The sequence below is a fragment of the Oncorhynchus masou genome, chromosome 29 (genome assembly GCF_036934945.1).
Source record: "Oncorhynchus masou masou isolate Uvic2021 chromosome 29, UVic_Omas_1.1, whole genome shotgun sequence".
Classification (NCBI taxonomy): Eukaryota; Metazoa; Chordata; class Actinopteri; order Salmoniformes; family Salmonidae; genus Oncorhynchus; species Oncorhynchus masou.
Genome location: NC_088240.1, coordinates 38,319,959 through 38,441,854, shown reverse-complemented (window position 1 = coordinate 38,441,854; position 121,896 = coordinate 38,319,959). Strand labels below are relative to the sequence as shown.

The 121,896-nt window shown below is 41.5% G+C and overlaps 2 protein-coding genes across 4 annotated transcripts; both read left to right on the top strand.

Annotated features, from left to right (window-relative positions):
• The first annotated feature begins 434 nt into the window (after window positions 1-434).
• Window positions 435-106,525, top strand: myo3b (myosin IIIB). 3 transcript variants are annotated; one of them, XM_064944795.1, is made up of 37 exons: window positions 435-492; window positions 762-804; window positions 7,864-8,047; window positions 10,008-10,142; window positions 10,761-10,865; window positions 11,128-11,227; window positions 11,978-12,054; window positions 12,753-12,898; window positions 21,450-21,515; window positions 28,511-28,666; window positions 32,248-32,332; window positions 32,439-32,555; window positions 32,658-32,762; window positions 32,936-33,019; window positions 33,227-33,429; window positions 33,532-33,630; window positions 33,757-33,871; window positions 35,550-35,676; window positions 35,839-36,049; window positions 36,890-37,037; window positions 39,005-39,158; window positions 41,143-41,231; window positions 41,374-41,503; window positions 57,043-57,122; window positions 64,151-64,171; window positions 65,097-65,174; window positions 65,463-65,668; window positions 67,537-67,648; window positions 67,778-67,940; window positions 68,172-68,252; window positions 69,788-69,884; window positions 73,045-73,084; window positions 73,945-74,065; window positions 92,056-92,156; window positions 92,527-92,573; window positions 92,954-93,108; window positions 105,939-106,525. In XM_064944795.1, exons 1-36 carry the CDS (start codon window positions 486-488, stop codon window positions 93,084-93,086), a joined length of 3,966 nt encoding a protein of 1,321 aa, XP_064800867.1. In that variant the 5' UTR covers window positions 435-485; the 3' UTR covers window positions 93,087-93,108; window positions 105,939-106,525. The 3 variants fall into 3 exon arrangements, with proteins under 3 accessions (XP_064800867.1, XP_064800868.1, XP_064800869.1); XM_064944796.1 differs by lacking the exon at window positions 64,151-64,171; XM_064944797.1 differs by lacking the exons at window positions 435-492; window positions 762-804 and adding an exon at window positions 5,362-5,434.
• A 4,649-nt stretch (window positions 106,526-111,174) lies between these two features.
• On the top strand, window positions 111,175-113,541 carry LOC135521178 (transcription factor Sp5-like). Its single transcript, XM_064947110.1, has 2 exons — window positions 111,175-111,578; window positions 111,996-113,541. Exons 1-2 carry the CDS (start codon window positions 111,528-111,530, stop codon window positions 113,067-113,069), a joined length of 1,125 nt encoding a protein of 374 aa, XP_064803182.1. The 5' UTR covers window positions 111,175-111,527; the 3' UTR covers window positions 113,070-113,541.
• The last annotated feature ends 8,355 nt before the right edge of the window (window positions 113,542-121,896 follow it).

The following is a 121,896-nucleotide window of genomic DNA, read 5'->3' as shown; positions in this document are numbered from 1 at the left end:
AACTAGGTTGAAGTTTCAAAGACAAAAGGCCTCTCAACGTACTGTACAAAGCCTCTATGTCATGGCATCTCTCATTAGTGGAATTTGTCAGACATGCAGATGATGCCAGCAGGGAATCCTAAGAGTTGTTAAATAGTTAGCTAAACCAAGGCCTTTTTCTAAAATGGAGCTTTTCTCGCACGCTCTGACCACACGAGCACTAAAACACCCGCCACAGGCATCCCTACATTTGAGGAACTTGTTGGTTCCGTGCTTTGGTAAGATCTTATTTATACTTTTTTTTAATTTGTAAAGCATTTTGTATGTGCTATATTACATTAGCCTAAGTAAGACATATACAGAATGAAGCAATAGCCTGCAGAGCAAGTAGGTTAGGGTATATTATTTCCTCTCAATTGCTTATCAAGTTCCTGTTAATAATTAAACCCTTGACGGGTGATTGTGGTTAGTGAGAAAACCGAGAAAATCAGTTCGGATATGTCGCTATGGACGGTAAGGTACAGAGAAAGTGTATTAATTGGATGATGCTTGTCTACATTATGTTAAAAACGTTTGTCATAGTGTAGTTACAAACGTCGGAATGTCGTTCATTATCTCCGCATTCCTTAGATGGGGATGTCTGTGTTTGAACTGGCCATGTCATGTGTCGCAAATTATCAAATTGAAAGGAAAATGTGTTGTTAGTTTTTTTATGCCTGTCAAGATGTGTAATAAGTTCTCATTTGTTTAAGAGTCTTTTCTACCATGTAAAACATTTTCAGGGTTCGGGTTCACAAATGGAAATACAGACGCAGCAAAGACAGGGTAAGGCTTTAATAAAGAATATATTCAAAATAAATGACTGCAATATTTTGAAAATAAATGTAAATAGTTTGAAAGGAAATCAAGTTATTTTTTTCTTTAAGCAGCAGTACCAAAAACAAACATATGACTACAGTACCTAGCAAAGAATAAATTGGATGACATGACGATTACAGAGGCTTTAAAGGCCCATTGCAGTCAAAAACGCGATTTTCTCACGTGTTAAATACACTGTGTACAAAACATTAGGAACACCTGCTCTTTACATGACAGACTCACCAGGTGAATCCAGTTGAAAACTATGATCCTTTATAGATGTAACCTTTTAAATCCACTTTAACCAGTGTAGATGAAGGGGAGGAGACAAGTTAAAGAAGGATTTTTAAGCCTTGAGACAATTGAGACATGGATTGTGTATGTGTGCCATTCAGAGGGTGAATGGGCAAGACAAAAGATTGAAGTGCCTTTGAACGGGGTATGTTAGTAGGTGCTAGGCGCACCTGTTTGTGTCAAGAACTGCGACGCTGCTGTGTTTTTCATGCTCAACAGTTACCCACGTGTATCAACAATGGTCCACCACCCAAAGGGCATCCAACCAACTTCACACACAACTGTGGGAAGCATTGGTGTCGACACGGGCCAGCATTCCTGTGGAAAGCGTTTGACACCTTGTAGAGTCCATGCTCAGATGAATTGAGGCTGTTTGGAGGGCAAAAGGTGGTGTAACTCAATAGTAGGAAGGTGTTCCTAATGTTTTGTACACTCAGTGTTTATTTCCACACTATGAAGTTGGAATAATACTGTGAAAATGATAATGCCCTCTTAGTGTAAGAGCTGTTCGAAAGTGCGCCTGAAATTTCAGCCTATTTAGGTGGGATGGAGTTTTGGCCTGCCTGGTGACATCACCAGGTGGTAAATTAGTCAATAGACCGATAATAAAGAGAGTTACAAACATCTCTGCCAATAACAGCAACTTTTTGGTTTTCCCTTCCCCACTCAGACCACTTGCAGGAGGTCCTAGCACAATTTTGAGAAATTGCTGTTTGCTAAGAAGCTGTTTTTGTTAGGCTTGGGTACTGCCTTTTACAAACTCATGTCGCATTTTAACCTAAATTATAAAATACAGCACACATGGCATACATGTACAGTATTGACGATAGGGTGTGTCGTTTTTACTCAATGCTCAGGATACATGGAAACACTGAGGAAAATCACCTCAAGGCAAAAGAGTTTTTCCACCTACACGGCAGGATATGGTGAGAGACCAGATCAGATACTCAGTTCTTCCCACTTTGGCTTTCACCACTACATATCATACAGTTAGCCTTAGCCTCCTACTGTACAACCATCCTGAAGTCTCGCCAGTTTACATTCTGTTTCGCTACACAAAACGAGAGTGCAGCGTTCAGGATGGTCATGGATCAGGCTATCATACAGTGTCCTGTAGTATGATATTAGTGTTACAGCAGTACCTAGTGTACCTATGGCAGCACAGAAGTACTTGCCTGTAAATGATGAGGTTTGAAAAGTGGGATGCAACACATTTCATCTCCACCACTGTAATCTCTCCATGACTGTGGTCACTGGTCAGACAGGGTTATTGCAAGGACATGACGATTCAAGTTTGACATGTTGATGGAGGTTTACAGTGCTGTGAAGCCCCTTCATATCCCCATAACAGGGATTAAAGTTGGGAAGAACTGAGTATTTTTGCAACAGACCATGTAAAACTTACCAGTCAGTTTGGGATATAGAGTGTGTGTGAGTTAGATTCTCCTCTTACACCTTGCACTCTGGTTCCAGTCCAGCTTGGAAGGTAATCTGTGTAGTAACTGGTCACATGACCTGTAACTGCCACCATGTCCATACATCACCTGTTTGGTTGTGCCTATGAAGAATCATAGTGATTTGGTGAACCATGCTTAATATACCTACACGGTATATGTACAGTAGCGGATGAAACACATTGTCGAGCTAGGGGGAAATACATTGCATGTTGTGTTGTCACATCTACTGGCTCCAATATTGAGTGTAGAGGTCGACCGATTAATCGGAATTGCCGATTTAATTAGGGCCGATTTCAAGTTTTCATAGCAATCAGAAATCGGTATTTTTGGGCGCCTATTTCCAATTATTTTTTTTTATTTTTTTGCAACCGCACAGTTAACTAGTCCAACGCTCTAACCTTTGCACTCCACCAGTAGCCTGCCTGTTACGCGAATGTAGTAGAAGCCAAGGTAAATTGCTAGCTAGCATTAAACTTATCGTATATAAAACAATCAATCATAATCACTAGTTATGACTACTGATCCAGTTTAGCAGGCAATATTAACCAGTTGAAATTGTGTCATTTCTCTTGCGTTCATTGCACGCAGAGTCAGGGTATATGCAACAGTTTGGGCTGCCTGGCTCATTGCGAATTAATTTGCCAGAATATTACGTAATTATGACATACATTGAAGGTTGTGCAATGTAACAAGAATATTTAGACTTAGGGATACCACCTGTTAGATAAAATTCCGAACGGTTCCGTATTTCACTGAAATAATAAATGTTTTGTTTTTGAAATGATAGTTTCCGGATTCGATCATATTAATGACCAAAGGCTCGTATTTATGTGTGTTATTATGTTATAATTAAGTCTGATTTGATAGAGCAGTCTGACTGAGCAGCAGCAGGCCCGTAATCATTCATTCAAACAGCACTTTCATGCGTTTTGCTAGCAGCTCTTCGCAAGCACAGTGCTGTTTATGACTTCAAGCCTATCAGCCTAATGGCTGGTGTAACCAATGTGAAATGGCTAGCTAGTTAACTGGGTGTGCGCTAATACTGTTTCAAACGTCACTCGCTTTTAGTTTTGGAGTAGTTATTCCCCTTGCACTGCAAGGGCCGCGGCTTTTGTGGAGCGATGGGTAACAATGCTTCGAGTGTGGCTGTTGTCTATGTGTTCCTGGTTCGAGCCCAGGTAGGGGCAAGGAGGGAGACGGAAGCTATACTGTTACACTGGCAATACTATAGTGCCTATAAGAACATCCAATAGTCAAAGCTATATGAAATACAAATGGTATAGAGAGAAATAGTCATATAAATACTATATTAACTACAACCTAAAACCTCTTACATTTTGAATATTGAAGTCTCATGTTAAAAGGAACCACCAACTTTCATATGTTCTCATGTTCTGAGCAAGGAACTTAAACGTTAGCTTTTTTACAAGGCACATATTTTACATGGCACACATTTTTACATAGCACATATTACTTTCTTCTCTAGCACTTTGTTTTTGCATTATTTAAACCAAATTGAACATGTTTCATTATTTATTTGAGGCTAAATTGATTTTATTGATGTTTTATATAAAGTTAAAATAAGTGTTAATTCAGTATTGTTGTCATTGTCATTATTACAAATAACAAATCAAATAAAAATCGTCCGATTAATCGGTATCGGCGTAGAAAAATCATAATCGGTCGACCTCTAATTGAGTGCATTGTAAACTCCTGGCAAATGCTTTTGGCTTTATCCTTCAATGATGCTGAGTGCACATAAATATGTAATACATTGATAATGTTTTATACACATGAATATGTTGGCTGGGGTATCCAACTGCATTAAGAGCATTGCATTCTTTACGATGTCTTTTTTTTCTCCCACATGTTGTTGACACAGTGTCGTAGACAATGAGTAACCAGAGCCTTGCCATCAGGCAGTTCTGGTGTCCTGTTCTGCGAGAGCGCTCTTTTGTTGTCTCCCAGACATTGGTTTATCTCACATCCGTTTGGGAGAACGGTTGTAGGAACATTTTCTCTCTCATTGCTGTGGTGATAAGATATACAGTATTTTGCTGTTAATACACAATAGTCTCAGGGGTCGAGAATATATCAATCTCTCGATTTTTGGTTTATATCAAAACAGATCACGTTTGGTGTTAATGTATGAATTGTTTGCATGGGTTAGATTCAACAACGTCAGTTCAATTTCAAATCTGATCTATTCACGGTATACTGACAGTTATCTGTATGAAATGGAAGCTGTTGAGACAGCGGTTATCTTTTGTGTTCAGTCTGTGTGATCGTCTTTTATCTCTGTGTTCCCCCTGGGCTTTGTACTCATAGCAACATGACTGCTGGTGTTTGTTGCTCATGTGAAATAAGTCTTGTTTTTGCTGCTAACCATTCAACAAATGAGTACAATGCATTGCAACACACTGCAATGTAGCCTATGCAATTTAAGTACCACTAAGACATTACACAACTGCACATTAAATCTAGTATTTTAGCCATTTTAATGAAGATCAAGAATTGTCTGAATCCAAAGTCAAGTATTTTATCAAGAGTATGTCAGCGAGGTACAGTTAATTTACTGATTGGAGACATGTGTGGGTCACATGACCGCGTAACTATCCAGAACTTCCTGGTTACCTGTGTGCAACCTGAGAGGCTTCATATCTACCTCGTTTATGACTGGATACATCTGGCACCTGAATATTTAAAACTAGATCACATTGCTGATTACAACTGGATGAATTATTGATCGCTGCTGATTAGCATGATTTGGTCAGGGACATGTTGCTAGGGTAGACACAGAGACACTTTTAGCAGAACGTGATAGGGAATCAACTGTCACAAACGAGGTATGCATGGGCTATTGAAGCTTTTTTTTTTACCTGAAAATATTTTTGAGAGTTCAGTTTGAGATTCAGAGTGGTATACCGTACTGTATGTATGTTATGTAATGTTTGAGGTGAAAGGAGATGTGGGATTTCTGATTAAGGATGGATGATGTTATATTGTTATACATGTTATACATGTTCTCATGTTCTCTTTTGTGTTTATCTCAGCGTTCTTGTTATGCTACCAGTGCTTATTGTCAGTGTGATGTTTGACATTCAAAAGGAGACGTTAGAGAGGTGTAAAGGGTTATGTGTAGCGTTGTATTTCATTTCATTCATAGTGTTATGTGTGTCTTTAGTGATCTGAAGTTTATATGTAAAATCTTATCTAAGTTCATACTGTTTTCCTTTCAACAAATGATTTTCAAAAATATATATTTCAGCCACCAATTGAGTATTTTCATGAGAACAACACCAGCCGGACTGGCAATAGGTTACTAATGCAGATCTGAGACTTGAGCTTAGTTTTGAAGCACCAGGAGAAAGTTGATATACTAGACTGGGTGTCTGATGCTTCCAGCCACTTTGGTCACACAGCTGCTCTCTAGCAATATGAGCCTACTGTTGTTACAAAAGCCTGGCATAGATGGCTAGGCAACAAGGGAACCACAATGCATTCAATGCACTGAGACTCAAAGATGCTTGGAAACAAAAATGTTTCCATTCGTTTCGAATAATCAATGGCTCAAAAATAGCTTTTTGACCTTGTTGATGCACAAGGCATGTGTGATTTACAGTATTTGAACGGGAGTGAGCAGGTAGATTAATTTCTGGATGATCGGTGATGATAGCGTTGTTTTTTACTGAAGTCAGACAGTGGGGAAAATGATTAGGAGGTCTCGCCTAATGTTACACTTTCAAAGAAGCCTATTGTCTCCCGCTTGTCCATGCCATGTTTGGTTTCTTTGAGGATGGACAAATTGAAGGACTTCAGCCACCACTTGGCTCTGCATGTTTATACATCTCCTCAAATGACTGTTATATCCATCTAGTGTCAAGCCATCACTCACCCTGCTCCTACGCCAATTCATAAATCTATCCACGCTGGTGCAGTGACAGAGAGGCCTGGTGGTCCAAATATTGTATTTTCTTTTTTTTTTGCACGTGAACCGCTACTCAAAATAAATGCTCCCCCGTCTCCCTCAGGGTCAGTCAACCTCTGTGATACATTGCACTTTATGTGACAAACTGAAGGGATGGGAGAACTGAACTCCCCTCACTGAGAGTATCAATCATTCGGGGAATACGGAATACATACATATGTAAATACGGTTTCCTGATCGGTCACATTGTACAACTGCTCACTCAGGTGTGTGTTTTGACACCTCTTGCTTTGCACCATTAACCCATTATATCTGTCATGCTGGTTATGCCCCCACTGTATACACCCCAGAGTGATTTATTACAGGCCTAGCCCCTCGAATTTGATAATAGGGATTTATCCTTCATTTATGACGCTATGGAGTGGTTTCCTAGACACAGATTAAGATTAATAATCTCCATTGAAAATGCTTTTTAGTCCAGGATTAGGCTTAGTCTGTGTCCGGGGAAACTGCCGCTCATTATGCAGTTACTTAGTATGATTTGAGCTTGACCTGTCATCGGATAAAGACACCAAAGTCAGCTTGAAAATGATACAACGAAAGAAAAAAAATAGAAATTGTTTTAGAAAACTCTTTCAGTTTGATTATGTGTGGAGCCTTTGGGGGCGGGGTTGGTTCTGTGGTAGACACAAGCACCAGTCAAGTTAATCTCAGGCCAATCCAATTGATTCTGAAGAGATTGTAGTGTTCTTAGTGGCGTGTTCTTCGGCATAGACTGGGTCCCTGTTGTGCGTGCTAATTCGGCGTCCCAGTGCAATGCTGCTTGTTACATGTCCTCCCGGGGACAAGCGAGCGTCATCTGTGTGGGTCATGTTTTACTATGAAACACCTTAGTCGTTTGTGTGCACTGCCCAAGGCTTAATGAGTCAGCAGAAAATAACAGTCCCGATGTAAGTACCGTCGTATGGTTTGTATTTTGCTTTCTCTTCATCAGTTTTAAATCTGTTAAGCGCCTCCCATGGCCAAATAGATGTGTCATTGAGCACAGTCAGTGGTGAAGTAATCTACTGTATGACATAGCAAGCTGTTAGGATCTATGCTGTTGATATATCGCTAGTGAGAAAGTGTGTTTTGGTGGAGCGTTACATGCACATCAGTGTGGTTAAAGCCACATGCGTGATGTTTTGAAGCAAATCTTAAAGCTATGGTGACACATTGCCTGCCATCTTTCCTTGATTAGCAAAGCTTCCCCTAGAGAGGAGGAAAGTGTTGTCAGGGATGCATATTTGGTTCCAATGTGTGCACATGAATGAAGCATTTCTCTTGGATCTCTATTATTCAATGTAGGAGATCACTGTATGGACTATACCCTTACAAGGCCAGTATGATCGGTCTGGAGAGCCTGGCGGATCCATCGGGTGACTGGGACATTGCGGAGACCATCGGTAAAGGAACCTATGGTAAAGTCTACAGAGTGAACAACAGGAAGGATGGGAGTCAGGCAGCAGTCAAAGTCCTGGACCCAATCAATGTAAGTAATTGCAAAAGACTTCCAATCAATGCATGTGCCACCTTGTGCATGGAGCATAATTGCTATGGATCTAACAAGTTTAGGTGCTCTCCCGCCTAGAATTGTCAACCCTGACCTGTGACAACACTAAACCAAACAAATGAATAAAGGAAATCATCTCTGTTTTTCTTTACTATTGTTTGGCTTGTCTCAGTACACCAGGCATACAAACGGAGTAAGTTTCTTTGCTTATTTCTCTGTACCTGCCTACCCCTCCTCCTGTACCTGTCCCTGTGTTTACTGTTCCCTAGTAGATTCCCCAACTATAGTGGCGTGTCAAGGGGGTGGCCCAGACTGGCCACACCCCTCCACTGAAATCTGATTGGCCACCCCGGTGGCCCCCCAGAAACTCTGAGATCTCATAGGTCGTCTGTGAATACATTGACTGACAGCAAAGACTCCTCAATCTCACCAGAGAAAGCATCCGAGCAGGCGAAACAGCCCTATGTCTTAGTATGTGTAGCCCATGTATCTGATGCTGTCTGGACATGTCATACTCTTTTTGGCCAGACAGAATCAGATACATGGCCTACATATACTAAGACAGAGGGGCGATGTTTGCCTCATTCCGATGCTTTCTCTGGTGAAATAGATTCAGCCCCTTGTGAATTATGCCCCTTGTGAATTATGCCGCTTGCAAAAATTATGAAACACGGATAGACACGAAGGAGAAATTTCTATGTTTCTTTCTCTTTTTATTGTAAAACATTTTGGAGATGCCACTACTTTTTTGGCTGAATGTCATTAAACTTATGGTGTTTGTAATAGAGTTTACCTTTCCATTCAAATGGCGGGTGCACAGTGCCCTGTTCAGATGCTGAACCTATTTTGGAGTAGACAAAAGTACGCAAGTAACCTACTTTGAAGTGATTTTGTTTGACAGTCAGATGAAAACTTCATGACTCATTGTATTCATGACAAATGAAAAGGTAATACATTTGTACAGTGAAATTCCATGTCTTTACTATAAAGCACATTAAACATTTTCATAGGAGGTCCTGTAGAAAGAATTGAGACCCCCCCGAATGACCCTGTATAATTTGCGCACACCTTCCATGCAGACACTGTATCAATACTTTTGGAATTGATTTATGATTTATTTTAACAGGGAAATGCACCAAACCTAAGCTGAAGCATTACAGCCGTTGAACCATCATAATTATATTGTAAAAACCAATTTGATCGATTAAGGTTCAAAATGTTATGTCCCCCTGTAACCTGAGCCTGTGGCCCACCTTGGCCACCCCCATTCAGAATGTTCTTGACACGCCACTTCCCACCTGTTTCCTTTTTCACCTATTTTCACTCCATTTCTACACCCGCTTCCCACGGTCGTCCTAACCAGTCACTGTGTCCACCTTCCCCATTATGCATGTGCCGCTACCTTAGTGATGTGCAGTTAGTTGCCAGACCTGTCCGTGGTGCAGATGCCTGGGGCCATGGGCCCTGCAGTTGCGCCATGTTGTGCGTTTGTGAGATTCAGGGCTGAATGCTTGTTTATGATTGTGTCGGTGCTCCAATCCCTCTTGCGACTCCTTGCTAGCCCCCTGCTGCAGCTCCCTGCCTGGCCGGTTATGAAGATGCAGCTGCTTCCATGCTCATTCCTCTCCTTGATTAGACCGCAGACAGTATATTTCACACATCCAGGAAGAGGAATTCTGCCTCTGTGACGCTTTCTCTTCCACTGAGATTTAAACTGATTTAGAAGAAGCTCAGTTGGTACTTCTGACCAAGAACTAGTTTCCCCTGTGTTTAATGGTTCCGGGCTCTGATTGAAGGTGTTTTAGCTTCCTTATAATCTCATTTCAACATCCTTTTTTTTAATGTCAGAAGTGTCAATACAGTTTGTTGTGTGACTTATGACAAATATCCTCCGTCAAAATGGTGTGTCGCTGATGTAAATGTGTCCTCTTTGACAAAGGATGTTGATGAGGAGATTGAGGCCGAGTACAACATCCTGAGGACCTTGTCCAACCACCCAAACGTGGTCAAGTTCTACGGCATGTTCTACAAGTCAGATGACCTCTCAGGTGGACAGCTCTGGTTGGTTCTAGAGGTGAGATCCCCTGGGTTATTCTGTCTCGCTTATGAAGTAAGACTTTGCCCAGCTTTATACAGTCCTGTCAAATACTGTATATCTATAACATCTCTACATCTTCAGCACTACACATATAGTGTTAATCATTAAAGTGCTGTATGACTTTTCACAGGAGGAAATATGACCCAGTGGTGTTTGCATGTCAAACATTACAGTCTGCTTGTGCTCAATATAAGTAGCTGCACTTTATCTCTCTCCTGTGTTACATCTCCTCCACTATGATCACGTAGTCTTACAGCTGTTGTCTGTTTGAGAAGTAGAAGGATCACAAACAGTAGGTTTGCTTTATATCACAGCAGTGAAATCTATCGCAGAGCTGAGAGGAGGTCACCCTCCTACACTGGGAAAAATGTTTAAAAAGCTTTGGAAGAAAGAGCCGTGACACCAGTCTAGTTGTGTATGTGTGGGAGGGAGGGATGGCTCTTGTGTAATGAATCATAATCTAGAGTAGTGAGTAATGGAGGAGCCACTGTTCTCTCTCTCTCTCTCTCTCACTCACTCACTCTCTCTCTCTCTCTCTCTCTCTCTCTTCTCCCCCCCCCTCTCTCTCTCTCTCTCTCTCTCTCTCTCACACAGCTGTGCAACGGGGGCTCAGTCACCGATCTCATCAAAGGCCTGCTCATGCGGGGCCAGCGACTGCTGGAGCCCGTTATCGCATACATCTTATACGGCGCCCTCTTGGTGAGATGGCCAACTGCAAAACGCCTAATGACGGAAGGGGGTGGCATCCACACACAGTGGGCAGGGGATTGACTCAGGTGGTGGCGGGGTGTGGGAGTAATAGATTTCCATCCCTTTAAACACCAGGGGGAGCTCTTTGATATGCATGGCAGTAGACAGCTTTATTTGAAACACATTCAAATTGTACTAATCACAAACCGTTGATAATGGGGTTACTGATGCTTATTAAGCCCCCCTTTGCGTTCCTCCTCACGCCTGCCAGGGTCTCCAGCATTTACACAACAACCGGATTATCCATCGTGACGTCAAAGGAAACAACATCCTTCTGACCACCGAGGGAGGGGTCAAACTTGTTGACTTTGGTAATGGCTTTTGTTATCCTGTTGTGGGTGCACTTTGGCTAATTGATGGCTTGTAGAAAGAGATACATGCATATTACAGGGAGGCTCTGGGAAGTTGTTTGTTGGCTCTGTTTCTTCTGTCTGGGTCTTTGTTTATTAACAGATGACTTATCATTAATAGTTGGAAGTTAATCCATTATTTTTTTTGTCCACAAAAAAGCCTGTGATATTATTGGTAAAGAGTATAAGATGAATACAAGCATGTGGAGATCAATGCTTCGATGCGGTCCACATCTTGCTTCCCCCCTACCCTATGTAACATCTTGGTATTTCATGGACCATAGCTTAACCTAAGGCTATTATTGCTAATTTAAATTGCATTATTTGATCCTTTGCATATTAAAAGAAAGCTGTTCTAGCAAATGACTCTGAGTTGCCCCGAGCATGTTTATGTCCTTGTGTGTTGAGAATGAAGTGGACTCCTGCTGATAAAAATCTGTCCCACTTAATTTGAAATTATTATTGCCAATTTATGTCGGTATGGCAGGTTGCCCCACCAAATGATATGCCATATTGCTATTGATTGATCCACACGCACTTTCCCTCTGTAATTCACAATCATGTAATATGCACATTACAGCATCTTGAACAACTGTGAATATGTAATTATTACAGGCTGTGATGTGGTATAACACAAACAATCTTATTTTGCACCAATCACCGATGCTCTGAGAATGAGGTGATTTATTAATTAGCTTGAATTCTATCCAGGTGTCTCTGCTCAGCTGACGAGTGCACGTTTGAGGAGAAACACATCCGTTGGCACTCCCTTTTGGATGGCACCTGAGGTTAGACTTTTTTTTTTGACATGCCCAACTAAACCACTTTGCTTGCAACTACATGAGAACACTAAGCACCAAAATATCCTACATGATGACACCATTGAGTTGCATTAGATGTGCTATGTGGACTGGAGAGCGAGATAGACGAGTGACTATGTACTCTGCTGAGGCTGTTTAATATGTAACACCCCCTTGTCATTGTGCATTCCCCTCCACGCGCCCTGCTCTTGAGGTCGCCCCAAGGTTAATAGCTGGGAGTCTGCTGCCCCAGCTTACTGTTTGGCAGAAATGAGGCATGATGATTGGGCTGGTAGGAGGGGTCCTCAGGGGCAATTAGAATAAAGGAGGCTGTTCATTTTGGGTCTCAGTAATGATTTTTGACGGTGAGAGAAGGGAGGCGCAATACTAGTTGCAACGCACATTATCTGATGAATTCATTTAACTGTACCCTTTTTAAATCAACATTACAATGTGTTTTTCAAACACAGGCAATTATAAAATGACTTTATCGTCTTCTGCATTGTTGCCCAAAACTCATCGGATTTCAGCTCCACAAAAATGAAAGTGGCCATAATGAAGTCAGTACCTCGCTGTTGTAAAGACATTATCGTCATATCATCATGGACAGTAAGAAACATGGCAGCAACTTGCATGAGAAGTGTCCACCTGCTTGTGTCATGCTTGTCCTGCCTGTGTCGTCCCAGGTCATCGCCTGTGAGCAGCAGTATGACTCCACGTATGACGCCCGCTGTGACGTGTGGTCGCTGGGCATCACAGCCATAGAGCTGGCTGATGGAGACCCCCCGTTGTCCGAGATGCACCCCGTCAAAGCCCTCTTCAAGATCCCACGGTAAGGCACTAGAGGGCTCCCTCTGCACATGGCTGGCTGGGGCAGACCAGACACGCAGCAGCAGTTGCGCTCTCGTAAGAAGCTTTTGATTTTGACTGGAGGACAATGGTAAACTGAATTTAAGAGTGGATCGTCACAGAGCCCTTTCTCTGAAAAATTATGAAATGCCAAATATGTCAAGAAATTGAAAAGATTCTTAATGTAATTTTGTGTGGTCATGAAATGCAGGATAGACCTGGTATAAATTAATTAAATCAGGAAAATAATTAGCCTTCTACAATCCGTGTTTCCAAGCTTCAAGGCTAGATTGTAAACTCAATTGAAAATTGCAGAATGATAAACTGATCAGAACTGATCAAGAGTTAATGGAACAACATTTGGCCTTACCCTTAAATATGTTATTTAATCTAAAAACTCTCCTCTGATGTGTTCACAATTTCTGATGAATGATTATTTAAAAGCTCTGATGGTACAAGTGGCTGACCTTTTACTATTGGCACAATCATGCAATTATCTCTCAGTTTGGTGAGGATGTGCCCTTCTGATTGCAATTTGCATTGGTGATTAGCTCCATTCACATTGAGATGAGGCTGTCACCAGCCACCCATCACGGTGTTATCTCCACCCCACCAAACCTGATGAGAAACAAGCATGCATCGTGTCGCTGTAGTAGTTATGGGAACCACAGCAGTGGTTTATCACACCAAACTCGAAGTGAAAGGTAAAACAGGTCACAGCAATTACAGGCTCAGAGGAAGCTGTCCTGGTCAAAGGAACGCTCCCGAATCACAGAGCCTGGAATAACACTCTACTGGGTCTGTGGGGAAGCATGCGGGGAAGTGGGTCTGTGGGGAAGCATGCATTCAGTCATCTGATTTGATAGGACGGAACCTTTTCAGTGGGATGTACATCTAAATTCTGTATTGTGCTGAGTTGGTGATTGGCCTGTTTTGGTAGAAGGATGAAAACAGCAGACAGCATCTAAAGTAGAGCAGGTACCAGAGCAGGTTTTGCATTCTGTGTGAATGACTTGAATTGCCCTTAGATAACATTCACTAGAGGTTGTGATAAACAATGGAAGGGCATGTACAGTTCTCTTCTGTTATCATTCATCCATTTTTCTTTATCACCTTTTAATGAAATAATTTGACTTTATGAGAGATTTGGAATATGAATAGAGTTAGACACGTGCAGCAATCTACCATTGTTAAGACTGGGGATTATTTTTCAAAATCAAAATAGATATTTGGCCCTGGCCCATAAATCTTTTGAATTGGGACCTTTGGCTGGGCGGCGCCAGGATAAATCACAGTGCGGGCACACTGAACCGTGAAATGATTCTGTTAACATGTCATCTGTCTCAAATATATTTTCCCATCAATGCAACAAGGCAGTCAAACTAATAAGGGAAGGTTGTCTGACAGTGTCTGTCTGTTGTATGTGCGTTCTATTTGAAACAGAGGACATGTGTTACAAAAAGGTGTACCTGTGTGTTACACTTTTATTCTGCACTTTGAGCACAGAAATTATAGTGATACGCAATATATTGCTTTAATGATTGTATTGAGGTAGATTTAATGATTGTATTGAGGTAGATTTAATGATTGTGATGCGGTAGATTTAATTATTGTAAAATTAGGTTGATTTAATGATTGAAAAATGAGGTCGATTTAATGATTGTAATGAGGTATATATAATTGTAAAATTAGGTGGATTTAATTATTGTAATGAGGTCGATTTTAATGATTGTAATGAGGTCGATTTAAAGATTGTAATGAGATCGATTAAATTGTTGTTTCCTGTGAGTATTACAATCATGCTTTAGTTGCTCTTTAAATTGCCATAATCAGTGGCTTCTCCTGATAGAGTATTGTCCTTGGGAATAATAGGTCTTATAAAGAATCCCACGGACACTAAAACATGCTATATTTAAGCAATAAGGCTTGAGGGGGTGTGGTGTATATGGCCAATATACCAGGGCTAAGGGCTGTTCTCATGCATGACGCAACGCAGAGTGCCTGGATACAGCCCTTAGCTGTGGTATGTTGGCCATATACCACAAACCCCCAAGGTGCCTTATTGCTTTTATAAACTGGTTACCAATGTAATTAGAGCAGTAAAAATAAATGTTTTGTCATACCCGTGGTATAAAATAAAGCCAATCAGCATTCAGGGCTCAAACCACTCAGTTTATAATTCCTTATGACATAAGATTGTATGTCTTTGCACACATTCTTGTATTTCCATCTCACAATCCACTCAATGGCACACTGTATTTATTAATCTGCTGTGTAAATCCTAAAATTATTCCTATGAGTAGGACATTACCATGACAAACATGGTCTATATTGGGTATAAGCATTATGAAAACACAACAGATGTTTTTTAAAATATTGCAATAACTGCATATTCAGTGTCACCATCTAAATCTAGTTGATGCTTCTGTCTGGCTTCACCTACAGTTGAAGTCGGAAGTTTACTTACACTTAGGTTGGAGTCATTAAAACTCGTTTTTCAACCACTCAACAAATTTTTTGTTAACAAACTATAGTTTTGGCAATTCGGTTAGGACATCTACTTTGTGCATGACACAAGTAATTTTTCCAACAATTGTTTACAGACAGATTATTTCACTGTATCAAAATTCCAGTGGGTCAGAAGTTTACATACACTAAGTTGACTGTGCCTTTAAACAGCTTGGAAAATTCCAGAAAATGATGTCATGGCTTTAGAAGCTTCTGAATTTACATCATTTGAGTCAATTGGAGGTGTACCTGTGGATGTATTTAAAGGCCTACTTTCAAAATCAGTGCCTCTTTGCTTGACATCATGGGAAAATCAAAAGAAATCAGGCAAGACATCAGAAAAAAAATTGTAGACCTCAACAAGTCTGGTTCATCCTTGGGAGCAATTTCCAAACGCGTGAAGGTACCACACTCATTTGTACAAACAATAGTACGCAAGTATAAACACCATGGGACCACTCAGCCGTCATACCGCTCAGGAAGGAGACGCATTCTGTCTCCTAGAGATGAACGTGCTTTGGTGCGAAAAGTGAAAATCAATCCCAGAACAACAGCAAAGGAACCTGTGAAGATGCTGGAGGAAACAGGGACAAAAGTATCTATATCCACAGTAAAACAAGTCCTATATCGAAATAACCTGAAAGGGCGCTCAGCAAGGAAGAAGCCATTGCTCCAAAACCGCCATAAAAAAGGCAGACTATGGTTTGCAACTGCACATGGGGAAAAATATATTTTTGGAGAAGTGTCCACTGGTCTGATGAAGCAAAAATAGAACTGTTTGGCCATAATGACCATCGTTATGTTTGGAGGAAAAAGGGGGAGGCTTGCAACCCGAAGAACACCATCCCAACCGCGAAGCACGGGGGTGGCAGCATCATGTTGTGGGGGTGCTTTGCTGCAGGAGGAACTGGTGCACTTCACAAAATAGATGGCATCATGAGGTAGGAAAATTGTGAATATATTGAAGCAACATCTCAAGATATCAGTCAGGAAGTTAAAGCTTGGTCGCAAATGTGTCTTTCAAATGGACAATGAACCCAAGCATACTTCTAAAGTTGTCAAATTGGCTTAAGGACAACAAAGGCAAGGTATTGGAGTGGCCATCACAAAGCCCTGACCTCATTCCTATAGAAAATGTGTGGGCAGAACTGAAAAAGCATGTGCGAGCAAGGAGGCCTAGAAACCTGACTCAGTTACACCAGCTCTGTCAGGAGGAATGGGCAAAAATTCACCCAATTTATTGTGGGAAGCTTGTGGGAGCCTACCCAAAACGTTTGACCCAAGTTAAGCAATTTAAAGGCAATGCTACCGAATACTAATTGAGTGTATGTAAACTTCTGACCCAATGTGATGAAAGAAAAAAAAGATGAAATAAATCATTCTCTCCACTATTATTCTGACATTTCACATTCTTAAAATAAAGTGGTGATCCTAACTTACCTTAAACAGGGAATTATTACTAGGATTAAATGTCAGGAATTGTGAAAAACTGAGTTTAAATGTAATTGGCTATGGTGTATGTAAACTTCCGACTTCAACTGTATATCCTTTTGTGATGTAGCTGGCAGTATGTGAACCCTGGGTTGAGATCTGAGAGGGTTCCGGTGTTTTTGGCTGGCTCAGGACTATGCCCTTCGCTGTACTACATTATCTCCATGTCATACAGCAGACGGAGTGGCCTTAGGGTGTGGACTCACTGTGTAGATAAAACAACAGCACCATTAATGTAGCCAGGCCTCTGGGGCCATTGACACTGGGGCTGAGCACAGGCAGGACTACTGCAAGCCACGTGATAGAGCTTTAGATTTGTGGTGGGAACTTGCACAGATGGTATCCCTTTCACAGCGAACCAGTGTGAAGTGATGAGAGGAGTTCAGATCGCTGTCAGGGAAGCTGCTCTGCTCCTCCACGCCATTCATACCTGCTGCTTGCTCTTTTCCACAGATAGCATCACATAGAAAGAATTGTATTGATTCCAACACCATTGTAAATCACTATTAACAGTAAAGTAAGGCCGGCCCGGGAGCCAATCTGTTGTAGATAGATGTCCAAGAGCCAATCACAGATCCTCCTCTACGGGAAACAGATTATATGGCCTACAGCATATCATGATGAGAAGATTGGATGTGATTTTGCCTGCTTTATAGTATGTCATATATGTGGGGCCCATGGTTATCATGAATGTGGGTAATGGAGCATGTAAAAGGGTAAAGCTGTAAAACGGTTAACTGCAGAATTAATTACGGAAACTTGAGACGATGCTCTCAGATATTCAATATGTGGAAAGGTTAATTGCTTGAGCCAATATTCTCCATGCTGTAGTTGCCAAACCCAGAGTAAAGTCCCGTGTAAAGTCATAGGGAGATGTGTACGTAAAAAGCCTGTGAAGGTTAAAGGTAATTGGCAAAGAAGTCCAATGCTGTGTTTATTCGCCCAGATCCCAGTGGATATTAGCAAAATACAGTGAACTCCGACAGTAAAATTATTTGTTGTTGTTGTTTTGGCTTTGTAATCCAGTACTTTGGATTTGAGATGATACAATGACTATGAGGTTAAAGTGCGGACTGTCAGCTTTAATTTGAAGGTATTTTCATCCATATCTCACGAACCGTTTAGAGATTACAGCACTTACAACATACAACAAAAAATCTGTCACTATCCCAATTCTTTTGGAGCTCACTGTATGTAACTGGGCTTGTATCTGTCTGAAAGGAGATGTGAAGTGAGGAAGATAATGTGTGTAAATGATGGGTTGTCAAAGCCAACAAAGGCTAATGAAATCATAGGGCAACCAGTGTTCTGGCAAGAAGCAATACCCCAGCCAAAAGCCACAGGTAATGTAAAGGTTACAGAGCAGAACAGTCAAGACTGAAAGACATCGCTACCATTTTTACTGTTTTCTTTTACCAATACTGTTCATCCATTTTGGAATGTATTTGATAAGGGTCCGATTTTGAATTTGACACCTGACCATCAGCAGCACAGTATGCAGGCCTTGGTTCAATGTTAAATGTAAACTTAAGTCTTAGGAGAATGTAAACTGTGATTCTTGTATTGTAATCTTGACATTCAGCCCTGGTAACATTTTGGTGATTTTTATGCACATGAAAGGCTGGGGTTAGGATTGGGGTTAAGATTTATGCTTACTTTTCTATAAACTGTGAGTCTTTGAGATTGAGACACGATCATTTCAAAGTAAACTCACACAGCTTTTGGTATGTACTTTTCACAACAATTGTTTGGCATTTTGTATGTGGAAGATTACTATTGGCTATATGTCAACTGGTCAATCCATCATAGTCTCTAAAGCCTTGTTCACATTGGCAGTTTGAAGTGACTTGTATCCAATTTTTTTTGCATATTCGATTTGAATCTGTTCTTTTTCCTGCAGGAAGAAGTTGGAACATCTTATCCTTTGAGGCTTTAAAAGTGTTCTTACACTATGATTCTGAACATTCAAAGAAACTGGGAAACGTCCATGGCAGGCATTGTTGTTAAGTTGGCTTGCTACATAACCTCTTGAGTGATAGGAAGCACGAGCACCACCACTAATCAGCCTGCACCACTGCTCACACCCGTCATTACAACTAGCATAGCTATGTCAACAAATGACTGCTGTCTGAACACGTCACTTGTAACTTGCTGTTTGGACAGTCAATAATCCAAAGCGGATTTGAAAAACAAACTTGATTTGAGCATTAAGGCCTGCAGTGTGAACAAAGTTTTAGAATATTGCTGGATACTGTTTGTATCTCTCTCTGTGGGACCTTTTTATGACAAACGATCAGTGGTCATTTTTCAAATGTCTTGTAATGATTTAGAGTCACGCTATGGTTTATAAACGAATGTAGTTACTTTGCCACAATAATTTTTCAACATTGTGTTGTCATTTGTTCTGGAAACTCCTCACGGGTTGTTCTGAGAAATGTAGCAGTAATAGAACACAGGCTGGAAAGGTTTCTGACCGAGTTATGTTATATATATTTTTCAAATAATATTGGATTGTTTGTGATTATCCAATAGCTATCTTAGAGAAAATGTATTGCACTGACTACTTGTTTTCCCTCATTCAATATCCTATTGTTTTTAACATAATCTAATACACATCTGCCGTTTCGACCTCTGAGGTGATAGGAAATTGGGGGTGTGACATTGGTTGTGTTTAGAATGCCTCTGTCTGTCTGTTATGCAGTTATTCCATGCAGGCACACTGATGTACCCTCACAGTCTATCCTGTAGAGAAAAATGTTGCAGCACTTTTCCGTGTTCATTCATGTGTGCTCAACAGAACTGCCAGTGCACTCTGATGATAGATGAGCTGGAGTTTGAGCGGTTGGCCCACAGAAGAAGTCTTTCTCGTGTTTCCCGAAGTGCTGCTCTTTAGGCCTTCAAAGTTCAAACACTGCCAGATAGTGTCTTTATTTGATGATGCACTGTGCGCACTCTGGGTTCCCCAACTGGCGGCCATCCTATAAACAAATAAAACCAGGGTGGGGGGGGGACGCCAGGAAATCAGCTCCAAGTGATTTCAATTTTGTAAATCTGTTCCCCAGTATGCCCACACGTAATAGTGAGACACGTGATTGTATACAAATATAAGCAATGTTTGAAATTATTATGTTTTAGTCAAATATTATATCTGTTTGGGCTTCTTGCGATCAATTTGTAGTCTACAAATTATTTGTATTCATGTTCCGGCACCCCGAACATCCGCTCAAGACAAAATCAGCCTGTGGCTGAATCAAGTTGATTATCCCTGCTATGCTCTAAAACTATATCTACTGTATGACATTGGCTGTCAGGATTCATGGAAATTATCTGACTGTTTTTTATATCTATTAGGTAAATGGGAAGAATTATGAGCTCTGCATACAAAGTATCATATTCACGAGCATGCTTTTTTGTCTTTTTTCTGAGCTTAGTAGCAGACTTAGGGCTTCAAAAGTGGAGCTGAGAACCACTGATTTTGACTCAATCCACTTTGACACACGTTTGACAGCACAAGGAGTGCCCCGACCTAAATTTAAATAAGCCAATTGTGTTTACAAAATGAGTCAGTGCTCCCATATATACTGGAAAGAAAAATGCCTGATTTTTCTAAGCACAATGAGGGTACTTGACAGTGTTATCACCAATGTGCTGGTGTATTGACTTTGTAATATATAAGCAGTGCAGTGGTACAACATCAAGGCAAGAGCATTGCTGCAGGCTCATATTATATTTTGCATTGAAGCAGTCCATTACTAGGCTTTGATCTGCACTTCAGAAAGGACTGTCTGTCTGACTCTGAGTCTCTATCACAGACGTGCGTGACTTAGTGCTGGGAATAATGACACATTTCCTCATTTAATAGGCTCCCATATGTGTGTAACATAAAGCTTTGTTATTGATAATGTTTTCTTATCATATAAATTAGAACCATTTGTTCTTGGTTGTTTTTTGCATGCCTTAGATGTACAAAGCTGGCTGCATTTTAGAAATGAGTTGATGGTACTTTGAAAATTCAGTTTGAAAGCTTAAGTGTACAAAAGCACCCTATCCAAATGGACAGTATGAGCAAAATCACAACTTTAATCACTATCTTCCCCATTACATTATTTCTTTATTTTCTTTGATGAGCATGTATTGAACATGAAGAATGGCAACGCCCTGTTGTTGAGCCTTGATACTGCCATGGCTCCGTCCCGATATCATCCACTGAACTAGTCTTGAGGTGCTTGCCTCGTTATAGATGGTCTCTTTAAATGCTGCTGACAGAGGTATTACTGGCTCCCATAATTTTGGCTCCTGCTGGCAGATGCTTCCTGTCAGACAGTTGAGGAGCTGCTATCATTTTTCACTGACTATACTCAGCACTCAGATTATACCCAACCATTCTGACGCTCCAGTCTCATAAGAACTATCGTGTTTAGGCCGACAACAACACCATCAGTAACTTAAACATTTCAGTTCAATGTAAAAAATAAAAATAAATAAAAAACTGCATATCCAGGAATGATGATTTTTGTGTTGTGTGTTCGTTTCAGAAACCCTTCCCCTACATTACGCAACCCAGGGGAGTGGTGCAGAAGCTTCAGTCACTTCATTGCCCAGTGAGTAACCTGCTCTTTCTATGACAATGAAGTTGCTTCCCACTGAAATTAATGTCTTCCTCTACATTTACTTACACAGTAATGAAGTTGTTGGGTCTAATCCAGTGGGAGAATTTATCTCTACATGTTTATTTGTGTTTATTTAGTATTTGAAGGGATTGCAACCAACTGGCTCTAATGCAGTTGGTTAATGGTGATGACAACCAAATATATTCATTGTTACTTTTTAAACAACACAAGCCTATTTGAATGGGTTTCAATGGCGAGACCTCAATCTTTTCCCATTTGGCCAAGGGGGCAGAATGCACTGGTTACGCATTTGGTTCTGGGCATCCTTTGATCACTGGAAATGGAAAGGACTAGAAATTGATCTTTTTTTTAAGATAGATTGTATCAACCCTTTTCTCTTCCTCGCATTTCCTCGGTTTTCATTTGCGTAAATCTGTCACAGGAAAAAACTCATTCTACTGACTTATCAGTTATATCTTTAGGACAAGATAAGCAATCAGTCCCTCCAGTGTGGAAAACAAATCATGTCAACATTGGCCCATAATAGTCTCGTTGAATATACAACCTTAATATCTAGCACGCAGTGCAAGTAAATGAGAGAGAAAAAATCTATTTCTTCTGGGGTTATTTGTGTGTGTGTGTGTGTGGGGGGGGGGGGGTTGGGTTATTATTAGTGGTGGAATAGATTGAAAGGCAGTGGTTATTAATTCATTATTAATAATGGAAACATCAAACAGTACAGCTGTGAACCCATAGCCATTAGGGGTAATAGACTCATTTATTTGTGTTAGTCGTGCATTTATCATAGCACCAGGTCTGTCAGAGATGGATTAGAAGGTGTAGCTGAGTCCAATGTAGAGTTGTATGACCTGTACACTCCTGTGTTGTAATATTGTTAAAGCTTTGCTTGGAATGGATCCCTTGTCATAAGGCCTATCGTGCAGGCCTTTTTGTTTCATAATGCATGTAGGAAAGCCCTGCTTTAAGATGTTGTACCTTTTTGTGTGGCTTGTTATTTAATAATTTGGTGAAGCTTGGAGAGCTGAGGAGATGGTTCAAGGCCCACATGAACAGTAACAAATTGCTGGTGTTGTTGTGTTACAGGTACTCTAGAGAAGCTGATTTCTCATTTTACAGTGCATTCAGAAAGTATTCATACCCCTTGACCTATTACACATTTTATGGTGTTATAGCCTGAATCCAAAATGGATCAAATATATGTTTTCTCTCACCCATAATGACAAAGTGAAAGCGTGTTTTATAAACATTTGCAAATGTATTGAAAATTAAGTAGAGATATCTAATTTGCATAAGTGTTCACACCCCTGAGTCAATACTTTGGAGAAACACATTTGGCAGCGATTACAGCTGTGAGTCATTCTGGGTAAGTCTCTAAGAGCTTTCCACCCCGGGATTGTGCAACATTTTCCCATTATTCTTTTCAAAATTCTTCAAGCTCTGTCAAATTGGTTGTTGATCATTGCTAGACAACCATTTTCAAGTCTTTCCATAGATTTTCACATACATTTAAGTCAAAACTGTAACTTGGCCACTCAGGAACATTCACTGTCTTCTTGGTAAGCAACTCCAGTGTAGATTTGGCCTGTTGTTTTAAGTTATTGTCCTGCTGAAAGGTGAATTCATCTCCCAGTGTCTAGTAAAAAGCTTTTCCTCTAGGATTTTGCCTGTACTTAGCACTATTCCATTAGCGATTACAAGCATACCGAGAACATGATGCAGCAACCACTATGCTTGCAAATATGGAGAGTGGTACTTAGTAATGTGTTGTATTGGATTTGCCCCAAACATAACACTTTGTATTCAGGACAAACAGTGTATTACTTAGGCAATTTTTTTACAGTATTTCTTTAGTGCCTTGTTGCAAGCAGTATGCATATATTTTAATATTTTTCTGCTATACAGGCTAACTTCTTTTCACTCTGTCATTTAGATTAGTATTGTGGATTAACTGCAATGTTGTTGATCCATCCTCTGTTTTCTCCTATCACAGCCATTAAACTCTATAACTATTTTAAAGTCACCATTGGCCTAATGGAGAAATCCCTGAGTTGTTTCCTTCCTCTCCAACAACTGAGTGTAATTAATAACTTCACCATGCTTAAAGGGATTTTAAAAATATTTTTACCCCTCCATAGGTGCCCTTCTTTGCGAGGCATTAGAAAACCTCCCTGGTCTTTGTGGTTGCATCAGTGTTAGAAATTCACTGCTCAACTGAGGGACCTTACAGATAATTGTATGTGTGGGGTATAGAGATGAGATAGTCATTCAAAAATCCATGCAAATATTGTGACTTGTCAAGCATATTTTTACTCCTGAACTTATTTAGGCTTGCCATAACAAAGTGGTTGAATACTTATTAACTTAAGACATTTCAGCTTTTCATTTTTAATTAATTTGTAGTTTTGACTTAAATTTGACAAGAGCTGGATCCCTTCTAGCCATGACCTAAGAGAGGGTTGAGGAAGAGGCTTGAAGTGCTGGGCATCTTGTTATGACATGCATTATCTGAATTAGCTATGTCCACATAATTATACCTACGATGAGCAGCTTCTATGGAGGAACTTTGAATGTCCTTTGAGCTAGCTTGCTAACACTCTTGTGTGTGCAGAGCAGCACCAGAATTGAAAACACCTCTTACCTTGTTGTAGTTAATAAATCGGGAAACTTAATAACTAGACCTATAGTATTCTTAAGGGATAGCCCCCTTTTTTTAAATGTTCACCTACCAAATCTAACTGCCTGTAGCTCAGGCCCTGATGCAAAGATATACATATGCTTGGTACCGTTTGAAAGGAAACACTTAGAATGTTGTGGAAATGGGAATCTAATGTAGGATAATATAATACAATAGATCTGGTAGAAGAAAATACAAAGAAAAAAACAACCATTTCTTTTCCACCACCATCTTTGAAATGCAAGAGAAAGGTCCCAGTTCTAGCCATCACTCTGCTTGTAATTCCGATGGTGTCCACAAGATGGCAGCAGAATATGTGCAAAGTTTCAGATGGATAACTTGAAGTATAAACAAACTACATGACATTTAGTGTGAAGTCACCCAGGTACATTTGGGCAAATCGTGAAGGAGACAATTGAATTCATATTACATTTTTCTGAAAGAATATCGTCAAATCTGTATACTTGGAATTTGACTTAGCTTTCCAGTATTAGTAGCCATATTATAAGTTCAAGATTTGCAAAACAACCAGTTTTCATAAATTCATAACTGAATATTCTTATAATTTTTGTCCAAAGGGAAAAGGCATGCTGTCGCACAAGGTTAGTACCTACATTTTGCGACTGATACATGGTTTCCGGATACTTCCGTAAAGCCCAACTCATTGGCTATCTAGCTAGCTTCGTTTGACTCCGATTGGTGCTTATTTGACAACGTTAGAGTTGTTCAAGTGAAGACTGCCCACGTCATCGGTATGCCATGAAGGCGTCGCTCTCTGACCAAATATGGCGTCCTATAGGATATACTACACCCTTAATGATATAGTGAAGTCTGGTTACATTCTAGGATCTATGAGGAATACATACGGACGTGATTTGTCTGGTTGAAACAACGTTTAGGGTTAGATTTTCAGAGATTCCTTTCTTTGTAAATTGAACGACTGGAAATACAAAATTGATTGTGGATGCTACATAGACCTTTTTAGGATATGAAAAATGATTTTATCTAACCAAACGGCACTTCATGTCATCTCTGGGCCCTTTGGATGATAAATCAGAGGAACATTTCAGAATGTAAGTACACATTTCACCTTCAGAGGTGAATTTATCAAACCTATCGCGGTAAAAAAAAGTGTTTTGTTAGGAGCTCTACACAAACAATAGCATGGTATTTTTTGCAGAAAAAAATCTGTAAATTGGACAGTGCAGTTATGTTAACAAGAATTTAAGCTTTCAGCCGATATAAGACACTTATCTGTACCGACATTTGTTGTTTCTCTAAAATCTGCGATAGTGACACAAGGTGCTGCATGATTTACAACTGTCCCGTTGAGGGGACGCCAATCCCTAATATTCTTAACTAGCATTGAAAAAGTTAACCCATTCTTCTCTAGCTAATTTGAAATATATTTTCCTATCTTCTGAATTGTGCTTGTAATGTCAGTACAGAGGCCTATGCTTCTGAGGGGGAGGGGCAGGTAGCCTAAACACACACACACACACACACTGGCAAAGATTTTCAGCTTGCAGGCAGACACTGGAATACGTTTCTGAGTGACAGAGTGAGTGAGGGCTTTGTTGCATGGAATGTAAAATAATATTATTAACCGGTTCCCATGCTTTTAAAATAATGTTTCTGTTCCGGAACAGTATGGATCACTTTCTTTATAGATATTTTTTGGTACTTTTTACCCGTTAATCATATCCAATTGGTAGTTACAGTCTTGTCCCATCACTGCAACTCCCGTACCGACTCGAGAGAGGTGAAAGTCGAGAGCCATGTGTCATCTGAAACACAACCCCGCCAAGCCGCACTACTTCTTGACACACTGCTCGCTTAACCCGGAAGCCAGCCACACCAATGTGTCAGAGGAAACCCCGTACAGCTGGCGACCGAAGTCAGCGTGCATGAGCTCGTGCATGACATCCCAGCCGGCCAAACCCTCCCCTAACCCGAATGACGTTGGGCCAATTGTGCGCCGCCTCATGGGTCTCCCAGTCGCGGCAGGCTGCGACACAGCCCGGGATCGAACCCGGATCTGTAGTGAGGCCTTTAGAACACTGTGCCACTCGGGAGGCTAAGTACGGATTACCTTCATTCCCGTTTCTGTTTCTTGAAAAATTACATAGGTTTTTGGTTCTGTTCCCTGAACAGGTTCCAACCCCTGAACACAACAAAATGTTGAAAAAGTCAAGAGGTGTGAATACTTTTTGTTTATTGGAAAGATCCTCATTGTTTTCCTTTATTGAGCATGTTGACGTCTTTATTGCTCCTCTTAAAAAACTCAGAGAACATTCTTGGAGAACACAGCTCATACAACCTTTACTTGATTCGTCCCAAAAAAATGTAATGAAACATCTTATAGCCGGGTTCCCCAACTGATGGCGATTTTATTTGTCCTCGCCATGTTTTCTGAGCAAAAAAAATTTAAGAAAGGGGGATGGGGGTCATAAAACAGTAAAACGGTAAAAACACCAGCAAATCAGCTCCAAGTTATTTACATTTTGGAAACCTGTTACAGATTGTAAGCCAGGTTTGATGTTATTATGTTTTAGTGAAATATTATATCTGTTTGGGCTTTCCGTCAATTTACAAATCTACAAGTCTACAAATGATTTGTAATGATTTTCCGGCCCACTGACCATCCGCTCAAGAAAACATCGGCCCGCAGCTGTAAATAGTCGATGACCCCTGTCTTATAGTAATCCATCCCCTTTTTTTTTTTTTTTTTTTTACCATTTTCCATATTCAGATACAATGCATTTTATTGGGTGCTTTTTAAAATCTTTTGCTCTCTCTCATGAGTATAAGGTAATGGATTGTATGATATCAGAAATAATCTCCTCAAACAAAGCCCACCAGGCTACAATGTGTGGAACATGGACAATGTTATCAGGCCTGGCAGGCTGTTTGTGAGAACTCTCCAGCTCTCAGCCAGACCAGTGTGTGTGCGGGTGGGTAGGTAACTACTGTCATTGCTCTCGATAATAAATGCATCACCAGTGTCTGTCCCTGTGCAGCCAAAAGAGCTGCCTTTTATAACAAAGTGCCCTGATGTTTAGCATCCTGGCTGCACAGCTCAGCTAATGGCTGCAGCCTCTGCTTAATGTCCTGACACTAATTAATTCTATGAATGAATTTCCAGAGCATAAAAACTGATAGAAAGAGCAAGCAGAATTTCAGCCTAGATTAGGTAGCAGGAGTCAGATTGGTATTATTCTCTTATCTCTCGCCTGCCTGCATTGTTGTGTTGCAGTACACCAAAACATATTCAGGCATTTAAGTGTTTAGATTAGGTACGGAATGATGGATATTCTGAATGGAAGGGATAGATACAGTGCGATGACTAATGGTAACGTCTTTTCAGAATAACTTTGTTTAAAAAAAACATACATTTCAAATTGAGTGCTAGGCAGCTGGTTTAAATACCCTCACCTTTTGAAACGGTATGACACCATGTCCGTGGACTACGCATTTTACAAAATATCTTACTTCTGATATAAAGTTATTTGAACAACAATGTATTGCCTCTGGTTTGAAAATATTTCATATTGATTATATCATTATGTAAAGGCAGTCGAATAGTGACATCCCAGCTAACCAAAATTGGTTCTGTGAAAGTTCCCAGAATATTCGTTATGTTGCTGCAAATGTTATTTTCACAACACAAAAACTGTCCAGTTGTGTTATTGTGTTATTACATTACCTGAAACCCTAATGAGAACGTTTGGGAAATGTTCTGTGGCAGTTGTTACAGACGTTGTGCACAACATTTTAGGATATTTTATTTAAAACATTTTGAGAATGATTTTTTTTATTTGTATCAAAAACAATGTTTTGGGGATGTTCTCATCCTAATGTTAGATAAAACCCTAACTAGAACTTAATGGGAATATTAGCTAATGTTCTGGGAATGTTCCCGATTTGCTGAGATATGACAACTATGACAAAAAGTGGGCTCTAAGTAAACACTGCAAGGAGCAGATAGGGGCGATCCAGAAACAGACCTGTTTGCACTGGGGGCCATGGTGATGACCAGACCATGTGGTGCTCACAGAGGGGACACATTGGTCAGTCACTCAGACACAGAAGCACTGATGAGAAGCTCCATAGAAGCACCCTACTGAACACACTTGTGTCAGAGATAATCCAGAAAAATCCGCTTTGTAAAATGTTCAGGTATTAGTGATCAGTGAATTAGTGAACAGAGGGTTTAAACCCCAAAAAAGGTTGTACTTTGACTTTTTAAAAATGTATTATGATGTTGTAATTGTGTTCTTTCGCTACACAGGTGTCTGATAAAGGATTTCGAGACTCGTCCGTCTGTGACCCACCTCTTGGAACATCCCTTCATTAAGCAGGCCCATGGCAAAGAAATGGCTCTCGGTCAACAGCTGTCCACACTAATCTGCGAGCAACAAGACCTGGGCTGCAAACTCAAGACCAAGTAAGTCTGTCGTCTACACAGAGAAATGCTATCATTCTCAGTTAAAGAATTCTGAAACAATCCCCTCTGCAGATCTCATTGATGTATCTCTCTGAGATGACATCTGTTAAATCTATCAATCAAATTATGTTATATATATTGCTGATTAATTAATATACAGTGGAGTGACAATGCTATGGAGCAAGACAGAGTGACCTGGATGAAATGCTGAGATGAGATGTGTTTTCTCACCAGTGGGTGGCAGGGTTTCATTTCCTTCAACTGTTGTGTCCGTCCAAACTCGTGTAACAGATATACTACGTGACCAAAAGTATGTGGACACCTGCGTCGAACATCTCATTCCAAAATCATGGGCATTAATATGGAGTTGGTCCCCCCTTTGCTGCTATAACAGCCTCCACTCTTCTGAGAAGGCTTTCCACTAGATGTTGGAACATTGCTGCGGGGACTTGCTTCCATTCAGCCACAAGAGTAGTAGTGAGGTCGGGCACTGATGTTGGGCGGTTAAGCATGGCTCGCAGTCGGCGTTCCAATTTATCCCATAGGTGTTCGATGGGTTTGAGTTAAGGGCTCTGTGCAGGCCAGTCAAGTTCTTCCATACCGATCTTGACATACCAGTTCTGTATGAACCTTGCTGGGTGCATGGGGGCATTGTCATGCTGAAACAGGAAAGGGCATTCCCCAAACTGTTTCCTCATAGTTGGAAGCACAGAATCGTCTAGAATATCATTGTATGCTGTAGCGTTAAGATTTCCCTTCACTGGAACTAAGGGGCCTAGCCTGAACCATGAAAAACAACCCCAGACCATTATTCCTCCTCCACCAAACTTTACAGTTGGCACTATGCATTCAGGCAGGTAGTATTCTCCTGGCATTCGCCAAATCCAGATTAGTCCGTCAGATTGCTAGATGGTGAAGCGTGATTCATCACTCCAGAGAACGCATTTCCACTGCTCCAGAGTCCAATGGCGGCGAGCTTTACACCACTGCAGCCAACTCTTGGCATTGTACATGGTGATCTTAGGCTTGTGTGCGGCTGCTTGACCATGGAAGCCGATTTTCTGAAGCACCCGACGAACAGTTATTGCGCTGACATTGCTTCCAGAGGCAGTTTGTAACTTGGTAGTGAGTGTGCTTCAGCACCCTGCAGTTCTGGGAGCTTGTGTGACCTCCCACTTCGCGTCTGATCCGTTGTTGCTCATAGACGTTTCACTTCACAATAGCAGCACTTACAGTCGACCAGGGCAGCTCTATCAGGGCAGAAATTTTATGAACTGACGTTGAAAGTCACTGAATTCTTCAGTAAGGCCATTATACTGCCAATATTTGTCTATGGAGATTGCATGGCTGTGTGCTCAATTTTATACACCTGTCATCAATGGGTGTGGCTGAAATATCTGAGTCCACTAGTTTGAAAGGGTGTCCACATACTTTTGTATATATAGTGTATGATGTGTAGTCGAAGTTATGAAAATGATGTGATTAAAGCGAAGTTAGGGGAGTGGAACTAATTTGATATGAGTGATTGTGCTGACTCAACGCTAGATAAAGAAAAGCTTTTTATCCCAATGGATCTTTTAACAGTGTGACAACGAGGAGCATTTAGAACAGAGCAGCCCTCCACCCATATGATTAAACCAATGAGGGAATAAAACACTTTAGTCTCCGATTGATTTACTTGTGGAAAATGCTAACTGTTCAACCTTGCAGGTCGCATTATCACTGAATTAAGAATTTTGAATGATTTATAGCTGGTATGCCATGAGCTTTTATTCAAAATCTGTTGTTTGTGATTGCAAAACTAATCTGTTTACCTTGTTATTTCCCCAATGATCTGGTTGTGGAATACTTTTCCATGTCCCTAAAGAAAAGAGCTAAGTGCACATGCCATTGAATGAGAGAGAGTCTTGATTCCATGTCAGGTGTGTGTGTTTACTCCAGTGTGTGTGTGTGTGGTGAGATTGTGATCTTATGCCCCTGTCCACAGTGAAAGTGCATAATGAGATTAGAGGCTTGAAGGAAAATGAACTGTGCTTTCCTAGTTTTAGTCACTGGTGCCAAAGATCAGCCAAAGATCAGCACAGTGCACAGACAGGAGACAGGCAGATTTAAGTAGATGGAATGGTTTACAACATGTATCATGCTCCAAAGTAAGAGAAGGTACAAGCTGAGGGCCTTTAATATTTTTCAGAAGGGATGTCTCTGGAGAAGAACGTGTTGAGGATTCCATACTACACAGTGCTCCATTGGCAGTTGTGACATTATGTTTCCCTGTTGAACTTCTGTAGGATTTCTACTCAGAATAGTTGTGTTTATTATGGATCCAAGGCAGCAGCTACTCTTCCTGGGGTCCAGCAACATTAAGGCAGTCCTACAATTTAAAAAAAAACATTACAATACATTCATAACAGATCTCACAACACACTAAATGTGTGCCCTCAGACCCCTACTCCACTACCACATATCTACAACACAAAATCCATGTGTATGTGTGTGTATAGTACGTATGTTATCGTGTGTGTGTATGCATGTGTCTGTGCCTATGCTGTGATATGTAATCTTCCAAAATGGGAAATCATTGTTCACTCGTAGGATGGATTTACTATTATGTTATTCACTTCATATACACTGAGTGTACAAAACATTATGAACACCTTCCTAATATTGAGTTGCATCCCCCTTTACCCTCAGAACAGCCTGATTTTTGATACACACGGGAAACTGTTGAGAGTGAAAAACCCAGCAGCGTTGCAGTTCTTGAAACACTCAAACTGATGTGCCTGGCAACTACTACCATACCCCGTTCAAAGGCACTTAAATCTTTTGACTTGTCATCCTCTGAATGGCACACATACATAATCCATGTCTCAACTGTCTCAAAGCTTAAAAATACTTCTTTAACCTGTCTTCTCCCCTTCATCTACACTGATTGAAGTGGATTTAACAAGTGCCATTTATAAGGGATCATAGCTTTCACCTGGGTTCACCTGGTCAGTCTATGTCATGGAAATGTTTTGTACACTCCGTGTATCTATTATTTATTATCATAGAATAGATACACTCTGTGACTGAGATGTTGGTCCATTTCATTGTTCATGTTAGGTTTGGTATCTGAACTTGACTGGAATTTCTGGGTGCAATATTTAAGTGGTGATAACTGTTATTTTAGAGCTTGATGTTCTTGACAAAAGTGCTGATTCATCTATTCGCTTACATGCGCACACACACACACACACACACACACACACACACACACACACACACACACACACACACACACACAACAAACAAACATCACCGCAATAGGCCCTTGGGGGTTTGCATAATCCCAATGAGGCAGTTGCCTCCATGCTGACCTCTGACTGGTAGGCCCCATTGTAGAGTGATGGGTCAAACGGAGATGAAGAGCAATCACAGCCTGTGATAATGGTGGAGATCTCCCTGGGGAACACCCTTATGGGCCAACTGGCAACCCATCTAGATGAATTGATTTTATATCCAGATTAGTATTAGTAATGTATCTGTATTCTTTCATCACTGTAATGCTTTCTGACCCAGTATTATCTCCTTTACTCCAACAGGCATGAAAGAATCAATACTCGTAAAACACTCATAATAGAGACAAGTCCCGATGATGATCTGGTGAACCTGGAGTTTTTAGATGAGGTAAGATTTCATACTTTGACTTCGTCGTTGTTGGACTAGAGGATGGTATGTGAATAATGTAGGTATTGTACGCAGTACCCACTGTATGTGTTCCTCTTCTCCGCAGGAGACCATCATCAAACACCTCTCGAAGAGATATGACGAGCTGCAGATATACACATACGTTGGAGACATCCTCATCGCTCTCAATCCTTTTCAAACTCTAAGCATCTACTCGCCACAGGTTTGTTTGCTACGGCAGTGCCATTGCGTGCCATAATTCCTCTTCACACCTCTGTAAAGACAGAACGGTATTGATATTCAAATGTGGGGTGTCTGTTCACAGTTCTCTAAGCTGTACCATGGGGTGAAGCGAGCAGACAATCCTCCCCACATCTTTGCTACTGCTGATGCAGCATACCAGGGCATGGTGACCTTCTGCAAAGACCAGGTACTTGAGGGGGGGATACACTTTGTGTGAGGAAGTCTTATTTAGTGATATGCCGGTTCATATGGATAATGTTATCATTGGCATTAACCAAAACCATTTTCTTGTTTAGAGATCTAGTGATGTGCTTGTTAAAAACATCCCGATGACAAAGTTGTTGTGTCCCTATATTTCAGTGCATCATCATCAGTGGGGAGAGTGGAGCTGGGAAGACAGAGAGTGCCCATCTGATTGTCCAGCATCTCACCTTTCTGGGAAAGGTACTGCTTGTTTACTAAAAAAATCTGGTGCTGTCAGTCCATCATCATGTTCATAAATATTGAACCTCAGTGCAATTCATTATTGAATGGACAGACTAGACACTGATTGATTCAGTCCTACACATCTAGTTTGTGTTGTCTCTGGAGGGAGTTATGCCCCCACCCCCCCCCCCCCCAAAATGTATTTTTTTTTACTGTGATTCCAAGGCAAACAATCGGACGCTGCGGGAGAAGATCCTCCAGGTGAATCCCCTGGTGGAGGCGTTTGGCAACGCGTGCACGGCCATTAACGACAACTCCAGTCGCTTTGGGAAGTACCTGGAGATGAAGTTTACCCCCACCGGGGCCGTCATGGGGGCCAAGATCTCAGAGTACCTGCTGGAGAAGTCCAGGGTCATCAAACAGGCCACGTAAGAATGGAAAGATGTGCTAGGGATATTATTCATCACAACTGTTATCCTCAATTGAAGTTAACTGGCTAGATGGCTAACCATTTCTCTTTATGCTCTTAGGGGAGAGAAAAACTTCCACATATTCTACTACATCTATGCCGGTCTGTATCACCAAGAGAAGCTGAAGAAGTACAGATTACCTGACAAGAAACCCCCCAGGTTAGCATTTCATCACTTTACTTGGCTTTGATTACTTGGCACCTCAATACAGACTGAATATAGTGAGTTATTTCCTATCACTTGACTAATGCAGAAACTGGCACTGAAAACTGTGTTTCTGTCTAGATATATTGAAAATCAACATGGCAAAGTGATGCAGGACATTGTCTCCAGTAAACTGTACAAGGAGCAGTTTGATGCCATTCAGGACTGTTTCCGCATCATTGGCTTCACTGACGAGGTAGGTACAGTTTCTCTGTTCATTTAAAAGCAAATGTGTGAACATTATTTTTATTTGCCTTATCTGAGAACATACAGTACCAGTCAAACGTTTGGACACTCCTACTCATTCAAGGGTTTTTCTTTATTTTAAATATTTTCTACATTGTAGATTAATAGTGAAGACATCAAAACTATGAAATAACACAAATGGAATCATGTAGTAACCCAAAAAGTGTTAAACGCATCAAAATATATTTTAGATTTTTCAAAGGAGCCACCCTTTGCCTTGATGACAGCTTTGCATTTTCTCAACCAGCTTCACCTAGAATGATTTGCCAACATTCTTGAAGTAGTTCCTACATATGCTGAGCACTGCTTTTCCTTCTCTGCAGTCCAACTCATCCCAAACCATCTCAATTGGGTTGAGGTCAGGTGATTGTGGAGGCCAGGTCATCTGATGCAGCACTCCATCACTCGCCTTTCTGGTCAAATAGGCCTTACACAGCCTGGAGGTGTGTTGGGACATTGTCCTGTTGAAAAACAAATGATTGTCCCACTAAGCGCAAACCAGATGGGATGGTGTATTGCTGCAGAATGCTGTGGTAGCCATGCTTTTTAAGTGTGCCTTGAATTCTAAATAAATCACAGACAGTGTCACCAGCAAAGCACACCCACACCATCACACCTCCTCCTCCATGCATCACGGTGGGAACCACACATGTGGAGATCATCTGTTCACCTACTCTGCGTCTCACAAAGACACAGCAGTTGGAACCAAATATCTCTAATTTGGACTCATCAGACCAAAGGACAGATTTCCACTGGTCTAATGTCCATTGCTTATGTTTCTTGGCCCAAGCTAGTCTCTTCTTATGGGTGTCATTTAGTAGTGGTTTCTTTGAAGCAATTTGACAATGAAGGCCTGATTCATGCAGTCTCCTCTGAACAGTTGATGTGTCTGTTACTTGAACTCTGTGAATAATTTATTTGGGCTGCAATTTCTGAGGCTGGTAACTTTAATGAACTTATCGTCTGTAGCAGAGGTAACTCTGGGTCTTTCCTGTGGCGGTCCTCGTGAGAGCCAGTTTCATCATAGCGCTTGATGGTTTTTGCGACTGCAGAAACTTTAAGTTCTTGAAATGTTTCTGATTGACTGACCTTCATGTCTTAAAGTAATGATGGACTGTCGTTTCTCTTTGCTTATTTGAGCTGTTCTTGCCATAATATGGACTTGGTCTTTTACCAAATAGGGCTATATTCTGTATACCAACCCTATCTTGTCACAATACAACTGATTGGTTCAAATGCATTAAGAAGGAAAGAAATTCCTCAAATGAACTTTTAACAAGGCACACCTGTTAATTGAAATGCATTCCAGGTGACTACCTCATGAAACTGGTTGAGAGAATGCCAAGAGTGTGCAAAGCTGTCATCAAGCAAAGGATGGCTACTTTGAAGAATCTAAAATATGAAATGTGTTTTGTTTAACACTTTTTTTGGTTACTACATGATTCCATTTGTGTTATTTCATAGTTTTGATGTCTCCACTATTATTCTACAATGTAGAAAATATTAAAAATAAATAAAAACCCTTGAATGAGTAGATGTGTCCAAACTTTTGACTGGTACTGTGTCTAAATATCCATAGCATTTCTTCACTCACTGTACACTGATTACTGTGCTTCTTTTTTTAACAGGAGGTCAATTCTGTATACAGAATTCTCTGCGCCATTTTGAATACAGGAAATATTGAATTCACTGCCATTACTTCCCAACACCAGACTGATAAAAGTGAAGTGCCTAATGTTGAGGCCTTGGAAAATGGTAAGACAACTGTACTTCAGTATTATTAGCAAACACTATTTGTTTCTTGTTCAGGTTAAGAATTGATAGTAACATTCCCACCTCTTTGTGTATTTACACAATATGGCTAAATGGTTGTTTCCTTGCTGTGTGACTGTGACATGAACCTGCCCTCTCCCTCAGCTGCGGCCTTGCTCTGCATCGGCCCTGAGGAACTCACGGAGGCCCTGACGTCCCACTGTGTGGTGACCCGTGGAGAGACAATCATCCGCACCAATACTGTAGACAAAGCCACCGATGTCCGGGACGCCATGTCCAAGGCTCTGTACGGACGCCTCTTCAGCTGGATAGTCAACCGCATCAATGCCCTCCTGCAGCCTGATATGAATATCTGGTATGTGTAAGGTCTCTTTGTCTTTTGGTTGTTGCACTGTGCTTCACACTACCGTGTGTGTGGATGCTGCTGCATATTATCAAGCTCTAGTGACCTTTACGTCTGAGTAGAGAACCAAACACGTGGAGTAGAATAGCAATGGACATCACAAGACAAGAAAGGGAGAAAAATAAGTAGAGTAAATGTTTTATGCAGAGTTACGTGCTGAGGAAATAATATTCTGATGATTAAAGAGACTTCAGAGAGACTGTAAAGGGTTGTTCATTGATCCAAAAGAATTCCCTCATAAATGTGAGCGTGGACTGTCAGGGAGTCATCTTCTCTCTCTGAGCTGTAGAAGGCACACAGGGTCTGTTTCCACTTCAGTCATTTGTACACTCTGTTATTGCCATTAATAACCTGTTAACCAAGACAAAAGGTGACCTCTAATGTCTTGTTAATGAAAGGGATTATCGGAAATTATGTCACTCGATCTTAGCAATAAAAAGTGAAATCACTCTGTGCGTATGTGTTGTAAGCTCTGTATCTACTGTAGGACTAAATGAAGTATTGTGTCGATTGTGTCGATCACAGTTAAATATCAATCTGTTTGTACAACCCTTGCCCAGCAATTAACAGTTTATGATTAACTGATCATAGTCAATATCTCTGAACTTTCAGCACTTTTGTTTAAAAGTTCATTAGGACTCCCCCATAACAGTAGAATTAGCCATTCGGATCAAAATATTCTGTATTTGGGTTGGACTTGCTTCATCATTAAAGTTTCATAAGTCAATGTGGTTCACACAGTTCCACACAAGATGAACTTTGTTTTGTCTGTCCCGGTTTTCCCCTTTGAAGTGTGGCAGAAAGTGGCATGAATGTGGGAATACTGGACATCTTTGGGTTCGAGAACTTCAAGAAGAACTCCTTTGAACAACTCTGCATCAACATTGCAAATGAACAGATTCAGTTTTACTTCAACCAACACATTTTTGCCCTGGAACAGGTGAGCCTGCAGATGGGGTGGCTCATGTTTTAGAGAATCTAGATGAATTGTTTCTGTAACTCTATTAACAGTGACAATTGAAGGTATACTAGATTTTGCTGAAAATGTCCTTTTGTTGTGTGTAGTACACGTTGACCATTTTTGTTGAGCATCATTTTGTATATTTAAAGTCGCGATATAGCATGCCGGCTTGTTCATCAATCACGGAGGAAGTGTCTCTTTATGAAACATTGTAATCCAGCGTTATCTTCTTTATAGCGTTTATATGATGTTTTTATTTATTTTAATTTTACCCCGTTTTACTCCCCAATTTCGTGTTATCCAATTGTTTAGTAGCTACTATCTTGACTCATCGCTACAACTCCCGTACGGGCTCGGGAGAGACTGAAGGTTGAAGTCATGCGTCCTCCGATACACAACCCAACCAAGCCGCACTGCTTCTTAATACAGCGCACATCCAACCCAGAAGCACCAATGTGTCAGAGGAAACACTGTGCACCTGGCAACCTTGGTTAGCGCGCACTGCGCCCGGCCCGCCGCAGGAGTCGCTGGTGCGCGATGAGACAAGAATATCCCTACCGGCCAACCCCATCCCGGACGACGCTAGGCCAATTGTGCGTCACCCCACGGACCTCCCGTTTACGGCCGGTTATGACAGAGCCTGGGTGCGAACCCAGAGTCTCTGGTGGCACAGCTGGCGCTGCAGTACAGCGCCCTTAACCACTGTGCCACCCGGGAGGCCCGTTTATATGATGTTAACATGAATGTTTTTCTCCCTTACATACTAGAGATTATAACTTTTTAGACAACCTGAGCAAATTCACATAGAAATTGGTGTTATAAATCTGTCATTCTCATTGAAAGCAAGTCTAAGAAGCGGTAGATCTGTTCTATGTGCGCTATTTGAATGCTTCCCATGCTTAAGTTTAGTTTTTGCTTCTTTTGCTTTCGGTTTTGTTCACCAGCTTCAAACAGCTGAAAATACAATATTTTTGGATATGGAAAATATATTTAATAGCGGTTTAGATGGTACAATGATACTCTCTCTACGCTATACTTGCTTGTTTTGTCACATAAACTTAAATTAGGCGAGCTATTCGAATTTTAACAACCAGGAAATGGCAGAGCGATTTCTGCATAGTGCATCTTTAATTGATTTAATTAAGCTTTTTACCCTGGAGTGTGGGAGCTTTTCGTTTTCACTGACAACACTGTATAGACATTAATCAAGAGCATGTTTTGCTCTTGTGTCCTTTTGTCTTAATGTTGGCTCTTTAGCAATTCCTCTCAAGGGAATCAGAGCGAGTTGGTATTTATAAAGTGATCACTTTATTCAGTCTAATGAATAGAGAAGAACTGAACTATATTGGGGCTGTGTTCTGAAACTGTCCTCTATATTTACTTTACCAAGGCTTAACTAGGCATACTTAATTCCTGGTTCTTAGCTAGGCAACTTTCCTGCATGATTTGTTATGTAGAAGTATTAGTTGCTTTCGATGTAGCGCTAGTGCTTAGCGGAAAAGGGATTTTTATAATGTGGAAATGGCTTCAATCCAGTGGTACACAGAGGCTGATTATTCCAAGTTAATGATTTAAACATGAGGACAGTTTAGATCCATTGGTTCCACTTTATTAAGTAAAATATATATTTAAAAGAACTTTTTGATCTAAATTAAGCAGATGCAATAATGTGATATGACTCTGGGTTATTTGCAAATGGGAACTAAATTATGAATTAGTACGTGGCTCTATCTGTTATTTCAGAACAGTTCTGTATAATTTCAGCGACTGACTTTAGAAATCACAACTGGAGTGTCTCTGCATCACAGTGGTGCTGTTGCTTTAAGGACTGTTTTTAAATTAAATAAAAAACATGCACAAGTCCTATTTAGCCTAGATTGTTTAATTGGGTTATTTAGTGAAATCATTAACTGTGCAATGTTCTAAATTCTGTGTGTTTTAATTAGATGGAGTACCAGAGCGAGGGGGTGGATGCCAGCCTGGTGGAGTATGAGGACAACCGTCCTATCCTGGACATGTTCCTCCAGAAGCCCATGGGCCTGCTCTCTCTGCTGGACGAGGAGAGCCGCTTCCCTCAGGCCACCGACCAGACCCTAGTGGGTAAGACAAATCAAATCCATTTTTATTTGTCACATTCACTGTTTACAATGGCTGTAGTCTAACTGTGATATGCTTGTTTATGAGCCCTTCCCAGAAATGCAAAGTTAAAAAATAATCCTAAAAAGAAAAATAGTAACACATGAGGAATAAATGACACAAAAACGGATCTATATACAGTACCAGCACCAGATCAATGTGCAGAAAGAGGTATTTGAGGTAGATATGTACATGAAGGCAGGGTAAAGTGGCTAGCCATCAGGAGAGATAATAATAATAATAATAATAATAATAATAATAATAAGAGTAAAATTAAGAACAGAGTAGCAGCAGCAAATTATGAGTGTAAATGTGTGTTTTGTCAGTATGTGTGTGTCTGTCATGTGTGTGCATATGTAGTGTATGTGAATGTGTGTAGGTTTTATGTGAGTGTCAATGTAGCGTGAGTGTGTTTACAGGGTATATATACAGTTGAAGTCGGAAGTTTACATACACTTAAGTTGGAGTCATTAAAACTCGTTTTTCAACCACTCCATAAATTTCTTGTAAACAAACTATAGTTTTGGCGAGTCGGTTAGGACATCTACTTTGTGCATGACACAAGTAATTTTTCCAATAATTGTTTACAGACAGATTATTTCACTTACAATTCACAGTATCACATTTCCAGTGGGTCAGAAGTTTGCATACACTAAGTTGACTGTGCCTTGAAATAGCTTGGAAAATTCTGATAGGCTAATTGACATAATTTGAGTCAATTGGAGGTGTACCTGTGGATGTATTTCAAGGCCTACCTTCAAACTCAGTGCCTCTTTGCTTGACATCATGGGAAAATCAAAAGAAATCAGCCAAGACCTCAGAAGAAAAATGGTAGACCTCGACAAGTCTGGTTCATCCTTGGTAGCAATTTCCAAATGCCTGATGGTACCACGTTCATCTGTACAAACAATAGTACGCAAGTATAAACACCATGGCACCACGCAGCCGTCATACCGCTCAGTGCAAAAAGTGCAAATCAATCCCAGAACAACCGCAAAGGACCTTGTGAAGATGCTGGAGGAAACAGGTACAAAAGTACCTATATCCACAGTAAAACAAGTCCTATATCGACATAACCTGAAAGGACATTCAGCAAGGAACTGCTCCAAAACCGCCATAAAAAAGCCAAACTATGGTTTGCAACTGCACATGGGGACAAATATCGTACTTTTTGGAGAAATGTCCTCTGCTCTGATGAAACAAAAATATAAGTGGTTGGCCATAATGACCATCGTTATGTTTGGAGGAAAAGTGTGTGTGACCCCAAGCATACTTCCAAGTGGCTTAAGGACAACAAAGTCAAGGTATTGGAGTGGCCATCACAAAGCCCTGACCTCAATCTTATAGAAAAGTTGTGGGCAGAACTGAAAAAGCATGTGAGAGCAAGGAGGCCTACAATCGTGATTCAGTTACACCAGCTCTGTCAGGAGGAATGGGCTAAAATTCACACAACGTATTGTGGGAAGCTTGTGGAAAGCTACCCTAAAAGTTTGACCCAAGTTAAACAATTTAAAGGCAATGCTACCAAATACTAATTGAGTGTATGTAAACGTCTGACCCACTGGGATTGTGATGAAATAAAGAAATGCTGAAATAAATCATTCTCTCTACTATTATTCTGACATTTCACATTCTTAAAATAAAGTGGTGATCCTAACTGACCTAAGACAGGTAATTTTTATTATGATTAAATGTCAGGAATTGTGAAAAACTGAGTTTAAATGTATTTGGCTAAGGTGTATGTAAACTTCCGACTTCAACTGTATATAGCCTTGTGAGACTATATATACACATGGCCTCACAAGCAGACCGATTCAAGTCCATGTGTGCTAAAACAACCAAAGTCTTAGAAATAAGCCTTACATATAAGGCTCTGCAAGTATCTATGTTGGATCAAGCAGTTTACATATATTTTTTATATTATTCACAAAATATGTTTTCTCTTCAGACAAATTTGAGGACAATCTCCGCTACAAGTACTTCTGGAGACCAAAACGTTTTGAGCTCTGCTTTGGAATTCAGCATTATGCTGGCAAGGTATAGATCACCGCAGTATGTATGAATCACCGCAGTATGTATGGATCAGTATGTTTCATTGCTGTTTGCCCACTGATACAGTTGGTTAGGTCGTCTTTTGTCAGGTGTGGTTTGAGTTGACTGTCCCTGTGCTGTCACACAGGTGTTGTACAATGTGAACGGGTTTCTTGAGAAGAACCGAGACACACTCCCTGCAGACATTGTTGTGGTCCTGAGAACATCAGAGAACAAACTTCTGCAGCAGCTGTTTTCAAGTCCATTGACAAAAACAGGTAGGTGTCAAGACTTGTGATAAAAGTGTTGTAGAATTCGTTATCATCAGCAGTTTACTCCTTTGGACTGTTATTACACTACTGCCCCATATTCCACACAGGAACTTGGAAACTTCCCTTTTTTGTACAAACAACTAAGTCATCTTCACTCTGTTAACACTGTGGTAGAAGGTTATTGGGGAGCCGATGGCGGTGTTGTGTGTGTTTGTTCCTAGGGTTCATGTCTCCATAAACATTCAGGTAAAAAAAAAAAATTTAAAGACTCTCCGGACGCGACAGCGTCCTGGTCCTCCACTCAAATCCCCTCTCTCTCTCTCTGCGATCCGATACTGTGTGTGAATAAATCTCCAGTCTCCATTATCTCCGGAGAGGCTCAGCTCTCCATGGAGGGCTCTGTTTTTATTTTCACTAAGCTGTCCCGTTTGGTTTCCTGCTGCTTGCTGCTATCTACAGATTGTGCAGCAGAGGGATATTTTTGTGATAAGGTTTCCAAATACCCAGGAGATGAAGAAACGGTATTTAGAGAGCATAAAAGCAACTCTTCTTTCCAGTCTTTTCCGTGCAGTTAACTGAAGGTGGTAATATCTTCGTCATTAGCCGTGGCTGGTGCCCGTGGTCACTTGGCTGAGCCGGAATGCTAATGGATGTGTTCAATTACCAGATGCAGCACTTCATACTTTTCTTAAGTTAAGCCATATTATGACTGCTTTCAGTTATAGTCGAATTAAGAGCAGCTCCAATTTACGATGTGTACCTTGGTTTAGCCTCCATTAGAAATCCATGTGTTTTATCTCTAGGCTTTAATAATGGGAGGTAGTGCAAAAGGTGAGCCCACGGCCATCCTACTCTTTACTTGATTGCAGAAAAATACACTACCATTTGAAAGTTAATTCAGTAGAATGAAAACGGGGGGAGAATTCACTGCGCTTTGGTACTCCCTAGTAATGAGTGACAGCAGAGACGTGGTCCACCATTCATGGGTACAGACATAGTGTCAATTAGGCCTAAAAGCCTCTAATTTGGTTCAGCTCATCCGAAGGCTTTCTTGTCTACAGCACAGCATACAAGGGACATATTCACAGCAATGTCTTTGGGTCAAGTGCATAGTAGGTAATAGGTATCAAGTTGAGATTTTCATGATTGACTGCAGTAAAAGTGTTATATTGCTGTGTAGTTGTAATCTAGCCACTGTTGTTGTTGTTGTCTGTTTTTGTTATTTTATTAGTATTTTTTATTTAACCTTTATTTAACTAGGCGAGTTAGTTAAGAACAAATTCTTATTTACAATTCCCCGGGCAACGCTGGGCCAATTGTGCACCGCCCTTTGGGACTCACAATCACAGCCGGATGTAAAACACCCTCGAACCAGGGACTGTAGTGACGCCTCTTGCACTGAGATGCAGTGCCTTAGACCACTGCGCCACTCGGGAGTTATTGGTGTCTAGTATGTCAGTTATGGAATCTTCCTCCGTAACTCGTCTCTTTTAAAAACGTCTACAGGGTGCCCTCACTCAATCTTCACCATCCCTCTGATAAAGAGGTCCCGTCTTCTTGACACTTCGTGAGGGTAGAGATGATCACGTAAGATAACAGCTATGAGACAATCTACTTCTGCTTATCATGTGGGAAAAGCTTGAGTTCCCTTTTAAGTGAAAAATAGTAGAGGAAGATGATAATTCGATTCTTCAGGGTAAAATCTGGGGGATTTTAATTTGCATTTTAGTTCATATTATAGAGTCAGTGTTATCTGTGAAATTACTGCTATCTGTGAGATCAGATGAAAATCTATTTAACCCGGGTGGTTTAGTTCTATGCTGTCAAGTTGTGAATACTGTATCAACCGGGTGGCTCTTTTTATGACCACTAGGTGTCAGCCTCGTTGATCCTCATGTTAACTTTTGAGATTAAAGGACATTGATGGGTCTGGAACGAGGCACCACACATACAGGCATAGAGATTACTTGACTATATTTTATCTGTCTTATCAAATGTGAATATCAAATTATAATTCAGAGGCAAGATAACCAAAGAAAGTGACCCTTACTGTTATCAAATGATATCTCGGATACAAAATGATTGAAGATACTGTGAACACTTTACTGCCTGGAAAATGACAGTAAATATTACTAATTGGGAATGGGACTGGTCTAGAAATGTTGAAATAAATTGAAATGTTGCATATTGATAAGTAAGATGTGATTACACGCAGAGTTTCTTGAGAGTCGTGCGGAACCAAAAAGTGAAAAGCTTTCCTTGCCAGAATAGTTGGACCACTTGTGCCTAGAATAATCTCAACAGGCAGGGTCCTTGAGGTTTGGGCATGTGGTGGAGTTTTGCCAGAGGAAATGGGATGTATTTGCATGGACAAATTCCTAAAAGCCTAGGGTCTTTCCCAGATCCCTCAGATCAGAGTGCTTGAAATGGCTGAGCTGTGTATAGTCCGATGAGGCCTGGGAGGCCTGCAGTCAGAGGATTTGTATGTATCCTTAGGGTTAGCGTCAGCATTGCACAGTGCACACAACCATGGCACCTTATGACAGCCCTCACTCTGCCAGACCAGACTGCAGGGCATAGTGGTCTAATTCTATTTCTATGGTGCATGGTTCTTCATATTCATCTACTGTACCTCAGAAGTCACTATATTTCTGCTTTCTCACACCATATTAATATGCATGATGAATTTCACAGGACTTTTAGTATGTACATACATAAACCATGTTGTATGTACAGTAATAACCCAGTAATGTGAACACGACTGGGGTCAGGATCATCTGTGTGCGTTTTGAATTATTAGGTAGGTTTCCTTGGCTTATTGGTGAAAATGTGACAAGTAAAGTGGTGTTTAATTTATAATTGCCTAACGTGCATATTTTTATTGGATCGGAGAGTAGTCTCTAGTGTATAGATGGGCACGGATACTAAAACACTATTAACATAATGTATATTTATCTATATTTCTGTGATGTTAGCCATGTATCATTGTAGTCAACTCTTTTTAGTGGCAACCTTAATTTACTGCAGAGAAAATGCTAATCTGTATGTAGGCCTATGTAACTTTCATTGTATATACACAAGTTTACATTTCAAATTTCCTAGAAGAAAGTGATCACAGAGACTGATTTTAATTTATTGCAAATGATTTTTATTCATGTACCAGCCAAGTCTGTATGTTCCAATGTTTTGCATACTGTACATCAACAGTAATGTAATGGCTCAAATTTACTGCACTTAATTCCACTGTGATGTTTGAAATGTACGAAATGAAAGCTACATATTGGTTCAACATTTTCACAACTCCAAGACAGTACAATGTTCCTCTCTCCGTGTTAAGAGTTTCTCTTGTGAAGATCTGACATGTTCCTTCAGCCGTGCAGCATGATGACACATTGTGCTCTTTGTTCTCTGCTAGTAGTCTGGCTTTCATCCCACTGGGTTACATTCATGGGGATACTTTCTGTCGTTATCAATAAAACGTCAATACGGTGCAGTGTTCGATTTGGCTGCTGGGGGGAAAGGAGACCTCCAGCTCTGCTAAAGCCATTGATGACTACGTGCCGTTTTCAATGGGTTGTTAAATAAATGTATAACTATTTGGTTTTAATATCATCACTTCTTGAAGAGCATTGTCAGGAATACACATTTCAGATTATTCCACATGTATCTCTATCATCAGAGTCAGTGGCGGTCTGTACCGTTTAAGATTAGGGAGGACGTTTTTATTTCTTTTTATAAACATGGCCTTATTTCTATTACAGCATATTGGATGACTGTCATTCATATTCCATTCACCAAACTCAATGTAACATCAATAGGTTTAGGCTACTATATGATACTCTGAATTTTCCCTATCATGAGGTTATTACAACCTAGCCTACGAATGAATGTTTATCACTTATCACAGGTGGAGAGACAAATTGGAGTAATCAAGGTGACAGACAGTGACTCATTCAATACAGCCTTGCACACTTTTGCCTGCATCTAGCTGATCCAGGGTGAAATCATTAGTCCAAACAGTTGGAAACGAGAGTTTCTATTGGACAAGTTCAGATAGATTTATCCCAGTTTCATTCCGTTTGCTTCTGTTTAAGAAATGTTTTTCTACAAAATCAGCGGAATGAATATACCCCAAATCCCCCGCACACACAGTTCACTTTCATAGCATCCCTCGTTGTATAATTCCTTCTAGCATCTACACGCTCTCCTCCTCTTACCTATTCCCTTCGCTTGTGGACTTGTGCACAACACAACAGCTGTCTGTGACCAGGTAAAAGAAACTTTCCAAGCCAAACCTTCATATCATAACCGCTAACCTCTACAAACAACCTACATTGTTGTCACCATATTAGCTAACATCATAGTCAACATAGCTACTAGAACTAACGAGTTAGTAAACCCGCTACAATCACACAGTACAGTGTACAGCAAACAGTTTAGCAGTTACAATGGCAGGCCTCTGTGGCAATAAATTAATAAAACCGAAAGCTTACCTTGACTTGGACGAGTTCCAGTGTTGGATCGCCTTAGCCAGCTAGCTAACATAAATAGCGTTCCTCTCTGTTTGAGCCAGGCGTTTGAGTAAGCTAAATTAGCCAGCTGCATTAGCTAGCTAGGTAAGTGAAAGTGAACAAATTACAATGAAATATAGCTCTCTCTCTCTAGCTAGCTGTAGCTTATGCTTTCAGTACTAGATACATTCCCTTTGATTTGGTGGACAACATGTCCGTTCATGCTGCAAGAGCTCTGTAGGTTGAAGGACGTCCTCCGGAAGTCGTCATAATTACTGTGGGATTCTATGGAACGGTGTGAAAACCATGAACCTCCAAGGTTTTAAATTGAATTCAATGTACCCAGAGGAGGACGTAAAATAGCTGTCCTCAGGCTACACCATGGTGCTACCCCAAAGAGTGCTGTTGAGGCTAATGTGGACCTTCATTGCAAAACAGTGTGTTTTAATCAGTTATATATTTAGTATAGTTTTATCTAAAGAAAGTTGAATTTCTTTAATGTTTCACCATTTAAATAAAAATGTAAATTCACTGAATAGGATGCAGTAGCGGTGCGTGGGTAAATCACTGGGGAAGCCCCCCCCCCCCCGCCATGTTACAAACTATGTGTTGTGATAATTGTGTTGTTTGTTCTATAACCTATTAATTAATATGCCTTGCTGCCGTGATATATAGGCCTAAAGGCAGAGGCAATAAGAAGACACAGTGGCAGAATAAATTCAACCACACCTTTGTTTCATCACAAAACCGGATAGCAACCTCTGTCCATTGAAGTCCACAAAACATAGTGCATGTACAGTAACAGTTACATGATCTCCAGCATAGTCAAGCCAGATAAAGTTTCTGACATTTTCGGACCACTAAACAACTATTGATTTAGAACCACAGAGATTTACCGTAAGTCGCAAAGAAAACAGGAGCTGCCTCCACTATTCCTGCACCATTTCAACTTCAACAGGTCTACATTATCAAATCACCTCTGCTTAGTCTAACACAGTGACAATTAAACGATTCAGTTCATTCAACATAAGCTAAATATGATGTGGCTGTCCATGGTTCTGATTTCTGTGTGTGTGCATCCGTGTGTGTGTGTGTGTGTGTGTGTGTGTGTGTGTGTGTGTGTGTGTGTGTGTGTGTGTGTGTGTGTGTGTGTGCGTTCATGCAAGTAGAAAAACATGTTGACTCACCCTACTTGTAGAGAAACACCATCCTCCTCTCTTTCATGTTGACGAATGTAATGGCGCCGAAAGAGATGGCCGCCATTTTACGATCCCGTAACCAATTGTGCTATGGTGTATGTTTTTTCACGTTATTTGTAACTTATTTTGTACATAATGTTTCTTATGACCGAAAATGACTGAGCTTCTTGATGTCAGGGCAGCGATTACTCACCCCGTTCTGGAGGAGTTCTTCTTTGGACAGGAAGGATTTACTCCAGACACCCAACAAGGACCTCATCCCCGTCATTCGCAGGAGGAAAATAAGAAGGTATTGTGGGTTGGGTCCAGGTGCCCTGTAAGGATCTGTTGCCGAGAGGGTACTCTACCGTTTCCATCGGTCCTATTAGCAAACATGCAATCAATCGATGATAAAATAGACGAACTACAAGCACGTATATCCTACCAACTGGACATTTAAAAACTGTAATATCTTATATTTCACAGAGGCGTGGCGGAACGACGACATGATTAACATACAGCTGGCGGGTTTTAAGCTTTTTCAGGAGAATAAAACAGCGGCCTCTGGTAAGACAAGGGGTGGCGGCCTATGCATATTTGTAAACAATAGCTGGGCACGAAATCTAAGGAAGTCTCTAGGTTTTGTTCATCTGATGTAGAGTATCTCATGATAAGCAGTAGATCACACTATTTACCAGGAGAGTTTACATCTATATTTTTCATAGCTGTCAATATACCACAGCGGACCGATGCTGACATTAAGACCGCACTCAATGAGCTGTATACGTCATAAGAATACAGGAAAACGCTCATCCAGAGGTGGCAATCATAGTGGCCGGGGACTTGAATGCAGGGAAACTCAAATCAGTTTTACTTAATTTCTATCAGCATGTTAAATGTGCAACCAAAGGGGGGAAAACTCTAGACCACCTTTACACCACACACAGAGACGTGTACAAAGCTCTCCCTCGCCCTCCATTTGGCAAATCTGACCATAATTCTATCCTCCTGATCCCTGCTTACAAGCAAAAACAAAAGTAGGAAGCACCAGTGACTAGGTACAGGACTGTTTTGCTAGCACAGACTGGAATATGTTCCGGGAATCTTCCGATGGCATACACCACATCAGTTACTGGCTTCATCAATAAGTGCATTGATGACGTTGTCCCCACCGTGCATCTATATTTTTCATAGTTGTCTATATACCACCGTAGACGGATGCTGGCACGAAGAATGCAGTGAATGAGCTGTACATACCCCAACCAGAAGCCATGGATTACAGGCAACATCCACACTGAGCTAAAGAGTGGAGCTGCCACTTTCAAGGAGTGGGACTCTAACCTGGAAGCTTATAAGAAATCCCACTATGCCCTCCGATGAACCATCAAACAGGCACAGCATCAATACAGGACTCCGATTGAATCATACTACACTACACAGGCTCTGAAGCTCGTCGGATGTGGCAGGGCTTGCAAACTATTACAGACTACAAGCACACCCACGAGCTGCCTAGTGACACAAACCTACCCTACGAGCTAAATTCTTCTATGCTTGCTTCGAGGCAACAACACTGAACCATGCATGAGAGCACCAGCTGTTCCGGACGACTGTGTGATCACGCTCTCCTTATCAGATGTGAATAAGACCTTTAAACAGGTCAACATTCACAAGACCGCAGGGCCAGAAGGATTACCAGGACGTGTACTCTGAGCATGCGCTGACCAACTGGCAAGTGTGTTCACTGACATTTTCAACCTGTCCCTGACCGAGTCTGTAATACTCACATGTTTCAAGCATACCACCATAGTCCCTGTGCACAAGAACACTAAGGTAACCTGCCTAAATGACTATCGAACCGTAGCACTCACGTCTGTAGCCATGAAGTGCTTTGAAAGGCTGGTCATGGCTGACATCAACACCATCATCCCAGAAACCCTAGACCCACTGCAATTTGCATACCGCCCCAACAGATCCACAGCAATCTCTATTCCACTCAACACTGCCCTTGTCCCACCTGGACAAAAGGAATACCTATGTGAGAATGCTATTCATTGACTACAGCTCAGCATTCAACACCATAATGCCCTGAAAGCTCATCACTAAGCTAAGGACCCTAGACTAAACACATCCCCCTGCAACTGGATACTGGATTTCCTGAACGGCCACCCCCAGGTGGTAAGGGTAGGGAACAACACATCTGTCACGCTGATCCTCAACACGGGGGCCCCTCAGGGGTGCGTGCTCAGTCTCCCCTGTACGCCCTGTTTACTCATGACTGCATGGCCAAGCACGACTCCAATACCATTATCAAGTTTGCCGATGACACAACAGTGGTAGGCCTGATCAAATCAAATCAAATTTATTTATATAGCCCTTCGTACATCAGCTGATATCTCAAAGTGCTGTACAGAAACCCAGCCTAAAATCCCAAACTGCAAGCAATGCAGGTGTAGATGCACAGTGGTTAGGAAAAACTCCCTAGAAAGGCCAAAACCTAGGAAGAAACCTAGAGAGGAACCAGGCTATGTGGGGTGGCCAGTCCTCTTCTGGCTGTGCCGGGTAGAGATTATAACAGAACATGGCCAAGATGTTCAAATGTTCATAAATGACCAGCATGGTCGAATAATAATAAGGCAGAACTGATCACTGACAATGATGAGACATCCTATAGGGGGGAGGTCAGAGACCTGGTCAAGTGGTGGCAGGACAACAACGTGATCAAGACAAAGGAGATGATTGTGGACTACATGAAAAGGAGGACCAAGCACTCCCCCATTCTCATCGACAGGGCTGTAGTAGAACAGGTTGAGAGCTTTAAGTTCCTTCGTGTCCACATCACCAACAAACTATAATGGTCCAAACACACTAAAACAGTCGTGAAAAGGGCACGACAAAGCTTATTCCCCCTCAGGAGACTGAAAAGATTTGGCATGGGTCCTCAGATACTCAAAGATTTCTACAACTGCAACATCTGGTTGCATCACTGCCTGGCATGGCAACTGCTCGGCCTCCGACCGCAAGGCAGTACAGAGGGTAGTGTGTATGGTCCAGTACATCACTAGGGCCAAGCTTCCTGCCATCCAGGACCTCTATTTCAGGCAGAGGAGGGCCCTAAAAATTGTCAAAGACTCCAACCACCCTGGTCATAGACTGTTCTATCTGCTACCGCACGGCAAGTGGTACCGAAGTGCCAAGTCGAGGTCCAAAAGGCTTCTTAACAGCTTCTACCCCCAAGCCATAAGACTCTTGAACAGCTAATCAAAGGGCTACTCAGACCCCGCTTTTACGCTGCTGCTACTCTTTGTTTATAATCTATGTATAGTCACTTTAATAACTCTACATACATTTACATATTACCTCATTGACTCTGTACCAGTACCTCCTGTATATAGCCTTGCTTGTTATTTTACTGCTGCTGTTTAATTTTACTTTTTATTTTCAGTTTTTTACTTATCTATTTTTACTTTACACTTTTTTATGTTTAAACTATTGTTGGTTAAGGGCTTGTAAGTAAACATTTCAATGTAATGTCTACAACTTGGTAGTCGGCGCATGTGACAAATAAAATATGATTTGATTTGAAACTGTCTATCACCTGGCAAAAATGTTGGCTCTCTAGCCTAACTTCCATTCATGGGCAACGTTAGCCAGTTAACATTTGCCTTCTATAACTAGTTACATATTAAACGTCCATCCTCTCAGGCCAGGGGCACAATGTATGAATTTATTGTTGGATCAGAATCGCCCTAATAATCATTGACCAGAACGGAGAATTAAGTAAAACCAGTCCAAATCTCCACCCTTGGCTAATTTAGGAAAGGGACAATTTTAGATTGCTGGTAGTATTCAGACCTCTTGACTTTTTCCACATTTTGTTACGTTACAGCCTTATTCTACAATGGATTACATTTTTTTAAAGTCCTCATCAATCTATGCACAATACCCCATAATAACAAAGCAAAAACAAATTTTTAGAAACTTTTTCAAATGTATTTAAAGATAAAAACAGATACCCTATTTACGTAAGTATACGTGAGACTCGAAATTGAGCTCAGGTGCACCCTGTTTCCATTGATCATCCTTGAAATGTTTCTACAACTTGATTGAAGTCCACCTGTGGTAAATTACATTTTTTGGACATGATTTGGAAAGGCACACACCTGTCTATATAACGTCCCACAGTTGATGTCAGAGCAAAAACCAAGCCATGAGGTCGAAGTAATTATCCGTAGAGCTCTGAGACAAGATTGTGTCACTGCACAGATCTGGAGAAGATCCCCAAGAACACAGTGGCCTCCATAATTCTTGAATGGAAGAAGTTTGGAACCACCAAGACTCTTCGTAGAACTGGCTGCCTGGCCAAACTGAGCAATTGGGGGAGAAGGGCCTTGGTCAGGGAGATAACCAAGAACCTGATGGTCACTCTGACAGAGCTCCAGAGTTTCTCCGTGGAGATGGGAGAGCCTTCCAGAAGGACAACCATCTATGGCAGCACTCCACCAATCAGGCCTTTTGTGGTATAGTGGCCAGACTGAAGCCACTCCTCAGTAAAAGGCACATGACAGCCCACTTGGAGTTTGCCAAAAGGCTCCTAAAGGGTTCTCAGACTCTGGGAAGCAAGATTCTCTGGTCTGATGAAGCCAAGATTGAACTCTTTGGCCTGAATGCCCAGCATCATGTTTGGAGGAAACCTGGCACCATCCCTATGGTGAAGCATGGTGGTGACAGCATCATGCTGTGGGGATGTTGTTCAGCGGCAGGGACTGGTAGACTGGTCAGGATAGATGGAAAGGTGAACGGAGCAAAGTACAGAGAGCTCCTTGATCAAAACCTATTCCAGAGCGCTCAGGACCTCAGACTGGGGCGAAGATTTACCTTCCAACAGGACAACGACCCTAAGCACACAGCTAAGACAAAGCCAGATTGGCTCTGGGACAAGTCTCTGAATGTCCTTGAGTGGCCTAGCCAGAGACTGGACTTAAACCCGATCAAACATCTTAGGAGAGACCTGAAAATAGCTGTGCAGCGACGCACCCCTTCCAACCAGAAAGAGCATGAGAGGATCTGCAGAGAAAAATAGGAGAAACTCCACAAGTGCTGGTGTGCCAAGCTTGTTGCGTCATACCAAAGAGGACTCATGGCAGTAATCGCTGCCAAAGGTGCCTCAACAGAGTACTGAGTAAAGAGTCTCAGTACTTAAGTAAAAGTAATATTTCCGTTTTTTTTATTTTAATCAATTAGCAAGCATTTGTACAAACCTGTTTTTGCTTTGTCATTATGGGGTATTGTGTGTAGACTGATAAGGAAACAAAACAATTTTATCAATTTTACAATAAGGCTGTAACGTAACAAAATGTGGAAAAAGTCAATCAGTCTGCATACTTCCCGAATGCACTGTATATACTGTCTCAACTTGATTGCGGACATATCAACAATCCACCCAAAATATAGTTTTGGGGTGTAATTTTCCTTTTTAAAGTTAAACTTTTTAAAAATATTTTCTCTAATCACAGGAATGTTTTTAGTCAGCAGTCAGATTCTGATGACCCTTTTCTGCATTGAAATCAACTAACTCTGGGCGTGAAGGTTGCTGGTTATGTGGGGGTGGTATGGCTGCCATAATCTCATTTGCTTGGTTGCTGAGTTGAGTTTCCAGATCACATTTATTCAAAAAAGAGAGCGGGAGAGAAGGGAGATATATCCACGGAGCTTCTGCAAACTCAGCTCTAAGAGGCTGCTCTCTTACAACTTTGATTGTCCCCTGTGTCGACAGCTCGATCCATAGCTTCTGAACTACAAGGCGCGCACTGGCACTCATAAAAGAATGTAGGGAGGTGTCATATTGAACGTGGGATTGCTTTTTAATCCTAGGCACATTGACTATTCTTGTCAATAGAAACCCAATACAACTGCCAGCTTGAGCTTTTTTTTCTATAGGATTCTTGCTGGGCTTAATTTTCAAAGTGTACGCACAGATGCCAGGGATGGCTTTTTCTCTTTTCTCCTTCTCTCACTCTGTGTATCTATGGCGGCAGCCCATGCCAAGAGCAACACGCATGAAGCAGAAGCGATCAGTGTGATCCTCCACCACCGCCTGCTCCCTAAGACAGGATGACCTGTTGGGCGATGGACCCCCTTACTTCCTCCTCTGTTCTCACAACACCCCTACAGCCTCTAGTGATTAACCCCTTTGCGAATATATACCGTTTTGTACAGTTGTGATGATGACTCCGAACATTGAGAATAGGCACGGTGGGTTTTTAGTAAGAGGATGTTATCTGGTTTTCAAAAAGAAAAGATACAGGCTTAGTCAGAGAGGTGAATTACCTAAGCGATTGAAAAAAAAAATTGCTGATGGCCCATGCACATTAAAAGGCATACGCTTACATGCTAGACATAAAACCACATTCCACTGCCTTTTAAAGTGCAGCAGTGACTCCTTCCCACTCCGTTTGTGCTCAGTATGAATACTATGCTAGAATTACCAACGGACAGAAACGCGCTGTTTCCCAATCGGCCATTGACTTCATTACAGTTTTATGATATAAGGATGTTTTTTTATGCTGGACATCTCCGGTGTTAACATGTTTCAAGAAATCTTTGAGCGGAGAGACAGTTAACCCATGCACTAATCATGTAGTCATAAGTCGATAAGGAACCACAAAATAATGAATTAATAAGAGCCACCTAGGAATATATGTAGAAAGCAGTAGAAGAGTGTCTGTTTTGAGGCTTAGGTACAACTGTCATAGCTTCCCTCATCATAACACAGCCCCTTCATCTCTCCTTGATGGTGTCATGCAAGTGAGAGGCGTGAAAGCACCGTGACACTCCATGGGCCCGTTCGACACTCAGCCACTAATTCATCATGACAAATGTGCTCAGATGATCTGGCCCAGCAGCACTAATGGGGAGAGGAGAGAGGGCTCTTCATTTGCACAAGACCGACTCCAATTAATCCATCCAGCTTTACTTTTGGCTAATTGCAGCGCGTCCCTGCTTGAGCACTAGGCTACCTGACACCATTTGTCTGTGGGCACCATTCTGAAAGATCCGTCTTTGTGTGTTTTGGCCTGTAAGATGTTTGTTTTCGTCAGACATAAGATGATGATTTCTGACATTTCTTTTCCTAGCCCTGTTTTAGGGTGTTTACAGTGATTAGGTTGTTTACATGATTGAATCATTTCTGCAATACTGTGCAATTTTTTTGTTTTTTTGTTTTGATTAAACAAATATTATTTTTGAAATTTCCAAATGTAGACTTAAAGGTGCACTATACAGAAATCGCTCTGCCATTTCCTGGTTGCTAAAATTCTAATAGTTAGCCTAATTTCAGTTTAGGTGACAAAACAAGCAGACATTGTGTAGAGATTCAATGTACCATCTAAACCGCTGTAAAATATTTTTTCCATAACCAATAATATAAAATTTTCAACTGTTTGAAGCTGGTGTACAAAACCAAAAGTAAAATATTCCAAAACTAAACTTAATAGTGCACATAGAACAGATCTACCTACCACTTGTTAGACTTGCTTTCAATGAGATTTAAAGATCTATAACTCGCCTTTCGATGTGAATTTGGTCATGTCGCCCCAAAATGTTACATATTGTAGCATTAAGTAATAAGGTATAGGCAGACTTAAAGGGATAGTTCAGAATTTTGGCATTTAGACCCATTATCTACTTCCCTAGCTAGCATGCTGTACCTGAAGACTTCTAGTCTTTGTGCTAAGCTAGTTAGTTTCGTGAGCCAATGTTATCTCTAACTTCCTTCAAACTGGACACAGATACATAAATGGTATCCACTTTGGAGAAGTAGATAAAGGGCTTTTTTTGCCTTTGAGCAATAAGGCCCGAGGGGTTGTGGTATATTTAAGCAATAAGGCACGAGGGGGTGTGGTATATTGCCAATATATCATGGCTAAGGGCTATTCTTAGGCACGACGCATTGCAGAGTCATCACAGTGCTATTATAAACTGGTTACCAACGTAATTAGAGCAGTAAAAATACATGTTTTGTCATACCCGTGGTATACAGTCTGATATACCACGGCTGTCAGCCAATCAGCATTCAGGGCTCAAACCACCCAGTTTATAATGGCCAATATACCACCACTAAGGGCTGTTATTAGACACGACGTGAAGCAAAGTGCCTGAATACAGCCCTTAGCTGTGGTATATTAGCTATAGGCAACTAAGCCCAGAGGTACCTTATTGCTATTATAAACTAGTTACCAACATAAATAGAACATTAAACAAGTATTTTTGCATAATACCCATGGTATATTGTCTGGTATACACAGGGCTGAAATGCTTTTTCAGCCAATCAGCATCCAGTACCCAAACTACCCAGTTTATAATTTGAATTAGACAAGGGAGAGTTCCTAAATACCATATTGTGAATATTGTTGCTGGATCTTACAGACATATGGACAGTAAAGTGTTTTGACTGTCAGACCCTGAACACAATGTCATTGTTATTACCATTGATGTAATTACTATATATGCTTTTTGACATCAAATGTTGTGGACTGTCCTGACTACAGCTGTGTGAGTGTGATGTGACAAAACATTAATTTGGCCTGAAACAAAGCCTTTGGCGAGAGCAGGACATTCATGATCTAAAGTTAGACGTGATCTGACTTTTAATTAACCCATCAAAAATTGATTTCCATCTCTCCAGAGATGCAAAACTGTATGAGTCATACTGTAGAATATAAACTGACTGTTCGTCTTTTGGAACAACAGAATTGTGATCTAACACCATAGTTGTTTTAGGTTGATCATTCTCAGTCATTAACCCTTTAGAATTGACCTAAAGTGTTATATTATAGTGAAAGGAATGATCTCATCTTTGTCTATTGATGTACGGGTCTATCTGAAATCGAGGACAATTGTTTGTCTGTCAATTCAACTTTAGCTTCATCGAAAACAAAGGTTTTCTTCGGAGTGTACACTGCAGCCTGGTTAATACTGCCTCCTGTTTCTGGTGCCGTATTTTTCTAAGGTGTGTGTGGCACATCTGTGCAGCTATTGTTTATTCATGGAGTAAACCCTTTGAAATGTGTTAAGATACTTCCCACTCATTATAAAAATCCTGCCACCCATGGATTAGGACTTTGATGTCACCAATCCTGCTTCAAAGGCTTCTTTCACTGCTATTAATCACAGTTTAGCCTCTGAAGATATAGCCAGAGAAAACATTTGGACATCTTGTGCAGAAACTTTGAAATGTTTCAGACTGTCTTGCATATGCTCAGGTCATATCCTCTCGTCTGTCCGGGAGTGACTGTAGCACTGCAGTGAGATCCAGCTCAGACTGGTGAGGTCCTAAACTGCCCTTTCTGTCTACCTAAAGGGTTACCCAACACACTGGTCCACAATGGAACTGGCCTGCTCTCAAGAGACATGCTTGTTGAAAGCAGCAGTTGATTTGCTGGGCATGGACTCTACAAGGTGTCGAAAGCGTTCCTCAGGGATGCTGGCCCATGTTGACTCCAATGCTTCCCACAGTTGTGTCAAGTTGGCCCGATGAAACTGGTGAGTGTGAAAAACCCAGTTCTTGACACAAACTGGTACGCCAGGCACCTACAGTACCATACCCCGTTCAAAGGCACCTAAATCTTTTGTCTTGCCCATTCACCCTCTGAATGGCACACATACACAATCCATGTCTCAATTGTCTCAAGGCTTAACAATCCTTCTTTAACCTGTCTCCTCCCCTTCATCTACACTGATTTGGGATCATAGTTTTCACCTGGATTCACCTGGTCAGTCTATGTCATAGAAAGAGCAGGTGTTCATAAAGTATGTGGGATTGTATTGACTTGTTGCTTTGCTGTGTTGGTTTGAATAGGTAATCTGGCCACTTCCAGGGCAAGAGTCACTGCTGCTTCAAGGTCACTGCCACCCCAGCTCAGCTCAGGACGCAACAAGGTGGGCTCTCTCTCCCTTAGGGATACTTCAGTATTTTGTAAACAAAGCCCTTTATCTACTTCCCCAGAGTCAGATGAACTCGTGGATACAATTTTTTGTCTTTGTGTGCATTTTAAAGGAAGTTGAGCATTGGCTCTCGAAATTAACTTTCTTCGTAATGGATGCAGAGACCTTAAAATGCTGTCCATGAGTTCATCTGTCTCTGGGGAAGTATCCCGAAGGATCCTTTAAACCCTTTTAAGGGCTATTATTTTATCCAAGTTGAGACCATGTCACTCTTTAGGCTCTATATTTGGCTGCCGTTAAAGCAGCGCTAGTGTTAAAACTTACGTTAAGTTTGCAATTTCATCATGTAAAAACTGGCACATTGGCATTTTTTTAGCTCTAACTCCAGATTTGGCAATTTACCTGTCTTACATCAGCTCGCTTGCTCTCAGATGGGAGGGATGGAAATATTGGAGGTGTGTCCTTAAAAACATGAGTCCAAAAAGACCAACCAAAAGCTGGTTTTAGCGGAAACACAGTTGGTTATGGCATGAATTTTGACAGCGGAAATGCAGCTTATCCAGCCGTGACAAACACAGCCCATCTGCACATGGGACAAGATGTGCTTTTGGTGCCTGGATACTTCATATTTAGAAACATAAAACAGTTATGTTTTTTCCCCCATTTCGATGTATTTGATTAAACACCACGCATAGCCCCCCCTCCTCTCAATGAAGGCTGTTTTCTTTTTGTCCTTGCCAATTTAATCAAGTAGGCTAGTCAAGACCATACATAAAGTGTTTGGCTCGCGAGACCGCTTGGAGATAAATCTCAATCAGCAAAGCTTTATTAAAAGATAATGTTTGAGAGGAGCAAAACAGCGAGTTGACATTCCCTTTTTAACAGTGAGCTGACATTCCCCAACTGTTTCTTTTTCGTTTAATTGTATTAAAAACAAACTTATTAGAATGATTCATTGTACTGGTTTTATGGTGAGAACGTCCGTGGCACGCAGGCAATGCAACTTCTGGAGAAGTGTAAATGCGATCTGTACGATAATTCCAATAAAACATTATACACTACATGACCAAAAGTATGTGGACACCTGCTTGTCGAATGTCGCATTCCAAAATCAAATCAAATTCTATTGGTCACATACACATGGATAGCAGATGTTATTGTGAGTGTGGCGAAATGCTTGTGCTTCTAGTTCCGACAGTGCAGCAATATCTAAAAAGTAACCTAACAATTCCACAACAACTACCTAATACACACAAATCTAAGTAAAGGAATGGAATAAGAATGTTTCCACTCCTGTCACGGATCCCTCCGGAACTTTCATCGCGCACACCTGTCCCCTATTCCCACTGATTAGTACTTGTATAAGTGTGCCCTTTGGTTTCCGTTGTCGGACCATTATTGTTACAATGTCCGTTGGTGCGTGTGAGTACCTGTGCTGTGTTTTGGCTTTCGTGCCATTGTGCATTGGGCAGATGATTACGGGTCTCGTCCCGTGTGTTAATCATTTGTGCGCGTGTGTTATTTATTCGAGGTACACCTCGCTCTTTTGTTTTTGGTTTCTGCCCTGTGTTTTGTTACAGGTTTGCTTGGTCTTCGTCCCCGTGCCTTCACACGGCACGCTATAATTTGGGCTTAATTTTTAAAAAACTGTTGCGCATTCCTGCGCCTGTCTCCCGACTCATTTATGCTCACGTGATAACTACTGGTTAAAAGTTTTAGAACACCTACTCATTGAAGAGTTTTTCTTTTCTTTTTACTATTTTCTACATTGTAGAATAATAGTGAAGACAACAAAACTATAAAATAACACATATGGAATCATGTAGTTAACAAAAACGTGTTAAACAAATAAAAATATACACTGCTCAAAAAATAAAGGGAACACTAAAATAACACATCCTAGATCTGAATGAATGAATTATTCTTATTAAATAGTTGTTTCTTTAGATAGTTGAATGTGCTGACAACGAAATCACACAAAAATTATCAATGGAAATCAAATGTATCAACCCATGGCGGTCTGGATTTGGAGTCACACTCAAAATTAAAGTGGAAAACCACACTACAGGCAGATCCAACTTTGATGTAATGTCCTTAAAACAAGTCAAAATAAGGCTCAGTAGTGTGTTTGGCTTCCACGTGCCTGTATGAACCTCCCTACAACGCCTGGGAATGCTCCTGATGAGGTGGAGGATGGTCTCCTGAGGGATTTCCTCCCAGACCTGGACTAAAGCATCTGCCAACTGTTGGACAGTCTGTGGTGCAACGTGGCGTTGTTGGATGGAGCGAGACATGATGTCCCAGATATGCTCAATTGGATTCAGGTCTGGGAAACGGGCGGGCCAGTCCATAGCATCAATGCCTTCCTCTTGCAGGAACTGCTGACACTCCAGCCACATGAGGTCTAGCATTGGCATTGTCTTGCATTCGGAGGAACCCAGGGCCAACCGCACCAGCATATGGTATCACAAGAGGTCTTAGGATCTCATATCGGTACCCAATGGCAGTCAGGCTACCTCTGGCGAGCACATGGAGGGCTGTGCGGCCCCCCAAAGAAATACCACCCCACACCATGACTGACCCACCGCCAAACCGGTCATGCTGGAGGATGTTGCAGGCAGCAGAACGTTCTCCACGGCGTCTCCAGACTCTTGCCACATGTGCTCAGTGTGAACCTGCTTTCATCTGTGAAGAGCACAGGGCGCCAGTGGCGAATTTGCCAATCTTGGTGTTCTCTGGCAAATGCCAAACGTCCTGCACGGTGTTGGGCTGTAAGCACAACCCCCAAGTGTGGATGTTGGGCCCTCATACCACCCTCATGGAGTCTGTTTCTGACCGTTTGAGCAGACACATGCACATTTGTGGCCTGCTGGAGGTCATTTTCAGGGCTCTGGCAGTGCTCCTCCTGCTCCTCCTTGCATAAAGGCGGAGGTAGCGGTCCTGCTGCTGGGTTGTTGCCCTCCTACGGCATCCTCCACGTCTCCTGATGTACTGGCCTTTCTCCTGGTAGCGCCTCCATGATCTGGACACTATGCTGACAGACACAGCAAACCTTCTTGCCACAGCTCGCATTGATGTGTCATCCTGGATGAGCTGCACTACCTGAGCCACTTGTGTGGGTTGTAGACTCCGTCTCATGCTACCACGGGAGTGAAAGCACCGCCAGCATTCAAAAGTGACCAAAACACCAGCCAGGAAGCATAGAAACTGAGAAGTGGTCTGTGGTCACCACCTGCAGAACCACTCCTTTATTGCGGGGTGTCTTTCTAATTGCCTATAATTTCCACCTGTTGCCTATTCCATTTGCACAACAGCATGTGAAATTTATTGTCAATCAGTGTTGCTTCCTAAGTGGACAGTTTGATTTCACAGAAGCGTGATTGACTTGGAGTTACATTGTGTTGTTTAAGTGTTCCCTTTACTTTTTTGAGCAGTGTATAAAATATATTTTGATTTGTTTAACACTTTTTTATTACATGATTACATATGTGTTATTTCATAGTTTTGATGTCTTCACTATTATTCTACAATGTAGAAACTAGTTTAAAAAAATGAAAAACCCCTGAATGAGTAGGTGTTCTAAAACTTTTGACAAGTAGTGTACATATAAATATATGGATGAGCAATGACAGAGCGGCATAGGCAAGATGCAATAGATGGTATGAAAGACAGTATATACATAAACTCAGTAAAAAAAGAAATGTCCCTTTTTCAGGACCCTGTCTTTCAAAGATTATTTGTAAAAATCCCATGCTTGTTCAATAAACCATAAACAATTAATGAACATGCAAAGTAACAGTCAGTATCTAGTGTGGCCACCAGCTGCATTAAGTACTGCCGTGCATCTCCTCCTCATGGACTGCACCAGATTGAACCATAAACAATTAATGAACATGCACCTGTGGAACGGTCGTTAAGACACTAACAGCTTACAGACGGTAGGCAATTAATATCACAGTTATGAAAACTTTGGACACTAAAGAGGCCTTTCTACTGACTATGAAAACACCAAAAGAAAGATGCCCAGGGTCCCTGCTCATCTGCGTGAACGTGCCTTAGGCATGCTGCAAGGAGGCATGAGGACTGCAGATGTGGCGAGGGCAATAAATGACCATGTCCCTACAGTGCGACGCCTAAGAGAGCTACAGAGAGACAGGACAGACAGCTGATTGTCCGCACAGTGGCAGAGCGCGTGTAACAACACCTGCACAGCATCAGTACATCTGAACATCACACCTGCAGGACAGGTACAGGATGGCAACAACAACTGCCAGAGTTACACCAGGAATGCACAATCCCTCCATCAGTGCTCAGACTGTCCGCAATAGGCTGAGAGAGGCTGGACTGAGGGATTGTAGGCCTGTTGTAAGGCAGGTTCTCACCAGACATCACTGGCAACTATGTCGCCTATGGGCACAAACCCACCATCGCTGGACCAGACAGGACTGGCATAAAGTGCTCTTCATTGACGAGTCGCGTTTTTGTCTCACCAGGGGTGATGGTCGGATTCGCGTTTATCATCGAAGGAATGAGCGTTACACCGAACCCTGTATTCTGGAGCGGAATCGATTTGGAGGTGGAGGGTCCGTCGTGGTCTGGGGCGGTGTGTCACAGCATCATCAGACTAAGCTTGTAGTCAATGAAGGCTATCTCAACACTGTGCGTTACAGTGAAGACATCTTCCCTCATGTGGTACCCTTGCTGCAGGCCCATCCTGACATGACCCTCCAGCAGGACAATGCCACCAGCCATACTGCTTGTTCTGTGCGTGATTTCCTGCAAGACAGGAATGTCAGTGTTCTGCCAAGGCCAGAGAAGAGCCCGGATCTCAATCCCAATGAGCACGTCTGGGACCTTTTGGATCGGAGGGTGAGGGCTAGTGCCGTTCCCCCCAGAAATGTCCGGGAACTTGCAGGTGCCTTGCTGGAAGTGTGGGGTAACATCTCACTGCAAGAACTGGCAAATCTGGTGCAGTCCATGAGGAGGAGATGCACTGCAGTACTTAAAGCAGCTGGTGGCCACATCAGATACTGACTGTTACTTTTGATTTTAACCCCGCCTTTGGTCAGAGACACATTATTCAATTTCTGTTAGTCACATGTCTGTGTTCAGTTTATGTCTCAGTTGTTGAATCTTGTTATGTTGATACAAATATTTACCAATGTTAAGTTTGCTGAAAATAAACACAGCTGACAGTGAGGGGACAATGTGGACTGCAAACAGGTTTAAGTTAACAAATTTAGCAAAGATGGGATAGGTCTACTGTACATTTTGTTATTTCAAATCGAAATGTATTTGTCACATTCACATGGTTAGCAGATGTTTATGCGGGTGTAGCGAGATGCTTGTGCTTCTAGTTACGACAATGCAGTAATAACCAATGAGTAATCTAACCTAACATTTTCACATCAACTACCTTATACACACACACAAGTGTAAAGGGATGAAGAATATGTACATATAAAAGTGGCAGTGTTTAAAGTGGCTAGTGATACATGTATTACGTATTTTGTTTCTGTAAGCTATTTAACAAACTTTAATGGACTAACATTGGAATTGGAGTTGATTCCAAGGCAATACATAAAATAACTTAAATGCACCATTCAAATCAAGCACATACCTGTATATAGCGATGGAGCACATTCTGATTGGCCAGTGAGGGGCCAAGCCTCGACACACCCACAACTTGTTTATTCATCAAAATCCATCCCTTTTGCTCCAACGCCAGCAACTGCGCCGATAATTGTGTTTGTGAAAATAGCTCAAATATTTCTGACACATCCCCCCCCGAACCTATAGCACGACCGCCCAACTCTAAGATTGACGAATGCATTAGGTTTGTTCAAATAGAGCCCTGTGTATGAGTTCACAGGGAGTACTTCAAAAACGAACTGTTAGAAATCAAATACAACATAGCATTCCCTTGTGGCTGGCTATCCTCACTGTCTTGCTCGTGGTGCTGTCTATCTCCAAGCTGTCTGGTAGTATTGTTCAGATTCAGGCAGTTGTGACTGACATTGTATTTACTTGAGCTGTTAGTCCATTGTAGCAGCTTGCGAGATCATTGAAAACAGTTTGAATCATTTGAACGTTGAGAACGATTTGGGTCCAAGTGCACCATGCTCTACCCTTAACTGGGATCCCCTGACACTATAAAGATGCATCGTTAAAAGGGGGCAAATCTCAGTGTTTTACCCCATCGACAGCTTTTAGGAAGGAGGCTTGATGATGACTGCTGGTAAGGCTTTCTCGTACAATTCCTATTGTAAAGAACAACATGTTGAATGGTAGACGTTTGTTGGAACATCATGTTACAGGCCTCTAGCCAAAATGAGGCCACAGTTAGGCCATAAACAATTACATCCTGCTCCAGCCCTCTGGTTATCTGGTTGTATATCTTCCCTATTAACTAGTGTAGTGAACCTAATATATAATAATAGTATATGCCATTTAGCAGACACTTTTATCCAAAGCCACTTTGTCATGTGTGCAGACAAACCTGCACACGTGACTAAGGCTCTGGGCTCCCGTGTGGCGCAGCGGTCTAAGACACTGCATCTCAGTGCTAGAGGCGTCACTACAGACCCTGGTTTGATTCCAGGCTGTATCACAACCGGCCGTGATTGGGAATCCCATAGGGTGGCACACAATTGGCCCAGTGGGGTCCGGGTTAGTGTTTGGCTGGGGTAGGCCGTCATTGTACATAAGGATTTGTTCTTAACAGACTTTACTGGCTTAGTGTACCATAAAAGTAATTATAAGAAAAATACTCTGTTGCTCTATTCATCTCTCACTGTCTGAACTAACCTCTTTTAAAGGGAAGCATGCAGTAAAATCATAATGTCCTGTTAAGATTTTGTCAATTGTCAAATATTGTATATTAAGAAATGACTCACATTATGATTTTTGGTGCAATACCCCTTAAGGTTGATTTCAGATTCTTTACTTCTTCTATCCTCTTGTCTATTCTCTTATCGTTTCCTTTCATTCCATGTTTCTCAACAACACCTTCCTGTATTCAGTCTCCCAAATACCTATTGAAGGTAAGAACAGCCTATGGTTGTTGTTTTATTTGACCTTCTACCTTATCTTGCATGACTTTCTTATTTTTCTCAGTTAACATTTTTAACAACTTTTCTACTGTTTCCAATGGCTGGCTACTGGTATCACGTGGAGGGGTTCAATTTCTCTGTGGTTTGATATTGTGACATTTTCATACACTCTTCGTAAGGCATCAAACCACCTTATGAGCTACACTACTATACTTACTCTGTGTAAAGAAAGTACATGATAACGATGAGTCAAACTCTGCAATATGATTGATGTAAAATGCATGTTCTCCTTTGCCCAATCAAAATCTGTGGAAAGTTCTAAACAGTTAATAGATGAGAAGCTGGTAAAAGTTATCATTGCAAACAAATGATTGAACTAGTGCAGACGTATGGACGGCCCTTGTTAAAATACATGAGCAGAAGTAGTTGAACAGAAAGGGGATGATTGCTGGTACTTCTGTCTGAACAGCGTTCAACATAGACGCTGTCAAGACATCCAATTATGGCATGAAGTTGTTCAGAAAATGTTTGACATACCTTTCCCCCTGTGCTAAGATGAAATAAGTATTAAAAAGATATGCACTTTGCTGTGTAGACTTACTATAAAATATTGATTGCGTCATTCATTTTTATGAAGCCATGAAGTGTGCGGGCCATTAGAATGCTTATATTGTGTCCTCGTTAATCCGTTGTTAGAAGGACTATCTGGTTTGAGATGGCAAGCCTCATTATACATTGCAGCGCTAGCTGCAATTCTCCCATGCCCCTCAGCTGTACACATCCATTCTCTACACTGTTGGCCTTAAGTGTTTATGGTGCTGCTACCCTTCCCAGACAACACAGTACAAGCAACAATGTACTGTATTCATGTCCATCCCATTGTGAGGAAGGGGTTAATGGGACAGCTTGTGTTTAGGTGGACACCATGGAGATGATGCGACACCCTGAGGAAACCACCAACATGAGGAGACAGACAGTGGCCTCCTACTTCCGGGTATGTATCACCATCACCACACCCAACCATTCCGTTTCGGCAATGTTTTTCATTGACCTCTAATACAGTACAAAAATGGAAAAGGGTTTTAATTTCTGGGTCGATATTTATCAAGGAGTGTGTCAGTAAAAATATTGTTTTGCTGACGCAATAACAAAACAGCATCAGCACAGAATCTGTGAATTCCGCGATGACATTAGGAAGTAATGCATAATGCAAAGAATAATCCCTGTCGCCTTCTTTGCTCCGCCCCCGTCGCCTTGCTTTGTCTCCTCACTGCGTTGGCAGTACTCCCTGATGGATCTGCTGTCTAAGATGGTGGTGGGTCAACCCCACTTTGTGCGCTGCATAAAGCCCAATGATGACAGACAGGCGCTGCGCTTCTTTAAGGAGAGGGTGATGGTGCAGCTGCGCTACACCGGGATCCTGGAGACAGTGAACATCCGCCGCCAGGGCTACTCCCACCGCATCCTGTTCGAAGAGTTTGTTAACAGGTAACAACTGCAGTGAGTCCGGGCGCCGCGGCGCTAGATGTACACTCTGAGTGCAGACACAACCCCAGTGGTAGAGCGGAACATGCGCACTGTGTGTGCTACATCACACAAAACACGGCTTCCTTAATTAGATGGGAGTTCAAACCTGAGCACAGCAATAGGCTCACTAATTGGCTATGTCCTGTACAACTCACTTAACTGGGTGGGTTCAACTCTCTTAACTGTGTGTGTTCAACTCTCTTAACTGTGTGGGTTCACTTCACGGGACTTGGAAATAAGGGCACAATTCAAACAGAGAGGAACTCTGAGGCTGACCATAGACATTTTAATTCCTCTTTCTTTACTATTCATTAAGGGTTTGTTTTTATGCTCAGTGTCTTGGACACAGTTAATATCTGAGATAGAACCCCATTATTCCCCAGGTGGGTAATGAAGTAATGACGAAATTGGGTTAGATACAGATATAAGATAAGGTTTATATTTGTTTTTCAAATGTCTGGCAACATCTGCCAGTGTGAGCATAATAATAATTCCATCTATTGAAAAAAAAACAAGGATTTAAACCTTCCTCGACCCATCAAGAATAAAATACATACTCAAACTAGGTCCTTGGGAAAACGTAAGGAACCTACGTTTGATCAATTATCCTTTGAAAAATATTCCGGGCACCTCCAATGGGGCGCTTTAATATGATGTACAATTTAATTAGCTTGGGCTTGTGCTTGTGGCCTGTGTAAAAAGCCGTGGGATGGCTGGTTAGTTTCGCTGCTCTAGGGTCGCTTTTAAAATATTGTGTGTTTAATTTAGCCAGATTTCAAGCAGGAAACCTTGAATGACCACATGTCGTTCTTCTGCCTGTCCCAATTCTCCGACATTGTTGGTGAGGCTATTTTGACTTAAATGTAAATGTAAATGTAATTTTAGTTGAGGGTTCACTTGATTTGGTGTTAAAAGTGATAGTGCATCACCTGACAATCGCCTTTTAACCCTCAGATAGAATGAATGTGTACATGCAGGTGTGTGTGAGGAGGGGGGAGGGTCTAGATTCTCATTTAGCAGTGTTTAAAGCTACTGTCCTGTTGTGTTACTAGATTGATTTGACCTATCTATTGTTTGGAGTACAGGAGGCCATATCCTGACATGTCCCTGGCTTTCAACCTTGCCATTGAATCTTTTCCATCCAAGCCAGGCAGAAATAATTCTGACAGACTCAATAGTTAAACTGCACCTTTAGTGCAAAACTGATTTAAATTTGTGCTCTCATATCAAAGACTCGTCTGATGTTGCGAAGGAGTGTGCTTTGTATTTACCATCAAAGAAAGAACAGGTATCAACAGGAATTAGAATGAAAGGCTGTAGGATGAGGTGGGGGGGGGTTCAAAGACGATTTTCTTCAATCTCCATTGTTGTTTTTCTTTTCTTTGACCAACACCAGAACACAAGGATTGAACCAGCAGTTTGGGAGCCTTGATGTCCCTGAACAAACAGTTATATCAGCTCTGTCCTATGCGGGTGTTTTATAAACTGTGACAGGTGGGACAGTCAAGGGCCTTAGACAATGAAGTAGAGACATGCACTGGAGCTGATTAACACATGGGCGTCATCTGTGTAGTGATTGAAATAAGAGAGCATAGTCCATTCAGAAAAGCTCAGACAATAGGCCTCTGTTAGTGACTCATGCCTCAGTGAGCCTCGTTTTCTTTGTGCACTGATCCACGGATGGCGATTGAATTAATTTAGATAGAAATATATTTGGAAGTTGTATGAAAGGCACGTTTCTGAACTGTCTGAAAACACGGAATCACAGCAAAAAAATATGATTACCTATGATAAAAGTCAGATATCTTTCCCACTCCCCCCTTTTATAGGTATTACTACCTTGCTTTCCGGGCTCACCAGATGCCTGACTCCAGCAAAGAAAATGCCGTAGCCATACTGGAGCGGGCCAAACTAGAGAACTGGGTCTTAGGGACGACAAAGGTAAAGTGATGATGATTAGCCAGGGAAAATTATAGTGATTCTTGTTTCAAAACATACGGATGGCATCGCAACTTTGTCCATGGATTGAGGTGCTTCGATGTTAAGCTCCCTGGGTGTACTGTATGTCAGGTGTTCCTGAAGTACTACCATGTAGAGCAGCTGAACCTCCTGCTGAGAGAGCTGATAGCACGGGTGATGGTGATGCAGGCCTACACCAAGGGCTGGCTGGGGGCGAGGCGTTACCGCAGAGAGAAGGAGAAGAGGAACCGTGGGGCCGTCGTCATCCAGTCAGGTAGCCATCCACCTGGCCTAATCTGGAGGACTATGCTTCATAAAAGAGATTAGTTTGATAACCACAGTGTGACCCATATAGGCCAAAAGAGCAATGCTTCAGAGTAGATAATAAGACCTCTGAGAGTTCATTGCCACCTGGTTGTGCTCTGTTTTGAAGTGGGGTCTCATGTTGTATGTGCCGTCTATATTGTTTGACTGAGATTGATCAGTAGCTTATTTCTCTCTGTAGCCTGGAGGGGCCACACTACCCGGCAGAATTTCAAGCGAACCAGAAAGGAGAGGGAAGACGCGGCTGTTTGCATACAATCAGGTAAAGCATGGCAGATGTGGTTGTATTGTTCTCAGAAGTACTCAACACACTAAATAGGGCACTTCTGAAAATTTCATGTATTTCTATGTATTTCCAAATGATGTGCTTTTGGAGTTTTTTTAAAATATATTTTTAAGAGAAATGAATAAGGGTCTGAAAACCTTATGGTTTGATGAAATACCTTTTTGATCTCAATAAGCAGCCCATGAAACCGTAATAATTAATTAATAATGTATAAGGAAAGGCTTTTGAAAGTTTGGGCAGCATTTGGTCCCCATGTTTCAGAAGAACAGTGCATATTGAGATCCTTTTTTTCCTTTCATCTCTTTCCCAGTAAAGGCAAGAGAGGGGGGGGGGTTATCCCTTCTGTTTCCTCACAACTTCCTCTGTCAAATTCCCAGTCTATTACACTGCTCTCACATACCAGAAACAAGATGCCTTTTTATACTGTCAACCTTTTCATCTGAAATGTAAATTAATTCGTACTCAGTGTGCCTTGACGAAGATCAAAGTGGGCACATTAACCTTTGCGGGCCTCCCCCACTCCTTTGAGCCTCTCATTGGAGGACAAGGGACGGTGCCAAGAGGGGCAGGGGAGAGGAGGGCTGGGGGGGAGGAGACTTGGCATTGTTTTATGTGGCTCTCCTAAGGGCTGCCCTCATCTGGCACATGGAGCATATCAGTCGCCTGCACACCTTGTGTAAATGTCCTCCATTAAAACCCTTGTAAATAACGCTGTGGAATAGGTAAACAGGTTTTTTGGTGTGAGAAAGGCCCCGCTGTCGGCCCTCGCTCTTTATCTCTTTGTAGACCTCCACATTGACGTGTTTGTGTGTGGGCGGACGGGCTGAGGAGAAGGCCAAACCTGACATAAGTGGGGCCTCAGCCCCCCGACGGAACACTCCAACACGCTCACATTGTGTGTTCACTGCAGCTTATAGCCTTTGAGGTGGGCCGCATTTGCATTTTTTAAATAAACAGATGCCTTTCAAATGTATGAGTCTGGTGGCTCCTCAGATCTCAGCAGGGCCTGGGGGGCATGCTAACCATCGATCAGATTAGACCATGGAAAATAGAGCTGCTCAACAATGTACTCCAACATTCTTTTTCACTGTGTGTAATTTTACAACTAAAACACAAAGCCCTTTGACTGAATAGCGTGGCACGCTCTGTTTAGTGCCATCCATTAGGGTCCCCTTTTGTCATCACATATTGTTTTGAAAATGAATCCCTCCTTTTTTGGATTGATGGAAAGTGGATGCAACTTTTGTACCACTAACTGGTAGAATTTTTTACACTTGGATAACATCTTTGTTTACTAAATTGTAAGTTACAAGGCTTTGTTAGTGGCCAGTCAGTAATTGCCCAAGCCACACTAATGAGTGTTCTTTAAACTATTCCAAATAACATCTTGTGTCCTTTTTCTTTGTCTCATCTAGTTTAAGTTGTGCAGTTAAGCATAGCTTAATACTCTGAAATGAATTGAAATCCCAGATAATAATGCATTGATGGTAGTCATATTACTGTATCCACAGCATACAGGGGCCACCGAGTGCGTAAGGACCATGGAATCCAGAGGCACAGATCTCACCCAGGGGCAGGAGGCCACACTGACAGGAACGAGTATTTTGGGTCAGTTTCTTCATCCCTTTACCAGTGGTATATTCAGTGTGTGATTGTGTTGATGTATCCATTAGGCCCTAATGATTAGGGTGCTCCAATGTCTGGCCACAGACAGCAGGGTTCAGTTATCTCCATTGGAGGTCGACCGATTAATCGGAATGGCCGATTAATTGGGGCCGACTTCAAGTTTTCATAACAATCAGAAATCGGTATTTTTGGATACCGATTTGGCCAATTTTTATGTTTTATTTATTTATTTTTAATTACACCTTTATTTAATCTTTATTTAACTAGGCAAGTCAGTTAAGAACACATTCTTATTTTCAATGACGGCCTAGGAACGGTGGGTTAACTGCCTCGTTCAGGAGCAGAACGACAGATTTTTACCTTGTCAGCTCGGGGGATGCGATCTTGCAACCTTACAGTTAACTAGTCCAACGCTCTAACCACCTGCCTTTCATTCCACTTCACGAAGAGACTGCCTGTTAGGCAAATGCAGTAAGCCAAGGTAAGTTGCTAGCTAGCATTAAACGTATCTTATAAAAAACAATCAATCAATCAATCAATCATAATCACTAGTTAACTACACATGGTTGATGATATTACTAGTTTATCTAGCGTGTCCTGCGTTGCATATAATTGATGCGGTGTGTATCGTTGCTCCAATAACCATAAACATCAATGCCTTTCTTAAAATCAATACACAGAAGTGTATATTTTTATACCTGCATATTTAGCTAAAAGAAATCCAGGTTAGCAGGCAATATTAACCAGGTGAAATTGTGTCACTTCTCTTGCGTTCATTGCACGCAGAGTCAGTGTATATGCAACAGTTTGGGCCGCCTAATTTGACAGAATTTTACGTAATTATGACATAACATTTAAAGTTGTGCAATGTAACAGGAATATTTAGACATATGGATGACATCCGTTAGATGAAATACGCAACAGTTCTGTATTTCACTGAAAGAATAAACGTCTTGTTTTCGAGTTGATAGTTTCCGGATTCGACCATATTAATGACCTAAGGCTCGTATTTCTGTGTGTTATCGTGTTATAACCAAGTTTTTGATTTGATAGAGCAGTCTGACTGAGCGATGGTAGGCACCAGCAGGCTTGTAAGCATTCATTCAAACAGCACTCTCGTGCGTTTGCCAGCAGCTGTTTATGACTTCAAGCCTATCAACTCCCGAGATTAGGCTCGTGTAACCGATGTGAAATGGCTAGCTAGTTAGCGGGGTGGGCGCTAATAGCATTTCAAACGTCACTCGCTCTGAGACTTGGAGTAGTTGTTCCCCCTGCTCTGCATGAGTAACGCTGCTTCGAGGGTGGCTGTTGTCGTTGTGTTCCTGGTTCAAGCCCAGGTAGGAGCGAGGAGAGGGACGGAAGCTATACTGTTACACTGGCAATACTAAAGTGCCTATAAGAACATCCAATAGTCAAAGGTTAATGAAATACAAATGGTATAGAGAGAAATAGTCCTATAATTCCTATAATAACTACAACCTAAAACTTCTTACCTGGGAATATTGAAGACTCATGTTAAAAGGAACCACCAGCTTTCATATGTTCTCATGTTCTGAGCAAGGAACTTAAACGTTAGCTTTCTTACATGGCACATATTGCACTTTTACTTTCTTCTCCAACACTTTGTTTTTGCATTATTTAAACCAAATTGAACATGTTTCATTATTTTTTTAAGGCTAAATTGATTTTATTGATGTATTAAGTTAAAATAATGTTCATTCAGTATTGTTGTAATTGTCATTATTACAAATACATTTGTAAAAATCGGCCGATTAATCGGTATTGGCTCTTTTTGGTCCTCCAATAATCGGTATCGGTACCGGCATTTAAAAATCATAAATGGTCGACCTCTAAACTCCATAGGGATGATATTCTGTGTTTTTGTATGTTTGTTTGTGGTTTACTGTAGTTTTTTAGTGTTAAGTGTATCTGAAGGCCATTAGATCTGAGCCTGGTGTGCACCCCTGCCAAGCTCGTTCTCATGTTGTTACAGAAAGACCTCCGGTAGAGACCACAGTCATGGGGCAAAGGGGTTTGCATACCAGTCACTCAACTTGAGCTCTACTACGCAGACCTCTTTCCTCCCCTCGTTAATGTACTGTTGTTTCAACCACTAGAGGAAGCTCCTCCTATTGCACCACCTCTCCTTTTTATAAATGTAATAAATAACTTTCCACCAAGATAGTGCACTTGTCTGACCGCAAACGGGGCTGGGCTCTGAACTGGTCTCCAGATGTAAGAGCTGAATGCAGTTTGTGTTTACTCAGCGTATGGGCAGGCCAGTCATTAAGGAAGTATGTGTGAAGTCCAACCCAGCTGACTGTCGCACCGCTCTCCTTCAACACTTGTTCTTTCATTCAAGACCACTATTGATTCTCTCTTGCCTTATTATTTGGAATAGTATTGGTTTATTCCATCATCTTCAAATGTCAAGGGTATTATATATATATTTTTAAAGAAAGTAAATACATAGGCAGTACTTGGGTTTGGAAGTATATTGCCAACTGATGCACAGATCCCCCATTTTGTTGGAGAAGCTGAAATCTTTATTAATTTCTGCTTTTATTGAATTTGTCGGTCAAGGGCGGCAATGCATCTCTCCAGACTCAAAGACTAGATTTCCACATCTGAAAATGTTATGCTTGTTGTATACCCAGGCTGAGAAGTTTTTCTTCTGGGAATTTTTTTCTCCATGTTTACAATCATATTCCTTAGTGAGAGAACTTCAAACCTCAACTTAACAATTCTGTTTAATCAGTGTTGGAATCACTCCATATAGATTTATTTTGACGAGTTCTGGCCCATTTTCCCCTTTTTAAGATCTGTGGGCTCTTACCTACACACTGTTACTTTCCCCTTTTATATCACTCTGTGCCTTGCACACTGTCTACGCTTGTGTCTATCTCCAAAGGTTTCTATTGCATCACACTGCCCATCCTGAATAATATCCCCCAGCTTTGTTCTGTTGCTCTACTGTGTGTTCAGTCGTGTGTCTATATGTCATATGAAAAGAGAGACAAGATGAAGGATGGTAAATCTTGCATAATAGTTTGTATATCATTATCTATGTTGTACCATGTGAAATCTGTTGTCATAGGTGGTTTAGGATCAGTCGTCTAAACTCTCTTTTTCACCTTTGTAGGTATGATGGCAGACACACTTCCAATGATCACAGAGAGAAGGTAAGTTTCTATCAGAGAAATGAATATTTTAGCATAATACTGTACTTCTACAAAGCCCCTTGAACATCGATTATTCATTAGTTTTTTGAGTCCTTGAGACAAAATACTTCTCTTGCTCCAAACTCCATCTCAATAGAGAGAGACAGGGTGGTACAGGAATGGGAGAATCAAAAGGCTGGAAATTCGCGGCTGAGAATAAATGCTTGCTGTTCCCGGAGGTGATTTTGTCTTTGCGCTTCTCTTTCTACAGATGTTAGACCCCTTTTTGGTAAAGACCTGAGGTTCTTTGGTAGCACTTTGATATCCTGCTCGAATTCAATATGTGAAATAGAAGAGCCACTCCGTGACTCGGAGCACATCACAGTCTTTGAAGTCTGATCCAATTTTTGCTGCTCACCATTTGATGTTGAAAGGATGAAATGAGGAAAACGCAGTAACTCTGCTGAGCATATGTAAGATTTAAAAAGCAAAATCCTTTGGAGGATGTACTTAGAAATGTTAAGCAGATTAATACTTTCCTATGGCTCTTTTATTCAAAGGTAATTTCTTTATATGAGAGGTCTGTCTGTGTTGTTATTTTCAACCTCACAATTAAGTCAGTGTGCTGCTATTTGCAGGGAGGTAGGGGTAATAGCGGGGCCTATGCGATTGCATTAGCATGTGATTAACATTGCAAAAAACATTCATGGGTTGTGTCTGCCAAAACAGTGAATTAAAAATAAATGAATTTGAATCCAGTATGACTAAGAAACAATAATAAATAGGTGGCCTGCTTTTACTTGTGTCTTTCTGTCTGTCTGTGTATTTTGTGTTTCCATTGACAGAACACTTCTGGCTGTGTTTATGCTTCTTCTTTTAAGGTTGCTCCCGACCGCCATGATAAACAACTGAGAAATGACAGCAGAGACAAAGTCAGAGAAGGCACAGTAGTGAAGCCTTGCAGGGAGACAGGCAGCCTGCAAGACACACAGTGTAAACAAGGTAAGCCCGAGCACAGAGCTGAAGGGTGCAGGTAATTACGTAAGGAGACAGGAGAAATCCAGCTTTAATTGATAAGGTGCCATTTTTAATTCAGGAACCCTTTCATCCCTACCAATCCTTCCTGCCTTTTTTTGTTGACAACAAAGTATTATGAGTGATATTTATATGTTATTTTAACCTGGGTCAACTGGTCATAAACGACGTCTCATCGCAGGGGTTTAAGAAGTGGAGCTATAGCACTTCAATGCCTCATTCTCCCACACGCCAAGCCCTTTGCTAAAGATCTCATCAATGGCTCTAATAGACACCCATAGTAACGGTGACAAGAAAATACACAAACCCTGATTTGTTGAACATATGTTTGGTTTGCTTTTTGCCCAAGGCGCTGAATTCCATTAATTCATGCTGCCTGGGAGGCTGAGTGGGTGGTTGAGCAGGGGGCTGCTGATTACGGCCGTCACCCAGCCCACCACTAGCCTGCCTGGGTAATGGGGGCCCGGCCCTTCATTAATGTCATTATGAGACTGAGGTAAGAGACGGAGGTGGAATACCGTTTAGCTACACGACCGGGAGATTACGAGGATTAGACATGATAATATAACACAGACAGGGCTCTCCAGCGGGCGCGGGATTAGTGTCAGTATGCCACAGCAGGTCTGGGTTAGATAGCAGCTAATTCGGTAATGCTGGATACAGGTGACCCCCGCTCTGAAGCATCACTGCTGCTGACAAGGGACTGCTTTTAAGAATTTATGATGTGTGAATATGAAAGGAAATGCTGGAAGGAATAGCAGTTTGAGTTTAATTTCATTCATTGAAATATGCATTTAAAGTGTTTCCCCCACTGTAGTTCCCTGGTTTATACTAGCAAAAATAATTAAGCAGTTATGCCATTATAAATTGGGAAAATATTCATTATAACTAGCTAGGTCCATTAATAATGAGGTTTGAAATTCCCTTCTCCTGAGAGCAGGGTAGCTGGTTTCGGGGCAAAATGCTAAATGCTGTGATAAAAACATGTTCATTTTCCATAAGCCATGGGCTTTCATAATGCTTCACTTGTGTTGTGAGTAGAGGTCACATAGACTTTCAGGTATTCATCCTCTCTTTCCTACACGTTTATATTCTGAGGTCTGCTTATGGCTCAAGTTGCTTTCAGGAAACCATATTTGAATACGTTGAGGGAGGCCACGGTAGCTCAGGCACCCAGGGTACACTTTGATCCCTGCAGATCTGAGGCCTTTTTTATCCTGAGGTTGAGCGAGTCATGGAAGCCTGGCCCTGCCAGATGTTTGGAGACCAGGCTTCTTCCTGTGTCTCATCCTGCCGACGCCCCTGGTGAATGCTTATATTCTGGGGCTGTGGTGAACCTGCCGTGTTTCAGGACACCAACAGAGAAAGTTGAAAATTAGCCCAGGAAATTCAAATCCGCTTTGCATTTGGCCAAAAGAGCTGTGGCACGACCCGGAACCTCTCTGCGTTTGATGGACGCTAAGTCCCTTCTAAGTAATTTGACTGAGCTCAGCTGTGCTGTGTGGTCCAGGACAGCCCCATTTGTGAAGGCAAGACAGGAGGAGATTACCCTTAGTTTCAAAGATGTCTGTTTCAGTGTATGTTTAACACGGGCTAAGGCACTATCCTCCAGCTTTAGCCAGATACCTGCAGTGCTGTCTTTTGTGGAAGCAAGAAGGAAAGAGAGAATTAAAGCACTCCACAGACGCAGCCCTTCTTTACATCCCACTGGGCACAAACTGGTTGAATCAACGTTGTTTCAATGTAATATGTCAACGTATTGTAATATGGAGTCAATGTGAAAAATACATTGGATTGCAGAAAGTTATCAACGTAAACTGTTGTTTTCAACAACAGAATTATGTCATTATGGTAAAAATAAAATTCTACATAGACAAAACTAGTGTAAAATTTGTTGAATTTGTACCTTTGAAACAGTGTCAGATCTTCACCGTTATATCCACTATCAGAAGAAGAAAAACAGTAGACTGGGCAGCACATCCTACTGGAGAGTTGATTATCTATAGCAGGGATAGGCAACTTTGATGGGGTGGGGGCCGCTAAAAATCTGAACTCATCATGAGGGGCCGCAGTGACTTATGGGTCTGTGTACCCACATCCATACCCACACATGCTGTCAGAACCCGTCCTAGTCTTTTGGGTGAAATTTTGTTGGGGAAACCCCTTGCCAGCAAAACATTTTAGCAGCCCCCCCTCTTGACAGTGGAGACATTCCTGCAATTCTACACATTTTACCATGCGGTGTAGAGAATAATAATAATTTCATGCAATTCTATTAATTTTGCCATGGCACGGAGAAAAAATGGTGCAGTTTTACAGTGTATTTCCTGCAATTCTACAGATTTTGCCATAGGCTGGAATTTTTTTTTTGAAGTTTTTAATATAATATTTAAGAGTGACTGACAAAATCATTGTGACCGGTAATTTGACCATGATTACTACAAGTTTAGATAGCTGGCTAGATTAACTTTCCAATCTAAAAATCCGTGATTGCCAGTAGCTAGGTTTCCATCCAATTGGCGACAGATTTTAATGCAAATTTTCCAAAATCTGCAGAACGGACTTGTTGCAGATAAAAATCAGTGCGTGATGATGTAGCGCACACAAAATGTACTTTTAAGCTTACATTTTCATGTACTGAATAAGAATCTAAAGGTTATTGTGCTTCCATCACATTTTCAACCTTTTTCTGGCACCACTCCGCCAGGGCCCTCTCACCTCCTCCCTGTAGGCTGTCTTGTCATCGTTGGTAATCAGACCTACCACTGTTGTGCAATCTTGATGATTGAGTTGAAGATGTGTGTGGCCAACCAGTCACGGGTGAACAGGGACTACTGGTGGGGGCTGAGCACGCACCCTTGTGGGGCCGCCTGTGTTGAGGATCAGCGCAGTAGAGGTGTCGTTATCTACCTTCACCACCTAGGGGCGGCCTGTCAGGAAGTCCAGGACCAAGTTGCACAGGTTGGGGTTCAGACCCTGGGCCCCAAACTTAATGATGAGCTTAGACGGTACTATCGTGTTGAAGACTGAGATGTAGTTAAAGAACAGCATTTTTACATAGGTATTCCTCATGTCCAGATGGGATAGGGCAGTGGGCAGTGCGATGGCGATTGTGTCATCCGTGGATCTATTGAGGCAGAATGCAAATTGCAGTGGGTCTAGGGTGTCGGGTAAGGGGGAGGTGATATATGATCTTTAAGTAGTTCCTCAAAGCACTTCATGATGACAGACATGAGTGCTACGGGGTGACAGTCATTTAGTTCAGTTACTTTTGCTTTCTTGGGTACAGGAACAATGGTGGACATCTTGAAGCAAGTGGCGTCAACAGACTGGGATAGGGAGAGATTGAATACTCCAGCCAGCTGGTCTGCGCATGCTCTGAGGACGCAGCTAGTGATGCCTTCTGTGCCTGCAGCTTTGCGAGGGTTAAAAAGTTTAAATGTCTTACTCACGTCAGCCACGGAGAACAAGAGCTCACAGTCTAGGGGAGTGGTGGTGGCCCGCATCGACAGCACTGTGTTTTCCTCTAAGTGGGTGAAGAAGGTGTTTAGCTTGTCCAGGAGCAAGACATCGATGTCCGCATCGTGGCTTCTTTTCCCTTTATAATCCGGGATTGTCTGGAGTCCCTGCCACATACGTCTTGTGTCTGAGCCTTTGAATTGCCGCTCCACTTTGTCTCTGTGCTAACATTTTGCCTGTTTGATTGCCTATGAAGGGTATAACTAGACTGTTTCTACTCCATATTCCCAGTCATCTTGCCGTGGTTAAATGCGGTGGTTTGTGCTTTCAGTTTTGCACGAATGCTGCCATCTATCCACGATTTTTTAGTTTGGATAGGTTTTAATCGTCCCAGTGGGAACAACATCCCATATACACTTCATGATGAACTCCGTCACTGTGTCAGTGTATACATCAATGTTATTCTCAGAGGTAACCCGGAACATATCCCAGTCCACGTGATCAAAACAATCTTGAAGCATGGATTCTGATTCGTCAGACCAGCATTGAACAGTCCTTATCATGGGTACTTCCTGAATGAGTTTCTGCCTATAGAAAGGGAGGAGCGGGATAGAGGTGTGATCTGATTTGCTGAAGGGAGGGCAAGGGAGGGCCTTGTAGCCGTCCCTGAAGGGAGAGTAGCAATAGTCAAGAGTTTTTGAAGCGTGCGTGGCACAGGCAGCTTGTTGTCTCAGGATATGTGGTTTCCAGTTTGCACAAAGTCCAGTGTAGTTCCTTTGGAGTTGTCTTGGTATCAGCTTGAGGGGGAATTTACATGGCTGTGACGATGACCGAAGACTATTCTCTTGGGAGGTAATGTGGTCGGCATTTGATTGTGAGATATTCTAGGTTGAGTTAACAAAAGGGCTTGAGTTCTTATATGTTACCACAATCACACCATGAGTAGTTAATCATCAAACATACACCTCTGCATTTCTTTTCCTGGAAAGTTCTTTATTCCTGTCTGTGCGATGTACTGAGAACCCAGCTGGCTGTATGTACGAGTACAGTATATCCGGAGAGAGGCACCATCATAAGTTTACTTCCTTATGATGTTAATATTTGCACAAAGGGGTTTCTACTACAATTTATCTCATTATTAATTTTAACGACACAAAGGATCCCACCATTATTTAACTAGGCAGGTCAGTTAAGAACAAATTCTTATTTTCAATGACGGCCTAGGAATAGTGGGTTAACTGCCTTTTTCAGGGGCAGATCGAAAGATTTTTACCTTGTCGGCTCGGGGATTCGATCTTGCAACGTTTCAGTTACTAGTCCAACGCTCTAACCACTAGGCTACCTGCCGCCCCAAAATGTATACAATTTTACCCCATCTTCCTGTTTCCATCCCAACTGCCGTAATTTGTTTTTATACATTATAACTTTGCTCACATAGAAACTGGATGGAAAGGTGACATAACAAGAAAAACCTTGGGAAAACACATTGGGAATTCAACAAACTTCTGCATGTCTTTCTGAGTGGGTGAAGAAAGGTTGAAATCTCATCAATCAACGTCTCAACCAAAAATTACCCACATTTCCATGATGAAATGATGTGGTTTGTGTCAAAGCTTGACACACAAACGTGTCAACCTTTGATTTGCAGCATTTTGTTACCAAGAAAGTTCAGCAAGGTGCATCCACCAAACATTCATGTAAACAGAACACTTAGAGTATGTAACTTCTATCCCTGTCTCACCAGCCTGAATATTAATACAATATGAATAATAATTCAAAATGAGTCAAGCAGACGAAAGGCTCTGCGAGCAATGCGGTGATATGATCAGAGTGCTGTTTACGCTCCTCAGTGCGGTAAACAGGCTGGTGCCGAGGATCAGTCAGAGGCTGACTTTATGGGTTATGAAAGCTGAGCTACTTATGTTAACAGGCTTTTTGAAGATTATAGTCCTGGTAAACATACATGTCAGAAGTGAGACAGTGATAAAGAGGAGTCACAACACAGAGACCAATTACCACTGCTTCTAGAAATACACTTAACATGGTCTTTTGATGAGTAGGGAAGGAAAAGAGGAAGGCTCAGTACCTTCGAGGTTATTGTTCTGTACCTCGACTCTACAGATTTAACATCTTAATTTGAGCCAGTTTGCAACAGCAGGAAAATAATCCTGCAACAACAGAAAATGTTAATTATTAATGGACATTTTTTTGTAGGGGTTGATACATTTTTTGTTGGGGCAAACCAAGTCCGGCATTTTAAAGTGGAAATTACAAACTTTAGAAGCCTTTTTAAACCTTGAATATACTACAAGTTTGCATTTCCTGCAGTGCAGGAAAATTCTCAGCAACAAAATAATGATGATCCTACATCTGTATAGTCTAGTCATTGTGCCTTGATTTGGTTGGCACCCTGAGCTGTGCTGCAGATGTGAGTGGTCAATGGGAACACGGCATTAGGACATGGACTTACCCAGTTGCAATGTTCTAAAACCCGCGTTTACTGATCCATCCCACTTTCCTACCGTCCAACTTGCTCATTACCAGCAACTCTGACACCACTTACCACATGTCCTCCCACTAACTGTGCAACCACGATGCCATACTCCCCCAGTCTAGCCCCTACCCTCACCAACACCACCATATCAACATACATCTGCAAGACAAATGATCCACCCTCTCCGTGTTCCTCAGACAAATACTCTCCCTCTCTCACTGTCTCTCAACCTTTTGATTTATCTGTCTGTCTCCACCCATCATAGAGGCTGAAATTACAGGTGCGTCGCAGAGGTAGCTGAAATTTGGAGTGGATAGGAAGACTCAATTTAATGGAAGGAAGGAGGACTCCTGTCTGCCACTACCTACCATAATCCTCTTAATGTCAGTGAGAGTAGTTAACAGGATGTACTTCCAAACTACTCATCATCACAATTTCTACAGAATAATCTTTTCTAACGTACCTGTAGTATATGAAGGTATAACATTATATTGTAACTTTTCTTTTAGTATCGTACAAGTGGCTTGGGTTATTTGGAACATTTTGTCATGCTAGAACTTTTAAAGGCCCAGTGCAGTCAAAAATTTGATTTTCCTGTGTTTTATGTATATTTCCACACTGAGGTTGGATTAATACTGTATAATAATACTAATGCCCTTTTAGTGTAAAAGCTGTTTGAAAAGACCGCCTGAAATGTCAGCCTCTTTTGGTGGGATGGAGTTTTGGCCTGCCTGGTGACATCATCAGGCGGTAAATTCAACAATAGACCAAACCTCTTCCATTAACAGCTAGTTTTCAGTTTTCTTCTCCCTACTCAGACCTTGTCCCAGATAGTCCGAGCAAAATTCTTGCTTGAGAAATTGCTCTTTGCTAAGAAGCTATTTTTGTTTATATTTTACGACTTTGATTTGAAAACAGTCACAGTAAGGTACATAATTGTTACCCAGAAATGATTTGATATTGAGATACCTTTAAGATATCCCGTTTTTTGAAGTTGTTGTCCTTTAGTTGTTGATCTTTAGAAGTGGTTATAAGAAGGTATATTATCCATCACAGTACATTTTAGTTGCTTGGTTCACTCGTAGGATGTTTTCTCAATGACTGTCCGACTTCCCCTGTGCAACATACCAACATGTACTCACTGCTCAATCTGGAGGGCTGTAATGATACATTATACAGAGGTCTGACAAATGATTGACTTCCAGAAAACTGTGGGATTTTCCCAGCACATTAAGATTTGTTCAGAAGTCAAGCCCCAAATCTGCCGTCAGTGGAAATGATTGATTTCAGTGTGAAAAATTGAAAATTGGTTGTAAGTAATAACATCCTCTGCCTGCATTAGTTAAAAACAGATGCAGGAAATGCCCTTTGGACCATTATCTGGAAAACCTTGTGATTTTTCTAGTGTGCCTTTATAATTCAAAGCACATGGTTTACCGAATTAAGACATTGGTAATAAATCACAGTAGTCCTGAAAATCTCTCGAACTCCTATTGAAGTTTGACTAGAGTTAGCTATCTATTCAGGGACTTTCTGTTAGCAATAAACTGTGTGTGTGTGTGTGTGTGTGTGTGTGTGTGTGTGTGTGTGTGTGTGTGTGTGTGTGCGTGCATGTGAGGGTTTGTGAGGGAAGAAGAGGGGTATGGGCTGCACATGTCTTATTTAGACATCAAAGGACTCAACTGATGATTTTTCATTATAATCCATGCCTTTTGGTGATTTGGCTCCCTCCATCTGAATAAACAAAGCCCAAGTGGATAACTGGGGTCTATGATAATTCAGGTGATCACAGCACATGATTCAGGAAGTAAATCAATACATCTCTTTAATTTATTTGGCTAAAATCCCATTTAGCTCTTCGATGTTGTTTCTGAGGAGCGTTCTGATTTTCAAGGGATTTAAAACGGGTATTTAGAGATGTTTTACGAATCATCTGGACCTCTTTGAAAATGAAAGAAAGTACCTATTCAAAAAAATATTCTCATCCTTTTTATCTGGAGATGCAAGCATGTACAAAATGTAAGTATGTTGCAAACTCTGCTGGAATTGTTTTCTTCTTCTGTATTCTCTGATCGTTATTCCTCACCGCAGACGCTGCCCACTATTATCATATAGCAAGCCTTGTGTGAGCCACTGTCTGACCTCTTCCCAGACCTACCTGGATCCAAAATGCTCTCGTGCCAGAAGCCCGTTTGGCAGCCTCAGTGTCTGTAAGATATCTGCGGCAACAACATTCCTCTGGGGCCGGCCTGGATCAAATGGCAGTGATTTCCCAAACAGGCGGAGATGGGAAGCCTGACCCTTTCTCTGATCTGCTACACGCTTTAATCGCTGCGGGTCATGCCTTGATAAATGGGGATGTTGGAACTGAGAGTTGTGTTTCTGACTCCTAGACTGCACAGACACACAGGGATCCAGCTGATTATCAGAGCAGCCAAGTTACAATCATTCACTCAGGATGGAGGGTCTCATGTGAATATAGAAAACATCTCACCTCAGACCCCAAACATAAATCTCCTCCATTCAGTCGTGTAGTGCTGTGATGAAACGTTGCTTTGCCATGAACATCTGATGTCCTTAGTTTGTTTGTTTTAAAGGAAAGAGCCACTGAACAGAACTTGTTAAATAACAAGATTGCACGTCAGCTAACATATTTTTGTTCCAGTGAAAAACAGTTTGTGCTGCTATATAGTTACATTATTCTGCAGTGTGATTACATTATGAAACTTTGTTCAAGGACGCCATTATTCTTGATTGAGTGCTTTGATGCGGTTTCAGGGGAATTAGAAATTTGCTTATCAAACCCATTTCAGACATCATTAAAATAACATATTTTTTGTAAAAACCTAAGGTGCATAATGCACAAAACTGCGATCCCCACACCAATAGTGCCATGCTCCAACCCGCTGAGCTAATGGTTGTTTAGATACAGTTCAGAATGGTTTTTGCACAGGAGGTTGAGTAGTACGCCTACTACACATTCAGAATCAAACCATGAAGGGAACTTTGTCCTAAGGGCATTCTGTCAATTCCCAGCTGCCAATTGCTAATCTAAATGTATTAGACACCTCACGTTAGAATTATATGACAAACAGTATAAGTCAAAAGTAACCTAGGGTTCTCTTTCAGTTATTAATTTCGAGATCTCAGAGGTGAGGGTTCGCTAGGACGGCCTACTCTCTTGGAAGTACCTTTCAAGAGCGTCTGTTGGAGACAGACAGGTAGAGTGGTGAATGAGGTGAGACCCTCACTTCTATAAAATGAGCCACTCTCCCTCCCTCTGGTTATTCTCGCTTCTCTTCCTCATATCGACTGAATACCTGTTTGGCTGCTTATCTGCTCACAAGTAAACCGTGAAGGATATCGCTGCTGAGCGAAGGTCTTCAGACCCTGTTGAGCGGTTGAGTACTAACGGGAAGGTTTTTGTTTTCGAGTAGAAATTCCTTTTCTACTTTTCAGTCTCCATTGGTAGTTGGCGTCATTGCTAGCTATTGGAACTGGGTTAGACCACGCTGCAAGGCTTAGGTTAACTTGGATACTATCTAGTGTTAATGGCGTACCAAGCTAACTAGTTAGGAGCCTTGCAGCTAACAGCTAGCAATATTTAGCAACGAATAATGCTATAGCCGCGAGGCTAGTGGGGCATTAGCTAGCTAGCAGCTACCTCGTGGTGAAGGTGTGCGGTGGCTAGCTCAGTGCTGGCTGAAAGAAACCGCGTGACCGAGCTTTCAGCCATGAAAGCTGAGAGAATCGTTCTAGTTGTTCTAACACAACCTTGACCTTTCAACATTTTGTTGTGTTACAGCCTGAATTTCAAATTGATTGAATTTAGTTTTTTTGTCGCTGGCCATATGACATAATACCCCATAATATCAAAATGGAATTATGTTTTTAGACATTTTTACAATGAAACATGAAAAGCTGTAATGTCTTGAGTCAATAAGTATCCAAACCCGTTTGTTATGCGTCCTAAATAAGTTCAGCAGTAAAAATGTGCTTAACAAGATGCATAATAAGTTGCATGGACTCACTCTGTGTGCAGAGTAGTGTTTAACATGATTTTTTCATGACTACCTCATCTCTGTTTTCCAATGCCTCTCAAAGAAGAGCGGGCACCTATTAGTAGATGGGTAAAAAAGAAAAAATCAAGCAGACACTGAATATCCCTTTGAGCATGGGGAAGTTATTAATCACACTTTGGATTGTGTATCAACACACCCAGTCACTACAAAATACAGGGTTCTTCCCAATTCAGTTGTCGGAGAAAAAGGAAACTGCTCGGGGATTTCACCATGAAGCCATTGGTGACTAAAACAGTTACGGAGTTTAATGGCTGTGATAGGAGAGAACTGAGGATAGATCAACAACATTGTATTTACTCCACAATACTAACCTATTTGACAGAGTGAAAAGAAGGAAGCCTGTACAGAATAGACTTACAGTTGTAATCGCTGCCAAAGGTGATTCTAACAAGTATTCAGGGGTGTGAATACTTATGTAAATTTGAATTTCTGTAGTTATTTTTCAATAAATTTGCAAAAATGTCTAAAAACATGTTTTCATTTTGTCGCTATGGGATATTGTGTGAAGATTGGTGAGAGAAAAAAAAATGTTTTATCAATTTTGAATTCAGGCTGTAGCACAACAGAACCTGCATAAAGTCAAGGAGTATGAATACTTTCTGAAGGCACTGTAGGTTAACCTAGACAAGAGAACAGAGCTAGCAGTGCTATCGTGTTGCTGGTAGGGTATGCTAGTGAGGTTGGCTTGCTTAGAGGCAAGGCTCATAACTAGCTAGCTTGGTACCCCATTTATATAAGATACTATTTGCTAGCCATAAGCTGCAGGACTTCAAACTTGCTAGCCTACGTCGTCTACACGTTGTTCTTGCAACAGGCATTGCTTGGTCCCCCTAACAAGCCTTTTCCCTCGCAATGGTGACTGCTATCCCGCCCCGGGACAATCCTAGCACTTGAACCCCCACGGTCTTGTGCTTGCAGCTCCATGATTGCTGGGAAAGATTCCCACCCTCTATGCATCAATTGTTTGGCTAAGGAACATGCCCAGAAGGCTCTCGAGTCTTGTGATCACTGACTGCTATCACGGCCAACCTAGGGCGCAGCCCTGGCAGCTAAGGATGGTGTACTTAAGTAAAAAAGTTATTTAAAGTACTACTTAAGTAGTTTTTTGTGGTATCTGTATTTTATTTTACTATATAAGCCCTTCGGACATATTTCTTCCACTATACATATTTTACCAATTGGCCTGGTTTACCACACAGAGCTCTGCTGATCCGTCCGCTGATGTAACTGCACGAGGGGGCCACAACAGACTTTCCTCCGTCGCATCATCTCTCTAAGGCCTTTCTGTTAGCCTGCTAGCCCCGTGCCGCTAGCTGCCTGAAGCCACGCACTGGACTTGTATGATCACCCGGCTACGCATGCCTTTCCCTAACGTCACCATGCCGTGCCGATTGCTGTTCTGGTTTGTAACTATTGTTTTATTTCACTGTAGAGCCTCTAGCACTGCTCAACACGCCTCGGCTAACAATTTAGTTCCACCTCCCACACACGCAGTGACATCACCTGGTTTAAATGCTATTTCTAGAGACAATATCTCTTTCCGGACCTCTGGCAGTCTCTATGGGGGTGCCACAGGGTTCAATTCTCGGGCCGATTCTCTTCTCTGTATACATCAATGATGTCGTTCTTGCTGCTGGTGATTCTCTGATCCACCTCTACGCAGACGACACCATTCTGTATACTTCTGGCCCTTCTTTGGACGCTGTGTTAACTAACCTCCAGACGGGCTTCAATGCCATACAACTTTCCTTCTGTGGCCTCCAACTGCTCTTAAACGCAAATAAAAATAAATGCATGCTATTCAACTGAACATTGCCTGCACCTGCCCGCCCATCCAGTATCACTACTCTGGAAGGCTCTGACTTAGAATACGTGGATAAATACAAATACCTAGGTGTCTGGCTAGACTGTAAACTCTCCTTCCAGACTCACATTAAGCATCTCCAATCAAAAATGAAATCTAGAATCGGCTTCCTATTTCGCAACAAAGCTTCCTTCACTCATGCTGCCAAACATACCCTCGTAAAACTGACCATCCTTCCGATCCTTGACTTCGGCGATGTCATCTATAAAGTAGCCTCCAACACTCTACTCAGCAAACTGGATGTAGTCTACCACAGTGCCACCCGTTTTGCCATCAAAGCCCCATATACTACTCACCACTGCGACCTATACGCTCTCGTAGGCTGGCCCTCGCTTCATACTCGTCGCCAAACCCACTGGCTACAGGTTATCTACAAGTCTCTGCTTGGTAAAGCCCCGCCCTATCTCAGCTCGCTGGTCACCATAGCAGCACCCACTCGTAGCACGCGCTCCAGCAGGTATATCTCACTGGTCACCCCCAAAGCCAATTCCTCCTTTGGTCGCCTTTTCTTCCAGTTCTCTGCTGCCACTGACTGGAACGAACTGCAAAAATCACTAAAGCTGGAGATTCCCATCTCCCTCACTAGCTTTAAGAACCAGCTGTCAGAGCAGCTCACAGATAGCCCATCTGCACCTGTTAATAGCCCATCTGTATACAGCCCATCTATCTACCTCATCCCCATACTGTATTTATTTATTTTTCTCCTTTTTGCACCACAGTATCTCTACTTGCACATCCATCTTTTGCACATCTACCATTCCAGTGTTTAATTGCCATATTGTGATTACTTCGCCACCATGGCCTATTTATTACCTTAACTCCCTTGTTTGACCTAATTTGCACTCATTGTATATAGACTTTGTTTTCTTTTTTCTACTCTATTATTGACTGTATGTTTTGTTCATTCCATGTGTAACTCTGTGTTGTTGTATGTGTTGAACTGCTATGTTTTATCTTGGCCAGGTCGCAGTTGCAAATGAGAACTTGTTCTCAACTAGCTCACCTGGTTAAATAAAGGTGAAATAAATAAAAAATATTTTTTGGACTTTTACGTTTACTTCACTGCATTCCTAAAGAAATAAAGTACTTTTTACTCCATACATTTTCCTTGACACACAAAAGTACTCGTTACATTTTGAATTCTTAGCAGGAAAGGAAAATAGTCAATTTTGCACACTTATCAATTGAACATTTGGGTGGCAGGTACCCTAGTGGTTAGAGCAGTGGACTTGTAACCGAAAGGTTGCAAGTTCAAATCCCTAAGCTGACAAGGTACAAATCTGCTGTTGTCACTCCCTGGCCTTAAGTAATCTTTGTTTTCTTTATTATTTTGGTTAGGTCAGGGTGTGACATGGGGGATTTATGTGTTTCCCTGGTCTAGGGGTTTTTGTATGTTTATGGGGCTGTTTCCTTTCTAGGTTGTTTGTAAGTCTATGGTTGCCTAGATTGGTTCTCAATTAGAGGCAGCTGTCTATCGTTGTCTCTGATTGGGAACCATATTTAGGCAGCCATATTCTGTGGGTACTTTGTGGGTGGTTGTCTTCTATCTTCGTGTCATTGCACCAGATAGGACTGTTTTGGTTTTCACATTTGTTATTTTGTAGTGTTCTCGTGTATGATCTTTATTAAACATGTTGAACTCTAACCACGCTGCATTTTGGTCCTCCTCTCCTTCAATGGAAGAAAAACGTTACAGTCGTTCTGCCCCTGAACAGGCAGTTAACCCACTGTTCCTAGTCTGTCATTGAAAATAAGAATTTGTTCTTAACTGACTTGCCGAGTTAAATAATGGTCGTCTCTACTGCCTCTGATCTGGCGGACTCACTACCCACAAAAAAATTAAAATAATAATAATCGTGCAGTCTGGTTTGCTTAATATAAGGAATTTGAAATTATTTATACTTTTTTGATACTTAAGTATATTTTAGAAATTACATTTACTTTTGATACCGACAGTATATTTAAAGCCAAATACTTTTACTCAAGTAGTATTTTACTGGGTGACTTTCACTTTTACTTGATATATTTTCTATTAAGGTATATTTCCTTTTACTCAAGTATGACAATTGGGTACTTTTTCCACCACGGATACTGAGGGGTGTTTTTTTCCTCTGTTTGGCAAAGACGACTTGGCTCTGTTATGAAGAACACTCTCCATTGAGCTAGAGAACAGTCAGTTTAGTAATTCCTTACTTTACTCTCTGAATGAAAAGGGTACTCCCGAGTCCACTGCGATTGGTTCATGCAACCGGGTCACTGCTTGCTCTGACTTCCCATCTTAGGGGAGTGAGTAGCTGGTTAACAACTCTTGACCACCCATGGAGCAGGGCCAAGACATACCAGTTATGTAGCTGTCCTACTGCCAAGTATAAGGAATACTGCGCTGCAGGTGTTTCCTTCTTCCTCTGGCTATATTACCTGACATCTTCCTTCATGGCACTGGCTGCTCTGTTCTGAGAGAGCTCGCTTCCCGCATCTATCCAGACTAGAGTTACAAAGGTTCAGAAACTTTCCTGGAAATTTCTGGAAATTTTCCATGGGAAGTTAAGCCCTGGAATTTGAGGAATTTTGCTTAAATTCATCAAAAAAGTTAGCTTATAAGAGTGAACCTTTTTTGTGGGATACACATAAGGCAATTCTAGGTCTTGTGGCATATTTTGGTTAAACTATCCCCAATTCAATGGATTTGCAACCCTCTGCAAGCACAGTGCATTCTTCCATCACATGTGCAGTGCACTTTTCCATCACATGTACAGCTGATTCTCAAGATGTTGCACTATTGAGCCCACACAACTACACTGTCTGAGCCAAGGACTACATGCTTTCTGGTAAGTTTTGATTACAGTACTGGGTGGGGTGACATACATGATTTTTTGTTTACTAATAAATAGCAGCCTACAGCAAAGTGTGTTTAAATAATTTTAACTTGTTAACAATTTCTGCTAGTTAGTTTTTGCTAACATATGGGTTTTAGCTTGCTTGAGCCTGCTAACTGAGTGTTAATTCACCTGTTTCCATACATGTTTCATTTGAAATTTATTTATCTTACATTTATCTTACATTTATCTTACAAAGGAGTTGTTTAATCAAACTGCTTAACTAATTTATCTGTACGAATGTCATTTTTTTTATTTTGTTCTAGTCTTTACAGGAAAATGCCACGGGTGCTATCTGATGTGTGGAGACATTTCACGGCAGCTAATGTAGAAGGAAAAGCTGTGTACATTTGCAAATACTGTGCCAAATCATATGTGAAGAATGCAACAAAGATGCAGAATCGTCCGGGATAGGGAGGGTTTGGCCGCCAGGGATATCCTTGTCTTGGCTGGCTTCCGGGTTGGATTGGCATTGTGTCAAGAAGCAGTGCAGCTTGGTTGGGTTGTGTTTCGGAGGACGCATGTGTCACGACTTCCATTGAAGTTGGCTCCTTTCCTTGTTCGGGCGGTGTTCGGCGATTGACGTCACTGGCTTTCGAGCCATCGCCGCTCCATTTTTCATATGTCTATTTGTTTTGTCTGGTTTCAGTATCTAATCAGTATCTAATCACACTGCACGTATTTAGTCCTCTGTTCCCCTCCATGTCTTTGTGTGTAATTGTTTATTGTTATGTGGTATGTTCACGTGCTAGACTTTTGTTCATGTTCTGTGTTTTGGGCACTTTGATGTCATTTTGTGCTTATTTATTGACCGGAATAAAAGTGCGCCTGTTAACTCTACTCTGCTCTCCTGCACCTGACTTCGCCTCCCGTACACACCCGTAATAGAATGGCTCTCGACCTTCGCCTCTCATACGGGAGTTGCAGCGATGAGAAAAGACTGTAACTACTACCAATTGGATACCACGAAATTGGGGAGAAAAAAAGGGGTGGAATAAATTGATAATAATAAAATTAAAACAAAATATATATATATATATAAGAAATAGACGTGGCGCGTGGGCGCGGGATGTTCCCCAATGCTGGAAGGGGGCCCCGAGTGAAAAGGTTTGGGAACCCCTGCCCTAGTGAACTCAGATGCTTTAGTCTTCGGGGCATAGCCAATGAGAGAGAATGAAAAAAGGAAAGAGACAGGCCCGCAACTCCTGGAAAAGAGTGCCAGCCCATTTTGTATGCTCTCTGTTTTACAGTTGGTGCGTTTTTGTCATGGAGAAGTTGTGACAAGGCAGATTGTTCCTCCCTACACTCCGTTTCCATGGTCCTATGCGCTTTGCAGGACTTTTTTCCCCATTGTTGCACCTTGGAGCCTATGGCTTTTCACGTATTGCCTTCCCTAGAAGGGCGCCCTAGTCGTCGTCCAGTACGTGCAGTTCTCATTAACGTGGATTGTAGGAGTGCTCGGGCAAGGGTGTCATGCTCTTCGCTCATTGGGCAACGCTGTTCCCTTTTCAATGATATCCTGCTGGATCATGGGGACCATAACATTTATTTACAAAGCGAGGGTGAAAGCCTTCGAAGGGGCCTGGAAAGGCTCGCTAGTAAAGAGAGCATCCTCTGTTTTTGGGGCATTTCTCATTCAACTGAGATTGTATGCATCTTATATTGGGCTTCCCCTTACTTTGTTATGAGGTTTTTCTCCATTGGGTTGTCTCTGCACCTTTTCGGCACCACCGAGAGATGCTGATGTTGTGACTACCCTGGCATCGGCGAGCATGTTTTGTGATACGGGAATACCCACATGTAAGATATCAAAACTAATAATTGAAAGAGAACTTAAGGTTACTTGCTTAACCCCAGTTCTCTGATATTATGAGTGAGATATCTCACCACATTCCCCTGCTCGCATGAGCGTGAGGAAGAGAAACATGCTTGAGAAGAACCAGAGGGCGGGAAAGTGGCTCCTTTAATGGAAGAGAGGGTCTCCCCTCATCCTCCACTCTACCTGTCTGTCTCCAACAGACGCTTTTGATAGGTACTTCCAAGAGAGTAGGCGGTCCTAGCGAACCTCCATGTGAGATATCTCGCTCATAATATCAGAGAACCGGGGTTACGCAAGGAACCTTACGTTTTGTTTTTAATGAAGGTTGATTCTCTCCACCCTGTTTATATATCTATAAACAACAGCATTGGAGAGAAGTTGTGCCCTGACTCTTTGGGACAAGAGATCTTTCTGACTGCTCCCTGATAAACAAAATATCTACATTAGAAGTGCAGACATAGAAATGACAGCATCTCCATGGGCATTTTCAAGGTTGTGTGAATTTAGTAAATCTACGCTGGTTTGAATAACATCAAGAAAGCAGAAGGAGCGGAGGAAAAAACTCTTGAGCTTTGATGTATAGGATTGAGATGTGATGAGGTCTGTTCAAAGTGAGTACAAAGTAGTGTTAAGCTGCAAAAAGTAAATGCAGCTTTAGTCAAGGTTGGGAAGCTGAAGTAACAGGAGATGATGAAGGAATGTCCTGTCTCACCCAAAACGAAGGGTAGAAGATGAAACGCTGTCTGGCATTAAAAATAGATGCTTCGTTGTAAAGGTGTCTGAGTTTTAAAACACTTATTTTTTTTGTTTCCAACTCTGAAATCTTGAAACTTGGTCATAGAGTTGTAGAAAATATTTAAATTGTCTTATGCTTGATTGATCAGGTGATTGTGTAAGCTGGGTCATTATCTATTGCAAAAGCCTACCATGTTATATCACCATTATGAATAATAAATAGTAACAATCATGCGCCTTTGAACATGAAAAGAAAACAACATGAAATTGGCAAGGCTACAGTCTTCTGCTTCAAGAAGTGGATCTGAATTTGAGTCATTGATCTGCTCATGCCATATTGGCATAGTTAGCTCTGAGAGCTTGGTTTTCCTCGAGTCCCATAGAGGGGAATAAACCCCATTGACATGACTGTGGGAATATTTGCTTTTCACCTCGTCTTTTACAGCTTTTATGATTTTTATGCCTTTATCATTTGTTGTGAGGTTTGTTACCTCATTGTGTTTTGTTCCAGTGCAATCTGAATGCATCTCAGTGTGTAGTGGTTATCCATTGGGGCTGTTACCACACTGTGTATCAGTGCTGGAGTGTTGTTACTGTGCTGTTTCTCAGTGATTTGTCTCTGTTGCAGGTCCAGTGCTCAAGCTGCAGCAGCGAACCCCTCGCCGGCGGGGCCAGCAGCCCAAACTGCTGAACAGCCCTGAAGACAGTCTCTATTACAACCAGCTAAATGTGAGTTCAAAGTGGCGATAAAGTCCTTTGTCTGACTTTGGTTCCAGATGATAATACAATTAAATCTACCTGTGCCAGACCCTCGAGCCCCACCCCCACGCGTCTCTGCCTCTTGTCTTGAACATGTGCTTATGTTCTTTATCTGTTGCTTTCATGTCAGGATGTCTGCCTTCACGGTGAATAATTGATGTGGTTTATCAAAGCTGAGCAAGATGCATGCTTCATCAGGCTCACTTGAGCCCTTTGATCCCAAAAAATTATGCTTCTGATATTATCAGCATCTGCTCGCATTCAACACAAAATCACTTTGAATTAAAAATGAATGACTCTCTGCTCATCTTTTTGACTGTGCTCTTGGCCCTTTCCACAGAGAACTCTGGATTACCAGGGGAGCAAGAGGAAGCCGAGAAAACTTGGGTAAATAACTGCTTTCCTACTTACAGCAACTCTAAACAGAGCAGGCCCTTTGTGGAATAGAAGAATCCAGAAATGGATTTTGTTTTCCTATCATGTAAATGGAGTGCTGAAAATAACAGCTTTTTACAAGCTCCTTTGTGTCAGTAGAGAGGGCTACATATTAAGGCTTTGTCAGCATGCTAATTTTAATTGTTGATGTTCTGACTTGTATTTGTAAATGAAAGCCTGGTTTATAGTCTACCAGGTTAACTCCTCACTGCCTTATCTTTGTTAGATATCATTGCTCTTATTTAAGTGAAATGTTCTGCTTTTTCTGGTCAGAGGCATTTTAGAAGAGCAGTCTATTTTCCCTCATACCCTCCCTGTCTTGAACATCACAGCCAAATCAAAGTACTGGATGGAGAGGATGAGTACTACAAATTATTGTCAACGGTGGAATCAATCCCTGAGGAGGACTATTTGACCGGGCCCCCTCCCACCCTGTCAAGAGGGCCACTCGTCAGTCAGAGCTGAGTCTTACAACCCCTGTCAACCGGTACGAGTCAAAGAGCACTAGCCAGACACATACTGAAATAACATTTCCTCCATATGCACCATGTATAACAAGGGCCAGTGATGTACAAGAGACCAGAGTAATTGTCTATTAGTTTCAAATAATTACTAATGATGCTCCCCTTGTATGTGTGTATTTGGATGAACACAAACGCCACAGTTAAGATTGTTGAATATAGTTCTGCTACCATGTTTTCATTAGCAGTTCCTTGTACATTGCCACCTCCCCCACACACCTCTCAATTTAGGCAGATAGGCTCCAGTAATGTAGGGATTAGTTATGGTGTCGTTCAATCATCTTCAGGCTTGTTTTTCTATCTGGTTCACACAAGAGACTCATCTTAGGAAAAATATTTGTCTTTCAAAATCCTGACAAATGGTACATGAAAATGACACTGCTGTTTTGTGGTAGAGAAATATATATATTGAATCATGTTTTTTTTCTATAAAGTTTCATTGTCACTGAACGTTTCACAATAGACCAAGACTCCATTAACAGCAAGCTCGGGCCAAATTAGAGCTCAGATGGAAATCTGGCATGGAACCAGACTCTGAGAACAAGACAGGTGCCCATCATCCTCAGTCAGTGCAGTGTTCATCAAGTTGTAAACATTTAATGGTCACTGAATCAATTCTCTGTTCACTGTGGTATAATAAAGTATGTGTTACAGTTCAAGTCTCCTTGCTGAAAAGCTGCATTGAGAGCATAGAGATATCACGTGAAAAGTCAGTTATACTTTGACCAATTTTGCAGTGAATTTTTCAATGATGGTTGCGATATGTGATTATCATTATACCAAGGAGTGAGTGCTGTGTACTAGAACCTCTAAAACATTTCCTGTCTAAAAGCAAACAGAGAGCTAGTCGTAACTCTGAATTTCACCCAAAGTATAGAAATTTCCTTTTAAGATGTGTCGGAAATGCAGGGCTGGCAAGTTGATCTGTAGTGCTTTTTTCCCTCCTGATTTGCATATCATTTACTGCATCTCCTTTTGTTGACACCCCAGGGCCCAAGCTGAGATTCTGATCTTAATAGGAAGAGTAGGGTGGTATGACTGAAGATCCCTTGTACTCAGCGGGGGAAACATTAGAGCTCTGTCTAGATAGCAGGACCATCCACAGACAGTACAGGGTTTACTCTGGTATCAGAAGCTTTAGGTGGCCATCGGTGAGGAAGATACATACCGTGAGGGTCAGAACTAAGTCGAGTTGCATTCAGGTTTTGTAGGATTATCTAACGTTTAACAGTTAGCTGTGTCTTTCTTTCACATTGTGAGACATACTATTTAATTTCATTTTAATTTTACCGTTATTTTACTAGGCAAGTCAGTTAAGAACAAATTCTTATTTGAATAATAATGTTATTCATGCCTGCTTAAATAATGAATTGAAAGATTATTGGCTATTAATAAGTCAGAATCCAGTCTTCATGAGTGGCAGCTATAGAAAAGAGTTTACTCTTGTCGGACCAAATTTCAAGTACCAATAAGATCTGCTTAGTTCCTCTAATGTCAAAGAAAGAAACATACTTTTTGATTCGATTTGTAAATCTCTTCTACCAGAGAAGTTACAAATGAGATGCCCTTTTAGATTGAAACTTTGGCTGAATGAAGTATGTCAAAGTAAGGGAATGTACAACAGTGTACTAAGTCTGAGACTCAATCTCTGATATAATTTGACCACAAATACTGACATTAAAATTAATAGTTGATATTATTTATTACATTTTTTATTTTATTATTTAAGAAATATTGGTACATTGTATTACAGTATTTTTGTCACGCCCTGATCTGTTTCACCTGTTCCTGTGATTGTCTCCACCCCCTCCAGGTGTCACTTATTTTCCCCAGTGTATTTATCCCTATGTTTCCTGTCTCCCTGTGCCAGTTCGTCTTGTATGTTTAGTCAAGTCAACCAGCGTGTACTTCCCGTACTCCTTTTGCTATTTTCCTTTTTCTAGTCCTCCCGGTTTTCACCCTTGCCTGTTTCTGGAGTCTGCCTGCTAGACAATTCTGCCTGCCTTGACCACGAGCCTGTCTGCCACTTTGTACCTCCTGGACTCTGATCTGGTTTTGACCTTTTTGCCTGTCCATGACCAATCTCTTGCCTACCCCTTTGGATTATTAAACATTGTAAGACTCCAACCATCTGCCTCCTGTGTCTGCATTTGAGTCTCGCCTTGTGCCTTGATAGTACGAACTGGCCATGACAGACCCAGCAGACTTGGACCAGCTCCGCCATGTTGTCTCACTGCAGGGAGCCACCATTAGGAGACATGAGGAGTTGGTACAGGGCCTTTTGAAAGGGCTCAGGTCCTTGACGGAACGCCACAACCATGGGTTAAAGGCTATTATGGAGCAATTCAGGGAGTTATCTCAGAGGCTGCCTGCCTCCTCTGAAAAACTTAAATCACCCAGTAATTTTTACCCTATCTGTGGTGAGTTTGTACAGCCTATCCCGGGTCCCCGAGAACCCCGCTTACCTCCTCGGGAGTGATATTCGGGGAATCCTGGTACCTGCCAGGGTTTTCTTTCTCAGTGCTCGCTTATTTTTGAGCTACAGCCATCTTCGTTTCCTTCAGACAGATTGAATATAGAGTATATTATTACGCTGATGTCGGGAAGGGCAGCTCTCCTGGTCTACGGCAGTTTGGGAGCAACAATCTGCCATTTGTGGTCATCTGGAGGAATTCATGGCAGAAGTGAGAAAGGTATTTGAGTCTCTGGTTTCCGGGAGAATGGTGGCCAGTAAACTGCTTGACTTATGTCAAAACTCCCATAGTGTGGCAGACTACGCGGTTGATTTTCGCACGTTGGCCGCCAAGAGTGCCTGGAATCTGGAGTCTCTTTTCAATACTTTTTTGTTCGGATTATCTGAGGAGGTAAAGGATGAGCTAGCTGCTCGGGAATTGCCGATGGAACTCGATTCCCTTATCGCCCTTACCATTAAAATTGATGGACGTCTAAGGGAACGTAAGTGTGATAGGAGGTCTAGTCTCGGGCACACTTGTGCACCCGCTATGGCGCGTTCATCTCCAAGGAAATTCGCAAGTTTCCGAAGGCAGCAAGATTCGAAGCCACCTGAGCCCCCTCGGGAATCTACGACGGTTGAGTTGGATACTCCTGAGCCTATGCAATTGGAAAGAGCTAGGTTGTCAGTTGGGGAACGATCACAAAAGATGAATAATAACTGTTGTCAGTACTCTGGAGGGGCAGGACATTTTATAGATACCTGCCCTATTAGGAAACTCTTGTCTCTAGTGGGTACCAGTACTATGGTGAGTCAGACTGGGAGTTCCCTAATTCCCATCACCCGCACACCCCTCTTTTTGCTCTTGTGCTGTGGGGAGACCAATCTAAGTCTCTCTGAGTGCTCATTGACTCTGGGGCTGATGAAAGTTTTATGGATGCCACGATAGCTTCGGAGCTTGGTATTCCCACTCAGCCGCTCTCTGTGCCAATGGACGCTAGGGCACTGTACGGTCGCTCTATAGGGGAAGTCCTCATAGTACTGTGCCCATTCAATTATGGGTTTCTGGTAGCCACAGTGAGACAATACAGTTCCTCCTCATTGCATCTCCCCATGTTCCGGTTGTATTGGGATTTTCCTGGCTTCAAAAGCACAATCCGATGATTGATTGGACCACAAGCTCCATCCTGGGTTGGAGCCCATTTTGCCATTCCCACTACCTTCAAGCAGCACAGCCATCCTCAAGTCGTCTTCCTCAGGATGTTAGCAAGACTGCGGATGTCTCTGCTATCCCCACAGAATACCATGACCTCCTGGAAGTGTTCAGTAAGACACATGCTACTTCCCTTCCCCCGCACCGTCCTTATGATTGTGCCATTGATCTTCTCCCAGGCACTACACCACCTCGGGGTCGATTGTATTCTCTGTCTGGACCAGACACCAAAGATATGGAGGAGTCCCTGGCCACTGGGGCCGTCCATCCATCTGCATCTCCTGCTGAGCGCGGGGTTTTTCTTTGTGGAGAAGAAGGACAAGACCCTGCATCCGTGCATTGACTACCGTGGACTTAATGACATTACTATCAAGAGTCGTTACCCCCGACCTCTCCTCGGCGTTTGAACCTCTCCAGGGGGCCACCATATTTTCCAAGTTGGACCTTCAAAATGCCTACCACCTGGTTCGGAAACGCAGGGGGGATGAGTGGAAGACTGCCGCCAACACAGCCAGTGGACATTATGAGTACCAGGTCTTGCCATTTGGACTCACCAGCTCCCCCGCTGTTTTCCAGGACATGCGAAACCGATTTGTGTACCTTGACGACATCCATTTTTTCCCCGATCTGCACAAGAGCATGTTCTTCATGTCAGACAGGTCCTTCAGCTCCTCCTGGAGAACCAACTGTTCGTGAAAGCCGAGAAGTGTGAGTTCCACCGCTCTGCAATCACCTTACTGAGATATGTCATTGCTGAGTGCAATCTTCAGATGGATCCTAGGAAGGTGAAAGCAGTGGTGGATTGGCCTCAACCAACGTCCAGGGTGCAGTTGCAATGGTTTCTTGGGTTTGCAAACTTCTACTGCCGTTTCATTCGGGACTACAGCACACTGGTGGCCCGCCTCTCGGCACTCACCTCTCCCAAGATACTGTTCAACGTATTTCAACAATGTCTTTGTGGACCTGAAGCATCGGTTCACAACAGCACCCATCCTCATCCATCCGGACGCCTCGCGGAATTTATGGTGGAAGTGGATGCTTCGGATGTTGGAGTGGGGGCCATCCTGTCCCAGCAATCTGCCCAGGACCAGAAGCTTCATCCCTGTGCCTTCCTGTCCCATCGTCTCAACCCTGCTGAAACGAACTACGATGTTGGCAACCGAGAACTGCTGGTGGTGAAGATGGCGTTGGAAGAGTGGAGGCACTGGCTGGAAGGAGCAGAACAGCCATTCCTGGTCCTGACCAACTATAAAAACTTGGAATATCTCCATACAGCCAAGCGCCTCAACTCCACGCAGGCCCGGTGGGACCTCCTGTTCACCAGATTTAACTTCACCATCTCCTACCGCCCAGGGTCAAAGAATGTGAAGCCTGATGCCCTCTCCCGCCTATACAGTTCCTCTGCCACACCCTCGACCTCTGAAACCATTCTCCCTACCTCATGCCTTGCTGCCACTGCGGATTGGGGTATTGAGAACCTGGTCCGCGAGGCACAACTCTCCCAGCCTGGACCTGAAGGGGACCCGGCTAACCGGCTGTGTGTCCCTAATCCTGTCCGGTCCCGGGTCCTGTAATGGGCTCATTCCTCCAGGCTGACCTGTCATCCAGGGTCCCGTCGTACACTAGCCTTCCTCCGACAACGTTTCTGGTGGCCCACAATGGTTCCTGATGTCTCTGCATTCGTCGCAGCATGTACAATGTGTGCTCAGAATAAGACTCCACGGCAAGCTCCTTCTGGCTTCCTTCAGTCACTACCGGTCCCTCTTCGTCCCTGGTCTCATATATCTCTGGACTTTGTCACTGGTCTCCCTCCATATGATGGCAACACTGTCAAACCTGATGGTAGTCGATTGGTTCTCCAAAACTGCCCATTTCATCCCTCTCCCCAAACTACCTTCGGCCAAGGAGATGGCCCAGCTTATGGTGTAGCATGTATTCCGGATCTATGGACTCCCGGTAGACATGGTCTCCAATCGGGGTCCTCAGTTCACATCTCAATTCTGGAAGGCATTCTGCAACCTTATTGGGTCGCCGGCCAGCCTGTCATCCGGATTCCATCCCCAATCTAACGGTCAGTCGGAGCGGACCAACCAAGACCTTGGGGGGGGGGGTATTGTCATGCCCTGATCGGTTTCACCTGTTCCTGTGATTGTCTCCACCCCTTCTAGGCGTCGCTTATTTTCCACAGTATATTTATCCCCGTGTTTCCTGTCTCTCTCTACCAGTTTGTCTTGTATGTTTAGTCAAGTCAACCAGCATGTTTTTCCTATACTCCTTTTGCTATTCTCCTTTTTCTAGTCCTCCCGGTTTTGACCCTTGCCTGTTTCTGGAGTCTGTACCCGCCTGCCTGACCATTCTGCCTGCCTTGACCACGAGCCTATCTGCCACTCTGTACCTCCTGGACTCTAATCTGGTTTTGACCTTTTTGACTGTCTATGACCATTCTCTTGCCTAACCCTTTGGATTACGTTGTAAGACTCCAACCATCTGCCTCCTGTGTCTGCATCTGGGTCTCACCTTGTGCCTTAGTAATTTTACATTTCAACACTGCGCTGAGAGTATTTCATATGGAAATTGCAAGAAAAATACCCCAAGAATCATTGGCCTCAGTATAATGTGGCTTTGGCGATTGTGCAGTTAGTTCAAAAGCACTTCACCTCCGGTTGTGCAGCAACGGATCCAGCAGTAATTATAATACTAGTTGTGCATTACCCCCTTACTGGGGATATTTTGTTCCTCTGAAGACCGGCTGAAATAGGTCACCACAGCACCCAATAGATCGTCTTAAAAGTACACTGAATCAATTAAGTGTGATCATGCTCCCTTGATTATTTTGGCCCTGTTTAACCATGGAGAGGAATTTCAAATAGGCTTACTAGTTTTAATAACAAGGTTGGACTGTGGTAACATATGGTGCTGTAAGTGGGTGTTACTTTCCCTCTTTCTCTCTGCCAAATCAAGTCCCTGGCTGATTGTCTGCCTGAGCATATGAGAGGAGGTGAGCTGTGGATGTAACAAGCTTGGGTACTTGATTATGTGTCGTATGGTAAACGATGTTACACCGTTTGTTCTTAGAATATGCCTGCCAAAGTAGCCGTGGCGGTGTTGGACGGAGAGGTGGACACCAACCAGAGTGTGTGTGTGTGTGTGTGTGTGTGTGTGTGTGTGTGTGTGTGTGTGTGTGTGTGTGTGTGTGTGTGTGTGTGTGTGTGTGTGTGTGTGTGTGTGTGTGTGTGTGTGTGTGACAGGTAAAGGCTTGAGATCTGCCACCTGTTTTGTTTATTACCTCTTCATAAAACCCAGCTCCCTTTTGTTTTTCCATCGTTAAATCTGCCTGCATCTGGTGGAACAGAGGATTCCTTTAATGTGGTTAACATTTCCACTGATGTTATTCTTGCCATTTTAACTATTTGCTCCAAACACAGTGCTCCTTAGTGGCGCGGTGGTCTAAGACACTGCATCTCAGTACTAGATGCGTCACTACAGACCCTGTTTCGATTCCAGGCTGTATCACAACTGGCCGTGATTGGGAGTCCCATAGGGCGGCGCACAATTGTCCCAGCGTCGGGTTAGGGTTTGGCTGTAAATAACAATTTGTTCTTAACTGACTTGCCTAATTAAATAAAGTTGTTTTTTTTAAACCTACAGCCAGCCTAGAAACATTCATATCAGCTAAGTATCATACTACCACCACCTATCTGATATCTCAAGCTACAGCCTTTACAAATTATGAAAAGCTTTTATTTTCCACAGCAGGCACGTTTACCTTTTCTCCTAATAGTGATGTCTTACTAATAGTGATGTCTTACTTCAAAGAGCAAACACGATTAAGCCAACATTGTCCTGTTTCTATATCCTTTGAGTTCAAAGGGAGAGTTTTTGAATATCAATGTTTCTTCAGCAGTCTTTGCAGACACACTCTGTTTTAATTAAGTTTATGTGCTTTTGATATACAGATGTTTAGCTTTGCATTAAAGAATTTCAACAGGGACCCAAGTAGACATATGGTAATAATTTGAATATGATCATGCATTTCTATCTTAAGTTACGGCTTATGTCAGGGCTTTTAATTTGTCATTTTTAGTGTGTTTTTTGGTGATATTGTTTTCTTCTACTTTGGTGGGGTGGGGGTGCATTGTGGGCTGAACAGGTGCGTTAAAGTCTTACCGTACTCTATGATGCTCTTAGCAAGCTAATGATTGAAGAAATGGGCAGGCATGAATGTCAAACAGATGTCAGATGTGTTGAGGGTTCTGTGCAAAAGAACATTCCCTGAAGAGTGCATTAATAAAGAAACTGGTTGAGCCAGGGAGAGAGAATACAGAGTAAAGAGGGATAGAGGGAAGAAGGAGATAAAAGAGTCTGTTGAGTACGCACATCAAAGGCATCTTAATGACAAGGGATGCCATTAGGGTTACAGTGGCTTTTGTTTCAGTTTCCTCACACCTGCAATTTGTTGAGGGCATTCTATGCACAGTTGAGATGCTCACATTTGCATGAATAGAAAATGCATGAATAGAAAATGTATGCATGATGGGATAGAGAGGACCTTTCCTGGAAAGTTTTCCCCTGTAATTTGGGTAGCTAATAACCGGTTCTCCTCAGAAGACCTTTATTTGAGAAACGTGCCCTCTACATTTGTACCTGTATACAGGTTGAAAATGGCAGATTCTAGCACTGATAAGCGCCTGAATTGGAAAGCAGTGGCTACACAGTAACAGGCTATACATGATGTCAGAGCTCAGGGTCTCCGCTTCACAGCCCAGTATGGGTTTTGACTGACAGCTGTTGTTAACTTGAGAGCCATCCTCCTGCTAATTGGGCAACATTTGCAAATGTTTTGTTGTCTTAGTTGGGGAAATGCTGTACATTTTGAGGACTATATGTATTTTAAAACATGAGACGTTGAGGATTATAATAAATACCGCTTTGATGTCATATAAGCGATCCAAACACGTCCAAACGTTCACTTCCCATTTCCATATCATAAAACTCATGTAAAACAGTGTCAACATTTATGATCATTATGTTTGATGTAAAAGATGACATGGCGTTATACCCTGGGCTGTCCTGAACAGAATGAGCCTATGTTTGCTGTAATGTGAAGAAAATTTGCCGCGGCCCACGTATCTGCATGCACTCATGACGTCATTCTATGCGCACCAAAATCTGCTTCTCTGAATTGCCTTGTGAAAGCCTAACAATGTAAAATCATATTTGATCATTTAGCTAGTCATGTTGGCAAAAGGAACAAGCTTTCAAATTATGCCCACCTGACCCAGATTGCGGGTTATAATGGACTGTTTTTGGATTGCTTAAAACAACAACAGTAATTGCGTGTAGGCGGAGATGCAGGGCTGTTCCAAACAAAACAACTACAAGTGTGCTTGCTCTAGTTCCTCAACGGCACAGCTAGGAGAGCCCCCCCCCCCCACACAAAAAAAGCACCTCATAGTTGAAGACTCTTCTTTGAGTCATAAGAATGTTTTGAAATAACTTTGGAGATGTGTACACTTTGGAGAGTTGTGTGGCCACTTGGAAACCCCCGTTTCACCTCTCACTCAAACCCTTATCATTTTTTTCTCTTATGTTGCACCTACCCCAAATTATCCAATAATATTCTTATAGTGTTACTGGATGTATCTAGAGTATTTTCAGTTTTCGTTATTAACAAATGCAACAAAACGTACAGTACATGTAAAATGCACATAAAATCAACAATGTAATGTTTGGAATCAGTCTTGTCTCGGGTGAGCTGTTGTGTCCTCACCTTTAGTCTAATAGTTTTCCCATAATCTCCAAACTGTTCCCATTTAATTGCAACCATGTTTATGCATATGATTTTTATATTTCTTCTGTAATTAACATTTCAATTTAGCCCTATCCATATAGGCCAATTCTCACGAGTGTAAGGGGTTTTAAGCTAGCAATGGAATATACAAAACAGCGTGAGGAAACCACATTCATCCTGTATCCTACAAAATGTGTTTACCTAAAAAGTTGTTGTGTTGGAATGGGGCTTGACAAATCAGAGCATGAAATTCTGATTAGCCTCTCAGTTTGTGGACTGAACGGGGGCACAAGCAGACTTGGCATGGCCAAAGGTGTAACCTGTTTTGTTTTGCCTCGGCACTGCTCGCCCAGATGGTGTGACCAGCTGCCATAGAATAAACTCTTGGCGGGAAACGGTGTGAGAATCACTGCGGCCTTGTTGTAGTTTGGGAGGCAAAATGGGGAAATGTGTCTTTCTGCCACCGCCAAGAGAAATAGGATCCTATCACCTGGTGCTTCATGAAACAACCTGATTTTACTATAGATCACATTCTCATCCGATGCATCCGTGACTTGACTGGTTGAAATGTAGGCTTTTATAAGAAAAAATGTGCACTTCTTATGACACAAGATATAGTATAACACATATACAGTACCAGTAGGTTTGGAGAAACCTACTCATGCCAGGGTTTTTCTTTTATTATTTATTTTTTATTTTCTACATTGTAGAATTATTTTGAAGACAACAAAACGGAGAAATTACACGTATGTAATCATGTAGTAACCAAAAAAAAGTGTTAAACAAATCAAAATATATTTTATATTTGAGATTCTTCGAAGTAGTCACCATTTGCCTTGATGCACACTCTTGGCATTCTCTCAACCAGCTTCACCTGGAATACTTTTTCAACAGTCTTGAAGGAGTTCCTACATATCCTGAGCACTTGTTGGCTGCTTTTCCTTCACTCCGCGGTCCAACTCATCCCAAACCATCTCAATTGGATTGAGGACGGGTGATTGTGGAGGCCAGGTTATCTGATGCAGCACTCCATCACTCTCCTTCTTGGTCAAGTAGCCCTTACACAGCCTTACACAGGTGATGTGTTGTGTCATTGTCTTGTTGAAAACAAATGATAGTCTTCCTAAGCACAAATTAGATGGGATGGTGTATCGCTGCAAAACGCTGTGGTAGCCATGCTCGTTAAGTGTGCCTTGAATTCTAAATAAATCACAGACCGTGTCACCAGCAAAGCACCCCCACACCATAACACCTCCTCCTCCATGCTTCACGGTGGGAACTACACAAGCGGAGATCCTCTGTTCACCTACTCTGCATCTCAAAGACATGGCGGTTGCATCCAGAAATCTCAAATTTGGACTCATCAGACTAAAGGACAGATTTCCACTGGTCTAATGTCCGTTGTTCATGTTTCTTGGCCCAAGCAAGTCTCTTCTTCTTACTGGTGTCCTTTAGTAGTGGTTTCTTTACAGCAATTTGACCATGAAGACCTGATTCACGCGGTCTCCTCTGAACAGTTGATGTTGACATGTGTCTGTTACTTGAACTCTGTGCATTTATTTGGGCTGCAATTTCTGAGACTGGTAACTCTAATGAACTTATCCTCTGCAGCAAATGTAATTCTGGGTCTTCCTTTCCTGTGGCAGTCCTCATGAGAGCCAGTTTCATCATAGCACTTGATGATTTTTGCGACTGCACTTGAGGAAACTTTAAAAGTTCTTGAAATGTTCCGTTTTGGCTGACCTTCATGTCTTAAAATGATGATTCACTGTCATTTTTCTTTGCTTATTTGAGCTGTTCTTGCCTTAATATGGACTTGGTCTTTTACCAAATAGGGGTTTCTTTTGTATACCACCCCTACCGTGTCACAACACAACTAGCTCAAATGCATTAAGAAGGAAAGAAATTCCAAAAATTAAATTTTAACAAGGCACACTTGTTCATTGAAATGCATTCCAGGTGAATACCTCATGAAGCTGGTTGATATAATGCCAAGAGTGTGCAAAGCTGTCATTAAGGCAAAGGGTGGCTACTTTGAAGAATCTCAAATATAAAATGTATTTTGATTTGTTTAACACTTTTTTGGTTACTACATGATTCCATATGTGTTATTTCATAGTTTTGATGTCTTCACTATTATTCTACAACATAGAAAATAGTAACAATAAAGAAATAACCTTGAATGAGGTGGTGTGTCCAAACTTTTGAATGGTACTGTATATAAGTAAGAGCATTACACAATGTTTCTACATTAGTTAGACAAGCTAGTCTTTCTACATGTTGTATTGGCTTGACCACATGTCAATCTGCTCATATCTGAGTAGTGGGAACTTTCACATGCAGTAAGTTCGTCTGCAAGATGTGCTCTTGTCCCTGGCTGGCATATCACTCAGCCTAATTGCCTCCTGATATGATATCTCTGTTCCTCATCTTTCCTGGCAGATCAGGCTGTGACCCTGAGAATTATTATGGGAGGGCTGGATTACCCCACGCAGGGTGGGCTGAGTAGGTGAAATGACCTGTCCCTCCTTCCTTGACCTCGGGCCAGCCTGCACATTGCCATGGCTTTGCTTTTGAAAATGCAGAGATCCTCTGCTTCATAGGTTGGGGGAGAAACGAGAGTTGTATCGCATTGCAGGGAAAATCTTGAATATTAGTGAGACCAAAGTTGGAGCTCTTCTATGTTGGGGGCTGTGAACAATGGCAGCTTTCTGTCAGAGAGCAACTTCAAAGGTCTGCTGAGTGACTGCTCTGAGTTACACTTTGTTGTAGATCACTGAGGAAATTCACAGATGTTTTCTCATAGGAGACGCCATTATAGCGGCTCAAGTATCCAGTAGCCTCGAGCGCCTCTCTTGCTTTCTCCCTCTCAGCCCCCCTCTCTCTGCCTCTCATGTCTCTCGTGTGAGACAGATGTGGAACCTGTTTTCTCTCCCAACTGTCCAGAGAATATGAATAGTTAAAAAGGGGTTCATGTTGTGGCATTTACCCCCCAACTCCTTCACAGCTGCAGTTCTAACTGTCTGCTATAAGACCGGATGCAACTACACTTTCACTTACACCACATATTCGCAATTTTGGAGGGAATACTTGTTCCTGAAATGTGAAACATGCCCTTTTGAATAAAAGTGAATAGTCAAAAACGTTGTATATAGATGAAATAAGCCATTGTGTCTATAAGCCATTGTGCCTGGAAATGACCCCTCTGTCCTCTGAAAAAGCATTTCAGTGTTTAATTTCCATGTCTTAATTCTCTGGACTTGAAGTCAACTATGTTCAAGTAATACAAAAATAATTTATGACATATTGTAAACTGGCTTGGTCTCTCTTTCTTTTACAGATTGCTTTCTTTAAACCTGACGTCAACCAAAAAGAACTGTATATTTTGTCCGACTTGAATTGTACTGTATATTGTAATGACCATGGATGATTTATTTTCCTGTAAGTGGATGTGAAAGCTGTTCTTTTCTTAAGTGATTGTGTGTTTACGTGTCTGCATTTTGATTAGCAATATGAATTGCCCCAAAAAAGTGATTGTGAAGGCCATGATCAATAGTCTTCGTTGATGTCACTTATCCAAAAACATGAACTTGATATGAAATTGTAAATAGCATGGTTTATCATACAACTCGTGCTAAATAATTTACCTTAAGTCACCTTTAGTGTAATGGCTGGCTTTAATTGCTATTATTTTTTCAATGTATTTCACTCTATACAGTATAATGTCAAATAGCAGCTTATTGTAAACTTGTAATTCACCCCCATGTGGAATCAGTTGTAGCCAGTCGTACTTGCAGATAGGCATTTTTTGGTGAACTCGCTGCATACTGATTTTACATGTACATGTTCTCATTATATTTCTTTGTATCAACATTGTTTTGTACCATTCTAATAAAGTGATTAAAACAAATCAAAGATACAACATTACTCAAATATTTGCCTTTTGTTTGAACTGTCAGTAGGCCTACCACACAGGCATCTACCCAGGTCACATGTACAGTACAAGATGCATTCATAGTTATAGACCGTTTTTATGCCATAAATGTATGTTTTTAGACTATATAGAATATCAAACTATATGAATATTTGAATTTGAGTTACTTATTGTTGGTTGTAAATGCAGTACACTAATAGAATTCATGTAAAAACAATAAGGCACTTGCTCTTCCTCAAGCCATGTTTTAACTTTATATTAGCAAACACCAGTTCTATGGAAGTCTCTTTTGTAGTTCAATATAGTTTAGTGGATTAGTAGTGAGATTATTTTTGGAAAATGAAGATTGCTGTGCACTATATTATGCAGCAATAATGTGCGTAGGAAATTACATCCTTATTGACATGTGTAACTATGTCTTCATTGACCATAGTTGTAAATACGATTCATTTAGGCATCAGGCCTAAACTAATTTCATATATTCAGTGTAGCTTCCCCACTCTTGCAAGCAAGCAGCCTATGGCTTTGCAGAGAAACAGGGTTTCTGCGTGGCCCAACAGGACTCCCCCTTTCCCCCATGACTGTGTGTAGAGCCGTGGGAGAGGACCGGAACATTAATCCCTTCAAAGGAACAGATCTCATTCTAAATCAGCCGCTCAAAAGTATTTGAGAGGACAGTGATTGTTTCTGCAGGGAAGCCTGATAATGATCACTGCGTTGATATAAAAGAAAACTTCCATTGCTCTACAGTTGAAGTTGACTAGACTCCCAACAGTTTTACAAAGTTTTTGAAATTATTTTCAGTGATGTATTTTGCTGTTACTTAATGAGATGGTTTGTAACTCCTATTAGAAAATATATTCCTTTATAACAACAAAAACCTTAGTTTGTTTATTTTATTTCATATATTTCCAAATACTTTCTGTCATTCTGAAGGCACTAAGATCTTATATGCTTATGTTGTTGCAACCTGGTCTCAGAGCATTTTGTGTTATTATATACGTACATTCGAGACACTCCCAATAAGGTCATATATAGTGATGTTGTTGCAACCTGCTCTCAGAGCATTTTGTATTATTCTGTACATAAATCCGAGACACTCCATTTAGTATGATATGTTACGGTTTGTATGTTTACATAACACAGATGATTATAAGGCGAATGTCTAGAAACCCAAATGTCGCAAGTTAGAATATCATCACAGACAACTTTTGCATTTAGCTAATTAGCAACTAGGGGAAAGTTGCGAGTTCGGATCACATCACAGACAATTTTAGCTAATTAGCAACTTTTAAACTACTTACTATTTTTAACTACTGAGCATGTTAACTAACCCAAACCCTAACCTTAACCCTTCACCTACCCTAACCTCAACCCTTTAACCTAACTCCTAAACTTAACCCTAACGCCTAAAACCTAGCCTAGTTAAAATATCGTAATATATCACACGTTTGCAAATTCATAACATATCATACATTGTGTAAATTCGTTACATATTGTATGTTTTTCAAATTCGTAACTTTTATAACGCATTTTGTAAATTCGTAACATATAATTAGTTTTATAAATTCGTAACATATAATACGAATTGTAATTCGTAACATGTCATACGGAATGGGATATGGACATCCACAAATGAATACATACCATAAGAAATGTAACATATCAAACTACACGGAACAAAAATATAAAACGCTACATGCAACAATGTCATTTTTTTACTGAGTTACAGTTCATTTAAGGAAATCAGTCAATTTAAATAAATTCTGTAGGCCCTAATCTATGGATTTCACATAACTGGGAATACAGATATGCATCTGTTGGTCACAGAACATTTTTTAAAGGTAGGAGCGTGGATCAGAAAACCAGTCAGTATTTAGTGTGACCACCATTTGCCCAGTAGCGTGCCGTGGGCCTGGGGCCTGGGCCTTCAGTGAAGTCCTACACAGTCCCACCCGAATTAATCCACCTCTTATTACCATCATTATGATGCCATGGCTCTAGACACTATACATTTAGACAGAAACACAGTATAACCAGGCGTTGCGTCACCTTGAAATTGACATTTTTATTCTGAGAATTGCAGGGGAAGAGTACAATACAGTACTGTTCAACTAATAGGCAAGAACATAGTCGAGTGCAACAGAGTTATATTAATATTCTTCTTCTATCCATTTCTGGTCCACAAACTTTGAGCTTTAAGTCCCCGCCCCCAAAAAATACAATGTGTTCACTAAACAGCGCATTGTCGCACCCAAAGCAGTTTCACCGTGATGATAAAGACATAACTATTCACTGAAAATAAATGAAAGAAAACAAATCATTTGCAACATAGGCTATTTGCCATTTTATTTTGTTAATATATAGGCTATTTAATATTAACGAAATAAAATGCGAAACATACATACACATTTAATAAAAAATAAAATGCATTGTATGCCTACTCACTGACTGATTATTTGAACACAAAATCCTTCCTCCTTTCAGTATTTAGTGTGACCACCATTTGCCCCATGCAGCGGGACACATCTCCTTTGCATAGAGTTGATCAGGCTGTTGTAGTAGCCTGTGGAATGTTGTACTACTCCTCTTCAATGGCTGTATGAAGTTGCTAGATATTAGCGGGAACTGGAGCACACTGCCGTACACGTCAATCCAGAGCATCCTAGACATGCTCAATGGGTGTCATGTCTTGTGAGAATACAAGCCACGGAAGAACTGGGGCATTTTCAGCTTCCAGGAATTTGTACATATCCTTGTGACAGGGGGCTGTGCATTATCATGCTGAAACAAAAGGTGATGACGGTGGATGAATGGCACGACAATGGGCCTCAGGATCTCGTCATGGTATCTCGGTGCATTCAAATTGCCATTGATAAAATGCAATTGTCTTCATTGTCCTTAGCTTATGCCTGCCCATACCATAACCCCACTGCCACCATGGGGCACTCTTAACAATGTTGACATCTGCCTGGTACAGGTGAGCATTTTCTTACTGAAGTCGGTTGCGATGTCAAACTGCAATCAGGAAAAGAACCTGGTGAGGACGACGAGCATGCAGATGAGCTTCCCTGAGACCGTTTCTGACAGTTTGTGCAGAAATTATTTGGTTGTCAGGTGTCTGGTCTCAGATTATCCCGCAGGTGAAGAAGCCGAATGTGGAGGTCCTGAGCTGGCGTGGTTACACGTGGTCTGCGGTTTTGAGACCAGTTGTACTGACAAATTCTCTAAAACGACGTTGGAGGCGGCTTATGGTATAGAAATGAACATTCAATTCTCTGGCAACAGCTCCGGTGGACATTCCTGCAGTCAGCATGCCAATTGCACGCTCACTCCTAACTTGAGACAACTGTAGCTTTGTGTTATGTGACAAAACTGCACATTTTAGAGTGGCATTTTTCTTGTCCCCAGCACAATGCACATGTGTAATGATCATGCTGTTTAATCAGCTTCTTGATATGCCACACCTGTCAGGTGGATGCATTATCTTGGCGAAGGAGAAATGCTCACTAACGGGGATGTAAACAAATTTGTGCACAGAATTTGAGGGAAATATGCTTTATGTGCCTCTGGGATATTTCTGGTATCTTTCATTTCAGCTCATGAAATAAGGGACCAACACTTTACATGTTGCATTTTTTTGTACAGTTTCTCAGATTTACGTACAGAATAATACAAAATTATTTGAGACCAGGTTGGTGCTTGACCATGAAAGACCAATAACCTCAAGGCAGAGATGCAGGCAGGGGGTTTCAAAATTGTTTCCACTTATTGGCGGATGGGAACTCCTCCTTCCTTCCCAGGTCTCTAACACTGGCACAACTTTTTAGAAAACACACATAGAGAGGGTGATGTCTCCATCTGCCACATTTGACACCTGGATCAATTGAGGGCTATCTAAAAAAGTTATGGTTAATACTCTGGTAGTTACGTAAATGAATTGCTACAACAGTTGCATTTCGTTACTGAAAGTAGCATATGGGATATAGTTGTCAGGCTACTGCTTCTATCACTTTCAACTTATCCGATAGACAATTTTGCCACTAGTGCGTAAAAGTCACTTTACACACTAGGACGCAAATGACACCACTATGAGCTTTTGAGGTTAAATATCAAAGAATGAAAGAAGTGAAGTGATATTGACATTGACATGTCTGTAAACAGGCCAGGGTATAAACTGTAATCTTCTTCCAAGACGTGTTGTAGTCTGCCAGTTGACATGTGTTGATTAATAAACTATCAGGAGCATTTTAGTTCCATGGAAACACGTTATCAACATCATAATTGTTTGTTATAATAAAAAAGTATTTAATTTATATTTAGGAAAAAAGGTAAACGCTTCCCCAGCGACATTAACTTTGTGTTGAGACTTGATTTGCTCTCATTAGCTACTCCTCTTGAAGTTATCAAACAGCAATGCGCCAGGAGATCTCCAGAGATAGCAATGTTACATTGTCACATCGGGTTGTGCTACAAATCCTTAATTACAAAAAGAGGATCAGATGACTACAGCATCCAATACCAGGGTCTCCAGGCGGCATGGGGGTCTTTGATCAAGAAAATCCAATTATTTGTGTATATACATTTCCCACATAGTGATTACTTCATTAATTGTCCCGCCTTTATCTCCTCCCTTCCCATCCCCCCTAATAATCAGCTCTTTTATCCAGACCAACAAACACACCATAGGAGCTTTGTGGATTCAAAGGATTTGCTTTCCCCTCTCATAGAGCCGCTATTCTTTGATGATTGGGCAGCGGCAAACTTCAAAGTAATAAATCTTATTTCTGACTGGCTGGCGGCCCACCAAAGTCCTTATCAAATTCTAAGAAGTGATCCCTCACTCTCCAGATAGTCCAAGGATATCTCGAGGAGAGGAAGTATTGAGAGTGAAGACTTTACCACGTCAAGACATTTTTCTACGCTTTTACATTTATCTCAATTAGTTTTGATATTGTGATCTGTTTTTAACCATAAAGAAAGAGGACGTTTACCATGGCAGCAGTGGCTGTACTGCGGAATGAAACTCTCCAGGCTTTTCTTCAGGTTTGTTAAAAACTTTTGCCTCTCGTTGTGGTGTTATTTGTCCTTCTCAAAATATTACTGTGTGTATATGGTAGTTTAAAACTAAACATTTAGTCCGCGCGTATTGTTAGTTATTACGCGTGGCGCATAATGCGAATTTTAACCTGGTTCATCTATAAAAACGTATTGTATAATAACGGAAATGTGGCTGTTTGATTTACTGTATGTGGCGAATAATAACGGATTCAATGATTATGTTGCAACTATATGTATTTATTGTAGTCATTTTGCTGGAGTGAGAGTGCATTAAAACTAATATTCGGCAAATCAATGTCGTTTTAATTGCCGGAGTGCCCATTTCTTTTCAATACAGTTACAACTCTAGTTTAGAGCCAAGTCAACACATAATTAATCATTATTTGTTTTACTTATATGCAGGACCGCACTCCTAACTCTTCTCCTGAAAACTGTAAGCACTCTCCACTGGCGCTCTTAGCTGCCACTTGTAACCGGATCGGACACCACCACGGATCAAGTCCGGCGGATTTCCTCCAGGTTCCTTATGACACTACTTTAGGCTCGCCGTCGCGAATTTTTCATCCTTGGAGTAACGAGGGGAATCCTCAAAGCACTCTCTCTAGCAATTCAACTTTTGGACTATCATCTAAATCCCAGCTCCACATTCAAAGTTCATTTACTTCCCACCACGAGCTCCCTCTCACGCCTCCAGCGGACCCTTCATATCCTTATGACTTTTCTCCAGTGAATATGTTACCGTGCTCAATGCAGTCGTTACAGTCCTCTTGCCCACCCACCTACGTCCCTGCTGTATCTTACGCAGCGCCAACTGCCATGCCAGGTTTCGTTACGGGACATTCTGGCCTTGTGCACCAGCAACAGAGGCAGTTGTCCCCTAGCCCAGGGGAGGATATTCCGTGGTGGAGTCTCCAACAGGGAAATCACGTCAGTCATCACCACTCAATCACCACTCAATCCCTTGGCCACCACCGTTTCCAACTGCAGAGGGGCTTGGTGATGGGGCATACAGACTTCGCGCAGTATCAGACTCAAATCGCTGCCCTCCTTCACACAAAGTCCCCCCTCGCAACAGCCCGAAGATGTCGGAGATGCAGGTGTCCAAACTGTCAGTCCTCCACCTCAAACGATGAGCCCGGCAAGAAAAAGCAACACATCTGTCACATACCAGGGTGCGGGAAAGTTTATGGCAAAACTTCCCATCTCAAAGCGCACTTGAGGTGGCACTCGGGAGAGCGTCCATTCGTTTGTAACTGGCTTTTCTGTGGCAAGAGTTTCACCAGGTCGGATGAGCTGCAGAGACACCTGAGGACTCATACTGGGGAGAAGCGCTTTGTTTGTCCAGACTGTTGCAAGAGGTTCATGAGGAGTGACCATTTGGCAAAACATGTCAAAACTCACCAAAACAAAAAAAACAAGTGTCATGAGAAGACGTTTGATCATCACGTGAAAAGGGAAGATATGAGGAACGTGTAGTAGCCTACGTTAGAGTCAATTTGATATCATAATCAAGATAGTGCAATATAAGTCCTTTACTTAGTTGAAGTACAAACTGACATTTCCATTATTTTTGGTTACTTAGTTTTTTCTTACCTACTGAAAAATTATTTCTCTAACATTGCAGGTCTGTTTAGAATGCTTTTTGTTGTTGTATATATGACATCTGTCTCAAAAGTTATCAAGGGATCCTGGAGAACTTACTTTAATACCCCAATGGGCTAGTATTCAATGTCTATAAACCATATCAAGAAAGACAAGTTTCAACTTGTGTTTGGATCATTGTCTTCGGTGGAAGATTTCACCTCTTGTAAATAATATTTAATAGCTTTTGTTGAATGAAAGTGTCCGTTTTCGCTCCATGTGGGGTGTTTTAGCATGCTCTTGAAAAGATATGCTATTGTTGATATGACCCAAATACTGTGTGAGAATAAAAAAATATACAAATGTCCCATATCAGAATTAGTCTCATTTAATTTTTCCTAACATATTACCTGAACAAAAATATATATATCCTACAACTTCCGCGCTGTTTCAATATGTTTTGTGTTGTGGTCACACTATACAGTTACCTGTGTGAGGACTTGCACTTTGATCAACCTGTTTACCATAGTCCGGAACATTCACCCATTGCTGCTGCTTAGACTGAGAATGCATATTAATAACAGGACAAGTTGTGTGCCATAATTGTAACTGAGAAGTTGGCCAAACCGATGATAAAATAGTGAATCGTGGAATTTTACCTTCGACATCCACTAGTAACATGACATTCATCATTTGAAGGAATATAAAATGGTCCACTTCAGGTAACATGGAAAACCACACGAATGAAATGTGGAAGATTCATTTAGGCAAATATGGTTTTCAAACTCGAGAAAAAGGATTTTATCCTGACCTTGATCAGTGATGTTGGCACATAGATCTTGTAAAACCATAGGTTCTCTCAAGTTATTATTTGTGATAATGAAACTGGTCATTAACATCACATACAGCAGTGTGCATTAGCCTACATGATCATGTCAGCACTAATCAGAATCAGCTATAATCATACTATCTCCGCAGATAAGGTGTCCAACTACCACTAAAATGAAAGGTTAGTGTATGTATGTTCAATTGTTATGACATAATAAACATAATTGTATTCAACGACATAGATGGCTTTCAGAACATACCAGCTAGCTAGCTTGTTCTTGTGACTGTTATGTCAAGACAAAAATGCTTTAAAAAAGTCACCTAAAGTTTTACATTTTCTGTGACCCTCCAGATGAACAGAATAATTATTGCCCAAGACCAGTGCTTTTCCTGAGACCCAGTAGGAATTTATATCCACCAGTTGTTCCCAACTCTGTACATGAGAAATACTGTGTGAAATAACCAATCAGTATATTGTCCATAAATTATTGGGCTACAATAGAGATGATATTGAAATGGTACCATTTTACAGTGAGAAAAGTTGATCTGTAGAAGAATTGTATATTTCAATTGGAGGTGTTATGAGCACCATATTGTTCTGTACGGCTTTTCTTCTGCTGTAGATTTCTTTAGAGAAATACATTTAGTTTACTTGGAAGTCTCACACATATTTCAGTTCAAAATCTAAACTAAAGTAAGGCATTGATTAGACTGTAGGTACTGTATCACCAAACAATCATAAATATTGTCGCAAAAAAAAAGCCATTGCAGGGCTCCTCTGAGAACAGTGAAGCACAGCTCCAAGCCTATAAACCTTGACATATCAGGGGGAAAAACTTTCAGAGCCATGACGGACCAAGCCCGGAGTACCTGTCATATGTACTCCGGGCTTGAGGCCCTACTGAAACTAATGCAGTGACCAGGTTTTGGGATCAGTTGAAACGGCCGGCCTTTTCAGCTGCAGAGCATGTTTGAAATAATATGCAGTCTAAATAAGTTTCCACTTAAATCATCCTGTAAACATCGAAATGTTGGACACATGAATGCAAATGGGTACTCTTGAGCCACAGGCATATTGAGGTTTTTCAACTTGGCCTATGCCTGAGATACAGTAACCCAGTGTTTGATTGAATTAGGGGACCTTAACACTAGGTACTTGAGACAATTCATATCTAAACACTTAATGAGATTGAGTGCTTCATCCAGCTTCCCCACGGGACATCTCCACATTCCACGGACAAACAATAGTCAGTACAGTCATCACACAAAAGACGGGAGGGAAGAGGAGGAGGGGGGGTATTGTAAACCAAATACATCGGTGGTGATCATTGAAAGGAGTCTTCACCATTTGAACTTTTAAGTCTTGATCCAAATTTCATTATCCTATTATGAAGCGAAGACTTCTAAGGATGCGTTGAACACATCCATGAAGGCTCCTAATGGCAGACAAAGGCTTTGTTGGCCACTGATTGGCTTTAAACGTCCAAGATAGCCATGATTATGGGGGGGGGGGGGGGGCATGCACGCACTGTAAAAATAAAGATATAGTTCTTTCAACTAAATGTTATTAAGTAACTGGTTTTCTGCTGGGTTTCTGTATAAGCACTTTGTGACACCTGCTGATGTTAAAGGGGCTTTCTAAATTCATTTGATTTGACATCCTTTTTTTGTTTACTGAACCTTTTGGTCAAAGTGTTACCTGAGCTTAACATTTTTAGTTGGCCCAAACTTAGCTCAAACGTGAGAAAACGGAGGCAAAATTTCAGTCGACTTAAAACGATGTTTGCACAAATGGCTCGTGTTCATTCAAATTATTATTTGGCCTAAAAAAAGGTTGTGGAACTAGTTACGTACACACAGTGCTTTAGACATACATTATTTTTAAACTTACATATTGACATACATGATTACATTGTGCTTGTTTATTTACACAGTAATTCATATTCAGCATGTCCTCACCTGGGATTTGAACTTGGTTTGGTTCACAACATTCCAGTCTTCCTGCTACAGTAGGTTTGTGGGTGTTATTTGTTTTTACTGTTTGGCTGTAAATACAAAGCCTACTCACTCCAGTAAGTTTAGTTGTATTGTTAGAATAGACTATTAGAGTCTGTCTGGTTATCCAGAGTTATTAACTTCCAAACCTTAAGATGATTGTTTGTACAATTATAACACATCCTTAGATTTGATCAAATAGTTAATTGTTTTGATGTTCTGTATCTCTTGACTTCACCTGACATATAGAGGTAAACATTTACATCAGTGCAGTTGCTTGTAAAATGTAATTTGGGAAGTGCTAATCTTGGCCTTATTGCAGAGAGATTCAACTCTACGATCCGATGAGATCCTGGAGCCTGCTGGTTTTCTGTTCTACCTGATAATGAATTGCACACACTTGGTGTCCCCGCTTTAAATCAGTCCCTGATTAGAGGGGAACAATGAACATATACAGTGGAACTGGCTTGGAGGTCTAGAGTTGAGTTTGAGGGCCCTATTGGTTTGGTAAAGAGGCTGGTAATCTTGTTTTGTTAATGGGTCTTGGGGATCTGACCATGGGCATCATATCAGCTGGAGGTGGAATGGTTCAGTTGTGCCAAACCCTTGGTGATAGGATGGGAAGTAGGAAGTACTAGTCTCCATAATACCCTAAAAAAAATGTTCTTCACCTTATGTAACTATACATGTGTCTGATATCCTGGTAGTAGCAGTAGCTTTGGTCTTGGTGGGATAGCTCAGAGTGTGGAGTGTGGTGGAGACTGGTGGAGTCTCCTCATGATGGTGACGCGATAAACCTCCTGAGGGCCTGTAAAACAGAGAGATGATGTGAGGTGGGGTGCAGGAACCAGGAAGACATGAGTGACAGGTAGATGTCGATGTATATATGCAGTGATTGGTTAGCGGGAGGAGTTAGGTGTGCTACTTGCTTCTGAACTTGAGCTATATTGAACTTATGATTGATTAATTAGGACAGCAGCAGAATCCGGAAGAGGACAAGTTCTGTACCACAGGGACCCACCACGAGTCTACTATGACAGGAAGCTGAGCCAAGGCTGAGGTTGAAATAAGTGACAAGACACAACACTTAACTTCCAACTGTTTTAACAAGTAGCTATGAACATGTACACATGACCTGTTAGCTCGTTTTCAGGATTCACCACCACACCACAGCAGTTAGCCTGTATTACTGTGTAATGTATTGGAAGTGATTTCAACACATAAGGCTTCATTTTCAGGGTTACACCATGACCACCTGGATCTCTGTCATAACCCAACAGAGGGACCGACTGTAAAGCCATGGGGGCATTGGAAAGATAGAGCCCACTTTCTCCCTTATCTCTAATTAGCACGTTATTGAACAAGTTATCTTGATAACTGTTGACGTATCATTGATTAGGCTGTGCTTGCAAAGATGAAATGTAGTCCATATTGAGGTGTAATGTAGCAATGTCTTATACTGTACAAAACGCCAACCATAGTAAAGCCACGTGAGGTTTACTTAATACCACTAATTTAATCATCTCAACACTCTTTCTCTCCAAAACATCTAGCCCAGCCATTTACCAATATCAAAAATGCTGAAACTCTTCAATAATCCATAGTATCCCCCAAGTTCAATATTGCACATTGGATATCAACGCTGCAGGTGGATGAGTGAATTACTAATAGGCCATGTGCAATACACTGGTACAATATAATGGTGTATTAGACCAATCCATTTACTAAACAACATTTCAATGACAGTGTCTTCAGTCGTGGTACTTTTTAGTTCTAACACATGGATGGCACCATAATGCCTTATTTATTCCCCTAAGGATCTTCTTTCAATCTTTACTCCCTTATCCAATTGCTTTTAACTCAATAAAGAAATAAAGGTTTCTTTTTCATTGTTTGATCATAATTCCTCAGATTTCAACTGGCTTTTTTGAGTCATTTACATTTTTATAAGAAAATTAAAGGATATAAGAAAATTAAAGGATTGTGTTTTTGCATATTTTAATTGGCTTTTAAGGAAAGAGGGTGCAGGGTATTTAACCGTGCAAAATTCTTAAATTGGATTCTAACTTTGACTTATTCTGGTAGGATAGAAAAAAAATGCATGATAGAGAGAGAATTTCATGCCATTTTGATGAAAAGGGATCTAAAAAAAGTCAGTACGTGACATTGTCTCACATCAAAACATATCAATTGCATGGTACATACAGTGCCTTCAGAAAGTATTCATAACCCTTGACTTATTCAACATTTTGTTGTTGAAGCCTGATCTCACCCATCTGCACACAATACCCCATAATGACAAAGTGAAAATATGTAAAAATGTTTGCTAATTTATTGAAAAAGAAATACAGAAATATCTCATTTACACAAGTATTCACACCCCTGAGTCAATACATGTTAGAATCACCTTTAGCAGCGATTACAGCTGTGAGTCTTTCTGGGTAAGTCTCTTAAGTGCTTTGCATTCCTGGATTGTACAATATTCTTTTTACAATTCTTCAAGCTCTGTCAAGTTGGTTGTTGATCATTGCTAGATCATTGCCATTTTCAAGTCTAGACTTCAAGTCAAGACTTTCAAGACGATTTAAGTCAAAACTGTAACTAGGCCACTCAGGAACATTCAATGTCGTTGTAAGCAACTCCAGTGTAAGCAAATTCAGTGTACATTTAGCCTTGGGTCTCAGGGTATTGTCCTGCTGAAATGTGAATTTGTCTCTCAGTGTCTGATGGAAAACAGACTGAACCAGGTTTTCCTCTAGGATTTGTCCTGTCCTAAGCTCTATTCTGTTTCTTTTTATCAACAAAAAAGCTCCCTAGTCCTTTCCAATGACAAGCATGCCATAACATGATGCAGCCACCAAAATATAAAGAGTGGTACTCAGTGATGTGTTGTGTTGGATTTGCCCCAATCATTTTTTACAGTTTTACTTTAGTGACTTGTTCCAAACAGGATGCATGTTATGGAATATTTTTACCGACTTCTTTCTTTTCACTCTGCCATTTAGGTTAGTATTGTTGAGTAACTAAAATGTTGTTGACCCATCCTCGGTTTTCTCCTATCACAGCCATTAAACTCTGTAACTGTTTTAAAGTCACCATTGGCCTCATAGTGAAATCCCTGAGCGGTTTCCTTCCTCTCCGGCAACTGAGTTAGGAAGGACACCTGTATCTTTGTAGTGACTGGGTGTATTGATACACCATCAAAAGTGTAATTAATGACTTCATCATGCATAAAGGGATATTCAATGCTTCATTTTGTTTTTACCCATCTGCCAATAGGTGGTCTTCTTTGTGAGACATTGGAAAGCCTCCCTGGCCTTTGTGGTTGAATCTGTGTTTGAAATTCACTGCTCGACTGGTGGACATTACAGATAATTATTGTATCCATGGAGTACAGAGGTGAAGTAGTCATTCAAAAATCATGTTAAACAGGATTATTGCACACAGAGGGAGTCAATGCAACTTATTATGTGACTTATTAAACACATTTTTACTCCTGCGCGTATCTAGACTTGACATAAAAAAAGGGTTTGAATACTTATTTTAATTCATAACTTTTACATTATGGGGTATTGTGTGTAGGCCAGTGACACAAAATCTCAAATTAACCTATTTTAAATTCAGGCTGTAACAGCAAAATGTGCACAAAGTCAAGGGGTGAATACTTTATGAAGGCACTGTATATCAATAAAAGTATATAACCTAGAATAACCTTGTTTCCCCAGATGGATGTATTGGTTTTATTCTTCACAAAGACCTACACATTCAGAGTCCTATGAATAAAACATAACCTTGAGAATCACGGTTATATCAAAACAACATATTTTGTGACACTGGTTTGAAAAGTTGTGTAAAAGGCTTGGATGTACCATTATGCCAACATCAGCGTGTACATCCAAATTGTTTATGGCTTCTTCTCTAGCCAAAGGATGCCACATTAGCAGAGCGAAGACATGAATGATTGCTGTGGCAAAGACGTTGATGCAGATGACTGTTGTGACACCATTGACACCCTCTGACAGCTAAGGGGAATCCTCTGACAGCTGCTCCTTCAGAGGAAGAAGGAAGAGAGAGAAGGATCCTACTTCCACATTCAGAAACAGTGAAGCACTCAAGTAAAGATGGCAGCAGTGTCATGGTGCCACTGGCTCTGTGACTGGGCTAGAGGTGAAAAGTGCATCATCAATTATAAACCAGGGATAGATGACCATGATAGTACGAGGTTCAAGTAGGGAAAATAATTCAAAATGTGTCTTGCATCTCATCACAAAGAAGGCACAGCATCACATAAGCCTTAGCCAGATGGGTTAACACAAACCTGCTACTTTTAGCTTGAGTGACCATACCGAGTCAGGACGTCTCAACTGAAAGACAGCACACTTTACAGGGAAGTGTCCCTATCACTACCCAAGGGCATTGGGGTCTCCTTCAGAGGGAAGAGTGTCCCCTCGGCCCTCTGACACTTCCAGAACCATCTGGTCTTTCATCCAGGTAATAGTAGATCTATCAACCCGGCTAGGGCAATTCTGCTTTGCAGATGAAAGACATCGTGGTCGTTTGACTGTATGACCATGGGGGATCTAACCTGATGTCCAAACCTCTCCACTGCTTCAACTGTTTTTTTCACTGAAATGGAACATACATTTTTGTTATCAACATTGAGCCTTTTCTCTAATAGGCCTAGTCTAGCTTTTGATGAGTGATGACATCATCAATAATAGAGACTCATTTATGAACGGTATTGCCTAGATGTGTTTTTAATGATCACATTCTCCTTAAATGGTTTACTATAGTGTTTCCCTTGGCATTCTGTGGGCAATCTCTCCGTGGTTATCATAGTTGCAATGTGGTTTCAACACTAGGGTTTGAGGTTTATCTGGTTTCAATGGTAGGAGGAAGCGCCATCTCCTGGAGACTGCTGTTAATAAGATCTATGCAACGCGATAAAGAGGACTGCATCCTTCACTTTCCTTTGGATGTCAATGAAGATCTGACGTCTGATTTTTAACGACTGCCACTTGATTAACGACTGCCACTATGATAAATGTATCAAAACAGATTAATCACAAACATGATACATTGGGATATTCAGGATCACATTGGCAGCATGTTGCCTATCACAATGACTTGAAAATTAGCCCAAATAGAGTTTGCCATAACAGGTCTGACAGCGTCAACTGGAAACCGTTGTAGGAGCTGTCCGGGTGCTGAAAACTCCATAGAAGCACAGCCAAGGTCCGCTGAGGTCACATGGGCTCAAGTGGGCTAAAAGGCGCTGCGTGGTCTGACGTCTGCATTGGCCTTGGAGCATTTTACGTTGCTAGGCTTCTGCAGAAGTCAAGGCATTCATACTTCTTGCGCTTCGCGGAGCAGCGCAGAGCTGTTCTGAAGGAAGTTGTCAAGGAAGTGTGTTTTGTATTTATACGGGACCTCCCGCCCCCACCTACGGTCAACCAACCATGTCATTGTGGAGCTATATGGCGCTATAAGGAGCAAAAATGTGCGAGGTGCACGCCAATGTGTAATGGACCTCAATTTGGCCTCTGCATGCCTCCTGTCAAATAACTTACATACATGGAGGGACCAGAACATCTGGTAACAATGTGGACACAGTGGATGGATAAGAGACACATTTTAATAACGTGTAGCACTGGAGGCTGGTGAGGGGAGGCCGGCTCATAATAATGTCCTGAAAAGAGGGAATAGAATGACACATGGTTTCTTTGATACCATGAGCCCATCCTCCCCAATTAAGGTGCCACCAACCTCCTGTGATGTGTAGACACATGTCTGAAAATCTGAGCACAATCAGAATATGGCCTAGATCAGGACATAGGACACATATTAGAACCAGGTATAAACAAGACTTCAGAGTCAGACATTTTGAATGGCTTTACTT

Bases quoted from the DNA above. Each gene is read 5' to 3' on its own strand.
- myo3b (XM_064944795.1), top strand. The intron at 10,866-11,127 runs GTGAGATGGCCA...CACGCCTGCCAG, and splicing joins TCTTATACGGCGCCCTCTTG to GGTCTCCAGCATTTACACAA. The intron at 35,677-35,838 runs GTAAGACAACTG...CCTCTCCCTCAG, and splicing joins TGTTGAGGCCTTGGAAAATG to CTGCGGCCTTGCTCTGCATC.
- LOC135521178 (XM_064947110.1), top strand. From the start codon at position 111,528: ATGGCAGCAGTGGCTGTACTGCGGAATGAAACTCTCCAGGCTTTTCTT. The intron at 111,579-111,995 runs GTTTGTTAAAAA...ACTTATATGCAG, and splicing joins CTCTCCAGGCTTTTCTTCAG to GACCGCACTCCTAACTCTTC.